The sequence below is a fragment of the Pongo pygmaeus genome, chromosome 19 (genome assembly GCF_028885625.2).
Source record: "Pongo pygmaeus isolate AG05252 chromosome 19, NHGRI_mPonPyg2-v2.0_pri, whole genome shotgun sequence".
Lineage (NCBI taxonomy): Eukaryota > Metazoa > Chordata > Mammalia > Primates > Hominidae > Pongo > Pongo pygmaeus.
This window is the reverse complement of record NC_072392.2, coordinates 79,636,175-79,778,681: the sequence shown is the minus strand read 5'-3', so window position 1 is coordinate 79,778,681 and position 142,507 is coordinate 79,636,175. Positions and strand designations below refer to the sequence as shown.

General features: G+C 49.2%; 3 protein-coding genes and 1 non-coding gene across 11 annotated transcripts; 1 reads left to right on the top strand and 3 right to left on the bottom strand.

Annotated features, from left to right (window-relative positions):
* The first annotated feature begins 12,144 nt into the window (after nt 1-12,144).
* Nucleotides 12,145-13,473, top strand: RPRML (reprimo like). The gene has a single exon (XM_054458870.2). It carries the CDS (start codon nt 12,565-12,567, stop codon nt 12,925-12,927), a length of 363 nt encoding a protein of 120 aa, XP_054314845.1. The 5' UTR covers nt 12,145-12,564; the 3' UTR covers nt 12,928-13,473.
* An 11,179-nt stretch (nt 13,474-24,652) lies between these two features.
* On the bottom strand, nt 24,653-69,140 carry GOSR2 (golgi SNAP receptor complex member 2). Of its 7 annotated transcripts, XR_008495162.2 has the most exons (8): nt 68,571-68,687; nt 62,169-62,233; nt 60,537-60,645; nt 59,542-59,674; nt 56,577-56,717; nt 53,031-53,136; nt 26,613-27,822; nt 24,653-25,113 (listed from the first exon to the last, which is right to left on the bottom strand). XR_008495162.2 is itself a non-coding variant. In XM_054458867.2 (6 exons), exons 1-6 carry the CDS (start codon nt 68,597-68,599, stop codon nt 52,975-52,977), a joined length of 639 nt encoding a protein of 212 aa, XP_054314842.1. In that variant the 5' UTR covers nt 68,600-69,140; the 3' UTR covers nt 50,368-52,974. The 7 variants fall into 7 exon arrangements, 6 of the variants coding, with proteins under 6 accessions (XP_054314842.1, XP_063512877.1, XP_054314843.1 ...); XM_054458867.2 differs by lacking the exons at nt 24,653-25,113; nt 26,613-27,822 and having other exon boundaries at nt 50,368-53,136; nt 68,571-69,140; XM_063656807.1 differs by lacking the exons at nt 24,653-25,113; nt 26,613-27,822 and having other exon boundaries at nt 50,368-53,136; nt 60,537-60,642.
* Nucleotides 69,141-70,537: 1,397 nt separating this feature from the next.
* Nucleotides 70,538-70,663, bottom strand: LOC129018524 (U6atac minor spliceosomal RNA). The gene has a single exon (XR_008495343.1). It is a non-coding gene; the product is annotated as a U6atac minor spliceosomal RNA (small nuclear RNA).
* Nucleotides 70,664-105,848: 35,185 nt separating this feature from the next.
* WNT9B (Wnt family member 9B) lies at nt 105,849-141,375 on the bottom strand. Of its 2 annotated transcripts, XM_054458866.2 has the most exons (5): nt 141,237-141,375; nt 119,853-120,109; nt 117,283-117,548; nt 116,029-116,332; nt 105,849-107,582 (listed from the first exon to the last, which is right to left on the bottom strand). In XM_054458866.2, exons 1-5 carry the CDS (start codon nt 141,317-141,319, stop codon nt 107,497-107,499), a joined length of 996 nt encoding a protein of 331 aa, XP_054314841.1. In that variant the 5' UTR covers nt 141,320-141,375; the 3' UTR covers nt 105,849-107,496. The 2 variants fall into 2 exon arrangements, with proteins under 2 accessions (XP_054314841.1, XP_054314840.1); XM_054458865.2 differs by lacking the exon at nt 105,849-107,582 and having other exon boundaries at nt 112,035-116,332.
* Between the last annotated feature and the right edge of the window lie 1,132 nt (nt 141,376-142,507).

The window sequence follows — 142,507 nt, the reverse complement described above, 5'->3', positions numbered from 1 at the left end:
TCTCCTGCCTCAGCCTCCTGAGTAGCCGGGGTTACAGGCGTGCACCACCACACCCGGCTAATTTTTTGTATTTTTAATAGAGACAGGGTTTCACCACGTTGGCCAGGCTGGTCTCGAACTCTTGACCTCAGGTGATCCACCCACCTCGGCCTCCCAAAGTGCTGGGGTTACAGGCGTGAACCACCGCACCTGGCCTATACTGTTTCTTTTTAGAAGTAGGACCCTTCTTTGAATGAAACTTAATAAGGCTCATATAAGCAACAGGTAAGAAGTCATTCTGTTGGCATATTTTATAAATTCAAATATGCAGTACTTAGAAGACCAGTTAGGGGTCTTCTAGACCAGTTAGATGTCATCTCAAGATGACATCTCAGAAGATGACGACTATAGCTTTAAATCAGCCTCAGCACCAGTGACATTCAAATCAAAGTTTTGCAGAACTAGCAAAGCACCTCTGTAGAACCCCAGGGTTCCATCAGGAACACAATTTGAAAGTCATTGCAATAGGATAAATTCCTGGAAGTGGAATTGCTGGAGCAAAGGGCCTGAACCTTTGAAAAGCATTTTGTGGCTAGGTGTGGTGGCTCACACCTGTAATCCTAATACTTTGGGAGGCCAAGGCGGGAGGATTGCTTGAGGTCAGGGGTTCAAGATCAGCCTGTCCAACATGGTGAAACCCTGTCTCTACTAAATATATGAAAATTAGCTGGGTGTGGTGGCGCATGCCTGTAATCTCAGCTTCTTGGGAGGCTAAGGCACGAGAATTGCTTGAATCCAGGAGGTGGAGGTTGCAGTGAGCCGAGATCGTGCCACTGCACTCCAGCCTGGGCAACATAACAAGACTCTATCTTAAGAAAAAAAAAAAAAAGCATTTTGTGTGTGTTGTCAAATTGTCCTATAGAAAGAGAGAAATAAATGTGTTTCTAATACTCAAATGAGTGTGAACACCTTCCTGCATCCAGCTGGCCTTGACAGGTGAATGCCCTGGACACTGGTTCCTGGTGTGGTGTGAACCATGTCCTTCCCTTGTCTTACCCCTTACAATGACTGGGGGAAGATCCTTCAAGAGTCTCACATTGTACATGCTCAATAAAGCTTTCAACAACATCAATAGTATGATCACTTTATTCTTGACTTAAGGACATTGGCAAAGATCTTTTTGATATGTTATCAGGTGAATTACATAGGACCCTTTGTGTAACTGATAAAAAGTTATCTTGAGGTAGCTGAAGCCATAAAGGGGGATTTAATTTAATACCTTATGTCACCAAACTACAGGAGGGTCCAGAGTTCTAAATGTTGGGGCTTTCTTTCATTATTGTTTTGACTCTTCTGTGTCTGGGGCTTCACCCTTTCTGCCGCAGATAGGTTTTCTCTATCTTTCCACTGTGGAGAGGAATATAATAGGCCTGCGTCCCTATAGCCTTGTCACTGGACAGAATAGAGCTCTTTTCCACCAGCTCCATGTAGAAATTCTCAGGGAAGATTTCAGATTGGCCCATTTTGGCTTATCTTTTAATTATTCCTTATGGTGTAACAAACAACCCCAAAACAGAATGGCTTAACAATAACCATTTAATTATTTCTCACGATTCTGTGGGATTTTGGGCTCAGCTGCAGAGCTCTGCTGGTCTCGCTCTGTCATTCTTTGGACAGGAGTGCCCAAAATAGTTTCCCTAAATGTCAGACACCGTGGCGAGGATGGCTGAAAGCTAGAAACTTGCCCTGTTCAGACGCTCTCTCTAAATAGCCAGCTTGGGCTTCTTGGCACGGTGGCTGGGTCCCAAAAGTGAGTGTTTTAAGAGGACCAGCCCCATCGAGCAAGCACTCACCAAGCCTCTGCTCACATTACGCTTTCAATTGTCCCACTGGCCAAAGCCAATCACATAGCCAAGCCCAGCATCACTGTGGGAGTGACGATACAAGGGTGTGATACCTGGGGTCAGGGGCCCTGGTGGCCACCAACCAGCCTGTCGTGGGTCACATCCCTGTCCCTGAGCTAATCATCAAGGTCAGGCAGAAGACTACTAAGATTGGCTCAGCCTCAATCATGCGTCCCCTTATATCTGGGGGGCAGGGGAAGCCTAATTGGCAGGTCCCACCTTAACTGGTTGGGATGGGGAAGAGCGATTCCTCAAAAGAAAGCAGATGATGTTTAGAGCAGACAAAACAAGGGGCAAGATGTCTTTACAATTCTGAGCACAACTTAGCCAGAGCCAACCTGCCCTGTGCTTGTGTCCCGCCGTGGGATCTGTTCGAAGGGGGTAGTCCCCAGCAGTTGTCCTGACCTGAATATGTTTCTATTTCCTGCCTTCACAGACCCTGAAGCAGGTGACAGGAGTCCCTACAACACTTCCTATCCTTTACCGGAAAGGCATCTGACTAGCATGCCTACTCAAAAGTCCTCCACCTTGCAGAATCTGCATGGAGTCCTTGGCTATGCTAGCAGAGTCTGGAAATGACTTCCCATGCTCGAGCAGGGGTTGGCATTGCTAAACTGCTGAGGGACAGAGTGAAACACTCATTTCCTGTGTTCTGTTGACCTGTGGCCACAGTGTCCCTTCTGGGTGCCCCCCACATGCTATGTCTTCCTCTATTTGCACCTTCTCACCGCTTATCATTATCTAGTTTCTCTACTTGTCTTCCTCTCCAGTCTGAGCTCCTTGAAGGCAGGGACTGGCTTTCACCGTGATTTCCTAGCACTTAGCTGGACACAGAAGATGCTCAGTACGTGTTCAGTGAATAGGCGAACAAGCTGATGACTTCTAAACCTTTATCTCCAGCCCCAGGGTGCCTCTTCTAAGTTCCCCAGCCATGCCTCCAACTGTCTGCCTGACACTGTCACGTGCACATCCCACGGTCACCTCAGACTCATCATGTTCAACCCTGAGCCCCTCAACTCCACCTTGGCCCGACCACTCCGCCCACTTGTTCACGCCCAGTGAAGGCCAGACATCTGGGAACCATTCCTCAGATCCACAGGCTCCAGAATCCCTCCCACTTTCCATCTCCTCTTTCCCTGCCTTTGTTCATCTGCATCATTGCCTTTTTAAAAAATTGAGATGAAATACACATAACATAAAATTAACGGTTTGAAAGTGAACAGTGTCTTGGCAATTTTGGCAATTTGTGCATTCACAATGTCCATCACCACTTCCAAAACATTTCAGCACTCCAAAAGGAAACCTTGTACCCATCAAGCAGTTGCTCCCCCACTCATCTCTCTCCCCAGCCCCAGCAACCACCAATCTTGGTTCTCTCTTTGGATTTACCTTTTCTGGGTATTTCATACAAATGGAATCATACAGTATATGTTATTTTTTGAGTCTGGCTTCTTGCACTTAACATAATGCATTTGTTTGTTTGTTTGTTTGTTTGTTTGTTTTTTGAGACAGTCTTGCTCTAGTTGCCCAGGCTGGAGTGCAGTGATGCGATCTCAGCTCACTGCAGCCTCCACCTCCCAAGTTCAAGCAATTGTCCTACCTCAGCCTCCCGAGTAGCTGGGACTATAGGCGTGTGCCACCATGCCTGGCTAATTTTTGTATTTTTAGTAGAGACACGGTTTCACTGTGTTGGCCAGGCTGGTCCCAAACTCCTGACCTCAGGTGATCTCCCTGCCTCAGCCTCTCAAAGTGCTGGGATTATAGGCATGAACCACAGCACCTGGCCTTAACATAATGTTTCTGAAGTTCATCCACATTATTAAAGTATGTGTAAGTATATGCTATAAGGTTTATAGCATGCATACGTACTTCACTCCTTTCTATGAATAATATTCCATTGTATGGATAAACCACATTTTGCTTATCCCTTCATCCAGTGATAAATATCTGGGCTGTTTCTACCTTTTGTCTGTTGTGAATAGTGCTGCTATGAACATGCATGTGTGTATATTTGCTGGAGCGCCAGTTTTCAGTTCTTTGGGTATGTACTTAGAGTGGGGTCGCTCATCAGTGCCTTTTGCCTTGTCTATTGCAGTAGCCCCCAAACCGGCCTCCTAGAGCCAGTCCACTCTGTCCTCCATAGGGTTGCAAGCGTCTTCACCATTTTCCTTTTTCAAAAAATATAATTTTTTTTAATTGTAAAATCTATTGTCAAATTTTTTAATGCAAAAAAGAGTTGTTTTATTTTTAATCTGGGGAAATGTAAATGCCAGGCTGATCGTGTGTCTCCCCTGTGTTTTGGATGAAGTCCTGAGCATCCTGGTGCCCACGTGCCTCTTTAGCCATCTCTTCTGATGCTCTTCCCCACCGCCTCCCCATGCCTGTTCCCCTGCAACTACAGTTATTATTATTATTATTGTTGTTATTTTTGAGACGGAGTCTCACTCTGTCGCCCAGGCTGGAGTGCAGTGGCAGGCACCATATTGGCTCACTGCAACCTCCGCCTCCTGAGTTCAAGCGATTTTCCTTCCTCAGCCTCCTGAGTAGCTGGGATTACAGGCATGTACCACCACGCTTGGCTAATTTTTGTATTTTTAGTAGAGACAGGCCACCGTGTCAGCCAGACTGGTCTTGAACTCCTGACCTCAAATGATCCGCCCACCTCGGCCTCCCAAAGTGCTGGGATTACAGGTGTGAGCCACCCCGCCTGGCCTGCAACTATAGTTATGCACTCCGCCAGCCTCTGAGCCACTGCACATGCTATTCCTCTGTGGGACTGCCCTTCCTGCCCTTCCAGTCTGATCTGTCCCACTTACCTTCTCTGACTCAGCTCTCCTTGTGACTGTTCCCCCCAGCAGGTCACACATACCTGAAAGTGGCCAGGATCACTGTGTCCAGGACAGAAGGAAAAGGAAGATGTACATAGGATGCAGTTAGGTTTCACTAATTGACCATAAGCAGCACTGGTTTTACCTCTCACTTTTCTGCGGTCTCAGATAGTCCCCACGTGTCTAAGCTAAATAGGGAACCACCATCCCACCCAAGCTCCGTCATTAGGAGTTGGCATCTTGCTACATTCCCTTGTTGTGACGGCTGGCAGTGAGGCTTGTGAACAAATGGGCAACCCATAAGGAGCTTTCTCTTCCTTTTTCCTTCCTCCAGGCTTGTTTTTTCTACTTGGGAAGCCAGATGCTTTAGAGCTTAATTACACCCTACAGTTGGAAGCGCAGAATGTCAGAGCTGTAAAGGAAGGACTTTATTATAAATAATAGCTACTAGCATTTATTGAGCACTTACTCTGTGCCAGGCACTGCGCCAGGCCCGTTTCCAGGCATTACCTCGTTTAACCTTCCCAACAATTCTAGGAGGCAGTTACCATCATCATCCCTGGTCTATAGGGAAGGAAACTGAGGCTTGGGGAGGCTTCGGGGCATTTCCTAAACTGTGCTAAATGGTACATAGTGGCACAAAATATTAGTCGGTGTTGGCGAAAAAAGATTCCATTGACAAATGCTGAATCCCGCATCCCCCCCTCGCCCCACCCCCAGGGAAATTCACAATGTACATCCACATACTAAAGGTCCTGAGAAGTCCTATGGCAATGAAATCTGTTTAGGTCAATGTCTACTCTGTTGCAGACCTCACAGAACTATTTATCCAAAGAGCACACTTTGGAGAACGTCGGTATTGACCAACTTTCTCATTTTACAGATTGGGGTACCAGAGGCCCAGGCGGTACTTTTTGGGTAGACGAGGTACACACCTTCGGCTCCTCACTGTCTTCAAGCCCACAAGAAGCACAGAGCAGAAGAAGACAGACAAGGGCCCATCTGGCCCACTACCTGTTTTTGTAAATAAAGCTTTATTGAAGGTGTTCTGATTAAGCTCCCATAGTTAATAGATGCGCCAATGGAAGCCCAGAGAGGATGGTTGACTTGTCCAATGTCACACAGCCAATAAGGGGCAGAGGCAGAAGTAGATCACAGATGTCCAAAATCCAGGTATTCTGTTGGGTTGTAAGCTCCATGTCACCTGGGATGCCTGTCTCATTCTCCACTGTGTAGAACTTACCCAGGCACTGCTCCCTGTCTGCTACTGCATAGACACCCAACCTGCAAGGCATTTCTTTCAATTTTCTTTTTTTTTTTTTTTTTGAGATGGAGTCTTGCTTTGTCTCCCAGGCTGGAGTACAATGGTGCGATCTTGGCTCACTGCAACCTCCGCCTCCCAGGTTCAAGCAATTCTCTTGCCTCAGCCTCCTGAGTAGCTGGGATTACAGGCGTGTGCCACCACGCCCAGCTAATTTTTATATTTTTAGTAGAGACAGGGTTTCACCACGTTGGTCAGGCTGGTCTCGAACTCCTGACCTCGTGATCCACCCGCCTCAGCCTCCCAAAGTGCTGAGATTACAGGCATGGTTGGCCTGAACTGCCTGGGTACTTCCCTCTGCCTTCAACCTCTGTAGGTAAACTGAGCAGGGGCCAACCTGGAAGTCTCTTGGGGTCAAAGGCTGAACAGGGCAATCCATGTTTATTTCAATTCCGTACCAGATGCAGTAAAACGTCATTAACTTTCCCTCTGCCAAATTGAAACGTGAGATCATTTGGACAGGAACTGGGCAAACAGGCAGAAGGCAACCTTTGCCCATTCCACGAAGAGTGTGCCAAACAAATGAAGAGTGTAAACCGGGTCCTAGGGGGGTTGTTTAAAACCACTTCAGAAAATAAATGATGTCCAAAGGCTCTTGGGCCTCCCTGAAGTACACTGTCATATAGTGGTCATCTATTTACATGTTTCTGAAGGTGTCTGGGTGGTTTACAGTTGAATATGCAAATAAAATCATTCTTATCTTTTCATTAAAATGACTCATACAAAGAACACTTGTTGACAAATGTGAACAATTTAAAATCTCTGCAGATTTAAGCATTTTCCTTCTGGCGGGTCTATCCAGCAAGTGATACTAATTAGGAGCTTTTATTAACCTTGAGATCTGGAGGAGGGGGACTTCTTACTGACTCTGGATGGCTCGGGCATGCCAGAGGGCTAAAGGTTCATCTAGAAACAGCTGCAGAGACAGCAGGGCATAAAGCTCCGGGTGGCAGCTCTTCCTGGGGCAGTCGGACTGCCCAGATGGCCCTTCCAGAGCTGGGAAATGCAGACTTGTCCCTGAGGTGGAGGGTAAAAATAGTCCCGTGTGGGTGGTGGCTGGGCCCAGAGGCACTGGCTTCCTTTTCTCTAGAGCAGGGGGAGGCAGCCAGTTGACAGACTCGCCCTTAGGCTCCTGAGCCCCTCTAAGCCCGGCTCGGGGGAGTCTTTCCCCAACAATGAAGCACTCCCAACCCCAACCCCACCCCCAACACATACACATATGCCAAGTGCTGGAAAGACTTCGAGCTTAGTTGTAAGGTAACTAAGGATTTAAATCCTGGCTGTGCTATTTAAATCCTGGCTCTGTGACCTGGGACAAGATCCTTTTCCTTTCCATGCCTCTATTTTCTCATCTGTCAACTTGTTTCTTTCTACAAGTCTTGCTGTGAAAATTAAATAACAATGAGAGCTGACGTGTTTCACTCTGTAACCTCACTCTTCTGTCCCTCTCCCTTCCATCCAGGTGCTCACCTTCTAGCACATTCTTCAAGAGTGACTCTGCGGCAAGCCAGCCGCCATGTCATGAGGACACTCAAGCAGCCCCATGGAGAGGTCCGATGGTGGGGAACAGAGGATCCCCCTGCTGATAGCCAATGAGGAACAGAGGCCTCCCGCCAACAGCTGTGTAAGGGGTCACCTTGGAAGCCAATGGCCCCTCCCTAGTCAGGCTTTTACATGACTGCAGTCCTGGCCAACATCCTGACAGCAACCTCGTGAGAGACCTTGAGCCAGAGCCACCCACCTAAGCTGCTTCTAGGTTCCTGGCCCTCAGAAACCACGTGAGATCATAAATGTTTGCTCAATTTGAGATATTTGTGATGCAGCAATAAATAACAAATACACTTACCTTTCAGGGTTATTATGAGAATTAAGAGTTAATACACATCAAACTACAACCAAACTTGCTGGGACCAGAGGCTCAAGAAAGGGCAGACAGCGCCGGGCGCAGTGGCTCATGCCTGTAATCCCAACACTTTGGGAGGCCGAGGCAGGTGGATCACCTGAGGTCAGGAGTTCGAGACCAGCTGGCCAACATAGTGAAACCCCGTGTCTACTAAAAATACAAAAATTAGCCAGGCGTGATGGTGGATGCCTGTAATCCCAGCTACTCGGGAGGCTGAGGCAGGAGAATCACTTGAACCTGAGAGCTGGAGGCTGAAGTGAGCAGAGAGCACGCCACTGCACTCCAGCCTGGGTGACAGAGCGAGACTCCGTCTCAAAAAAAAAAAAAAAGAAAAAAAAGAAGAAGAAGAAGAAGAAAGGGCAGACGGAAACCACAGAAGGAGGAGTGGTTAGCTGGGTCCAGGCCAGGTGGGGTCCTGCTCCTGATGTGGATGGGTCTGGGAGACCAAATATGCAAATGGACAATGGCCAGACCACATATTAAAATAGAACTCTGCCCCCAAACCTACAGCACCAGCCCAGGAAGCCAAGGAACAACCCCTGCAGCAATCAGCCCCAAATGGCCAGGACTTGATGGTAACTGACAGCTTCCCTAATTTTGTTCCCACTTTCAATGCAGGACAAATTGGAGAAAGCCAAATATGTTCCCCTAACCAATTACTTAGGATGCCCCTCTTCTAATGAGCCCAACTGTAGCTTTCCTGCACCACCAACAGGACGTACCTGAAGCCTTCTCCTTTTCCCACTATAAAGCCTTCCCCTTCTGCCTGCCTTTGATTCTCCATGAAAAGCAAGTGACAGTGGCTGGCTCCCTTACTGTAGCAAGCTCTGAATAAATAGCCTTTGCTTGCTCTCATTTGAGTGGTCTTTGTTTACGTCCACAAGCCCAAGGTCTCTCTCCCCCTTCCTGCTCCCAGGTCAAAGATGTCTTTGTCCCTCCCCAGTGCCTCCCCCAGGGATGATGGGAGAGAGGGGGACGGGGATAATGAAGAGTGTGGCTTTGGAACAGGACAGATCTGGGCTGAAATTCTGGCTCTGATGCTTAACTAGCTGCGTGATCTTGAGTAACTCAATTAAACACTCAGTGCTGCTGTTTCCTCATGTCAAGGGGACAGTCCAGCAGAACCCAAAGGCTGGTGTGAGAGAATTCAGGGAGGTAATGTATTTAATGCACTGGGCATGTAATAGGTGCTTAATAAAGGAAAGGTCAGCCATCATGTCAGCCTCCTCACAACTCGCTGGAGTGGGCAGGCCCCCATTCTGCATCCTCACTCACCCCACCCCTTTCCTTCACATCAGGCAGTCTGACTTCAGCTGGATGCGATCAAGGTACGGACTCCAAGTCCAGGGTATAGCAAAAGCCAGGGGTTGGTTTCAGACAAAAGATATAACTGAGCATTTCTCTACAGAAATCCAACTGGGCCAAAGCAGAGGACAGAATGTTCAGGCCAGACACCTGCTGGACTCCCTGTTCTATCCCGGCTCTGAGGGGTGATCAGGGCAGGGAGACTCTTGCTCTGAAAACTGCATGCATTTGCGCCAGGCCAGCTTTCCCAGGACTGAGGAGCATGAGCCAGGTTGTTTCCCAGTCTGGGGTGTCTATGTGTGCCTCAGTTTCTTCATCTTTAAAGTGATAATTTTGCCAGGCACAGTGATTCACACCTGTAATCCCAACACTTTGGGGGACTGAGGTGGTAGATCATCTGAGCCCAGGAGTTCGAGACCATCCTGGGCAACATAGTGAGACCCTGTCTCAACAAAAAATAAAATAAAAAATTATGGTGGCACATGCCTGTGGGCTCAGCTACTCAGAAAGTTGAGGTAAGGGGATCACTTGAGCCAGGTGATCAGGGCTGTAGTGAGTTGTGATTGCGCCACTGCACTCCAGCCTGGGTGACAGAGCGAGATCCTGTCTCAAAATAAAAATAAATAAATAAAATAATAATTTTAATAACTTACCAGGATATACACACACGCTTAATGTTCTAATAATGAGTATCAGGATGGGTATGGGTGTCTTAGTCTGCTTTATGCTGCTATAACAGGATGCTTGTTATAAAGAGGGCAATTTATAAATAGAAATTAATTTCTCACAGTCTAGGGGCTGGGAAGTCGAAGATCACGTGGCCAGCATCTATCTGGTGAGAGCCTTCTTTCTGCATTAAAACATGGCAGAAGACATCACATGCCAGAAAGAGAAGAGAGAGAAAGAGAAAGAGGGGTGGAACTCATCCTTTTATAAAGAACCCACTCCTGAGACAATGGCACTAATCTATTCATGAGGGTGGTGCCCCTGACCCAAACAATGGCAGCATCTCACCCCACCTCCCAACACCTCCACATTGGGGATCAAGTTTCCAACAGATGAACTTGGGGAGACATATTCAAACCGTAACAGGGAGCAGAGGCTCTGTGATGCCTGTGTGTTGGGGCATCCCGAATCCCTTCACTCCAATTTGCCATGCCCTTTCCATCCCCTTGTCTCCCACTTCACTTTCACCACCGGAATTCAAGTCTCCAGGCAGCATCTTTTGCCTGCATTATTGCAATAACAAAGTGCTTTCCTTACTCTCCTGCAACAATCAAAGCATGCAAATTAACATACTGGTGAGAAACCACCCCTGCCACCCCTTCCCTACTCAGACAAAGACTTTTAAAATAATGATAACGATGTTGGGGGTGGGGAGCCCCCTTTCTCCACAGGGCATGATTGTACACTGGTATATTTCTGGAAAGCAATTTAGTAGGAAGTACTTTTTGATTCTTTTTTTATTTATTTTTTTATTATTATTATTATTTTTGAGACGAAGTCTCGCCCTGTCGCCCAGGCTGGAGTGCAGTGGCGTGATCTCGGTTCACTGCAAGCTTCGCCTCCCAGGTTCATGCCATTCTCCTGCCTCAGCCTCCCGAGTAGCTGGGACTACAGGCGCCCGCCACCACACCCGACTAATTTTTTTTTTTTTTTTTGTATTTTTAGTAGAGACAGGGTTTCACCATGTTAGCCAGGATGGTCTCGATCTCCTGACCTCGTGATCCGCCCTCCTCGACCTCTCAAAGTGCTGGGATTACAGGCGTGAGCCACCGCGCCCGGCCTACTTTTTTATTCTACAGGTCCATTTTTCAAAATACAATCTAAATAAAAATCAGTTTTGGCACAAATACTTTGTTACAAGGCTCCTTATGGTAATATTATTTGTGATGAAAGAAAAAAGAAGACAGAAAGAGAAAGAAGGAAAGAAAGAAAGAAAGAAGGAAAGAAAGAAAGAAGAAGGAAGTAAGGAAGGAGAGAAGGAAGGAGAGAAGGAAAGGGAGAAGGAGGAAGAAGGAAAGAAAAACTCAGACATCCAACAGGAAGCTTGGTTAAATAAATTGTAGTAGTCCATACCTTAAAATGCCATTCCTTCACTAAAAATGATGTTGTAGATCAGTAGTTTGTGCATCACATAAGAACTGTTAGAAATGCACATTCTGGGGCCCCATCCCACATCTGATTCAGAAACTCTTGGGGTTGGTTGGGGTGGGGGGGTGGGGGGCGGGAGGTGGAAGCAATCTGGGTTTTAATAAACCCTCCAAGGCAATTCAGAGCCATCGTTGTAGACGACCATCGCTAGGGAAAGTTACACTGTTAAGTGAGGAAAGGTTAGGAGGCAGTAAGCAGGAACAGTGCATCCCCATATCTGTTATCTAGAGAAAGGGACAAATAGAAAAAGTCTGGGAGGAGTTTATACCCAGGTGATAACATCGACACTCTCTAGGAGGCAGGATTATAAAGTTTTAGAGTAATTTTGGTAATTCATGTTTTCTAAACTAGTCTACAATGACTATGTTTGTGTAAAAAAGAAAGGGAAAAAAACAGTAATTTATTTTTTAATTAAAAAAAAAAGTTAAATGGGACCAAGTTGAGGGGAGGGTGTAGGGAAGGAGGCAGAGAGCCCGCCTCGCCGCGACAGCTTTCACCCCGAGAAAGCTGGGAGGCAGGACCGCCCAGGAGACCCGGGGCCAGTGGGGTGGGCAGCGCCAGGGGTCCCGGCGACTCCTCTGATGTCTAGCAAGGCTTACGAGGGCTTAAATAATAAGCGAAGAGAGTCACGGCAGATTCCGGAATAACTTCACTGCTAAGGGTATCAAATCCTGGAATGGGCACCTTGGAGAGGTTTTCTAGCCAAGAACGGACAGCGGGTGCCAGGAGGCGGTGGAGTTTCGCCGGCTGGAGGACAGAGGCTGCCGTATCTCCCGAACTCCTCCAGCACCGGGACTCCGGGGAGGCTGCGCCCGCGGCGGGATTCCCGCCCCTCCGAGATGCCTCGGGGACCGGCGGGGCGGGGCCGGGCCGTTGCTAGGGGAGGGGCGGCCGGGCGCGCGAGGAACCCAGCGGGCGACCGCGACGCACACTAGGTTCTCCGGCTGCAGCTCCTGCGCCTCCTGTTGCTCGCTCCTCCAGGCGGTCGCTTCCCGCCCGGTGCCCAGGGGTAGGCGGCCCGAGAGCGCGCAGGCAGCCTCCCGCCTTCGTCCCCTCCCCGCACCGCACGAGCCGGTCGGAGGGGTCCGGAGCGTCCCTGAGAGCGCGGACCCCGGCCAGCAGCCCAGTGCGCCCGGGACTGCGCGCCGAGACCGCCGGCGCCGCGCGGCGATGAACGCGACCTTCCTGAACCACAGCGGCTTGGAGGAGGTGGACGGCGTGGGCGGCGGCGCCGGGGCCGCCCTGGGAAACCGCACCCACGGGCTGGGCACGTGGCTGGGCTGCTGTCCCGGGGGCGCACCGCTGGCCTCCAGCGACGGGGTCCCCGCGGGGCTGGCGCCCGACGAGCGCAGCCTGTGGGTGTCGCGGGTGGCGCAGATCGCCGTGCTCTGCGTGCTGTCGCTTACCGTGGTCTTCGGCGTCTTCTTCCTGGGCTGCAACCTGCTCATCAAGTCCGAGAGCATGATCAACTTTTTGGTGCAGGAGCGCCGGCCCTCCAAGGACGTGGGCGCCGCCATCCTGGGGCTGTACTGAGCGCCATCTGGGTCCGCCCTCGCCAGCGCTGCTGCAAGAAGGACCGCGGAGACCCGGACCCTCGCCCCGCTCTCTGCGCTCTGCCGCCGCCTCCGGGCGGGCAGCTACGTGCCTGGGGCGCCCGGGCGGGGACGCGGCGAGACTCTCGGCGGGGGCGCGGGAAGGGACTTGGACGCCCGGCTCTGTCCTGTGTGCGCCGCACCTTTGCGGGGTGGGAGAACGTGGGGTGAGGGTTCTTACCAGTTTTTTGTTTGTTTGTTTTTTAAGACGTTCGGGGCAGGGTGGGAGTGGGTATGGAGATGCAATTTGGGACTGCGGTCGCCCGCGTGGGAGTTTTGTGTGTACGTTGGTGCGGGGGGGTTCGGAGCAGGGTGGGAGTGGGTATGGAGATGCAATTTGGGACTGCGGTCGCCCGCGTGGGAGTTTTGTGTGTACGTTGGTGCGGGGGGGTTCGGAGCAGGGTGTGAGTGGGTGAAGATGTGAAGCGTCAGAGTCGCTGAGCTTGTTGGCCTGATTTTGCGTTTGGAAATAAATCTTGTAATAAAACTGCAGCCGTAGGGCTTCGGGCAGCTTCCCACCCGCGCCTGTTGGGGGTGTGTGTGTGTTGCGGGGCGGAGGGCATGTACCCTCCTGGCGGACACTTTGAGCCCCTTGGGAGACATCTAGCCCCTGCGTGGACGCCTGGCTGGGGAGCCCACAGGGCAGGTCAGGGATCCTGGGGCTCCACGCCGAGGCCAGAGCGAGGAAAGGCAAAGGGAATCGTTTTCTAACGCCAACAGCGGAGAAGGCAGGTCCTGTGGGACAGCCAGACAGCTGGTGAGATTGATTAAATCACCGGATATATGAGTCTAATATGAGATGAAACAAAATCAGTCAGCTGAGTCCGAAACGAAGAAAACGAGAACAAGGAAAATTCAATTTGGTAGAGGGGGAAAACTAGATCTAGTTAAAAGTTTAATTATAAGGCCAAAAGCCCCTTCTAAGGGCTTGCTTTGTCCCTACCCTTATAGCGGACAGGTGAGTAGACGGAAGAAACCCCCTTGTTGCATCCCGTAGGGATGGGGGTTGGCGGCTTTGTGGTGAGGAAGTCCCAGGATGTTTATTATACAATGGAGAAAATGGCCTCCAAACGCAGTTGCCTGCAGGGGACTTGGAGCCTCCCATTGCAGGATGCCCCAGCTGCCCAGAAACCCACGCCTCCTGCAGGTGCTAACTTCCCTTGCAGCAGTGTGGAGCAGCAAGAACTGGCTACTCCCTAGCGGACAGCGAGAGGACAGCTCTGCTCTCTGGAAGTGGGGGACAGGGGGACCTGGGGACACTGGAGGAGAGAAGGCTGGGCTTTCTGGCCTATGTATCCCCCACTACACTTAGTCCTAGTGCCAACCCCACTCAAGCGGTTCTTGGAAGACTTGGTCGGGGAGAGACTCTGGATTTCTCCCTTTCTTCTCTCTTTTGCTGTGGGTGGGAGTGAAGAATAACCAGGAAGGTGACTGAAGTCTTAGCTGGTTTTAGCTAAGAGAAGCGAAGGGAATGCGATCTGGTGTCTTTGGCACTAGTTTCATTAGGGAGAGGCTTGGCACAGGTGGGGTGGGGGAGTTTCTCGAAGGCACAGATGGTCCCTGGCTATGAAGGATTCAGAGTCGTCCTGGCTCCCAAGTGCTCCTGTGCGGTCATAATTATCGTGATCAGGATGTGCCCCGTCCCCCCACCCTGGTCGTCCCAATCTCAGACCTGGGAGAACTCAGGCCAGGCCAGTGAGGGTAGGAACTGACACTCCTTGTAAAGTGTCTCTGGGGGCAAAACCCCGAATGTGGAGAATGTTCTGTTGATGGTTTGGTGTGACTTGCAGGAAGTCCAGCCTGATCTGGGGACAGCAGTCTTCAGTGACTCAGGCAACCTGGATAAGTGGCTTCGTCATGTAGGTGGTGCAGTTATCTGGAGTCTGGGCTGCCCCCAGTGGCTTGGGGAATGCAGTTCAGACAGCTACAGGCATTTGAGTAAAATCCCGAATGACCAGAAAATGGTTTCAGAAAGAACACAGGGTTACACACTTTTCCACCGGGCCAAGTTAGAGCGAACACTAGGAGAACTCTCCTCTAATAAAATGGGTCTGCTACTAAATGTGACTGGGGCGAGAAGAGAATGAGTCAAGAGTTAAATTTGTTTTTTTGGTTTTTTGTTCGTTTGTTTGTTTGAGATGGAATTTCACTCTGTCGCCCAGGCTGGAGTGCAGTGGCACAATCTCGGCTCACTGAAACCCCTGCCTCCCAGGTTAAAGCGATTCTCCTGTCTCAGCCTCCCAAATAGCTGGGATTACGGGCGCGTGCCACCATGCCTGGCTATTTATTTATTTATTTATTTATTTATTTTTTAGTAGAGACTGGGTTTCGCCATGTTGGCCAGGCTGGTGTCGAACTCCTGACCTCAGGTGATCCACCTGCCTCGGCCTCCCAAAGTGCTGAGATTACAGGTGTCAGCCACTGTGCCCAGCCAAATTTCTTTTTTAAAAACTTTTATCGCCGGACGCGGTGGCTCACGCCTGTAATCCCAGCACTTTGGGAGGCTGAGGCGGGCAGATCAGGAGATCAGGAGATCGAGACCATCCTGGCTAACACGGTGAAACCCAGTCTCTACTAAAAATACAAAAAATTAGCCTGGCGTGGTGATGAGCACCTGTAGTCCCAGCTACTCGGGAGGCTGAGGCAGGAGAATGGTATGAACCCGGGAGGCGGAGCTTGCAGTGAGCTGAGATCGCGCTACTGTACTCCAGCCTGGGCGACAGTGCTAGACTCCTTCTCCAAAACAACAACAACAACAACAACAACTTTTATCATTTTCCTTCCTTCCTTTCTTTATCTTTCTTCTTTCTTTCTTTCATAGCTCCTTGTCAAAGCAAAGTTAACTGTTCTGAATTTGCTGAAAAGGAAAGCCTTAGTGGGGACACTTAGCAGGATTCTCCCACTGTTTAAAAAAAATAGTGAAGACGCGTGTGTACTAACGTGTGTTTGGGTCCCCTGTGGTGTACAAGTCTGCACACGTGGGCACATGGCGTGAGTGTGTGCTCACACATGCAGGCACACGCACAGGCACAGGCAGGCTGGTGCCTCAGGAGGAAAACAGCCAGCAAGAGTGGGGTCCTGAGAAGGGGTGAGGGCGAGAGGTCACATTTGTAGACCATCTTATCTCCCCAGGAGTCCTGAGGCCTGCAGGGTGTTTACTGGGCTGCCTTATATAATCCTTGGGGCAGGGGGCGGGAACACTGAGTTACATAAGGTAAGAGTGAATGAGGAACAGTGCTCCTGGGCAGAGCCAGACAGAGCAGAATCCTGAGCCATCCGAGTGGAGGATGGTTCTAGAAAGCCCCACTCACCCACAACTGCTGTCCATTGAGAGCTCTTCCCAGGATGCACCGGTAAATCTCAGAGGGCCTTGGGTTCACAAGAGAGAAGGCCTGGGATCCTGGTCTTCAAAATCCTGGCTGCCCTGCTTCCTAGCTCTGTAACTTTGGAGAAGTAGCTCAACCTCTCTGTGCCTCAGTTTCCTCACCTACAAAATAGGAGCGATAGGGGACCCATAGCTTTCACGACGTGATGTGTTTAAAGAAGCCGGCACGATGCCTGGCATTTAATAGACGCTCAATAAGGACAATGAGGATTATTGTTAGTTTTGTTTATCGTATGAACTCTTTCCCTAAAGTACATTTGGTTCTCTGAAATGGATTCCCTGGACAAAAAAAAAAAAAAAAAAAAGAGAGAAAATAGTAATTCATATTTGAAAAGCATTTGCAGTTTTCAAAGTACTTTCATAAGCATGACGAAAATAGTAGCGATGCCTAATATGCCAAACACTGAGCTTCCACCCCCATGAAGAAGGTTTTGTAGCTGCTCCCATTGTACAAATGAGGAAACTGAGGCTCCAAGAGGTTGCTGAGGTAGCGCAGCTAAAAAGGGGCAGAGCTGGGATTCAAATCAGTTTCACTTGAGATGACCTCCTTTTTTTTTTTTTTTTGAGACAGAGTCTTGCTCTGTCCCCCAGGCTGGAGTGCAGTGGCGTGATCTGGGCTCACTGCAAGCTCTGCCTCCTGGGTTCATGCCATCCTCCTGCCTCAGCCTCCCGAGTAGCTGGGACTACAGGCACCCGCCACCACACCCGGCTAATTTTTTGTATTTTTAGTAGAGACGGGGTTTCACCGTGTTAGCCAGGATGCTCTCGATCTCCTGACCTTGTGATCCACCCGCCTCAGCCTCCCAAAGTGCTGGGATTACAGGCGTGAGCCACCGCGCCTGGCTGAGATGACCTCCTTTGCTCCCCACGACACATTGGTAAGAGGAGCAGATGCTCCTCTAATTTCCTGTTTATAGGAGAGGAAATTAAGGTTCTGTTTACTGATCTTGTCCAAGCTCATTCATTCCACCGGTGTCTACTGTAAATCTCCTGTGGACTAGGCACTGTGCCAGGCACTGGGGGAGCAAGGGATGGCAGACCTAGCGTCTGGCCCTGGCCTGCGCCCCAGAAACCCTGGCACTTGCTTTGCTCCCCAGGTAGCTGGTTCCATGCATCTCAGGGCCTAGGTCAAATCCCCCACATCCTGTCCTCTGAGTCGGGGATAGTACTTCTGGGGTCAGCTGTGCCTTCATTAGCAAGATGTCCCCTAGAATGGGGGAAGTAGGGAGGGCCTACATCACCACATCCACTTACCTTCCTACTTGCTTGTCTAAGCTAAGTTCACACAGAGGGGTGCACGGCTGTGGCTGCTGGGGGCCACCCTCCCCAGACCCCAACTCAGTAGTAGATGGAAAGAAGACTTGAGCATTGGGGGTGGCTTCAGAGGCAAAGAATGGAGCATGCGAGGTGGCGGGTACAGCAGAAATGGCCCCCATCCAGCATTCCAGTTTGGGGGAAAGGTATACATGTACACATGTGTTGCACACATGCACACACATTTAATAAAAAGGACTTAAGTGGGATTTCCGAGTAGCATCTCTTGAGTGCAGATTCTTGTCAAGAAAGCAAGATTCTTTCTTGTCAATAAAGATCACAGCAGATACATGGGGTGTCCAGGACAGCAAACCCCAGCTCGGCAGACGGGGCAGGTGTCCCAGCCTCTGAGATGGCAGCATTGCGGGGTGTTCTGAGGCAGCGCCTGCTCACCCTTGCAGTCATAGCTCTATTACTTAGACTTGAGGTCCCATGATAGGTGCACTACAGTCCATGGAGTTTAACCCACGGGGAACGCTAGATCTCAACAATTTTCAACAACGAAGCAACAGAGGCTGGGTGTGGTGGCTCATCCCTGTAATCCCAGTAATTTGGGAGGCTAAGGTGGGCGAATCACTTGAGCCCAGGAGTTCGAGACCAGCCTGGGCAACACAGTGGGACCCCCATCTATATGGCAAAAAAAAAAAAAAGAAAAGAAAAAGAAAAAAGCAGCAGCAGAGTGAGAGTGAGCAAGCCAGCTATCATATAAGATTGTCATCTGGTTGTGTGGTTAGATAATGGGCTCAAGGTCACACTCAGATAATGAGTGGCAGAGGCAGTGGGTACAGCAGAAATGGCCCTCATCCGGCGTTCCAGTTTTGGGGGCAAGGTATATGTGTACACATGTGGGTTGCACACATGCACACACATTTAATAAAAAGGACTTCAGTGGGATTTCCGAGTAGCATCCCTTGAGTGCAGATTCCAAGGATGCTACTCAGAAATCCCACTGAAGTCCTTTTGATTTGACACTTTCCCACCTGGCTAAGTTAGAGGGAACACTACAAGAAGTTTTACACTCCTAATAAACTTGACGTACAAGACCTAGGTTTGCATGTCAGTGCCAGTATTTTTTAGGTGCGTCTTATGTCGCTCTCCTAGTGCTGGGTGCTAAGGAAGTTGCAGAGGTGAAGGCAACTCAGGCTCTGCCCTCGAGATGCTAATAATATGACTGCAGAGACGTTCGTCCACACGGGAGATTGAGTGCTGCCATCCTCTGTGCCTCAATAATTTCTTTTTGGGTAGCCAGCGTCAGCCAGTGGGGTACAGGGTTTGGGGCTACAGACCAGCTGTAAACCCGGGTTTCTCCTGGGGCTCACTTTGCAGGGGAGTGCCTGGGCAGAAAGCCCAGGACATGGAACCTGCATGTTGACAGCAAAGCAGCCAGATGGGCAGAAGCCAACATCCGTCACCAACGGTCACATTGTGCAGACTTCTGGCTCCCTGCTGAGCTGGGCCAGGCTGTGGGAGGCTGACAGACCTGGATTCCACCTTGTGCTCCAAAGCTGAGGTTCAGCAAGGGCTTGGGGCGCCCAGTGTGCAACCCTTTGCTGGGATCCTTTCCTGTCCCAGGTTCTCCTTCCCTCTTGGCCAAGAGCCAGAGCTCCTTGCAGGGACTTCTTCCCACTATAGCTGGACTGGAAAGGAAGGAAGAAGGGAGAGGAAGAGGAGGAGAAGGAAGGGGGAAGAGGAAGCATATGAAAGGAGAACAGGGAGAAGATGGGATGGAGGGAGAAAGGAAGAGAGGAGGAAGAAGCGGGTGGCAGGAGAAGCAAAGCAGGAAGCCAGGGTCTCGCCTCCTGCCCCAGCCCAGCCCCAGGGTTCTATCAGCACACAGCCTGGGCCCAACACAGTGCCCACCACAGCAGGCTGTCACATCCAGGTGTCTCTATAGGAACATAAAGCGGGGAAGCAGCAACACTGAGGGTGATTATGGTTGAGACAGTTCCCTGTCTTGGGAAGGTCCCCCCCTCTCCCCCACATGCCCTGTGCCCTCTGCCTACCCCACCAGCCCCAGGCCTGGCTGTGTGACCCTTCCTCAGAGCCAGGCCCTGTGCCCTGCCTTTCTCTCTACTTCCTAAAGCTTCATCCTCGCCAGGGAGGGAGAGGTGCCCAACAGGTGTGGCCCAGCACACAGAAGAAAAACATGCACACAGAACAAAAACATGTTAGATGGGTGAGTGGGGGTCTGGTGAGGTGTGCACAGAGCCGCAGAGCTTGGGGCGTGAGAGACAAGTCTTTGATACAGGCAGGTCCGGGTGCAGGACTTCCGTCCACACTTTCCAGCCATCAGAGAAAGTCGCTTCACCTCCCAAGGCCTGTTTCTTCATCTGTAAAGTGAGGTACTCTAGCTGAGCTCTCTAGGTGGTTGAAAAGTTTAAGTGAGAAAGTGCATGAAAAGCTCCTACATGTACATACATGTATTCATGGAGCCATGCAGCTTTGCCAGGATCTGTGTGGGGTTCAAGTCAGCAAAGGATATAGTTAGGCCAGGCCAGGGTGGGGCGCTGAGTCACAGAGCCCCTAACCCAGCACTGGAGGAGAGCCAAGCCATGCCAGGACCTTGACTGTCAGCTCAGAAGAGACTGCAGAAGCCATGGAGTGTGTCCTTATTATACTTTTCCTTTTTAATTAATTAATTTTGAGAAGGAGTCTCGCTCTGTTGCCTAGGCTGGAGTGCAGTAGTGCGATCTCAGCTCACTGCAACCTCTGCCTCCCAAGTTCAAGTGATTGTTCTCCCTCAGCCTCCCGAGTAGCTGAGATTACAGGCACCCACCACCATGCCTGGCTAATTTTTATATGTTAGTAGAGATGGGTTTTCATCATGTTGGCCAGGCTGGTCTCAAACTCCTGACCTCAAATGATCCACTGTAAGTGCTGGGATTACAGGCATGAGCCACCGCACCAGCCTGTTTTTTAAAGCGATGATACAAGTAATTAACATTTATAGCAACAAAAAAAAAGAAAAATGTTGGCAAAAAGCAGCCACATTCCTGCAACCTAGAAGAAATCACTATTAATCCTTTGGCATGTAGCCTTTCATATTTTGGGGGATCGATAGAATTAGATTTGAGATTTTCTCCAGAAAATGTTATTCTAGCATATGCACCATTTTGAACGTATACCGTGATACTGTTTTTTCACTTATCAGTGTATGATGACAAAGGTTCATGTCAGTAACTAATATCCACATGAGCCATCCTTCTCAGGCTTGTACCCAGTTCTCTTTTATGCAAACATCACACTTTATTTCACTGATCCCCTATTACGGGGCATAATGCTGTTTCCAGGTCTCTGAGCCCCTGTCCAGGTGAGTGGAGCGGCTCCAGTGCACACCCCTGCCTCGCAGACAGGCTTTGATGCAAAAGCTCAGCTGGTGACTGATTGTGGCTGGAGTCCTCATGTCGCAGCGTCTCTCCTCTGCTGTCTTGAGATTTTTTTTCTTTTTTAAGACGGAGTCTGTGTCCCCTGGGCTGGAGTGCAGTGGCATGATCTCGGCTTGCTGCAACCTGTGCCTCCCAGGTTCAAGCAATTCTCCTACTTCAGCCTCACAAGTAGCTGGGATAACAGGTGTCCACGACCACTCCCAGCTAATTTTTGCATTTTTAGTAGAGACAGGGTTTCACCATTGTGGCCAGGCTGGTCTTGAATTCTTGACCTCAGGTGATCCGCCCACCTCAGCCTCCCAAAGTGCTGGGATTACAGGCGTGAGTCACCGCGCCCAGCCTTTCTTGAGATCTTTTTGCAGGAAGCATCTTAACGCTTTAGGATGGAAGCTGTACCTGTTCTGAGGTGATGGGGGAGATGAGGCAGGACAGCTGTGGGATGGAACCACATTTACTGACCTCCATCACTAAGCACAGTGCTTTACAGATATTATCTCATTACTTAATCCTCCAGCACCGCTCTATGCTGGGGATGATCGTCATTTTACAGATGAGAAACTGGAAGCTCAGAGAGGTTAGCTGTAGCCAGCTAGAGCCAGGAGATTTGAGCCCCGGTGTCTGCCTGCACAGCCTGTGTTTTTTGTTCCCCCACCCCACACATCACCAGGGTGGCTGGGGCAGAGGTGGGGGTTGAAGGATGCAGAGAAAGTAGGCACCAGAGAGGGAGCAAGGGGATCGCGAAAGGTAACAAGCACCTCTCTTGCAATGGGAGAGTCGGGGGACCTCATGCCTTCCTATACACTCAAATCTTCAGGCCAGGCCTGGGAGTCCCCACAGAGGGGGACCCATCTCACTGGTTTGAAGTTATTTGCCAAGCCTCCTTCATTGTTTTTTTTTCCCGTGAACTCTTCCGTGTTTAAGGCATTTATCCACCAAGCACACTGTCCTTATTGCTGAATACGGAAATTGTCTGCTGTCTACACCTGCTCATCAGAGCTTCTGGCCATCAGGACAGAGGCTGGTCCCAGCCCAGAGCAGGGAAGCCTGATTGTTCCACGGTTGTTGAGGGTCTCCGGGCATAAGAAAGCAAGTCTGGCCCCTCTGCAGGGTGGGGCTGGGGTCCTGTGCAGCTCTCTCACTGTGACATAGGGGAAACAGCCCCGTGGGAGGAGGTGGCGGAACAAGCATTTGAAGGCTGCCTCCTTTCTGGCCACTCTGCCACCTGGCCCACCACCCTCCCTTCTGCTGACACCAGCCAGCCTCCCTGCCCGGCTCTCAGTGGCCCCCCAGGGGGCACAAGGACAAGGGAGTCAACTTGGGGTCTTCAGTCCTCTCCAGAAGGGCAGCTAGAGTGTCCCCTTGTGGAGAGGGGGAGCTTTGGACCATAAGAAGGCTCTGGAAACCTGGGAAGGTGGATGGAGAGAAGTATCTGGAGTTGGAAAAGGGAACCAGAGAGGGGGAGAGCCAGAGCGAGATCGGCTTCCGCTTCTCCTGGGAGGCCGGTGGCTGTGAGGACCTGTGCCATAGCCCGGCTGCATCCAGCATGAGAAGCTCAGTACTGAGGCAGCAGAGCAGGTCCACGGTGACTGTGGTGGGGGGCAGGTGTCGGCAGGGATGCTTTCAGGGCAGGACCCATTAGAACAATCATTTTTCAACCTCATGAGAATTACCTGGAGGAGCTTTTAAAAGTCCTGCTTTTGGGGTTGCACCCCAGACCAATTACATCAGAATCCTTGGGGGTCTGGACAGGTCCTGGGATTAGAAGGCCCTTCTGCATTCAATGACTGCAGGTGGTGCTCATCCCAAGAGATGCCCCGATGTTCCAGTCTCAGGTAGCCCCTGCTTTCTGCTTGTGTCCTGAAGATCTGCATGGCCATTGTGGAGGTGCTGGTGGGGGAGGCAAGCAGAGGGCACGGGACCTGTTCAAGCTGTATGATTACACAGAACCAGCTGTATGCGCAAGAGCAAGCCGACTAAGTTCTCTGAGTCACACTCTTCCCATCTGTAAAATGGGAATCAGAAAGCCCATCCTCTGTGTTTGTCGAGAGGATCTGATGGTGATTGATGAGCTTGGGCTGGGTGGCTGGTGGACGGTGTTATGATGCGGATGGTCTCTGCTCCAGCGGTCCCCACATGGAGGGACACCCCAGGCAGGGCTTTAGGATGCAAGCGTGGGAATGAGTCACACATTCCGTGGGTTGGGGCAGAGAAAGGAGGCAGTGCTGAGAGACAGAGTTGGGGACCTTTTTTCCCTAAAGATTCAGAAACAGGAGGAGATGTTCAGGGGTGTCCACAGTGGGGAGGGAAAGGAAGAGGCTGGGTCTGGAATCGAGGAAGTTGGAGCGGGGAGGTCTCTGGATGCCTCCTTCCCTGTGGTTCCTTACTCAGAGGTATTCACTGAGCGCCTGACTGGTGCAGGGTGCCCTATGGGGCTTATTGGAGCTGAAGAGAAGGAACAGCAGTGAGGGACATACAAGGGTCTGCACTGGGCCATGCCGTATGCCCCAAGCTGAAGAAGGCTCCCATTCCAGGCTGGTCCTCTTCCCAGGGCCCTGATTCTGTAAGAGCATCACCACTGTCATCTTCCCAGCCACCTAGCAGGAAACCCTGTCTGACTCTGCCCACTCCTTCGCCGAGCCTGTCGATCGTGTGTTCACAGCGACTCTCCCTCTTGGCCACCTCCCTGCTTAAGCTCTTGACGTTTTTGCCTGGGCTGTGCTATAGCCCCCAAACAGTCTCCGGGCCCCTACCCCCCTCTTTCTTTATTCTTCCTTCACTGCCACCAAGGTGATTTGCCCAGAACACAGGTGGCACCATGTAGCCTGTAGTGGGTCTCTGTTGTCTACAGAACTGTCTGAATGCTTGAGCCAGTTTTCAAGACCTCCTAGGGGCTGTCCTAAACCCTCTGCACTGGCCCATTTCCCAGTATTTCTCTCCATGCACCTGTGATCCAGCCCCCAGGCTGTACCCAGAGAACGCTGCGGAGTTCACACTCCATGCCTCTGTTCCTGCTGCTCTGCTTCCCCCAAAATGCCTCTCTTCTTCTCTTGTGCCCTTTGAGAACTACTTATACTCCAAGACCAAGCTCAAGGACAACCTCACCCATGAAACAGAATTAGAATCACTTCTCACATACCCCCTCCACACTATCTTTGTATATCTTGGTAATGACAGCTAATGTTGATTGAGCCCTTCTATGTGTTAGACTCTGTTCATGTATTAACTCTCCTGTTACCATTTTTACTTTACGTTTGAGGAAACTGAAGCCCAGCAAGGTCAAGAGACTTGTTTGAGGTTGTGCAGCCAATAAGTGGCAGAGCTGGGATCCAAACCCAGGCAGACTGGTGTCTGAGCTCACACTCCAAACCAGGAGGTAACACGGCCGCAGTGCATGGCATGTGCCTTGCTCTGCATCCTGTTACGGTTAGGTTCTCATGTCCGTCTTCCCCTCTACACCTCCCCTGAGGATCAGAACTGTCTTCCCTGTATTTGTATTTCCCACAGCACCCAGCACAATTCATTGCGGGAAAGCCACAAACCTTTGTTGAACACCCAGCCCTGCTTTCAAGGGACTTCACACATCACAGAAATCAAAGACATTTAATCAAATAAGCAAAACACAAGGAGGAAGGTGAGCACTTTCTCTAGCCAGATTCCAATAAAATTTCATGAAAACGATTTCCCTTTAAGGCGCTAATTAGCATAACGGCCATTTAGAGAGGGCTCGTCACATGCCAGGAATGGTGTGAAGCACTCTTCATAATTCTGATTTTTCTCGTCGGCCACATCAAATAATTCCTGCAAGGCTATTGTCATCTCCACTTAATGAAACAAGGCACAAATTGCTCGGGTCACTGATCTGAAATCACAGCTAATAGTTGATAGAACCAGAGTTCAAATCCAAGCCTGAGTTCAAAAGGTATTTGGAAGTCAGGGTGGTGGCTCATACCTATAATCCCAGCACTTCAGAAGGCTGATGCAAGAGGATATCTTGAGCTCAGGAGTTCAGGTCCATTCCGGGCAACATGGTGAGACCTTGTCTCTATAAAAAATACAAAAAATTAGTCGGGTGTGGTGGGGTGCACCTGTAGTTCCAACTACCCTGGAGGCTGAGATGGGAGGATTGCTTAAGCCCAGCAGGTCAAGGCTGTGCCACTAAAGAAGTCATAAGGATCAGGTATCTGAGGGCCTTGAAAAGGTGTGAAGAGGTCACCCAATGGGCCATGATCGTGCCACTGCACTGCAGCCTGGGCAACACAGCAAGACCCTGTCTCAAAAAAAGTGGTTTGAGAAGGTACATAGCTGGTATATTTCATACTTTCAAATACATTTTTTAAATGAAGCCATGCCTTGATTTTTCTGTCTCATTATTTGAGATGCTGATGGAACATTTTTGTGAGCACTTCTTACTCTGTGGTGATCCCTCAATCACGAAGTAGTACTACTGCTACTGGTGACGATGATGAAGAAGATGAGGAGGAGAGAAATGATCCATCATTAGACATATTATAAGCAGATTAGTAGATGGTTATTTATAGACATTAAAAGTGGAGAAAGAAAGAGAGGGTTAGGTCAAGACGGTGGGCTAAATACTCCAGCCTTGCATCATTATAAACAGCAGGACATATTAAAGAAAAGTCATAGCAGCCAGGCACAGTGGCTCACGTCTGTAATCCCAGCACTTGGGGAGGCCAAGGCAAGAGGATCACTTGAGCCCGGGAGTTCAAGACCAACCTGGGCAACATAATGAGACCCCCCCTCTACAAAAAAAATACAAAAATTAGCTGGGCATGGTGCTGTGTGCCGGTAGTCCCAGCTACTCAGGAGACTAAGGTGGGAGGATCAATTGAGCCCAGGAGGTCGAGGCTGCAGCGCGCCGTGATCACACCACTGCACTCCAGCCTAGGTGACAAAGTGAGACTCTGTCTCAGAAAAAAAAGAACAAAGAATAAAGAGAAGGCATAGCATTGCTGGAAAACAGAAGGGGTGCCCTGGGTGGGCCACAAACCATGAGGATTTCCTGGAAATTGGATGGCAGATTGGGTCACGTTGAGGGGGAAGCCCACAGTCCACAGATCAGACAAGCAAGGTCCAACACAAAAGCTGGGAACTGCTCCAGGGTGCCCCAATCTGGGGCACAGTGGACAGGGAAGCAGGAGCCCTGGGGTGCCACAGAAGTCATAGTCAGAAGGACCAGCTTTCTCTCTCCTTGTCCCAGCACTTCTTGTCAGCACAGGCAACACTCAGGCTTTGTCATGAGCAGGGCACCAGGGAGGATGCAGAAAAGGAGAAATCATTTGTACCCATGGGAGGTTGAGATGCACTAGCTGTAAAGACTGGGACAGGTTTGCAATTGCAGTGAGAAGGCAGAGCTGCCCCCAGAGACATCCTTCCACTATGCCCGGGGCCCTGCCCACCCTAGAACATGCCTTGTTATTCCCCTGGCTGCAGACTTGGATAATGAGATACTCCACTTCTAAAAATGTGATTTTATATTAATGTTTCTGGGATACATGTATGGGCCATCACACATGTACTTACCGGAGGGTGAAAAACTCCAGTGAATTGCCATGGAGATGAAACCTGGAATGAGGTTGCCATGGTAACTAAATTGTTTCTGAAAGGCCACATCACCTTGGAAAGTAGGAAGCTCCTGTCAAAGCCTTGCAGTTAGAGGCCAAATCACAGACCTTCCCATCAGGGCCAGGTGCTCTTTCCATTTCTTTGATTTCTCCTTTTTTCTTTTCTTTTCTTGTCATTTCCAAGGACAGGTGATTTCAATTTTGGAGCCCTTAATCAAGGTCTGGCTGTGCCACTGATAAGTCATGGACACCAGGTATCTGAGGGTCTTGAAGAGGTGTGAGGAAGTAGGCTGTCAGCTCCCATCTCTGGCTCTCTACTGACTTGTTGTGTGACCTTGGACAAGTCACTTCTCTCTTGTCCTGGGTCTCCTCCCATGCAAATCGAGGAGGCTGGACTAGATGGTCTCTGAGATCTTTCCCGTGTTTTTTTCTCTCTCCCATGACACACTGTCTTGCTGGACAACCAGCCTCCCCACCTCTGGCCTCCCCAGCAATAGGCCAGCGAAGCTGTCCGTGGTGCTGAACACTTGGCTGTTGTGCTCCTAGGCCATGTTCTGTTCTCCACAGGTCCTGGCTGCTCTTAGAGGCTCGCAGAGGCTGCTCTTAGAGGCTGCTCATCTCAGATCACCTCCATCAGAAGTCTAGAAATCTGTTTGCAGCTGGAGAGAGATTTCAAAGGGCCTTGGAGGTCAGAGAGCCCTGGAGGAGGAGTCCAATGTGTCCCAGCCTGATTCTGACACTCGTTCTCAGTGGGTTTTTGATGAAGCCACACCTCCTCTGTGGACTTCAATTTTCTCATGTGTGAAACTGAGGTAGGGACTAAGATGGTCCCTAACACCTGATGGTCCCAGAAGAGTCCTGGAAGCTTGCCTTGGATATGGGGAAAGGAGAGTCCATACCAACTCAGCCACACTTGTCATCCCAGCAATCTGGGAGGCTGAGGTGGGAGAATCACTTGAGGTCAGGAGTTTGAGATCAGCCTGGGCAACAAAGTGAGACCCTCTACAAAAAATAAGTCAATTAGACAGGTGTGATGGCACGCACCTGTAGTCTCAGCTACTCGGGAGGCTGAGGCAGGAGGATCACTTGAGAACAGGAGTTCGAAGCTGCAGTGAGCTGTTATTGTGCCATTGCACTCCAGCCTGGGCAACAGAGCAAGATGCTATTCTCTTTTAAAAAAAAAAAAAAAAAAAAAAAAAAAAAGGAGAAAAAGAGAAAAAAGAGATTCAGCCAGTCCCCACATCTCCAAAACTCAAGCTTCCCTAGTGGTGACTGTGGGTGGGGAACAAGGCACACTCCCTTGTCAAGAACACATGTTCTTTGTCTGGAAGAAAAGACAGGCAGTGAGCAGAAAGCATTTACATTTTCTCAAGTGACAACTGAACACTGAGGATGATTAGTGCTTGTTATGAAGTGTGCCCAAACTATAATAAAATCTCCAACTATATCATCTGCCTATTTTTTTTTTTGAGACCGAGTCTCACTCTGTCACCCAGGCTGGAGTGCGTGGTGTGATCTCGGCTCACTGCAACCTCCACCTCCCAGGTTCAAGCAATTCTTGTGCCTCAGCCTCCCAAGTAGCTGGGATTACAGACACCCGCCACCACACCCAGCTAATTTTTGTATTTTTAGTAGAGACGGGATTTTACCATGTTGTTCAGGCTAGTCTCAAACTCTTGACCTCAAGTGATCCACCACCTCAGCCTCCCAAAGTGCTGGGATTATAGGCGTGAGCCACTGCACCTGGCCGTCATCTGCCTGCTTAACTGATCATCTTTATAGAATCCACTTTCCTGCTCAGTAGCACAGGATGAAGAAAGACAAGGAAGAGAAAGCTTAAAGGGTGCTCATATAGACATCATGATTTATTGTGAAATGTCTTGTGTTTTTCATCCCTCAGCTCTCTCACTTGGCCACATAATGCAATGGTTGAGAGTGTGAAGTCCCTTATCAAGAAGTCCTTGATTCAAGCCCTGCTTCTATTTTTTATTAGCCATGTGGCATTTTTTCCAAGCCTCAGTTTCTTCATTTATAAAATGGGAGTTAGTTATACATACCTCTAAGTATGTTTGAAAGGATTAAATCACATCATTGATGAAAATGATGAGTAAGCAGAGGGTCTAGCACACATTGAAAGAGACTCTTTTGGTTATCTATAACTGCATAACTACTCCCAGAAATTTCTGGTTTTATGGTAGCCACTTCATTATCTCTCATGATCCTGCAGGTTGACTGGGCTCAACTGCTCAGTCCTGCTGCATGTGATACTGACAGGAACTGCAGCCTTCAAGGACTTGGCTGGCTAGAGTGTCTGGCACCTTGGCAGGGACAGCTGGAAGGCTGGGCTCTGCTGAGATGGCTGGACCTCTTTCCTCTCCTTAACAACTCACAGCATTTCCTCCATGTGGCTTCTCCACACAGTCCAGACAGCAGCATAGCTATACTTGATGTATGGCAGCTTTCTTCCCAAAAGTGCAAACTGCAGTTTCCAGACCTCAATAATTGGCCCAGAATCAACATACTTTCTCTTCTGCCACATCCTGTTTATTAAAATGAGTCGCAGGGCCAGTCCAGATTTGATGTGTGAGGAGACTACACAAGGGCATGAATACTGGGAGGCATGGTTCATTGGGGGTATCTTTGAAAACCAACTACTACACTGATCAATACTTTTTTTTTTTTGAGATGGAGTCTCACTCTATTGCCCAGGTTGGAGTGCAGTGGCGCGATCTCGGCTCACTGAAACCTCTACCTCCCGGGTTCAAATTATTCTCCTGCCTCAGCCTCCTGATTAGCTAGGATTATAGGCGCATGCCATCATGCCCGGCTAATTTTTTGTGTATTTTTAGTAGAGACGGGGTTTCACCATGTTGGCCAGGCTGGTCTCGAACTCTTGACCTCATGATCTGCCCGCCTCGGCCTCCCAAAATGCTGAGATTACAGGCGTGAGCCACTATGCCTGGCCCGTATTTTTATTTTTGGAATTCCAACTATGCCCCACTCCCTTATCCCCATTTTAGAAATATCATGTTTTTGGATTTGCACAGTTTTTGAACAAGTATTTGTTGATTAAATAAAATGATTTGGAATCATTGGTCACCACCCTAACTATAATCCCCTAGGGTAGCAGTCATGTTTCGCTTTCTCCTGTGTCATCTCACAGGCTTCAGATGGCTCTGCATACAGTAGGCATTAGATAAAGGGTGTACATTTTGTTGGATATTAATATTTCTACACTAGCTTTATTTTTGGTTAGTTTCTTTGTGTATCTCTTCTTCAACTCATTGCTTGCCAATTTTCTATGTCATTATATTTTAGGTACACATCATACAGCTGGATCTTTTTTTAAAAAATATAATCTTTTTACGGATGTATTTCATCTTTTCATTTATTGTGATCACTAATATATTTGGATTATTTCTATCATCTTACATACTGATTTGTTGTTACTACTGTTTTCATTTGCTTCTTTTTTTAACAGAGGCACAGTCTTAATCTGTTACCCAGGCTGGAGTGCAATGGCATGATCATGGCTCACGGCAGCCTCAAACTCCTGAGCTTAAGCAATCCTCTGACCTCAGCCTTCCAAGTAGCTGGGACGATAGATGCACACCACCATGTTCCAGTTATTTTATTTTTTGTAGAGATGGGGTCTCGCTATGTTGCCAAGGCTAGTCCCAAACTCTAGGCCTCAAGAGATCCTCCTGCCTCAGCCTCCCAAAGTGCTAAAATTACAGATATTTGTTTCTTCTCTTACTTCTTTCATAGTCTCTACTAGTTTGAAAATTATACATATTATTTCTGGTTTTTTAGTGGTTACCCTTCCATTTTTAAAAGCATCCTTGTCCCAAAAGTCTGAAATTAATCAATGTCTTTACCTTTATCCTTGACAAAACCAGGACTTTAAATGTTTACATTCTAATTATCTCTCTCATCTACCGAGTTATTTCTGTCTAGTATTTTCTTCCCACCTTGTTTTTTTTTAAACTCTCCCCAAAGTAGTCATTATAAATGTCTTTTATTTTTATTTCAAATTTAGGGTAAAATTTACTTTTTTGATGTACAGCACTATACATTTTGACAAATACTTAGAGTTGTGTAATCATGAACACAATCAAGATACTCCTTCATGCTGCCACTTTGTAGCCAAATCCACAAACTCTTCTTCCCTTAATGCAGACAACTACTGATCTGTTCTTTGTCCCTGTGGTTTTTCTTTTCCTCAATTTCAAATAAATGGAATCACCCAATAAGCTGCCTTTTCCGTCTGGCTTCTCACACTTATCTTAATGCATCCATGTCGTTTCATGCTTCAGTAGTTCGTTCCTTTTTCTTGCTGAGTACTAATATTCCATTGGATGGATGTATCACAGGTTTTTAAATTTAAAATTTTATCTGTCTTCAGTTGAAGGATATTTGGGTTGTATCCTGTTTTGGTGACTGCAAATAAATCTTCATGTAGTTTTTTTTTCTGTATGTGTGAACAAACGTTTTCATTTCACTTGGGTAAATACCTAGAAATGAGATTGCTGGGTCACATAGAAAGCACATGCTTAGCTCTGTAAGACATTGCCAAACTGTTTTTCATAGTGGCTGTTCCACTTTGCATTTCCACTAGCAATGTGTGAGCATTCTAGGTGCTCTATGTCCTCATCAGCACTTGATATTGTCAGATTTTGTGTTTTGTTTGTATGTGTGCCAAGTGTGTAGTGGCACCTCATTGTGGGTCTAATTTGTCTTTTCCTATTGAATGATGATGCTGAGCATCTTTTCATGTTCTTAAGTGCCATCTGTATGTCTTCTTTAGTAAAGTGTCTTTTGCTTTTTTAAAGTTGGGTTGCTTGTTTTCTTATTGTTGAGCTTTGAGACCTCTTTATATATTTTGGATACCAGTCTTTTGGTAGATATATTATTCAGGAAATGGCATTCTGGTTGCCCATCAATGAATTTGGTTAGCCTGAATCAGTCCTGAGAGGCTGACAACTTTTGGATGTCCTGGCCCAACCAAGTTTCTGGACTCTACTGCTGAGGACCAGATCTGGACTATTGTGGCCACTCCAAAGTCCACCCCATGATGTCCTGTCTCAGGGCCCAGCCTGAATTCCTTAAGATGGGCTCTCTCACGAATTGGTCTTCCTGCTCAGTCCAGAAGGAGAGGGAAGAAAGTCAGCTCCAGTGGTGGGAAGAATGGCTTCTGAGGACCTCCAAGGATTGGAGGACTTTCCATGGTTAGTGAGACAAAAGAAAAGGGAAAAGTTTTGTAGTGGAGAGTGGGATGGCAAAGGAGAGAGCCCAGAATGGGAAAAAAATGCTCAAGAAATGTCCTACCTTAACCCTTTCCCACCATAATTCAGTGTAAGGGGACTGCTATCCATGGGAGTTGGTATGAAAAGTTTTGGGTGCCCTCTTGAGGAAAAATCACATGGCTAAACATTTATAATAGTAATAAGCTCTTGAGAGTGGGTTTTTCCCAAAAACCTGGGCTTCCAAATGCAAATGAAACCCAGAAGAACCTTTTTCTTTGCTCTAGAGATAAAGTCTTAGTTCCAAAAAAAAGATGAAAAAACTCTCCTTTCTCAAGCGATTTAAGGCAATCTGAGCTCTCGGATCTGAAAAATAGCCAATGGCTTTTGAGGACTACCAGACAAAAAGAAATACACTTAAAAGGATGTGGGTGGGGAACGGGGTTGGATTTATGTTACTCCAAAAAGAAAGCAGAATGCTTTTCCTTTTTGGTGTGTGATTAAAAATGTTTGTAAATTGGAGGTTACACACTCTACTGCCTGCTCAGAGCTCACAGTCAGTCTGTCCATCTGTCTGGTGGTAGGACACAGGTGACACTTCTGCCACTAAGCCCAACCTCCCACCTTCCCACCATCTCATCAGTATCGCTGCCTAGCCACATCCTAGGTTCCCACCACAGTCTTTGTACTGACTTTCACCTGACCTACGAGACTCCTCTGCCTGTTAAGGACAGCCTTGCATGCAGCTATCTTTCTCAGGCCACTCTTCATGGCTGCACAGAAACCTCTTATTTCTGCATTGGCAGTGACTTTGGTAAAAGCATTTCCCATCTCATGCTATTCACTCAGCCTTGTAATAGTTCTTGGAGGTAGGTTGTACATTTCACTGTAGAGGAAACTGAGGGGCCACACAGCAAGTCTGGGAGGGGAGCAGAGTAGCCTAGAGCTCCGTTCTCCTAACCTATGTCATCTGTCAGCTTTTTAAGAACTGGACTCAGTTTTCAGGCAGACTTAAATGTCCCAGAGCCTTTGACTTTGCCGGAAGTTGGCTGCATCTCTCACTGTGCCCCTGTGAGGACCTCTGGAGGCTGGGGAGAACTCTTGTCCATCAGAGGGAGTGGTGGGAGGGCGATGCCCTGATGGCCCCCTCCCCTGAGCTGGCACATCCCACTGGCACATCTCACTGTGGTATCCCACACCCAGGCCTCTAAGCAGCTCAAAAGGAGCTCACACAGACATCCCTAAGGCTTCTTCCAAATCTTGCTTCCAATGGCTCTTGGCTTAGTCAGGCTGTGAGACACCTTGCTTCCTGCCGTCAGCACTTCCTTCAGTTCGAGAATAAAAGGAAGCCATTCTCTGAGCCCCCACACACGTTTCCCACCCCCAGTCTTCTTTGCTAGCTCCTGCTGTTGCAACTGTCAGGAGTGGATTTTTGGGTAATTGTTGCCATGGAGATCCTGTCTTGAATTATTGTGCAAATGTGTCCCATATTTCTCCTTATTTGGTGCATGATTTGTATGCCTGTAAAATGTGAAGGTTGATGGCTCCACTGCTTTCCCCTGCCCTCCAAGTTGGTTCGCCTGACCAAACCTTCTTGGCAGCCTGCTCCCCATTCCCAGCTCCTCTGAGGCCCCCTGGCCAGTTGCTGCCAATGGAAAGAAAGTCCTGCACAAATGGGGAGAGGAGACCCACTCTCCATGGGTTATGGGTGAGGTGACCCCAGGCCAGTGACATTTGGCAGCAAAGACTCCCAAAGCAGCAGCCATAAGCCCCTTGGTGGGAATGAGCCACCAACTCTCAACCAAGTTAGGAGTCGCTCAGTCAGATCTCCGACTCCCTCCCACTTCCATCGCCATGCTAGGCACACTGATCCTTGCCGCAGCGTCCTGGGTGAGCGCCTTGCCTCCGTTTCCCCTGAGTGCTCATCCTCCTCCATGGAGATGTCTGGATCATTAGCACTGATTGTATCACATCTCTCTCCTGTCCGATATCTGGCCCATTTCCCCATCGCTTCTTCTACCCAATACAGGTTCAAACTGCATCCAAGGGCTTCCATCAATTCCCTTCTCTCTACCAAACAAATCTTCCTTCATGTCCTCTCTGCCTCTCCCCTTCTCCTCACCTGGGCTTCCTGCTGTCTGGGTTTTGTTTGTTCGTTTGTTTGTTTCGAGACCAAGTCTCACTCTGTTGCCTAGGCTGGAGTGCAGTGGCACGATCTCAGCTCACTGCAACCTCTGCCTCCCAGGTTCAAGCAATTCTCCTGCCTCAGCCTCCTGTGTAGCTGGAACTACAGGCACCCACCACCACACCTGGCTAATTTTTGTATTTTTAGTAGAGACGGGGTTTCACCATGTTGGCCAGGGTGGTCTCAGACTCCTGACCTCAAGTGATCCACCTGCCTCAGCCTCCCAAATTGCTGGGAATACAGGCATGAGCCACCGCACCCAGCCTGGGTTTCTTTTTTTGTTTTCTTTTTGAGGCAGGGTCTCACTCTGTTGCCCAGGCTGGTGTACAGTGATGTGAACTCAGCTCACTGCAACCTCCACCTCCTGGGCTCAAGCAGTCCTTCCACCTCAGCCTCCAAAGTAGCTGAGACTGCAGGCACATGCCACTGTGCCTAATTTTTGTATTTTTTGTAGAGACTGGCTTTCACCATGTCACCCAGGATGGTTTTGAACTCCTGGCTTCACACGATCCACCCGCCTGGGCCTCCCAAAGTGCTGGGACTACAAGTGTGAGCCACCGTACCCAGCTCTCTGGAGTTTTGATTCAGCTGTCAGCGGGCAGCCTCGCCCAGCTCGCCCCCACAACCTTTATGCAGCTATTTTTCCTTCCTGCGTGGCTTTCCCAGACTCTTTTGGGGATTCATCACTTTCTTCCCTCCATTAGCATCCTTCCTTGCCACATGCTCACTGTGGAGCTGCTCTTTCAAGGATTTAGTCTTGGGGCGGGAGTGAGGGGACTCAAAGGCAGGGCAGCATGCTGATGAAAGCAGATGGTGGTATCCTCTCCAGCCAGCACTGGCAGCCACGCAGGCCACTCCCATCCAACAGGAGCTAGAGACAGTAGACACATGGCCACCCCCTCAGCGTCTACTTGCATTTGACAAGCTTCCCAACAAAGGGATTCACCATTACACAATCGTCAAGGGACAAGAGAAATAAGAAACACTGGCAAGGGCTGGGCGCGGTGGCTCACACCTGTAATCCCAGCACTTTGGGAGGCCGAGGTGGGTGGATCACCTGAGGTCAGGAGTTTGAGACTAGCCTGGCCAACCAGTAGAGACAGAAACCCTGTCTCTACTAAAAAAATACAAAAACTTTAGCCAGGCATGGTGGTGCATGTCTGTAATCCCAGCTACTCAGGAGGCTGAGGCAGGAGAATCGCTTAAACCCTGGAGGCGGAGGTTGCAGTGAGCTAAGACGGCAGCATTGCACTCCAGCCTGGGCAACAAGAGCGAAACTCTGTCTCAAAAAAAAAAAAAAAAAAAAAAGGACTGGCAAGGCAGAATCCTGGCCTTCGGTGGGTTGAGATTTCTACACCAGAGGGGACAGGATCTGAGTTAAACCCTTGCAAGTGTTGTTGAATAACAGATTCTGATCCAGAACTAGCCTTCTGTGCTGTGAATCAGTTTTTCCCTGAAGGTTAAGATGGACCCTCCTGCTAACTGCTCCCGGCTACCTTCTTCCTCCCACTCTCCATCTCTATGGGGTTCAGACTCCGTATCTTCCTGTCTTGCCAAGGAGGCTCCATGGGGCATGGAAAGATTTTCCATTCCCAGTCTGATGTGAGGAGAGACAGCATCCGGATCCCAGTGGGATAAGGAATTAGAGTCCTCGCCCTCAGGAAGTTGCTAGTCTGATGGAGACACAGTTCTTGCTCTAGAGAGTTCAGGAGAGTCAGTTGGTAGGGTGGGGTGGAGTGGGTTTAGGGTGAGAGAGATGAGACACACACACAACTATGCTCAAATACTCATGGAACCCAAGTACTGCTGAATCAAAGTGTTAACAAAAGTGAGTGTTGACAAGGTAGTTAGGATGATGGAGTTAAGACCTGGTTTGGAAGGCTTCCTGGAGGAGGTGAGTGCAGAAGGAATGGTTCGGTGAAGAGGAGACGGGATTCCAAGCCATGCACTGCTTCAGAGGTGTGCTTGGCCTCAGATCTCCATAGGGAATTAATGAGTTTTTCCCTAATAAGTGTAGTTCAGATGTCAAGTCTTTTCAAGTCTTTATTTGACTCTTGTTGAGATAAGAATTTGGGGGGCTCTGGCAGAGACACAACAAAAAAAGAGAATTTTAGACCAATATCCTTGATGAACATTGATGCAAAAATCCTCAATAAAATACTGGCAAACTGAATCCAGCAGCACATCAAAGAGCTTATCCACCATGATGAAGTAGGCTTCATCCCTGGGATGCAAGGCTGGTTCAACATACGAAAAATCAATAAACGTAATCTAGCATATAAACAGAACCAAAGACAAAAACCACATGATTATCTCGATAGATGCAGAAAAGGCCTTTGACAAAATTCAACAACACTTCATGCTAAAAACTCTCAATAAATTAGGTATTGATGGGACGTATCTCAAAATAATAAGAGCTATCTATGACAAACCCACAGCCAATATCATACTGAACGGACAAAAACTGGAAGCATTCCCTTTGAAAACTGGCACAAGACAGGGATGCCCTCTCTCACCACTCCTATTCAACATAGTGTTGGAAGTTCTGGCCGGGGCAATCAGGCAAGATAAAGAAATAAAGGGTATTCAATTAGGAAAAGAGGAAGTCAAATTGTCCCTGTTTGCAGAAGACATGATTGTATATCTAGAAAACCCCATTGTCTCAGCCCAAAATCTCTTTAAGCTGATAAGCAACTTCAGCAAAGTCTCAGGATACAAAATCAATGTGCAAAAATCACAAGCATTCTTATACACCAATAACAGACACACAGAGAGCCAAATCATGAGTGAACTCCCATTCACAATTGCTTCAAAGAGAATAAAATACCTAGGAATCCAACTTACAAGGGATGTGAAGGACCTCTTCAAGGAGAACTACAAACCACTGCTCAATGAAATAAAAGAGGACACAAACAAATGGAAGAACATTCCATGCTCATGGGTGAAAATGGCCATACTGCCCAAGGTAATTTATAGATTGAATGCCATCCCCATCAAGCTACCAATGACTTTCTTCACAGAATTGGAAAAAACTACTTTAAAGTTCATATGGAACCAAAAAAGAGCCCACATTGCCAAGTCAATCCTAAGCCAAAAGAACAAAGCTGGAGGCATCACGCTACCTGACTTCAAACTATACTACAAGGCTACAGTAGCTAAAACAGCATGGTACTGGTACCAACACAGAGATATAGACCAATGGAACAGAACAGTGCCCTCAGAAATAATGCCACGTATCTACAACTATCTGATCTTTGAGAAACCTGACAAAAACAAGAAATGGGGAAAGGATTCCCTATTTAATAAATGGTGCTGGGAAAACTGGATAGCCATATGTAGAAAGCTGAAACTGGATCCCTTCCTTACACCTTATTCAAAAATTAATTCAAGATGGATTAAAGACTTAAACGTTAGACCTAAAACCATAAAAACCCTAGAAGAAAACCAATACCATTCAGGACATAGGCATGGGCAAGGACTTCATGTCTAAAACACCAAAAGCAATGGCAACAAAAGCCAAAATTGACAAATGGGATCTAATCAAACTAAAGAGCTTCTGCACAGCCAAAGAAACTCCATCAGAGTGAATAGGCAACCTACAGAATGGGAGAAAATTTTTGCAATCTACTCACTGGACAAAGGGCTAATATCAAGAATCCACAATGAACTCAAACAAATTTACAAGAAAAAAACAACCCCATCAAAAAGTGGGTGAAGGATATGAACAGACACTTCTCAAAAGAAGACATTTACGCGGCCAAAAAACACATGAAAAACTGCTCATCATCACTGGCCATCAGAGAAATGCAAATCAAAACCACAATGAGATACCATCTCATACCAGTTAGAATGGCAATCATTAAAAAGTCAGGAAACAACAGGTGCTGGAGAGAAATAGGAACACTTTTACACTGTTGGCGGGACTGTAAACTAGTTCAACCATTGTGGAAGTCAGTGTGGTGATTCCTCAGGGATCTAGAACTAGAAATACCATTTGACCCAGCCATCCCATTACTGGGTATATACTCAAAGGATTATAAATCATGCTGCTATAAAGACACATGCACAGGTATGTTTATTGCAGCACTATTCACAATAGCAAAGACTTGGAACCAACCCAAATGTCCAACAATGATAGACTGGATTAAGAAAATGTGACACATATACACCACGGAATACTATGCAGCCATAAAAAATGATGAGTTCATGTCCTTTGTAGGGACATGGATGAAGCTGGAAACCATCATTCTCAGCAAACTATCACAAGGACAAAAAACCAAACACTGCATTCTCTCACTCATAGGTGGGAATTGAACAGTGAGAACATTTGGACACAGGAAGGGGAACATCACACACCGGAGACTGTTGTGGGGTGGGGCGAGTGGGGAGGGATAGCATTAGGAGATATACCTAATGCTAAATGACGAGTTAATGGATGCAGCACACCAACATGGCACATGTATACATATGTAACCAACCTGCACATTGTACACATGTACCCTAAAACTTAAAGTATAATAATAATAAAATAAAATAATAAAAAATAATAAATAATAAAATTTAAAAAAAGGAATTTTGGGGGCTCAGAGTCATTTGAATGAATATTGTGTGCCAGCTTTGCATCAAGCATTTTATGTGGGGTATCTTGGGAGGAAAGAACAGAGGCAGGGAAAGACATGGGTTTGGTTTTGTGGAGGTTTGCACTGAGGGGTCTTTCACTGAAAGAGCTGGAGATCCAGTGCAAACCAGCTTAAGCAGGAAAAGGATTTATTGATTGGCTCTCCAAATTGGGAAGTTCTGAGGCTTCAGGTATGGCTCAATCCAGGGGCTTAACTGATATTGCCATCTCTTTCTCTGTCTCTCTCTCTGTTTTGCTTTCTTCTCGGATCATTTTATTCTCAGGTGGCCTCTCACATAGCTGGAATAAAAGCCTTCAGGTTAAGATGTCTCCATCTCAGTCATCAGTTAAAAGTGGACTAAAGGAGCTATGTTCCTTTTGAAACCCAAGTCTCTCCCAGCAACTTCTGCCCATATCTTATTGACCAGAACTGGGTGACCTGACCCCTACCTGCAAGAAAGTCTAGAGGCACAAATATCTTCAACTGGACTTCTTGCTAGATCAACAAAAGTGGCACGTAGCTAGTGAGAACAGGGGAGGAATGGATGTTGGTCGGGAAACCAGCAGTGTCTATGGGAATTCCAGGGAAGATTCTGATTGGCTCACCGCGCAGTCAGGTGGTCACCCCAAACCGACCGCTGTGGGCTGCTGACCCAGTCCTGCATGCACCAGGCCTGCTTCAGGCACTGACCCTGCTGGAGGAGGCAGCCCTCGCCGAGTCCCGTGGCACAGGTTTTCCACAGGAAGGAGAGACAATGGCACCAGCAGAAGGGGATAAAGATTTGTAGTCCAAAGACGAGATGCTGGGTAGATAAATGACATCCACCCACTATAAGAATTTTCTGGAATAGAAAGAAAATGCACCAAAAAAATCGCTTCCAAAAAAAAAAAAAAAACCAGCTTCAGGAATCTCCCCCTCTCCCTGATGCAATAGATACGAAGTTATATTGCAGGAACCAAATATAGCCACTCTGAGAGGATGCAGAGAAAAACGGTTTAGAAAGGAAGACTTCCTGGTGGGGGTGAACGTGGAGCTGGGCTGTGAGGGAGGTGATGTCTAGAGGGGAGAAGCAGGGAGGCAAAAGCCCCGAGGGAAAAGCCAGATTTTCTTGCGAGGCTGAAAGGCGGGCAGAGTGGGGGAAGAGAGGGCCCTGTGTGTTCTCCCACGCTGGGCCGTTTTTCCTCTCTGAGTGTACCTGGGCCCCAGAAAGCTAGAGGTTTCCTTTTCCCCTTGTGTCAGTACCTGACTTTGGGGCAACCCTGTCAGCATTACCCTGGCCTGGGAGGTTGTGCAGAGGGGAATGGGGAAGCTCTCCAATGCTAAGTTCCAGAAGAATGGAGTAGGGTGGCCTCAACCTGGGGGCAAAAGAAAGTCCCTGGGAACAAGTTCCTAATCCAATTAGCAGGTGATTATATGGTGGTTTTCAAGGGCTACGCCAGTTACAAGGCACCTCCCAGGAGGCTCTCTCTGGCAGCTTGACAAGTCACTGCTAAACCTGTGATCTGGAGACGTGGGCTGGCGCGGCAGCTGGGCGAGGAGCCCGGGCTCAGACAGCTGGGGTGGGAATCTTTAAGGATGAAATTGATGGGTAAGGAGCTTGCTGTTGTCATGGAAACGGGCTCAGGGTGGATGAGCTCTGGTCCAATGGGTAACCCGTGGGGAGAGTGCCACCCCTACCAGACTTCGCTGTGGGCGGCCAGCGGGCACCTCTGGAACCCGCCGTTCCAGCCAAGCCTGTGGGCTGCGTCCACCTCTGTCTGCCTCCTCCTAGGGACAGCGTGGTCTGGCAGTGTGTGTGCCAGTTTGTGTCAATAACTGAGGGGTGTGGAGAGATGATGCCCTCAAGCTGGAAAAGCCTTTGGCATGGCTCCTGCCGCCCTGACTTAGCTGTGCCTGGCATGAACATGGTACAGTGACAGGCCATGGGCGTGTAGTTGGGGCGAGGGCCACAGGCTAGTTTAGGACAGCGTGGCATGGTGAGACTGTCCCTGGGCAGCAGCACTGGATTGGGAGTCGGTGACTTCCCCCTCTGACTCCAGATCTCTCATCACCAACTGACTGAGTCACCCTTGGCAAGTCATTCTCCCCCAGAAAGTCCAGCTTCGTGGTCCCCAAGACCACTTCCGGCCCCGCTTTTCCTCTGTTCTGGGATTTGGAACTGGACGGTTTTGATCTCATCAGCCCCGTGTCTCAGCCCACTGAACTACCCCACCACAGAAGAGTGCCCCCACACAGACCAGTCCCTGCCCTCTCAGGCCACTGAGCAGGGCCCCGGGGCAGGCAGGATGGTGGGGCAGCCCCATCCTGTCGGCCCTTGCTGTTCGGGGTCATCTCCCCTGCTAAGTTCACATGGTGGAAGTTCCTGAAGCTCATGGCTGCCCCTGAATGCTCTTGGAGACGGGCCTAATAAGCTGCCTGGTCCAATTACCCTTCCATTTCCAATAGGTGCTATTTTAATTGGGCCTTTCCCTGGGACAAGTGTGAAGGAAAAAGCAATTTGTAGTATAGGCTTTTGGCTCTGGCACTGATCATACACTTAGCAATTTCATCTTCTCCCCCTCCATCTCCTTCTTTTCCCTCCCCTCCTCTCCATCCTCACACTCCTGGCCCTTTCACTTGCCTCTGCCACCTAATCAGCCAGCCGCCTCCTCACCCACAAGAGGCAGAGAGTCCACACTCTCTGGGGACCAGTATGGAGGGAAGAAGACCCAAGAATCCAGCTGGGGGTGAGGGATAGGAACAAGAAGTGACTCAGGGGCTGCTCTCAGCCCCCGTGAACTCTTGCAGAGACACTGAAAAACACTGGAAAGGCAACAACTGAGAAAGAGAATCTCAAGTTCCTATGATATGAAAGTGGGTTCTCCCTGTCTTTATCCCATGCTGCCTCCAGGAGGCCCCAAGGCCTCTCTTTGGGATTTGGTTTCCTCTTCAACACACACTGCTCACTCCAAGTTCAATCAATATTTATGAAGTGCCTACTGTGTGCAGAGGACCAGGGACTGGAGGAGGGCAGGGAGTAATGAGTCTGCTCTTAGGCACCCCGCGTCTGGCCTCAACTTACCTCTGCAGCCTTTCTTCTCTCCTCCACACTGAACCTGAAGCCTGAGCTCCAGCCACAGAATCCTCCTGCCCTTCCCAGAGCACACCCCTTTGCTAGATGACTCCCTCTGCTGAGACCTTCCTCCCAGGCTCCACCTGCTCCAGTCTGACTCATCTGAGATTCAGCTCAAAAGCCTCCTCCAGGGTCCCAGGGTAAGTAGATACTACTTCTGCCATGGCCCTAAGCACCTTGTACCTGTGTGACGGTTTGTGCACTTTATTGCTGCATACTCATGTATGTCTTCCCAGCTAGACGTGAGCATCATTCAAGGGGAGTGTGGCAGATTGTACTTTCCAAAGATGGCCACCCACCATGTCGATTCCATCCCGCCTGCTCTTCTTAGAATGTGACCGACATTCTTCCCACTGAGAGGCAGCTGGGGGCTTGTGACCATATGGCTTGTGATCACCACGGCCAAAGGAGTATGGCAGAACAGAGGCCCTATGACTTCCGAGGCTTGGTCATAGAAAGTACACAGATCCCACCTGCTCTCTCCCTTGGGACACTCACTCTTGGAACCGAGCCACCATGCCCTGAGGAAGCCCTGGCCCCATGGAGAAGCCGTGTGCAGGTGTTCCAGGGGACAGCCCCAGCCCAGGGCTCAGCGACATTGTGTGCCTAGCGATATTGTGTGCCAGCCACATCAGTGAACCCTCAGATGATTCTCCTCCCAGCCTTCAAATCTTCCATCTGAGGCCCCAGACATCGCTGAGCAGAGACAGCTATCCCAGCCATGCCTGGTCCCCTGTTCTTATGCTCAGAGGCTGTGAGGTGTAGCAACTGAGAGCTATTGCCGTCAGCCCTTATGTTTTGTGGTGATTTGTTACACAGCAGTGGATTACAATGCAGGTGGGTCATGTCTGTTCTCCAAGGCCCAGTCCCGTGACTGGTACCTGGTGGGTGCTCAGTTCGTAGCTATCGAAAGAATGGATGAATGAACTTTAGCAGGCAACAATTCCAGACTGACCTGTCAATCATCATCCTCATCTTTCCTACATCTTCCCCGCCATGGTTCCACTCCTCTCAGGGAACCCAGGCAGTCCCAAGCCCAGCCGTGATGATGTCACCGAGCCCTAAATCAACCAGCTCTGCAGGCTGCCCCACATCCACAAGTTCTTACTACTTAAGCTCCTTATATCAGTATCTAATCCTAGCAGTAAGATTCTGGGATTTCTGGCACTTGCAGCCCTGCGCATCCTCACTGATCCATGTGCTTGATTGGCTTTGTCTTCACCACAGTTCTGTGAAGTAGGCCATTATTAGCATTCCCATTTCCCCTATGAGGACACTGAGGCTGGGACAGAAAGAGGGAGGGAGCAAGTCCTAATAGGTAATGAACTGGAGATTTGAATTCAGGTCTTCTGATGCCGAACACAGGAATACATGTGCAATATCATATCTTGTAACAAATAAAGGCTAACTGGCAAATACTTGCAGTCCTTTCTTTGGGGATATCAGATCCTTGATTCACAATCACACCAGCTGAATGAAGGGATCAGACCTGGGTCCTATGCAATGCTAGTGAACAACCACAACAAAACCTCAGTTACCATCTTTCTATGTCCTGGACTGTGCAGTAGGCACTTTACAGGCATGGCAGTATGCACTGGCCACAGCTGCCCTCTGAGATGGGCATTATTCATCTCCAGAAGGTGACAGAACAGAGGCGTGGAGAGGTGAGGTGGCTTGCTCAAGGTTCCACAGCTAAAGGGCAGAGCTGATCTTCACACTCCACCTGCTTGACTCCAATCACTAAAGGTCTTCTGTCTCCTGACAAAAATCACTTCTAGGCTGGGCGCGGTGGCTCACATCTGTAATCCCACCACTTTGGGAGGCCAAGGCAGGTGGATCACCTGAGGTCAGGAGATCGAGACCAGCCTGGACAACATGGTGAAACTCTGTCTCTAGTAAAAATACAAAAAATTAGCCAGGCGTGGTGGCACATGCCTGTAATCCCAGCTACTCAGGAGGCTGAGGCAGGAGAATCGCTTGAACCCGGGAGGCGGAGGTTACGGTGAGCCGAGATTGTGCCATTGCACTCCAGCCTGGGCAGCAAGAGTGAAACTCCGTCTCAAAAAGAACAAAAAACAACTATTTCTAGTGATGGACAAGCTCTCAAATACAGGTACTTTTGCTACCACTTGAGGTAGTTATTATTATTCTCACTATACAGACAGGACGCTGAGGTTTGGGTGATTAGCCCAAGGTCACGCTGCTAATAAATGGCAAAGTCAGGATTCTAAGCCATGTCTGCCATCCCCATCTCAAACATCATCCCACCACCCCCATCACACTACACTGCACCTCAAAAGATCATGTCCAGGTCTTCCCAGGACAGTGGGCCTTGTCCACACCCACACCAGCCTGACAGCTTCTCCAGCTCTCATCAGTATCTCAGCAGCATGAACATAAGTCGTGGGGAGCTCCGAAGGTGTGTGGCAGTGACAGCCTCTGCCCTGCCCCCGCCTGGTTGGTGGTTTCACCAGATCTGGGGCAGAGTGGGGAGGGAGCAGGGGGAGTTCAGGTTGCCAGGTGCTCCTGGGAGAGAGACTAACAACCCATAGCCCACCACGACCTCTCTCCTGCACGCATACACCAAAGAGGAGGCTGCCCTGCTTCCTGAGCAGTAACTCCTGGGGACACAGAATCTAGAACATGCACAGGGGCCTTCCCCAGCCCTCCTGGTTTCAGAGACAGCTGAGGGTTCCTGCATCTGCATTTATGTCAGGGTCCCCTGGCCTTCCTCCACACCCACCTCCAGCTTCACCCTAATACGTCCCTACTCTTTCCACAATCCACTCCAAACCCAGCCTGCTGAGAACCAAGCTCACACTGCTCCCCTGTGAACCTGGCCCCCGTCCCACCTTCCCCAGGGGCAGCAGTCAGTTGCAGCCTCCTCTCATTGCTGGGTGGGCTCTCCACCCTCTGATATCTACCCCACTTGCTTGGCACTTGACTGCTGCCCCGCGACATCTCATAATTTTTGTTTTTTTAAAATTGAAACAAAGTCTCATTTCGTCACCCAGGCTGGAGTGCAGTGGCACGATCTCAGCTCACTGCAACCTCTGCCTCCTGGGTTCAAACAATTCTCGTGTCTCAGCCTCCCAAGTAGCTGGGACTACAGGCGCACACCAACTTGCCTGGCTAGTTTTTGTATATTTAGTAGAGACAGGGTTTCACCATGTTGGCCAGGCTGGTCTTGAGCTCCTGGCCTCAAATAATCTACCTGCTTTGGCCTCCCAAAGTGCTGGGATTAAAGGTGGGAGCCACCATGCCCGGCCTCTCATAATTATTAAATTGCCTTTTTTTGTTTAAGAGGTGCAATACTGAGCTTGAGATACTTCTTTTTTTTCCCCAGAAAGGGACTATCCCAGGCCTAGTTTTTTTTGTTTTTTTTTTTTTTTTTTTTTTTGAGACAGAGTTTTGCTCTTCTTGCCTAGGCTGAAGTGCAATGGTGCGATCTCGGCTCATCGCAACCTCTGCCTCCCAGGTTCAAGCAATTCTCCTGCCTCAGCCTCCTGAGCAGCTGGGATTACAGGCATGTGCCACCACTCCTGGCTATTTTTTTTTTGTATTTTTAGTAGAGACGGAGTTTCTCCATGTTGTCAGGCTGGTCTCGAACTCCTGACCTCAGGTGATCCGCCCACCTCGGCCTCCCAAAGTGCTGGGATTACAGGCATGACCCACCGCGCCCAGCCTACATTTTTAATTTAAATGTGGTTCCCTCCAAGTGAGTGACGACAGAGAATTGATTCCCAGGTGGCCTAAGGAGGTGGCCACAGCTGCTGTTCTGGAATTCAGCCCTGGAGGCCCCGCCTTCCAAGGGTCTCCCAGGGCCCCTGGATTGAGGTAAGAGAGGCTGCCCTTTGCCACAGGGGGAAAAAAGAAATGGTTTCCTGGAAGAAATCACCATGGAGACGGAATTTATACCCACTCCATGCACATAGCAACAATAATTTGGACAGCACCCTGCAGTGATCAGGGGTTTATCTCCAGGGTTTTACCTTTTGACATTCACAACCACCTGGTGAGGTCCTGGGGGCAGTGGTGATTATTCTCCCCTCCTACAGAGGTCCCCACTCCCTGAGCTCCTGCCTCAGTCCCTGCACATGCCTGGGGCACAAGAAACTCTTAGAGGAGGCCAGAAGTTGCCAGGAGGTGAGCAGGGCCAAGTGGTCTTGGCTGAAAGAATGTGGATCCTGTTGCTCGGGCTGGAAAGAAGGTAGGAGAACTGCTTCCCTTCTGCATAGCCCACGCCTGCTCCTCTCTGATGAGTTACCACCCAGCAAAGATGCAACTCTGTTTCAAGCTGAATACAGATGGGAAACAGGCTGGGGTGATTAAGCCCAAGGTTAGGCTGCTAATAAACAGCAAAGCCAGGATTCTAAGCCATGTCTGCCATCCCCATCTCAAACACTATCCCACCACCCCCATCACACTACGTTGCACTTCAAAAGATCATGGGCAGGTCTTCCTAGGACAGTAGGGCTTGTCCACACCCACACCAGCCTGACAGCTTCTCCAGCTCTCAGTAGCATCTCAGCAGCATGAACTCAGGCCTCTGAGCAGCAAGTTTCCCAGCTGGAGCACGGAGGACGGTGCGCAGAGGATGTCGTGCAGAAGACAGCACATCAGGCCTCAGAGCACACAGCAGCCAGGGCTGGTTAGAGCTTCCTCCCTCCCCGAGGCCGCTCCTGCCCCTCGACTGCTCCCACATCATCTCCTCTCCTTCACACACCCATCACCTCGCCCTCTCACAGAAAGCTCTTCCTGGTTAATGCCCCCACCACAATGGCCGCACTAAACTATGACCCCTCAACGTCGGTTGTTTCACAAGTAGATCTTGTCTTTCCAGCTGAACAGGAATGATACCCCATTGCACCTGGCACGCACTGACAGCCGTGGTTCTCAATCTCGACCTCACAGGAGACTCCTTAGAAAGTTAAAAATTAAGGCCGGCTGCGGTGGCTTATACCAGTAATCCCAGCACTTTGGGAGGCCAAGGTGGGCGGATCACCTGAAGTCAGGAGTTCAAGACCAGCCTGCCCAACACGGAGAAACCCGTGGGTGGATCACCTGAAGTCAGGAGTTCGAGACCAGCCTGCCCAACATGGAGAAACCCCGTTTCTACTAAAAATACAAAAATTAGCTGGGCGTGATGGCGGGCACCTGTAATCCTAGCCACTCCAGAGGCTGAAACAGGAGAATCGCTTGAACCCGGGAGGCAGAGGCTACAGTGAGCTGAGATTGCACCATTGCACTCCAGCCTGGGCAACAGAACGAGAAAAAAAAAAAGACAGAGAAAAAAGAAAGTTAAAAATTAAAAATTCTGAAGCCCAGGCCCCACTGCAGACCAGGTAGCTCGGCATCTCTGGGGAGCGAGGCCCAGAATCGGGACTTCCAAACTCTCTGGGGGACTCCAGGAAGCAGCCCGCTGAGGGTCACTGCTTCAGACCTCTGGAATCTGCCAAAAGCACTACGTGATTTGGGCCTCATGTCCACCCCAGGAAGGGACGTGGGACAGGTGTTACCCCCGTTCTAAGAGTAGAATGCTGAGGCTGAGAGGTGTGTGGCCCGTGGTTGCTGCCAGCAGGGCTGGGACTCGAAGCCAGGCTCTGCGTCCTGGGCTCAGCGCTCTTACCACAGCCTCCGGCCACCGTAACCAGTGCAAACTGCAGAGGGCTGCATGTCTCCAACTCCTTCCCTCTGCCCTGAAACAGCTAACATTGGCACTGGACACATGCCAGCGCTCTGGAAGACGGAATGAAGATGATTGTCCCTCTTGTACTGTCAGCCACTGTCTTCTGAGGAGCTTGGAATACTTCCCTCCTGGGCCTGGCCCGGCCTGTGCCAGCTCTCCAGGAGCCACCATGCCACAGATGCCTGGAAGGAGGGGCCAGTGGAACCACACTAATAGAACTAAGCCAGTAGTCCACCTCTGAGAGCCCCCTCTTCCTGGATACCCTGCATTAGTCACGCCTGTCCTAGCCTTTAGCTTATCTAGGGTGACCATCAGACCGAGGGGATCGCCAGGATTCAGGACTTTCAGCTTTAAAACCCAGACAAGTTGGTCACTCTGCTTCTCTCTCCCCAGTCCTGAGTGACAGTTTCCCTCACGGGGCCCCATGCCTCTCCTCTTTTACTGTAGTCATTGCTGTTGTTGAGGGCTTGTGAGCACATGGCTTGTGGCATCAGTGGCCTTGAACCTTCTGGCTTCCTCCTGGCCTGGCTGCAACAGCTTTGCTGGCCCTGCACGGGGGGTGGGCTCAAGGGCTCTCCTGCGGCTGCTTACCCGATGGCGCCTGCGCCTACTATGTGCCCGGGATGCACAAAGGTCCCTGCGGTGAGGAGCAACTCCCATTCCACAGGAAGTGTGCAGTATGAGAGGTTGTTTGGAGGGGAGGGGCAGGCTTCTTGGAGGTGACATGGGATTGTGGGGGTGTCTGTCGCACATCTGAGAGGAGACATCTTGTGCAAAGGTGCAGCTGTACTAAGAGTGTGGCATGTTCTGAGAAGACCAAGCAGTCCAGGGAGGATGGAGCACCAGGCAGGTGTGGTGGGGAGGGCTGGGGGCTGCACTGCAGGGGCAGCGAAGGGCTGGCCTGTCACATCAAGGTGCTTTACTCAGCAGAGGTGTCAGTTAATGAGGGGCACCCAATGGCCACAAGGGATCTTGCTCCTTCCGATCCAGAGGGAGAATCAGGCTTCCATCCCTGCCCCAGTTGGTCTCTGAAAGTGGTTCCCGCAGTGCAGACAGGGGAAGTGCATGGGGGACGGCCTAGCCTTGGGTTGATGTTCTTATATTAGAGCCACTGATTCCCTACGCATGGGCATTACAATCGCCTTGGGCAACTCCCAATGCCCCAGCTGCACTCCAGGCCAATTAATAAGAAGGTGAATGAAGACCCACACATGGGTTTTTAAAGCTCCCGAGGGAATTCCAATGCAGAGCCAAGGCTGGGAACCCTGTGCTAGAGGGACATGGGGATGAGGCGGGGATGGCTCACAGAGGATCCATGGTGGGGAACTTACCAACGGCACTTGGGGGCCCAGCACCCGTCAACACTCCTCTCCCATGTGCCTTCCATATGAAATGAAAAGGACACAGAAAATGGGGAAGGAATGACACTTTCCTTTCTCAGCTTCTAAGTACAGCAGGCCTAAGGCAGTGTGTTCAGGGCCCACCAGCCACAGATAGGGCTATGCCGCCCCCTAGGGGCAAGGCCTAAGGACAGCTTTCACTTCAGATTCCCTCCCCTTCCAGTTAGGAAATTATTTCCCAACAGGCAACTTGCCCTATACTATCTGAAAAGTCTGCAGCAAACACCTTATAGCTCTATACTCCATGCCAGCAGGCTGCACCATCTCAGTCCCCCGCACACCTCTCAATCCCCCCAAACACCAGCAGAGCATCCCACGAGAAGTGTGGGAGATTAAGTGGGCCCATGGTTCCAAGCTGGATGAGGGGCCAGCTCCTCTTGGACTCCCTGTGAGGCCTTCAGAGTCACCACAGCTCAGCCCCTTGTCTGCATAATGAGGATAAATGATGGAGAACGTAAGTGAGAGGGTTTCAGATTGGCAGGGATGGAGCCAGGAAAATCCCCGTCTGACTTCCGGTAAGGCCTACAGGCAAGCTGTTTATGAAGGGCCTGGGCTTTCCCTTGAGCAAATGTCACCCCCCGGTTGAGACAGTAACAGATGACGCTTCTTTGCTTTGGCTACTGGAGCTCAAAGTCAAATTAGGGGTTCCCCAGAACATTTCTTAGGGCGTTACAACGTTTGAGTTCCTTTTCCTGATGTCGACATTCTACACCGATTTGATTTATTCTTGTGCCTCACTTCTTTGTATCTCACTGTTTCAGTTATTTCCTCAAAGTCTCCTCAAATGTTTTTTGGATTAAGGTAGGATATAAACAGTAAGAATTTATTTTGGACTTAACAAGTTTTGCTCTTTACACAAACGTGATCATCTTTGAGACAGAAGCTTTCTGTCTAGGAGACAGTGGTTCCAAAATACACACAACAGAATCACCTTAGAGGCCAGGTACAGTGGCTAACATCTGTAACCCTAGAACTTTGGGAGGCCAAAGCAGGCGGATCACTTGAGGCCAGGAGTTTAAGACCAATCTGGTCAACATAGTAAAACCCCGCCTCTACTAAAAATACACAAAAAAAAAAAAAAAAAAAAAAAAAAAAAAATTAGCCAGGCATGGTGGCGCACACTTGTAGTTCCAGCTACTCAGGAGGCTGAGGTACGAGGATCACCTGAACCCGGGAGGCAGAAGTTGCAGTGAGCCAAGATTGCGCCACTGCACTCCAGCCTGGGTGACAGAGCAAGACTCTGTCTCAAAAATAAAATAAAATCACCTTAGAGACTTTAAAAAGGTTCTAATTCAGATCTGGGGTAGGCCCCAGGAATATGTAATTTTAAAAAGTTTCCCCACTGCTTCTGAAGCAGCCAGCCCAGCCCCTGGCCATGGAGCAGTGTTTGAGAATCTCTGGCCTAGAAACATAAAAAAAGGGGGCCATTAGTTATAAAAATGAACATCAAATTCCTTTACAAAATGTGATTTTCTAAATAAAATAAACCTCAACTTTATTCAGCTGATGTGCTTCCAAAACAATGGGTGTAAATCCAAATTTGCAAATCAAACCCATTCAAATTCATCAGGGCAAAGGGTGTACAGAACTCCGCAGTGAAGTCTAAAAAATCAAGACTCCTCTAACTTACTTGGTCTTGGAGTTTGGCTTTTCTTACAGTGGTCCCCCCTGAAGTAAATGTCCACGTAATAAAGAGATCCCAAGTTCCTCTTGATAACCCACCTGTTTTAAATCACAGTAGGCACACCAAACTCATGTACAAGGTCACAGAGGCTGGCTACCAGAGTTTCCTGCATCAGCTTAACTTAGGAATTCACCCCCACCTCCACTAGAGGGTGCTCCTTCCCTGGCCTGGACCCTTCCCCACACTGAGGCGGTGGAGAGAGTCACACTGTTAGGCCAAGGTCTATTTTTCACCAGGCACTGACAGCAGATGTGTGAAGAAAAGTGGTCATGTGACAACATGCAGTCTCAGTGCCCCTGGGTGTCCAGACACACTGGCTGCTGTCCACCAGCCCCAGGTGGTAAAGACCCAAAAACCACCTCTGCAATTTTTACTGTAACTAGAGATGACTGGCTCTGAAGGTGCAGCATCAGGGTTCATCAAAGCCAACCACTGTCAAGTGTGGAAAGCACTGATGCACACCATGAAAAGATGTCCTATCAGTCCACGCATGATGGGTGCGGGGACTTCTGCCTCCCAGAGTTCAAGAACAAATGGCTCAGCTGCTCCCTGCAGACCTTCCTCCGAAGTGTGCTGTCTGGCGAGATCCTTGGGTGCCTGGGGGACAGGACAGCCTTGCCGTCGCGGTCTCAGAATCCATTTTACGGATCACCAAGAGCCCTGCGCTAGGTCCCTGGCACCGCAGCGGTGCTGGGTGTAACGGAAATGTCAACGTGCCTCCCCAGAGTCAGACAGATCTAGGTTTAAAGATGCCGCAACCCCTCAGTCCACCCTCCAGTCACTGCTTTAACTCTGGCAGGGCCCCAAACCATTTTAGGAGTCACAGATCCCTCCTTCCTTGGAAACCTAGGGCCTGTTTGGCCCGCAGGGGTAGGAACAATGGAGATCTTCTCCGACCAAAAGTGTGAAATTAGCATCCAGGAAACTCAGTTAATCTATGACAATTAAGAAAACTTACCAAAGGGGAGCTATGCCACAGACGTGCCTGAAAGGACCAACATGACTACAGAGCGGCGGGGAGAGGAACAAGGGAGGTGAAGAGGAACAAAGAAAAGAAGGGAAATAAGACAGAAAACAGTTCAAGCAACAAGAAACTAACAGCAGGTGGGGCAGGACAACCAAAGGTGGGGTTAATACCGAGCAGGTTTCCAGTTCTGAAGGATTTTGAGTGTCATTTTATGTCTTGCCATGAAGCTACTGTGCCCAGGGCTGGTAGGCCTGTGGTAAATGAGAAAATACACTAACCAGGTCTTTCTGAGACTTTCAGTGATTCATCACATTAGATGGACTTCAAGACAGATTGGCCTTTATACGAAATTCCACAATACACCTGGTATTAGTAGAGCCTGAATCCAGCGCTGGTCACAGAAGGAAAAAGGTCGTAGTCCCTGAAAACACAGTGTTACAAGGACATACACACTACAGATGTCTCCATGGTGGGATCTGCCCACACTGGCTGGGCAAAATGGGGGCCTGGCTGGCAGGTGCTAATATATTTCAGGGAAGAGAAGGGAACCAAAGAATTCGAGATACTAAAACTAGAGCTGAGACTGTAAGTGGAAAATCACAAATCTTTGCCTACAGCTACTTTCTAAGGGGCAAAGGCCCACAAGGCCTGGGCACAGGTGCCAAGCCACAGTCTCTGAACCTTAAAAGCCAACCACTCTATTAACAACTAGAAAAAATCAGTGACTAGGGTCAAGACTGAACACTCCCGGGAAATAACACTGGCCTCACTTTAGAAAAGAGAAACACCCAGCTGTAGTGTGGAAAATCTTACTTGTTATCAGCAATAGCACTACATCTTGTTTCCCCTAGGTAGCTGCTTCCAGGGAAGGGTGACAAGTATTGGCAGTTAGTCATGTACATGTCACTGGGGCACGGGGGAGGTGGCCAGGAGCATGAGGATGTGAATCAACCTACTATTTAATATAATGGCTGTGAGAAAAGGAGGCTTCTTTCCTTTCCTTTCCACTTTTGCTCCACCCTATCAGGAGTCAGAAAGGCCTGATGGTGACAAGGTGTGAACTGTGTGGACAGTCCTGCACACAGGGCTCACTGTGGACACCTTCCCAGGGCACGCATCAGCTGTGTGAACAAAGCCACCAAAGCCATTCTTTCCCTCCCCCAGTGAGAGCGAGAGTGAGACAGACAGACCCGGGACTTCTTTCACTTCCTAAGCACCGCGCATGGTGGTGGCACTAGCTCCCCCTCCAAGATGTCACAGAAAACAGAGCAGGTTGGAAATTAGATCACAATCACTCCCAAGTGTCTTCACAGTTCAGACAGGCAAACATTTCAAAAGGCAGCCTCTGGGCCCCCCTCTCTCTTTCACACACACACACTTGCAGGCCGTGGGAATGCTGTTCAGCCACTGAGCGTGGCTGGCTCATGTCAGGTACTGCACCACGAGGAACATGACCACACAGGTCAGCAGCATCCCGCCGATCATAAAGTACTTGTCCTGGAAAGCCCGCTTCTCAATGAGCCGCATCACTGTGTTGGACAAGCCCAGCATGTTGGCAATGTCAAGGATCTTCTTCTGAGTCCCCTGGGGCAGAAGAGAAGAGAAAAAAAAAAAAAAAACATCAAGTCGCTTTACCAAGGGTGGGTGAATGGCATCAGGAGATGCAGCTTTGCCAACAGACATTCTCTTGGTCATGCCCAGAATACACAGAAAGCAGTATCAGCCAGAAATAGAGCCACTCTCATGTCGTCGACTGATTTTTGATCACGGTACCAGAGCAATGCAAAGTGGAAAGAAAAGTCTTTTCCACAAATGGTGCCGGAACGACTGGCTATATAATATCACAGATACGTATTTTAAATATATGTATCTCTCTTACAGATATGTGTGTAAAAACTGAACCTCAATTCACATTATATATAAAAATTAATTTGAGATGGGTCATAGAATTAAACATAAAAGCTAAAGCCACAATTAAAGCTTCTAGAAAAAAACATAGGAGAATATCTAAAAACTGCAAACCAGCCAGGCGCAGGGACTCATCCCTGTAATCCCAGCACTCTGGGAGGGGTGGGTGGGAGGATTACTTGAGGCCAGGAGTTCGAGATCAGCCTGGGCACATAGTGAAGACCCCCTCTCTACAAAAAAAAAGTTAGCCAGGTGTGGTGGTGTGCACCTGTGGTTCTAGCTACTTGGAAGGCTAAGGTGACAGAATCACTTGAGGCCAGGAGTTCGAGGCTGCAGTAAGCCAAGATCACACCACTGCACTCCAGCCTGGGTGGCAGAGGGAGGCCCTGTCTCAAAAAAAATACATAAATAAATACATACTGAAAACAATGGTGTCACTAATCACAAGATGAATGAACAAATTATGGTATACCTGTACCAATGGAATACTGCTTTGCAATAAAAAGTACCTGACTACCAACATGGAATTTAATAGGTAACACTATGAATGAACCTTGAAACGTAACTGGGAGGAAGAAGCCACATAGAAAAGAGTAGTATGAATACCTTTATATGAAGTTCAATAACAAGCAAACCTCATCTATGGTGAAATAAATCACAACAGTGGCTGCCTGGGGCAGAGGGGTCAACTGACTGGGAAGGGGTACGAGGGATCTTTCAGAGGTGATGAAAATGGTCCGGGCCTTGATGGGAGTGTGAGTTACAAAGGCTGATACAATTGCCCAAATTCACTGAATTGTAAAAATATGATCTGTATACCTTACTGTCTGTAAATTATATCTCAACAAAAATACTTAAAATTAGAATATTTTATATTATAAAAAGAAGGCAACATCAAAAAACTTGTCCTCGGCTCTCTAGTTCCAATAATCATTGATACCAACCTATTTACTTTGTAGAGTACAATCTTTGAGGTTTCTTCTGAGTACAATGGGTGGGTCAAGTCCATATTTACAAGAAGGTCTCAAGTGGGAAAGACGGAAAGACACCAACACAATGACCTAAAACCCTTCTATAGATGGCATCACCCACCACCAAAACAAAAGGGCATTTTATTCCTAAACCAACAACCCAAACCATCCAGCCTGTCCTTCCCTACTGCTGATTTTCAGCTTAAAGCACATTCAATTTCTTAGTAAGTAACAAGTATAAGTGAATGCTGAGGCAGACCCCAAGTCACTCAGCACATATCACCCACTGCAACTTGTATGCATGGTATCTAACCTCATGCCTCATACCCCTCCTTTTTTTTTTTTTTTTAATAAATACACATTAATGAGCAACTAAGAGAAACAAGGAAAGTGAGATCAACATTAGGCATCATGGACAGGAATCCAAAATCTACATTCTGCCCAGAGAGCAATTAACAAGCCTCAGCCAGAGAAATTACAAGTCAAACTTCATTGCCATCAGAGATCAGAGAAATGTATTTGTATTTTTTTTCCCAAGATAGTGACAATACAATCAGACCCTTGCTAAAGTCCTGCTTAGCTCTGAACACACAGATTATTTCATCACCGTATGAGGCTAAGGATCAACCTTCTGAATCACTTGAAAATGACCATAAATTTCAAAAAATGTATTCATTTTCAGCCACAAATTGGCCCCAGTCATCAGAGTGCTTCGGCCTAGCCCCTTCATGCCCTCTCCTATGTTCCTTTTGAACGGCATAGGTGGAAAATCCCCTGACGGAGGTAGGGTGGGAGGTGGGTGGAGGGAATCAAGAGACAAACACCAGGTAGCCACAGGTGTGCAGAGGAAAGTTAGAAACCTCAAGTCTCAACCCCCAGTCACCTCACAGGCTTCCCCTCTGGTATCAGTGTGGGTGGCAAGAGGTGTGCTGATGCCCCAGCGCTGCCAGACTTGAGTGAGAAGCTAGCACGTGCCTTAAAAGGACGCTCTAACCCCCACTGGCTCTTCATCAGTGTGACACGGAGTTTGGTCCTAAAAGGCCTCTACTGTTTTTCTGAGATATGAAAAGGAGAGTAGCAGTTTTCTAAAGAAAGGGCAGACTAATCAACATGTATCAGTGCAGGTCACCACAGGTGGCTCTCATGAAAGGGGAGCGCCCAGCAGGCTGCTGGAGACCACCCTTCCAGGCCATCTGAGACACTGCAACTGTCAGCAGGAGGCGAGTGTCACTTGCAGCTTGCCTGACCCTCTCCCCTGTAGAGATGGCAGGGACTGTTCAGAAACGTACCGAAGTCCTGTGGAGCTGACAGACTCAACGTGATCCAACAAAAACTAAGATAAAGCTCACACTTCCGAGTGACTGTTTCTCACAGCTCAGTGGCTGGGAGTGCTTCATTCACAGGGGACCACACCCTGATAACAGACAGAACCCACGCCCTATTATCCATCAGGGCTGATACAGGAAAAGGGCAGAGGCTGAAACATCATGACTGACATCAGAGTCTGTGTAATGTTTCTGTAAACCACTCCCAGGGACTGGAGTCTCAGCAGTGCCAACTGGTCAGGGCTTCTAGGAATACCTAAGGCTAGGGAGTGAAGAGTCACTGGGATCACCAGCACAAGCTTTAGAAGCTCTAGAAGCTTCTAAAGCTCTAATCTACTGCAAACAACCAGGCAGCCCTAACACTGCACAGTGGGGATTCAGTTACTGAAATACAAAAGGTTTTAGTTATAAGGCAGTCCACAGTAGGGGTCCTAAGGGAAAGCCACCTTAAAGCGAGGTACCAAAGGACAGCCATGTTTTCATTCTTCCAAGAGTAGATTCTGTAACACAATTTCTCAGCCTGTGATTGGACTCCTCGTAGTAGCACTCACTTTCATGATAAGTTCAGTAAATGGGAAAAGACCTGGATCCTAAGAGAGACCACTTCATGGTTTGTTTCAAGCACTGGCAAAGGAACTGGGTACTTTCAGGCTCACAATAACTCAACTCCAACAGAAAGGATCCCAAACTCAAGGGCTCTGTCTTGTCATCAAAATATCACAATTTGAGGACACGTCATCAAAATATAAACACAGTTACTAAACTATTGGATGAGGCTAAAACAAGAGGCCTTCTCTCTGTCCCCCAGCAGGGACCCCACCTTCAAGGTCAGTCTCTGGGTCCTCAGTCCATCTAAAATATTGTGCCCATCTAAAATGAGGTCATCCATGCCGTTGTGAACTTTCTGGAGGGAGGAGTTAAACTGCAGTGATTCGTCCATTGGTATGGTGGTGTCAGAGTCCTGTGAAAGAAACACAGGCACTTGATTAACTTTGCTTGTTAGTCAGCTCCTGGGGTCTGACTGCTCTGTCTTTTGGCCAAGGCCAAGCCAGAACAGCCAGAGGTGTTCTGGTGCAAGAATCAGCGGACCTTAACGGATAAGAAAAAGCCAAGCAAAGGCCTGGGGTGGCCTGTCCACACAGAAGAGGAACTTCCTCAGATCTATCACTCTCCAAATGCGTTCCACTCCACAAGTATCGTTCATTCCAACGATACTTGTCTCTGTATCATTATCTCCTCTTAGGAAAAGCTATTCCTTCAAGACCTCATTGGGTGTCTCCTAAAGGCTTTCTCTGACTACTCACTAACCTAGCTTGTTCCAAATGTTCCTTTCCTTGGCTTCCCCTTAATGCAGTGTTAAATGTTTGCTTGTGTCCTTTAGCTATTTTATCTATAGTTTACCTCTCCAAGTAGACTGAGGGTTAACTAAGGATAGAGGAGGCTGTGCTTCTGCATTTTCTTTTCTTTTTTCTTTTTTTTTTTTGAGACAGGGTCTCCCTCTGTCACCCAGGGTGGAGTGCAGTGGCGCGATCTCAGCTCACTGCAACCTTAGCTTCCTGGACTCAAACGATTCTCCCACCTCAGCCTTCCGACTAGCTGGGACCACAGGTGCATGCTACCATGCCCAGCTTTTTTCTTTCTTTCTGTCTTTCTCTTTTTTGTATTTTTGGTAGAGACAGGGTTTCACCATGTTGCTCAGGCTGGTTTCGAACTCCTGTGCTCAAGGAATCTGTCCATAGGCCTCCCCATTTTACAGATGAAAAAATGCCCAGAGAGGTAGCATAACTTGTCCAAGATCACACAGCTGGTAGGAAGTCCAGTGGAGCTGGGAATCTGGGTACTGAGCGCAAGGCCTGCCCTGTTACCCACACCGTAGAGGGAAACACCAACGCCCATCCTGGTGGCTCTACTTTTGCACTGAAAGTGGACTAGAGACAGGAGCCAAGTCCTTGCCAGCTGTGAGAGCGTTCCCTTCTCTTTTCTGCCAATCACAAACTCTCCTGCCAAGTAGTGCTGGGGTTTGTTTCGTGGTTTTTTTTTTTTTTGAGACAGGCTCTCACTCTGTCACCCAGGATAGAGAGCAGCCTTGACCTACCAGGCTTAAGTGATCTTCTCACCTCGGCCTCCCGAGTAGTTGGAACCACAGGCTCACGCCACCACGCCCGGCTGATTTTTATATTTTTTTGTAGAGACAATGTCTCACCATGTCACCCAGGATGGTGAACTCCTGAACAATCTGCTGCCTTGGTCTCCCAAAGTGCTGGGATCACAGGCGTGTGTCATTGTGCCCCGCTCCACTAGTGCTGTTTTTACCACCTAAATTCCAGTTTCAATTGTCAAAAAAAAAAAGGTTATGCCACTGTTTCTTTGCTGCTCAGATTTGGAATCATTTTGCACATATGCGTTTTCAACTGCCCCTGCTAACAGGGGAGCTCCTCACAAGTAGGCGTCAGGTCTTTTAATTTCATCACGTGCTTTACTCCTAGTGCCTGAATTAACTGTTTTCTACATGCAGCTAATGCCAGTGCGTCAGAAGACGCTGGCGTTGGAAAGACTCAGAGACTTCTCTTCAGTAATTTGACAAGCACTTATGAAATGCCATTTACATACAAATTTTTCTTACCCTCCCATCTAAAACAGTATGGCTGATGGGCCATTATCTCTCAGAAAAATGTATTATATAGCTCCATACGGTAGAATGACCAGGAAGAAGTTTCATCTGGCAAGTCAATATTTATTAAGAACTGACTGTGTGCACAGCATCATGCCAGGCTGGCAAAAAACAAAATAATCCTAAGCGATCATCGTTGGCCTAAACAAGGCCTGAATACTACATTATAACGATCTAAAATCCAAACATCTTTTAGTGTGTCTTACAGTTCATTGAATTTTTGAACTGTTAAACACTGTGACTTGACTGCTTAGTCTGGGGAAGCAAAAACTATGTTGGCACAGCCTGAAACACTTGGGGAAATTTATTGCAAAGCAAGGATGCAGCATTGAGGGTTAAACATCTACAAAGCAGGAAATGACGTGAATTTTAACAACGGGCTTAGAAAGCTAACATCTCTTTAGAAAATAATCCTCTGTAAAAAAACAAAATACAAAAAGCCAAAGCACACTTCATTTAGTGGAATATATTATGCAGGACACAGAAAAGGCCAGTATGTTCTACAGCCACGTGCAGGAAATGATCTGGTTAAGACTAAAGGGCAGGGACAACGGGTTCTGAGGAATCAAACATGCAAACCAACACACTTTCAGACAGACTCAGGCAAGCAGTCCATCTAACCCTAAACATCTGTTAACAAATTCCTCCAAATTGCTGCTCAGACTAGGGGCAAAAACATTTTAATGCACCTGACACTGGAACCACACACATACTCGGCACAATGGCAACTGCCCGCAGGCAGCTTTGAAATGCTGCCTTCTCTACAAATGGCCTAAGTTCTAATCATCTGTCTCTATCTGATCAGAAAAACGTTTCCACCATGTGAACTTCCACCTTTCTGTCTCAGACCAGTCCAACCAGGTAATTTTCACCTCTGCCTATTCCCCTTCAATTTAACTGCTTCCTCTTCAGGTTTTTGTCTTAGTTTTAAAAAGGGATTCTCTGTCTAAGTCTAGTCTCTGTGGCAATGTACAAAGTTCTTGTCATTTCCAGTTGGTTTCCTCATCACCAGTCTTCTTCAGACACCCCCAAAACAGATGGCGCTCAGAGATCTGAACTCCAGCCCCGACAACCTGTCAAGTGCAGGCCGACCCTCACCGCAGGCCTGGCTTACGTTAGTGGTGAAGGTTCGAGACAGAAGCTCTTCTCGCTGTCTCTCCTGCTGCTCCCTTGCGTGGCGCCGATGCTGGAAGTTTCTGAGCGCAGTCTGCAGGTGCTGGACATCATACTTTAACTGGTCAACCCGACTGGAATTGATGGAGAGAGAGATTAAATTCCAGGAACTCAGGGCAGCAGAATCTGAGGGGGCCAGGCTTTGTATTGAGGAAAGACGGCGTTTCCTTACTTCTCCCTACACCACCCCACACTATACCCCCTCACCACAAGATCTGATTTTGATCAATGATGCTGAAAGTAAAGAAGTAACTTGTGGTTAAAGTGAGATGGTAGCACACAAGATTCTGGCAGCTTGACTTCAGAATCTGTTGCTCTCTGATTCTGGATGCATGACAGGGAACAGGGGACAGGAAGCAGGCTCGCTGACCTCTTCTTGACCTTTTATGGATTATATCGCTCTCCTGGAAGAAGCCCAAGGGCATCTTTGAGGTAAAGCATCCACGAAGTTTCATACAACTTTTGGAAACAGGCGCTGGGGGTGGAGGTGGCGAGGGTGGTTTCATTTTAATTTCATGCTGGAGTATCAAACATTAGATCAGCATTTCATTATGGGTGGACTGATTGAAGTGATTTTTCATTTCAACCCAAGAAGAACCCAGCAGGAACCAAAGAGCAGAACAAAACTCCATGGCAACATTAGGCTTCAGGTGGCTATGGGTCTAGTCAAAAAACAGAACTGGAAGCAAAATTTCAAAATGACACCAAAGAGGTAAGGGGTCACAAGGTTTCTGAGTCACACACCTCATAGGCTATTTATTTTGAGGGGCATCATTCAGATAGAATTGTGCCTTTTGGGGGGGGCTTTTTCTTTGCATAGTCGTAGTCTTTCAACACGTACGTGGGTTTTCAGAATATTCTATCGCCTCCACCCGGGAGAAAAGCCTGTCTTGATGGGCCTGGAGTATCAGAGCCATGTCAGAGGTCAGCACTTACAGTTTGGCATTTTGCCTTTTGTTAGGGGGCTCCTTGCTGGACAAAATCTCCAGACGTTCTAGACGGCTGAATATCTGGTCTATGCTTGCTTGGATTTCGTTTTCTACTACTGTACAAAAAAGAAAAAAGAATAATTGCTGGAAAAGAGATAGTGAACTTAAATTAGAATGATAAATCACAGATGTTTTTTTCAATATCCAATAAACTAGAACTACATATTTCAAAAGGAGAAAAATGTATACACTAATGAATAACAGAAAAAATTCAAGTTAGGCCGTAAATGTTGTTTTGAAAAAAGTACATGTATATAGCTGTTAATGACATAACAATGCCAATTTTTTTAAAAAGCTGAAGGTAAATCTGTAGAAATAAATTTACCTTTAGAAAATAAACATGCAAAGGTTGTCCAAATAAATACTTTAAGCTAAATTTTCTGATATAGGTCTGTCTTCCTTTGGGATTCTCAGACGTGGATTATAAATACCTAGTAAAAAGACTGCCAATTGAATTCCCTATAGTAATGAGTTTTTTTTTTAATTGAAAAAAAAAAAAGCATAAAGGAAGGGAAAGATTAGTATGTGAAACATACAGAGAAGAGTTCCCCTAAGGCTTTCTTCCCTTAAAGCTTTCTGTAAGAATAGGTGGGCTGAGCAATGTTGACATCCCCAAAATAGACCAAATATCAATAGGAAAGGCCCAGGAAAGAATCCACAGAGGTAAAGAGATATGATAAATACGGTCATTTTCCTTATCCCTTTCGATAAGACAGTCAAAATGACCTCTTTCCATTTCTAATCATGTAACAATGAGATTGCTGAGAAGGCAAACAAAGTCCAATGAACAAAGAAGCTAAACTGTGCACAAAAGAAAGCATCCAGACTGCTTCTTGCCCCATAAAGAAGTGACAGCAGTGACACTGCCCCTTCCTAGCCCTTTGCGCCCACCGTGAACAAAGACAGTTGAGATTAGAACAAGGTGGGGCACAGAACCAAGAACAGAGCTGCTTTTGAAGCTGTGAAAGGAGACATGAGAGAACAGGAGGAATGGGTCCGGAGGGAGCCCAGCAGTGGTGTGGGTAGGCAGCCCCCACAGGTGGTGTCCATATGACCAACTCAGAAAAAGGACCGTTCCTTAGAATAGAATAGGAAAAACAAAAACAAAAACAAAAACGAAAAAAAACAAAAAACCAGCATGCTTCTCAAAAGAAACCTTGCTGTGGGAACTAAACTAATTAATATTGCTGTTCGTTTCTGAATAATCCTCCTAAAAAGCCACAGTTCTCAGCTCAGAAGAAATGGCCAATTCCAGTTAAACATCTCTGAATTTTTATGGAGTACATTCCTCTAAGGACTAGGTAATTAGATTAAGACAGATGGAGGCAAGCGCTTCCATTCCCATAGGGCTATGTCAGGTTGAGTGGAGGGGTAATGGGGGATAAGACTTGTGGGATTCCAAAGGGCACACTCAGGGAAATCAGTGACTTTGCCATAGGGTTTTTCTGTCCACCCTAACAACAAAACTCATTCCACGCTGAATCATTAAGCCCCCGAGGCAGAGTGCAGTCAGGAAGCCCAGCCCATTAGCACCCTGTCATCAGAGAAAGGACTCTGGTCTCTACAGTTAATTACTCACTGTGCACAGACTGCTTGTCTGCCGTCTCCAGGCGTCCCATGCGAGACTGGATCTCGTGGACCTGCCTATCAAAGGAAGAGGGAGGAAATAAGTGAGACAGGAGTAATCAACAGCGCTTCAGTCAGGAAAGACAATTTTTCTGATGCCAACATGTAACTGATTTAAATTGACAGCATCACTGAACTGTAAAATTTGTATGTGGCACTTTAGGTCCCATGTTTTGGCATGGTTTCTAGTATCTTAACTACTAACAATAACACTGATAGGCAGATTATGGGTGCTTACCATATCCAAGATACTCTGCCAAGTCAATAACCCTATGAGGAAAGTACCATTATCATCCTCATTTTATAAAAACTGAAGCCCAGAAAGGTTATGTAACTTGTTCAAGATCACACAGCAAGTGATAAACCTTGAACTGAACCCGGCCAATCCTACTTTCTGTTCTATGACCTAATGTGCTAAGCACTGGCCTGCACTAGGAAAAGTCAAAGGGCAAGGGAGATATAATCCTTGTCCTTGAGAAACAACATAATGAGGAATGACAGGCTAGACAGATATGAACAAGCCCTGGGAAGATTCACGAGAAAAGCAATACACATAAGCATAAACAAACAGAAAGATGGGCAGCTCTGCACAGCAGTGTCACAGGCAAGCAGACAGAGGGGTGGGGCTGAGAAAGAGAAACCAGGTAAGTTTTGTGGATGGACAGAGTTCTGAGCATCACTGTGAAGAAGGGAGACATCATTTGGTGAAGGAAGATAGAAGAAAATGATATGCAAAAATTCATTCAAGACATGTGGATTACAAGTAGGCTGGGCTTCCTGAAAGGCAATCGGGTCGGGGGAGAGGACGCTGAAGTGACTCACTGAGGAAATCATTCAGAGGAAGACCCTGAAAGACAGGGACCTCCTGTTTGGTAAACATCTTTCCCCAACAATATCAAGGAAAGAAGGAACTGCCATCTCATTTGGAAATGCAACACTGTACCCTGGATCTGAGTAACACTCTCTGGAGGCTTCCCAGGGTCTGGCCAAGGTCATCCTCAAGACCCCCTTCCTAGTGGTCCTCCATGATCAGTCCTCGGGATACTGCTTATGCTGGCCCCACCATCCACTTCCTGGTGCTCACAGTGGAGGTTTCCCCAAGTTAGGGCCCACATGAAGGAGGCCTGCTGGACTCTCACATCATCCCCAACGCTGGAGGAAAGGTCAGCAACCATTCTCCATCATGAGCATGAGCACTGCAAACCAGGACCCCAAATTTACCAATGCCAGCCAGGCACCCAAGTTTGGCTTCAGCTTGTGCCCAGTCTTTTCCAGGGCTTCCCTGTGGCCTCCAGATATGTCCTCGGGCACCAAAAGAAGCTGGGTGAGCTGTTAAATGACTCCCCAGGGTGCTCCTAGGCAAGACCTGTGGCCCTGAGAAGCAACTAGAAATCACTGCTAGAGTCTGAAACCAGGCCGTTGCTTCCGGAAAGTAAGTCCGGGATATTCTGCGATGATGCGGGGGTGTGGAGGCGTGGGGGCTGATGTAAGAATGCAGCCTGAGGTAGCCGACATCTGAAGCAGGGCAATCAAGGGAACACGTATAGGGGACCGGAGGGTAACAGGGACAGAAAGGAGAATTAGGACTCTAAGGAAGTCCTGACGCAGGCTGTGAGGTAAATTTTCAATGCTGATTTAACAGAAAAATCTGAAAGTTGGTAATATGATCAACACGAACGGTGACATAATAAAAAGGGGGGAGGTAAAGAATAGCCAAGACCACTCTGAAGAAGGAGGGGGAGGAATGACTTGTCCCACCTGCCATTATGACTTACAAAGCAGTAACAATGGAAACAATATTGCGGCAGTGCAGGTACAGACGGACAAGGAAAAGCAAACCCTACAGCTGGCCCAAGAGGAAAGAAACAGCCCAGACACAGCCCCATGTATTTGGGAGCTTTTGAAAGAAGGGACTACAATAAATGCCAACAGCTCCAGTTTGTTACAGAAAAAGGCCACCTCAGGTAACACATAAAAATACACTCGAGCTCACTTAAAACCCAAATGGAAAAAGCAGAGCTTTCAAACTTTCTGAAGAAAATACAGGTGTGCATAAATGACCTGGAGTTACAGAAGGATTTCTTAAATAAGACAAAATCCAAAAACTACCCACCCCCACAAAACCCACAAACCACAAAGAAAAAGACGGATACATCTGACAACATGAGAACAAAAAAATTCTGTACACCAAAGCCACAAAATAAACAAATAAATGAATGGCACAGACTGGAGGGTATCTGCAGCAGATAACAAAGGACTGACGTGCAGAAAATATATAAAGAATTGTTACAAATCAATACAAAAAGTCAAACAAGGCATCTTTTTTAAAATGAAGGGCAAATGACAGAAAAGAAAACCCAAATGGTCAATCAGTATACAAAATGACACTCAACCAGGAAAACACAAATGAAAAGCAATGAGATCACATTTCTTTAGCCCATCAAACTGACAAATATTTTAAAGTTTGGGGACATATGCATTAATAAGGAAATAGGGAAACTAGAACTCTCACATCCAGCTGGTAGGATTATAAATTGGTAAAACACTTTAAATGCTTTCTGACAATAACTAGTAGAATAAAGCATGTGTCCATCCTATGACCCAGCAGTTTGAGGAATATGTCCTAGAGAGGTTCTGGCATACCCTGAGGAGATGTACATGGCAGGACGTTCATCAAAGCACTTTTGTACAGGCCCATAATCCACGGACTTTTCCCATCAAATCTCTATTTGCTTTGAACCAATCAGAGACGATGCAGCCAATAATACAATTCCAGTGGCTACATTTCATGCTAAGAAAAGATGAATATGAAACATCAAAGCAAGTATGAATGGCAAGGCGGGAACTACTAATATGCCAAGTGCAAAACCTGTCTCAAACTGAACTGGGAATTCTGACAACACAACACACTGGAAGTCCATAAGAAACAGGTGATACACGAGCATGACTTGGGAGTGTGGACATGAGGAAAAAGAAGTCTTAGCCCTCTCTAGCATGGGGTCCATGGTGGGCTTCGGTGATAATATAACAAAGCAGAGAAATAGTAGCAAATAAGCCAGGGTCATTGTAGCTGTCTTTAAAAAAGGTTTACAGAAGATCTAGGAAGAATTTTTTAATGGAAGTGCTTTTTAAAAGTTCATGAAACTACTCACCGACCCCACCACCCCATAACATCCACTTTGCATCCAGGCTGCCTCTGACCATGATGAACATGAAAACACTGTGTAACCTACACAGCATCATGTAAGTTTGTTGTTAACTTTACTTAAAAGTAGTGGCACCAATCTGGTCATTTTCATTTCACTCACTTTGCCTTTACATTTCACTCATTAAAGGGCAAAATCTATAAAGGAAAAACATGGTCTTGAGATAAGGTAATAGTTCTTAAGCTCCGCTGCTCAGGAAAAAAAATGGTATGAGGAAAAAAAATGGTCTTGAGATAAGGTAACAGTTCTTAAGCCTACCTGCTCATCAAAACCACCTGGGGAGCTTGTTAAATGTAGTGCTTCTTGTGTCCTGGACATACGATAAGGTCCAGGACAGGAGACTGATCTTGGACTACACAGGGGACAAATGTGGTCACCTTTACAACCATTGGGATCTCAAAAATAGAAGCCTGGCTATTAGCTCCTCTATAAAGTTCATCTAAATTAAACATTTAAGTGTAAAATGTTTATTGTTTTTCATCCTTTATTTTCATTCATTCATTGTTCAGGTAGATTCAGGAGTTTTCAAGTAACTTTAAAATGTCAATCTAATTCCAATGTACTCAGTGTATTCAGGGACATGGCAAGAGATAATCACAAACTGGGTTCAAAGTTCCAGTAAAATTAATAAGTTCAGCTACTGTTGTGTCAACTCAGCTACAATCACTAATTTCTGCAGTTGCGAAAGTTCATTGCTGGTGCTCACTGGACTCCACGTGTTTCCTGTGAAAGTCATTCAGTCATCAGTTCTGTATCATGGAACTGAAAGGAGCCTTACAGTTTAACCAGCCCAAACTATAATATCATTCTACAGATGAGGAAAAATAAAGTAAGGAGGTCTAGAACCAGAACTCCCACTCCTGGTTCAGCACTTGAGAGGAAAGACAGACAAGATACTGCAGCATAAAAGAAGGTAAACTCCTCGAGGGCAGGGCTGTGCTGCCAGCACTGAGAATGGTGCACAGCACATAGTAGGTGCACAGCACATAGTAGGTGCTCAATAAATATTCAATGAATTAATGAGTGTCGGGGTAACAGAGGGCCTAATAGTTGTGGGGCAAAGCTGGCCCACTGCTTGTTTTGATAAATAAAATTGTACTGGAACACAGGTACATCAATTAGTTTACATATTGTCTATGGCTGTTTTCCCAATATAACAGAAGAGTAGTAACTACAGAGACTGTATAGCCCACAGAGCCTAAAATATTTACTATCTGGCCCTTAACAGAAAAAACTGGCAAGCTGCTAGAGTCCAAGGGTGCATTGTTGGAGGCCTACAGAGCATCTACACTCCACACACCTTGTTTGGGGTACCATTTGGAATTCCTCTTCTGAGCCATGCAGTTTTCGCTGTGATTAGCTGCACTGAAAACAGGTAGTCTAAGACTCTCTAAACAAAGTTATTCTTGAATATAAAATGGGTCATGGCCTTCTTGGCAACATCTTTTAACTAAATTAACTAGATAAGACCATACATAACAGATTAACTTCAAGGCACTACTATGCCCACTGTGCCCTGCTATTGTGAAAGACAGGCCCTTTCTTAGTAACATGAACATAATTTCGTTTCATTCTTTCTCTAAATTACTCACAGACTAGTTTAAGTCCCTTCCTACAATGTTTATGTGAGAATAGGGCTCCCCAGTGTAAAAGAAAATTCTGTCATTACAAAGTAGGTTCTGTATTTTCGCCCGCCCAAATGAAACACCTCATCGCCAAAATAAAAGAAACCCATAAACTTAGAAAATGAAAGAGAAAGAGGATCATCACCCTCTTATTCCTAATGCTTCAGGGCATTTCATTTCCAGGCCTTGGGAGTGTGATTTTAAGTGTTTTAATCAACAAAACTACAGCATAAGTTTGAAAGTTCTCAATAAGATAGGTATATACCTCAAAAAATTGAGAAGAGAAACTAAAACAGATACTTCTACACCAGAGTTCATAGCAGTATTATTCTCAATAGCCCAATGGTGGAAACAACTCAAGTGCCCATTAACAGATGAATGGATAACAAAATGTGGTAGATACATACAACGGAATATTATTCAGTCATAAAACGGAATGAAATTCTGGTAACAGGCTACAATATAGATGAACCCTGAAAACATTAAGTGAAATAAGCCAGATACAAAAGGACAAATTCTGTATGACTCCACTTATATTAAGTATCTAGAATAGGTAAATTCATAGAGAGAAGTAAAACAGAGGTTACTAGGTGCTCTGGAAGAAATGAGGTGCTACTGATTAACAGGCACACTGTTTGGGATGACGAAAAAGTTCTGGAAATGGATCGTAGTGATGTAAGTTGTGAATGTACTCAATGTCACTGAATTGTACACTTAAAAATTGTTAAAACAGTAAATCTTATGTTGTGTATATTTTACAATAAAAAATAAAAATCATAAAATTCCGTCCCCCCAAAACAGGGTAAAAATCATAATTCTGCCCCCCCCCCACGCCAAAAATAGGGTAAAGGGTAAGTATGGCCCCATTACCATACTCAACTACGTATCTCAGCAATTCCAAAAGTGCAGGACGATGCGAATAAAGGACACTACCAAGGAATTTAAGTTATGAGAAGCTAAATTATAATTTGATTTTCTTAGCGATAAACTGTAACCAGATACGATTAACAAGTAATAATAGTGAATGCTACATAGACAGCAATTTCTTTGTACCATAAAAATGTGGTCTTTAGTATAAATCGAATAAGAATACAAATACTTTCCCGTAAGTGCCTTGACTCTCCAATTAAACAGTACACTCCTACGGCCAGGGGTCGTGTCTCCTACTCCGTGTCTCCTCTCGAGGTCTACCAACCAGGAGCACCGAGTTGACAAGTGCTGGACAAAGTTTTATAAACTGCAGGTGCCACTTTCCCCTCACCCAGTCTACCCAGCAGGTAGTCACGGACTTGCAGACCCCAGGAGTCATCTGCCCCACGTCTCCAGGCCCCAGGCTGAACCCACTGTCTGTGGCTGACCTGGGAGTCCCGCCAAGGATTAAGCACTTCGGAGGCATCCCCAGCAGTGCCCTGGCGGAAAAACTCGCCCTCTACCCTGGCGGACGTCCGAGGCCCCAGCCCCAGAAGCCAGCCTCACCTGGCCTCGCCTCGTCTAGCCCCTGCCCGTTCCCCGACCGGCCCTCACTTGTGCGTTTGCTGGTACAGGGGCTCCATGTCGCCGGCCCGGCCGGCCACGGCTCCGGCTCTGACTTCCTCGGAACACGTCCTCACAGCCCCACTTCCGGTTTCCGGCTTCCGGTCGCAGGACCCTCCCTCCCCTACCGGCCAGGGCTGCCCGCACGCGCGCCTTACTAGCAGTGGTTGCGAGAGCGAAGAAGGGGAAGGAGAAATGAGGCCGGCGACGGAAGGATAAGTGTAGTCACAGGCTCGGCTTCACGTGAAGGGCAAGGAGGTGTAGCTGTTCGCTGAAGGCTCGCCTCAGGATTCAGTCAGGCATTAGGAAGGACAATCGCGGGATACTAACGAGAAGTCCTCAGAGCAAAGTTGAAGGCGAACCAGGATCACCTGCTCTTCTCTGCCGCAGAGAGGACGGGAGGTTCTTGCTTGGCTTCACTTTAAACCATTTAATCGGGGGTCTGGAGATTTCGCTCTTCACTGTTTTTCCTGGCGCAAGCTTTTCCTGTTTCGCGTTTGTCTACTCACTCTCCCGCCTGTCTACCCCCCATTCCTGTTTATCCATCCAGTAAACCTACATTGAATGAGTGGTTATTATGTGTCATGTGTAAAGTAGGGAAAACCGGGTTCCTCCTGCCCTCAAAGAGGTTCTGGTCTGGGAAAGGAAATAAGATATGTATACTGTCAAAAGACAAAATTACAAGAAATGTAGATATAGATTTTTTTCTTTATTTTATTATTATTATTATACTTTAAGTTCTAGGGCACATGTGCACAACGTGCAGGTTTGTTACATATGTATACACGTGCCATGTTGGTGTGCTGCACCCATTAACTCGTCATTTACATTAGGTATATCTCCTAATGCTATCCCTCCACCCTCTCCCCACCCCACAACAGGCCCCGGTGTGTGATGTCCCCCTTCCTGTGTCCAAGTGTTCTCATTGTTCAATTCCCACCTATGAGTGAGAACATGTGATGTTTGGCTTTTTGTCCTTGCAATAGTTTGCTGAGAATGATGGTTTCCAGCTTCATCCATGTCCCTACAAAGGACATGAACTCATCATTTTTTATGGCTGCATAGTATTCCATGGTGTACATGTGCCACATTTTCTTAATCCAGTCTATCATTGTTGGACATTTGGGTTGGTTCCTGGTCTTTGCTATTGTGAATAGTGCTGCAATAAACATACGTGTGCATATGTCTTTATAGCAGCATGATTTATAATCCTTTGGGTATATACCCAGTAATGGGATGGCTGGGTCAAATGGTATTTCTAGTTCTAGATCCCTGAGGAATCGCCACACTGTCTTCCACAATGGTTGAGCCAGTTTACAGTCCCACCAACAGTGTAAAAGTGTTCTTATTTCTCCACATCCTCTCCAGCAGCTGTTGTTTCCTGACTTTTTAATGATCGCCATTCTAACTGGTGTGAGATGGTATCTCATTGTGGTTTTGATTTGCATTTCTCTGATGGTCAGTGATGATGAGCATTTTTTCATGTGTCTGTTGGCTGCATAAATGTCTTCTTTTGAGAAGTGTCTGTTCATATCCTTCGCCCACTTGTTGATGGGGTTGTTTGTTTTTTTCTTGTAAATTTGTTTGAGTTCAATGTAGATTCTGGATATTAGCCCTTTGTCAGATGAGTAGATTGCAAAAATTTTCTCCCATTCTGTAGGTTGCCTGTTCACTCTGATGGTAGTTTCTTTGGCTGTGCAGAAGCTCTTTAGTTTAATTAGATCCCATTTGTCAATTTTGGCTTTCGTTGCCATTGCTTTTGGTGTTTTAGACGTGAAGTCCTTGCCCATGCCTATGTCCTGAATGATATTGCCTAGGTTTTCCTCTAGGGTTTTTATGGTTTTAGGTCTAACATTTAAGTCTTTAATCCATCTTGAATTAATTTTTGTATAAGGTGTAAGGAAGGGATCCAGTTTCAGCTTTCTCCATATGGCTAGCTAGTTTTCCCAGCACCATTTCAAAAACGATGGTTAGATGCCACGAAGTAGGTGGCAATGCCTTAACCGTATGCATGATGTCAGGCCCAAGGGCCTCTTCCATCCTTGTCGAAGGGAGTGCTAACCTTCTCTCCTTTCATACAACACAGTTATAGATCTTAACTGGCTATTTGCGATTCTAGCACCAGGCAACGCCTTATTCTATAAAATAGAATGAGTATTCTTATCAGCTGAGCAGAGGAGATTGTCTCTATAGACAGAAAAGGGCTGAAAAAAAAAAAGCAGAAACAAACAACAAGTTTCAAAGTTATTTTACTTGTATTGGTTAAGGCAGAAAGGACTTCCTTTATCGTGGGGATATGGCTATTTTCCCTCTCTTCTGATTTCTCCGAAGGTCAGATGAACAGCTTAATTTCGGCTTTGTGGCTTGGAACTTTAGCATGAGTGACTCTATTTCGGTTTGGCCTGTTGCGCCTAGCGCAGGAGCTCAGTCCAAACCAATGGCTTTCTATGAATTTTATTTGTCAAGACAAACATTCTACAAGGTAGAAAATCCAAAGAGGTTGAGCTGAGCTGGGGGTCGTCTCTAGGAGGAGATTTAGGAGAGACTTAATGAAGGGGTGGCATTTGAGCCGGGACTGGGATTTGGACACTTCTTTGTCTCCACATAGGCTATCCCGTTTCCATCCTCCAAGCTTATCTGCTATTCCTCCCAAGGCAGGAGATGTTCTTTTCTTTGACAAGTTGATACTTCTCTTTTCCTGGATCCTGGATCCCACCCAGTTTTGTGTCCCAAGAGACTGTCCACCCATATACATTCTTTTTCTAAAATTATTTTTTTCACTTATTCTATAATTGAGCATCTACGATATACCACGCACAGATACTGGAGATAGGAACACAAGCAAGACACAGCCTCCCATATTTCTCATGGTCTGCTGGGAGGACTAATCATACCCTCAAGCTACATTATTAAGTAGAATACATGCTACAATTGATACAAAGTACCATTTCCATGGGAAGGGCAAGAAGGGTTCATGGACAAAATAGCATATGAATAGGACCTTCAAGAATCAATAGAATTTTAACAGTGTCTTGTATATACTAACCACTCTGAAAATGTTTATTGTGTCTGCCTGGTAGAGATGAAGAGGAGGGCATTTGAGGCTGAGGGAATAGCTTGAGCAAAGTCAAACAGAAGGAAAGAACATGAATCTCCTCTGGCTGGATTCAGGGTGTTTGGGGCAATAATAGTAGTCGAAGAAAGGTTAGAACGAGATCATAGGAAATTTTTTTTTCTTTTTTTTTTTTTTGAGATGGAGTCTCGTTCTGTTGCCCAGGCTGGAATGCAATGGTGAAATCTTGGTTCACTGCAACCTCTGCCTCCTGGGTTCAAGCGATTCTCCTGCCTCAGCCTCCTGAGTAGCTAGGATTACAGGCACCCATCACCACGCCCAGCTAATTTTTGTATTTTTAGTAGAGACAGGGTTTCACCATGTTGGTCAGGCTGGTCTCGAACTCCCGACCTCAGGTGATCAACCCGCTTTGGCCTCCCAAAGTGCTGGGGTTACAGGCATGAGCCACTGTGCCTGGCCAGGAAATCTTAAATGTCAGTGTTGGGTTTTTATTTGTAGATTTTTATTCTGTGGGTAGTTGGAAGCTATCGGAAAAATCTATCAGAGGATAGTAATGTAAAAAATTTCTCAAATAATTTTCATGCCTATGTCTTGTTTTCCTTTGGGTCTCATGGCATCCCTGGGAGGTGGATAAGGCAGATAAGGAAATTGAAGTCCAGAAGATCTCCCTTCTGCCTCTCAGTCTCTTAAGTCTTTATACGTATTTAGGCCTTCCTCTAAATAGAAGAAAACTCCACTCTCCAGCTTACTGCATTTTTAACTTATATCCCATTTTTTCTTTTTCTTGTATGGCTAAACCACTTGGATAATTGATATATACTGCTGACATTCTCTTGGCATGACTTACCCTCCAGCCTCTCCTTCATTTTACTAGAACGTTTTCTAGGCTCACCAGAGTCCACTTGACTTAGTCCATTGGTCTCCTTCCATAAATCATCCTGCATTATAGATTCATTGAGCTGATAACTGTGTGTCAAGCACAATGCAAGGGCTGATATACAAAGATGAGTAAGACACCACCTTACCATAGCAGCTCTTTAATATACTGGGAGGTAAACATCTATACAGATAATAGATAATTAGAATCCTATGTGGTGAGTGTGGGGTACAGTAACTGGGAACTATGGGATGACAAGGAGGGAACACTTAGCCTAGTTTGGTGACTCAAGAGAGCTTCAAAGAGGAAATGACACCTAAACTGAATCTTGGAAGATAAGGCCAGTGGGGAAAACATCCCAGGAGGAGGAAACAGCGTACACAAAAGCAAAGATATATGATGTGCAGGGGAAACTACAAGCAGTTTGATGTTACTAGAACAAAATGCGCAAAAAGACAAAGGACAAGGCCAGAGAGGTAGCCTGTGGCCAAGTCAGTCTAAGGAACTGGACTTCATTCTGTAGGAGGGAGGGAGCTGCAGTCCAATGATCCTTGTGGTTCAGGGGGAGCTATTTCATTAGTACTTCATTGGTGAGTAAATTGTGTGTGTGTGTGTGTCTGCCTGCTATATTTCTATCAGGTTAGTGCAAAAATAATTGTGGTTTTGCAATTACTTTTAATGGCAAACCACAATTACTTTTGCACCAACCTAATGCCTACATATCTACATATTTATCTATCACATTGACAGGACTGTATCTAGGTTTTGTGGGGCCCCAAGCAAATGTTTTTGTGGGCCCAGTCTTTATATGCAGTTTGATTTAAAACTGTGTTATAGGCCAGGTGCAGTGTTCACGCTTGTAATCCCAGCACTTAGTGAGGCCACGGCGGGTGGATCAAGAGGTCAAGAGATCGAGACCTTCCTGGCCAACGTGGTGAAACCTCTTCTCTACTAAAAATACAAAAACTAGCTGGGCATGGTGGCACGTACCTGTAGTCCCAGCTACTCAGGAGGCTGAGGGAGGAGAATCACTTGAACCCGGGAGGTGGAGGTTGCAGTGAGCTGAGATCGTGCCACTGCACTCCAGCCTGGGTGACAGAGCGAGATTCCGTATCAAAAAACAAACAAACAAACAAGCAAAACTGTGTTATAAAATTCATGGACTCATGTGAGGAATAGTGATTTAACAACAAAGATTTAGAATAATTAGTAGAGAAAAGTACTTAGATATTTGTTTATTGTCTAATAAGTGCATGTGAATATTCTTTACAGTGTTCAGGTACCATCGCTTTCTGACTGGGTCCAGGAACTATCTCCTTATTTTATTGTCAAATGTGCTATTTCTCGCTAGTTTCTGGCTACATGAGAAAAGGGGAACAACGTTGTTATTCACAATGCCATGACTCTTCAGAACCTGTTTGTATTGGCCTATGTAGTTTTCTTTGCCCCTCCAGTTCCTAATGCCATTTATTTAAAGCTGGTACTGCAGAGAGTCCCCACTAGGGCAACGCCAAGCGGAAATGTGGGATTGGAGCCACCAGAGTCCGTAGTAGGGCAGTGCCTAGTGAAGCAGTGGGAATGGAGTCATCTCCAAGACCACAAAACTGTAGTCCTACCAGTATGCAACTCCAGCCTGGGAACTGTAGGCAGGAGACTCCAATCCATCAGAGCGGCTGCATGGACCGAGCCTAGAAAGGCTGTAGAGGTGGGACTGCCCAAAGCTTTGGGGGCCCAGCCTCCCAGCATGTCCAGGAGTAGGACATGAATCAGAGATTATTCTCTAGCTTTAAGACTTAATGTTGTTTTCCCTATTGGGTTTTGGACTTACTTGGGACCAGTTACCCTTCTTTTCTTGCCTAGTTCTCACTTTTGGAATGGGAATGTCTATCCTATGCCTGTACCATCATTGTATTTTGGAAAAAGATAACTTGTTTTGATTTCACAGGCTCACAGCTGGAGGAATTTGCCTTAGGATGAATCGTGCCTTGAGTCTCACCTATATCTGTTTTAGATGAGACTTTGGACTTTGGGCTTTTGAGTTGATGCTGGGTTGAGTTAAGACTTTTGGGACTATTGGGATGGAATGAATACATTTTGCAAGTGAGAAGGACATAAATTTGGCAGGGGGCCAGGGGGAGAATTTTATGCTTTGAATGTGTCCCCCCAAAATTCATACGTTGGAAACTTGGCTGCCATTGTGGCAGTACTGAAAGGTGGGGCCTTTGGGAGCCAATCGGGTCACAAGGACAGAGCCTTCATGAATGGATTGATGTTGTTACTACAGGAGTGGACTCCTGATAAAAGGATAAGTTTGGCTGCCATTGTCTGTTTCATGTACTAACTTCTGCCTTTCACTTTTCCATCATGGGATGAACTTCACCAGATGACGGTGCCATGCTCTTGGACTTACCAGCCTCCGGAACTATGAGCTGAATAAACGTCTTTTCTTTAAACATTACCCAGTGTGTGGTATTCTATTATGGCAGCAGAAAATAGACTAAGACAGCTGGTTGTGTTGATAATGCCATTTATTTAATGCTGGTTACATCATTACTCATGATGCTGCACCATTCTTCACTCTACCTACAAATACTGGCTTCATAACTCAAAGTTGGTCCCCGTGCTACTTTAGTGATGATACCAATGACAAGTTTTGCTTACAGTATGCAGAAAAATGTGAATAAAATTTCACCGATCAGCGTTTTATATGTATGTTTACAACAATATATCATCCAACCACATCTTCTCTTGAATTCTTTAGGCCTTAATCACTGAATTCCTAGAAGGTGATCTCTTTCAGTGTTGACTGCACCCCTGCCTTCCACACACTGAAACCAGTTGTCCGGGGCGGGAGTGGATAGGCTCAGGGCCCATGGGTGGAGCAAGAAGAGAAGTTCCATTCATGTAAGGAACATCTGGCCCTCACCTGGAACAGCTTAAAACCAACCCAGTATCTCATTAGATCACTATATTGATCAGAGGCAAGAGAGGACATTGATTGTAAAAGCTAGTTGGCATTACAGCACAATGGTCTTGAATGGAGAAGATAGGCATGGCCTCTTCTGGAGGATTGCCTGACATGTGGTGCAAAGCCTTGGAGAGGGGTGAACACCCTGTACCAGCTGGAGCTGGGGGACTCTAGCAGTCAGGTTAAAGGATGCATCCACTCTCATTATTGTGTCATGCCAGAGGTGGCACTGTGGTCATCAGTGTGGTGAGAGCCAGGGCATTGACCCACACAGGTGGCTCAACCTCAAGGGCTGGTGGTGAACTGTTAGTAGCCCAGAGTTCTGAACTCATATATCCAATGTGAATCACCCCAAATTAGCCAATCAGTACCATTCTAGTGGCCCAGTATTGTTCAATGCCATAAAATAAATACTGTGCTGGTCAGCAGAAGCAATCTACTTGTCAGGTTGCCCTGGACAACCCCATAGGCATGAGCCCTGAAGCACCTCAGGGCATTTGGCCAACCACACAGATCAAGAGGTGGGTCATGGAGTACTCTGAAGAGAAACCAACTGAGATGATCCCAGCCGCTGAAGAGGACTTAGAATATTTCAAGAAGAGCACTCAAAAGTGTGGGGTTCCCTGAGAATCTGGCCTGGGGCCTGAGCTAGGGACCCTGCTTGCCTAGGTCTTAGGGCAAATTGTGTAATAAAATAGAGATGATCTCATATTCTTTGCTACTGCTACCATTGAGAGGTGGAGTCTGGTTTTATTCCCTCTAAACCTGAGCTGGCCTTAATGACTTCCTGGACCAATAGAATGTGAAAGAAGTGAAATTCTGGGATTTTCAAGGCCAGGTTATAAGAAGCCCTGCAGCTTCCACCCAGCTTCTTGCAGCACTCACTCTGGGAGCCCCAGCCATCATGGAAGAAGCCCAGCAACCTGAGGCCATCATGCTGGAAAGGCCACGTTAGGGGCTCCCGTTACCATTCCCAGCTGAGTCCAGTCTTCCAGCCATTCCCACCAAGGCATCATACATGTGGACAAAGCCATATTGTACCCTCTGTGTCTACCTGTCAGCTGAATCCTACTGTGTGACCTCTGTAGACTCCATCTGAAATAGAATTGCCCAGCTGAGCCTCTGGTTGAATTCCTGTCCCACAAAATCAAGAGATATAGTAAAATGGATGAATTTTAAGCCACTGACTTTTGGGCTAATTTGTTATGCAGCAATAGATAACCAACCTCAAAGAGTTTCTCATGTAGTTGGGATGAGAGGGTACAGGGCTTGTGAAAATATAACAGTGCAAGACAGTGTACGAGTGTGTAATGAGTAGTAAGGACAATTAAGTTCTATCAGAATGCAGGAAAGAAAGATCTCTTTGAATTATTATGACAAAGGAAGGCTTTCTAGAGTAGATGTGATTTCAGCTGGACCTAGAAATACAAGGATGTATGGAAAGGCAGGCACAGGGCATTCCTGGCAGGCAGTGAGATAAAGTTGGAAAGGGTATAGGTAGGCCCAGGAGGCAATCTGTGTGGTTCCTCTTGGCTAAGGCAAAGAGTTTCTTTTCTTTCCTTTTTCTTTTCCTTTTTTATTTTTATTTTTTTTGAGATGGAGTCTTGCTCTGTTGCCCAGGCTGGAGTACAGTGACATGATCTAAGCTCACTGCAACCTCCGCCTTCTGGGTTCAAGAGATTCTCCTGCCTCAGCCTCCCGAGTAGCTGGGACTACAGGCATGCACCACTACACCTGGCTAATTTTTTTTGTATTTTTAGTAGAGACAGGGTTGCACCATGTTGATCAGGCTGGTCTCAAACTCCTGACCTCAAATGATCTGCCTGCCTTGGCCTCCCGAAGCGCTGGGATTACAGGCATGAGCCACTATGCCTGGCCAGGACAGAGAGTTTCTGCAGTGAAGGAAGATTGAATTAGACTGGTGAGTCAGTCATGTCGCAGACAGAAAAATGTTTTGCCTCCACCCTATGACCATGGGTAATATCTGACAGGCTTTTGGCCTCAGGTAATGGGATGAAGTCGTGTTTCAGGAAAATCAATGTGATGACATGTTTGCACCTTTACCTGAACTTCAGGAAGTGCCCCACAGTTCTAGAGTTCCAGAATTCAGCAACCCAAGTCATAGTGTGTTTGTTCCCTTTGTGGTGAGACAAACTTGAAACACATCTCTCTGAAGAGGACTTTTGGTCTAACTTGATGAAACTTAATTCTTATCTCTGGAACTGTATTAATTTGTTTTGTCTTTCTAGCCATCTCAACAAGATAAACTAGAATAATTCTTTTTTTTTTTTTTTTTTTTTTTTGAGATGGAGTTTCGCTCTTATTACCCAGGCTGGAGTGCAGTGGCATGATCTCGGCTCACTGCAACCTCCACCTCCCAGGTTCAGGCGATTCTCCTGCCTCAGCCTCTAGAGTAGCTGGGATTACAGGCACCCACCAGCACACCTGGCTAATTTTTGTATTTTTAGTAGAGACGGGGTTTCACCGTGTTGGCCAGGCTGGTCTCGAACTCCTGACGTCAGGTGATCCACTTGCCTCGGCCTCCCAAAGTGCTGGGATTACAGGCGTGAGCCACTGCACCCAGCTGAAATAGGATAATTCTATTATCCCTTCTCTTAAACTATTAGTGTCCCCTCTACTCTCCTGGCCTGGCCACTCCCCTTCCCAGTGCACTTTCGGATTCTTTTTCCTCCTGGCCGCCCTGCTATTGTGTGTCCCACCTGTACCAATGCTCACATGCCACCTTGCACAGTTGGGGCCAGCTGTGAATATGTCCCACTTCCCCTACTAAACTAGGAGAGCGCATCGAGATGGCCTCATCATTCTTCAGCCACCCCCTCCACTTTCAATCATCCTCTTCAAAGTTCCCCAAAAGATCTTTCTAAAACACAGAGTAGGCTGGGTGCAGTGGCTCACACCTGTAATCCCAGCACTTTGGGAGGCCGAGGCAAGCGGATCACCCAAAGTCAGGAGTTTGCAACCAGTCTAGCCAACGTGGTGAAACCTGTCTCTACTAAAAATACAAAAATTAGCCGGGCATGGTGGCACATGTCTGTAGTCCCAGCTACTCGGGAGGCTGAGGCAGGAGAATCGCTTGAACCCAAGAGGCAGAGCCTGCAGTGAGCCGAGATCGTGCCACTGCACTCCAGCGTGGGCGACAGAGTGAGACTCCGTCAAAATAAATAAAAATAAAAAAGTAAAAAATGAAACACAGAGTTGGTGCCTTGCCATGCTAAGCCTTTTGATGGCACCCTGGTGTCTAGAGAACACAGTAATATCCTCATCGTGGCAGACAGAGCCCTCCGTACTGGCCTCATCCTGGTCATTTCCCCCATCCTAACTAGAATAATTGCAGCTCTCCTCACAAGGCCTTTGTGTCTTCTGGCCTTTGCATGCACTGTTCCCTGTGCTTCAAACACCCTTCCCTCTGTCTCAGGCCTAAGCTATTACTGTTCATTCTTCAAGTCCCATTCTGAATTCCACCTTCCTTGGGGCACAGCCCCAACCCCTAGGCTGGGCTAGGACCCCTCCCCCATGCTTCCTTAGCACTGGTGCTCCCTCTCAGCACTCGTCACAGGGGTCCCAGTTGTCCATTCACTAGCCCGAGGGTGAAAGATGTGTCTTGCATCCCTGCATTTCCCCGACATCCAGCTCAGTGCCCGGTGTGAGGTAGGTGCTTGTGAAATTTCTGTTGCCTGGAAATGGACTCCATTTCATTAACTCATTCTCCTAAGTATCCTACCTGCTTGGCATTTCAGAAATCTATAATTATTTGGAAGTCGGCTTTTAGGCAATTAAAAAAAGCCCGCAGTGGTGGAGCCATTCTTGCTGGAAGAGCCGTCACCTGGAATCACTGCGGAGTGCCAAATACAGTGCCTCCCCTTTAGGCATTGGCACAGCTGTGGCTCGTTCTGTGCTCCCATCCGCCTCATGGGAGGCAGGACAGGCATCACCATGCCAGTTTTCTAGACAAGGACACTAAACTTCAGAGAAATTAACTCACCTGCCCAAGCTGGCCAAGCTTGTTGGTGGCAGAAGGGGACTAGGACCAGGCTGCTGTCATAAACCACCCTCCAGGTAGCTGCTGGATCATCTGGCCTTTGTGACCCAAAGAGGGCCGAGTCACACAGATAAACAGGACACCTCTGATGGCTTCCACTCTGGACAGCAACAATGACCCCAGTCACTCCCACCCCAAAGCCAGGGAAACATCATCTTGTCACCTCTGGATTTCTCCTCACCCCCTTGGGTTAAAGCTGAGCAGACAGGGTGGCACTTCTGAATTCAGAGGCTGCAATGAGCTGAGAAAAACAAGCATCTGTGACCCCCTCCAGGACCCACCAAGTAGAGGGGATGTTGCCCCGGGTGCTGCAGGAGGTGGGAAGGGGACTCCAAGGAAGTTGTCCTCCCTAGAAAGTCCATCAGCAAATTGTCTCATGTAGCCATAACAGCCAGGAGCAAGGCAGGGGAGGAGGGTTTTGTCTAAGGAAAACCAGTGTATTGTAAACAGGATAAAAGGGGCTGGAAAGCCCCACTTATCACTGACTAATGTGTCCCCAGGTCATCGGGGAGCTGGACCCCTACCAGCAGCCCTGAGGAGGGAAAGAATTCCCGATTAACCCCATCACCTGTGAGCTGGGCCAGGGCAAAGGTCTGGCTTTGTCTCTTGCTAAACGATTCCCATGGTCATTAGGCATTCACAGGGCTCAGTAGCATTTCTAGGAAGCCCTCCCAGACTAGAGAAATGCGTTCTGCACCCGCTGCTCTTTGGGGCCATACGGAGCAGGGAGTAGGTGTGCACATCCTTGGGACGGCAGGAGAGGAGGTCTGAGGAAGGCAGAGGTGGCGTGAGGCTGGGGGAAGCTTCAGGGGGAGGATGGTGGTCTTCTAGTCAATCATGGGGGTGGAACAGGCTTGTGTGTCACATCGAGCAATGGGGGTTGGCCTAGTTTAGACTTGAGGGGCTGGCTGAGAGATCAGTCTCTCTGGGCTCTCACTAATAATGATCTCATTCATTCCTTACAAGCTCCTCATATCCAGGTATCTTAATTTGTATTTATTTATTTCATTTATTTTGAGATGGAGTCTCGTTCTGTCACCCAGGCTAGAGTGCAGTGGCATGATCCCGGCTTACTGCAACCTCCACCTCCCAGTTCAAGCGATTCTCCTGCCTCAGCCTCCTGAGTAGCTGGGACTACAGGCGTGTGCCACCATGCCCAGCTAATTTTTATATTTTTAAGTAGAGATGGGGTTTTACCATGCTGGCCAGACTGGTCTTGAACCCCTGACCTCAGGTGATCCATGCACCTCAGTCTCCCAAAGTGCTGAGATTACAGGCGTGAGCCACAGCGCCCAGCTATCTTAATTTGCAGATGAGAAACAACACTGAGACTCAGCCAAGTTACGTAAAGCATCCAAAGCTACGCAGCAAGCAGATGACCAGCTGAGACCTAAACTTAGGCCTCACTGACTCCTAGCTTGGGCATGTAAGCACCAGTTGGATCAGATACACCAGGTCAGTATTGAAGTGTGAAGACTTCTGAGGGATGCTCGGATCATCTGAGCTCTACCCTCCTCTCAATGTACTTCACCCCTCTGGGGAGCCTTCTTTGGTTATCTCTATCTCCTTTTGGGACCCCATTTTCCTGGACCATTAAGATGTGGGATAGTAGAAAGAGTTCAGTATTTTCAGACACAAAGCCTGAGTCTGATTCTCCAAGCTGGTCCCTTTGGACAAATCAATTAATTCCTCTGAAACTCATTTTCTTTATCTTTAAGAAGGAAGCAATACTACCCATTCTATGTTCTTCACTGAGTTGAAAGAGAATTAAATGAGAAGGGGCATGAAAGGGCTTTCCATTTTGAGTGTTATTGTCACAGTGATTGTCACAGGTGCTCCTGGCCATTTCCCTCTGCACCCACCTTCCTCTCCAAGCATCCTGCCTTCACATTCACCTGCCTCGGCACCGCCATATGCATGTCATGCTCCTGCTCAGGAACCATCAGTGGCTCCCTGCTCCTGCTTCCTTAGCTTGGAATCCTGCCTTCCCCAGACCAACCCACCTCTACCTCCCAAAGTTGAAGCCTCTGCTTCCCTGCCCTGCCTGAGCTGACCGTGGGCTCAAGTCATGGATTCTATGCTGGGTGCTCTAATACACTGTGTGTTTTCACACCTGTGTGCCTTTGCTGGCTCCCTAAAGTGATTTGTCCCCACTTCCAAGCTGGCTCAGATCCCAGCTCCTCCTCCAGCAGCCTTCCCAACCACTCAGCCTGTGGCAGCCTTTCCACTCCCTTGCCTCGAATGTTCTTGGCATTCACCTTGCTGGAGTGTTGACTTTCCACACGTAATCAGTCTCCAGGTTGGATCATACGCTTCTTGAGGACAAAGAGGTGAGTATGTCTTTCCGTGAATCTGCTCAACTACTCCAAGCTAGACAGGTGATGGCTAAGAGGACGTCTTCAGGAATCACTCCATTTCCACGTGGGGTTAGGATGCCTTACCCCACCGTGAGAGTCACTAGAGCAGCGGCACTTGGAGGATCTGGCACACTGGAGGGCTGAATAAACATCGGTGAATTGACTCCCGCTGTGGCAGGCCAGTGTGGAAGCGGAGGTTGTTTTTGGCAGGTGGCAAAGAGTGCCAACCCAGAAGTCCTCTATTCTACAGCACCACAGGACTTGCCCTGAGCATGCAGGAGATCCTGTATCATCCCGACTGACCCATGCCACTCAATGAGTCCTTGGGGTTTCAAGGGGAGAGTGGGAGATGGGGGAATTGAGTAATTGCCTTCCTGCTCATTTGCCCACAGGGAAACGGAGGCCCAGAGAAGAGATGTGATCTGCCCAATTGTGCAGAATTCAGAGCCCGGCTGGAACCTGCATGTCCTGACCCCCATCCGGTGCCCACCTTCCTAACTCTACACTGCCTCTCGGGTGACACGCACAGCAGCAGGGAGCCCTGCAGACAGAGACATTCTAGAACCCAGGCCTGGGACCAGCGCTCAGGAGCCATACTCTCAGCTAGATTGCCTTCAGCCTGCCAGGAGGAGGAGCAGCCCAGCCCAGACTGAAAGCCTCCAAGGAGGAAGTTCTACCGGCTTCTCCATGCCTCCCAACCCACTGTACCTTGTGCATTCCATCTGGAATTTTCTTCTGTTGAAAGGAAGGTGCTGGATGGGAGGAGGAGGGAGAGGATCAGGAAAAACAACTAATAAATACTAGGCTTAATATCTGACACAAGTTTACGTATATAACAAACCTGCACATGTACCCCTGAACTTAAAAGAAAAGTTAAACAAAAAATAAAGGTGCTATTGCCATGACCCAAGCCACAGTGTCTAGAGCTGTGCCATCCAATACGCTAGCTGTCAGCCACATGCAGCTCCTGAGTACTTGAAACGTGGCTAGAGCAAATCGAGATGTGATGTCACTGTAAAGCATACACTGGCTTTCAAAGACAGTACAGAAAAAGGTAAAAAGGTAAAATATGAATATGCTTAATATTTATGTTTTATGTTGAAACAATATTTTTCATCTGTATTGGATTAAATAAAATATATTAAGATTAATTTCATCTGCTCCTTTTTCCATTTTAAATATGCCATCTAGAAATTTAAAATTAAATACATGGCTCATATTAAATATATGCATCTTCCTAGGCACAGCGGCTCACTCCTGCAACCCCAGCACTTTGGGAGGGGAATGCAGGAGGATTGCTTGAGCCCAGGAGTTCAAGACCAGCCTGGGCAACATAGTGAAACCTCATCTCTACAAAAAAAATTTAAAAAATTAGCCAGGTGTGGTGGTGCATCCCTGTGGTCCCAGTTACTTGGGAGCCCGGGAGTTGGAGGCCGCAGTGAGCCATGTTTGTGCCACTGCACTCCAGCCTGGGTGACAGAGTGAGACTCATGCTACATTTCTATGGCTCAGGGCTGGTCTGGATTGTAACCTTTGGCCTCTGATGAGACTGCAGGCTCCTGGAAGGCAGAGCTAGCTGCCTTGGATGGTACTTCTTCCACCAGACCCACCTCTCCCAGCCTGACAGCCCAAGGCCTCCACATGCTGATGTACAAAGTGGGTCCCCAGTTTTCCAGACTGAATATCTCCTCCATTTGGGCTCATCTGAGGTCCCTCAGATCAAAAGAGTGGATCTCAGAGTGGGGTATGAGGGCAGTCCAGGTGAGCTTTCTGTTGGAGGTGAATGGTACTTTCAGGTTAGGGCCAGAGTGAGGCCCAGAGGCCCCTGGGAGGCACTGACTCTCCGGAAGGTGCAGGTGCTGACCCTGGGGATGTGACCTGTCTTCCTCTGTTCCTAGCATGGCAGGCTTCAATATGGTTCTTTCATTGGCAGCCAGACGGCGGCCACATCTCTGCAGAAGTCCACAGCTGAACTCACAGCAGTCCCCAGGGTGGTCGTAATGGCTCCCACCCCCTTGGGCAAAATCCCCACTCAACATCCACCAAGCTAGCCTGTGCCCTTCTCTCTCCCACACCCAGCCTCAAATAAGCCAGACTGATGCAGGTTCTCGGAGGCCAGGCAGTCAGGGGCCCTTCCTCCCTTACCCTATTTCAGCGCCTCCAGGAGACAAGCTGCATTAATGGCGATCATTTAGCAGCTTTGAAAGGGAAGCGCCCAGGACCCTGAGGCATAGGGTGAGAGGAGCCCTCTTGAGGAGAGGGCCAGACAGCAGGCATCCCTCAGAGGCCCCCTTCCCGCTGCAGGCCATGGGGCCAACGTGTCCTGACACTGACAGGCTTCCTTGCACAAGCCAGACCTCACAGAGTGAGGGGGGCGGTGGGGGAGGAGGGGGGACACAGACACAGGAGGACTGGGGGCTCATCTATCACGAAGCGTCAAACAGCAGGGCCATAGCAGCCTCTGCAGCTCACCCACCCTCCAAACCTTAGCCTCCTGGAATCAAGCACATTCCACTGTTGGGGGATTAGGGGGTCGGTAACCCAGGCTGAGCTGCCCCCCCGGCCTGCTCTCCCACGGTGCCGAGACTGAACTCCTCTACCCGCCATTCCCAAATGGAGTTGTGGTTAAGGGGCCCAGGGCAAAATAGAAATTGATGGGGCCTTTTTGTCTGCTCCTGTTTTTCAGAAAATAACGCACACACTTTTTTTTTTTTTTTTTTTTTTTAAGACAGGGTCTCACTCTGTCTCCCAAGCTGGAGTACAGTGTCACGATCATGGCTCACTGCAACCTCAAACTCCTGGGCTCAAACGATCCTTCTGCCTCACCCCCCCGAGTAGCTGGGACCACAGGCACGCACCATCATGCCTACCTAATTTTGGGTTTTTTTGTTTTTTGTTTTTTGTTTTTTTTTTTTTGTAGAGATGGAGGTTTCACTATGTTGCCCAGGCTGGTATTGAACTCCTGAGTTCAACCGATCCTCCCGCCTCAGCCTCCCAATCTGCTGGAGCTACAGGTGTGAGCTCTTTAAAAAAAAAAAAAAAAAAAAAGTTAAGGGAGCTAAATTGCACTGAGGGTCTCCAAAGTCTTGTTTATGCCAAGAGCTGGGGCTGGAGAGAAAGAGGGGCTGCTCAGATAAGAGCAGAGGACCAGCAGACCTTCCCACTGAGCCCAACACTGTGCCTGAACCACAAGGGTCAGCTGGCCCCAGGTGCCCCGAGTACTCACTACCACGGTCAACCTCTCTTTACCAGGTGGGTCCAGAGCATGACACTTCCACTTCTTCTTCCTCTAAGGGAAGCCCCACCTGGGGAATTGCAGTCCTGGGAACAGCTGGGCCCGGAAGAGCCCCAAGCCTCGGCAGTGGCTCACAGAGGCATCAGAAAGGCCTGTGTTTGAATCCTGGCTCAGCCCTCTGCTGTCTGTTGACCTCGGCAGGCTACTTGAATGATCTAAGCCCCTATTCCCTTTATTGGCAACTGCTTCTAGGATACGTACTCCCGGTGGAGTGAAAAGCCATCTTGTCTTGCTATTAGAGAGACCTGGGTTGGGCCAGTGACTGGCTGTGCATCTTTATACAACTTACTCTTTACAACTTTATACTACTCTAACCTTCAGTTTCCTTATGAGTTTTTTGTGACAACTAAATGAAATCATGTATTTGAGAGTACCTGGTGAGTGAGCTCCAGGTAGGACCCTGTGACAGTGCCTGGCACACATATGGTGTTCAAGCAATGCTTTTATTTTTGTGCCTCTGGGAGGTGGCATTGCATATTAGGTAAAAGCCTCAACTCTGCAGCCTGAATTCAGATCTGGGCTCTGCTGCTTACTAGATGGGTGATCTTGGGTAAGTTGCTTAACCTCTCTGTGCCTCAGCCTCTTCCTATATGAAGTGGGCATAATCAGAGCACCTTTCTCATAGGGTTGTTATGAGGCTTATATAATATCAGTTCATAATTATAAAGGGCACATGATACATGGTATTGGAGTGTTATATTAAATAAAATTAAATTAGCCGGGCATGGTGTCATGCACCTGTAGTCTCAGCTACTCGGGAGGCTGAGGCATGAGGATGATGGCTTGACTCCAGGTGTTGAAGGCTGCAGTGAGCTATGACCTCACCACTGCAGTCCAGCCTGGGTGATAGAGCAAGATCATGTCTCTTAAATAAATTTAATTTAATTTTTAAAATAAAATTTATTCCCCACCTTCCTGGCGTAGACATGCTCATCACCTGTCTGCTGGCCAGGGTTCAGGCCTTTTGCAGGCCCTGTCCTGTTAGTTCAGGGAAGTCCTTTCCGACCTTATGTCTATTTTTTATGGGAGAGGTGAGGGAGCCATGCTCCAGAAGAGGCTGGGTGAAGGCCTTGACTCAGCCTCCCACCCCACCCATCAGCCTGGTCAGAAGCCAGGACACAGAGCTCCTTCATGGGCTGGATCTCGGGAGTGGGGGCTGGGCTGGGCTGAGTGAGCTGCCCCTCACTGCTCAGGAAGAGAACGACAGGCAGGGAACACATTCGTAACCACCCAGCGGTCAGCACAAAGGTGGCGCAGGAGGAGCTTCCTCTTCAGGAGGAAGGGAGAAGGTCGGCAGCCCATATCCGGCCCTGCCCGTTCCTCCCAGATGCTGTGGAAAGATGTCCTGGCCACTCCGTCATTGCTGGGCGGGGTCTTTCCTTCACACTGGGGCAGGTCCCTTTGAGGACCCTGGTCTGCAGGGCTGGGCACATACTCACAGGCACACAATACGTTTACCCCATCCCCCAACACACACACGCGCACACACACACACACACACACACACACACACACAGAGTACAGGGGTAAAGCAACTGATTAATGACTTGGCTGTTTGTCTTCCAGGGGGCTATTCCAGGCTGCACATCCATACCATCTGATGCACACTGGACTGTTGGGGATGATGGCTTAGCTGTCGGTGCTCATTGCCCAAAAGGTCAAGGTCATGGGTCAATCCCTAGTAGGGCCATAGATTTTCTTCTCTTTCATAGCCACAGGTGCCATCCTGCACCAGGGCTTGCTCTCTTCTTCATGTGTGACATGTACAAAAGGGAACAACTTAAGACTCAGCTGAAGGATGAAACGAAGTCTTCTTTCTGCTGCCCACTCTTGCTGGAAGTGGGTTATTCCAAGCATCATCTTTAAAGGGAACTATAAATTCTGTGACACAGGCTATCTAAGAAGGTCATCTCAGCTGGGTACGGTGGGTCACGTCTGTAATCCCAGCACTCTGGGAGGCCGAGGCAGGTGGATTACCTGAGATCAGGAGTTTGAGACCAGCCTGGCCAACATGATGAAACCCTGTCTCTACTTTAAAAAATAAAAAATTACCCAGGTGTGGTGGTGGGCACATTTAATCCCAGGTACTTGAGAGGCTGAGGCAGGGAGAATCGCTTGAACCCGGGAGGCGGAGGTTGCAGTGAGCCGAGATGGAGCCATTGCACTCCAGCCTGGGCAACAGAGTGAAACTCCATCTCAAAAAAAAAAGAAGGTCTTTTCTCTAGGGTCACTGCCATTCCCCTTTATCCAATGTAGAAACTGAGGCTTTGGAGCAAGTGGAGACCTGCTCAAAGATCCCACAGCTGGTTTCTTTACAGTGGGGGTGGACAACTCCTGCTTTGTGTGTTGGGGGGTGGAGACCTGGGAGGGGCCCCAAAGAGATGGGAATGCCCCATCTTCAAAGGAGAAGCAGAGTTCTGCAGGAAACCCCAGGCAAGGACACTGTTTCTGAGGTCTTTGTTGGGAAAGTTTCCTGTCATCTCCAGGTAGAGAACAGGCCTGTGTTCGTGTGAAGGCTTCATGCAAGTCTCCTGAGTTTGAAACTTTATGCCTCTTCAGTCCACTCTAACTTGAATTGAGAATACAATGAGAACTAGAAGAGCAGATGCTGGGATAAGGTTGCCATGAGAGATGGTGAGCTCCATCCACACATTCATTCATCCATCTACCCACCCACTCACGTGCACATCTTCCCACCCACCTATCCATCCAACCAGCCAGCCAGCTACCCATTAATCCATCCATCCATCCATCCATCCATCCATCCATCCATCCATCCATCCGTCCACCCATCCATCCATCCATCCACCCATCTATCCATCATCCAGCCAGCCAGCCGGCTACCCATTAATCCATCCATCCATCCATCCATCCATCCATCCATCCATCAATCTATCCATCATCCATCCAGCCACCCATCCACCCATCCATCCATCCATCCATCCACCCATCCATCCATCCATTCAGTCAGCCAGCCACCCAGCCACCCACGCACCCACCCACCCATCCATCCATTTATCCAGCCAGCCAGTCAGCCACACACCCATTCACCAACCACATCCATCCACCCATCCACCCCATCCATCCACCCATCTACCCATCCATCCACCCACTCATTTACCCACCCACCCATTCATCCACCCATCCATCCACCCACCTACCCATCCAGTCACCCATACATCCATCTACCCACCTTCCCACCCACCCATACATCCAGTTAGCCAGCCACCCATTCACCCATCTACCCACTAATTCATCTGCCCAGCCACCCAGCCACCCTACACATCCATCTACCCAGCCATCCATCCAGCCATCTAGCCACCCATACATTCATCTACCCAGTCACTCACACATCCATCCACTAACTCATCTATCTAATCCCCATCCACCCGCCCATACATTTATCCAGCCACTCATCCACCTAGCCAGCCAGCCACCATCCACCCACACACACACCCAACCCTTTCATCCATCTACCCACCTATCTACCCAACCACCCATTCATACATTCATACAGCCACTCATTCATCCATCTACCCACCCACTCATCCCTACATCCACCCACCTATCCATCATCCACACATCTACCCACCCACCCATCTATCCACCCCACCCATCCATCCATCCACCCACCCATCCAACCACCCCACCCATCCATCCACTCACCCACCCATTCATCCATCCATCTACCCCCCAAGCCACCCATACATCCATTAAGCCACCCACCCATACATCCACCCACCTGCTGAGCACCCATAATAAGCCAGATTTGGTGTAGGGTACTGGAATCCAGAGAGGTGGAAGCCATGGTTCTTACCTTCCAATTGTTTTCCAGTGAGAGTGACAGCATCAATCAGGATACAAGTACCTGGAAGCCCTACCTGAAATAAGAAGGAAAATTTATTTCACATAAGAAGGCCAGAGGTAGGGAACCTCTGGATTGGTCAATTCAGGGGCCCAAAGGCATCACTGAGAATTCAGATTTTTTCTGTTTTTCTGCTTGACCCACCTTCCAAATGCCTGCCAGTTCAGCTCATGGTGCCAAGGGGCTACCACACATCTGGGGACTGCAGACCATTCCTGTAATAACTGAAGTATAAGAGGAACAGTTTCTTCTTGCATTTTTTTTTTTTTTTTTTTTGAGACAGAGTCTCACTCTTGTTGCCCAGGCTGGAGTGCAATGGTTCAATCTTGGCTCACTGCAACCTCCACCTCCTGGGTTCAAGCGATTCCCCTGCCTTAGCCTCCCAAGTAGCTGGGATTACAGGCATGCACCACCATACCTGGATAATTTTGTATTTTTAGTAGAAACAGGGTTTCACCATGGTGGCCAGGCTGGTCTTGAACTCCTGCCCTCAAGTGATCTGCCTGCCTTGGCCTCCCAAAGTGCTGGGATTACAGGCATGAGCCACCATGCCTGGCCCCTTCTTGAATCCTTTTTTGAGAAAGGAGACCTTTCTACAGTCCCAGGCAGAACTTCCCTTCAACTGTCATTGGCTAGCACTGCATCTATGTGCAAATTAGTCTCTGAAAAGGAAAAAGGAATAACCACACCTGGCTTAGGTGAGTCATGATTTGCCCCTTAGCTGGAGATGGCGATCCCTTCCCCAAGGGAGAATGGGTATCTGATCAAAACCAGGGCTCTCTCTATCAGGAAGAAGGGGAAACTGACCATTGGGTTGGCTACTCATGGTATCTGTGGGCAACCAGGTGAAAGATCTAAATGTTTTGTGTTTCTTCCTCACCCCAGAAGCAGCATGATAAACTCATTCCTGGCTTTCTCAGCAAAGTCCCACCCAAGCCCCCACTCTGCCTTTTTGTTTTTCCCCCTGGACTGACTGCTTGGCCACAAACTGCTCCTTGTTTGTTGTTAAAACTTGGCCAAGTGAAAACTTCCTGCCATGGCATTTTCTCTCTCTCTGTCTCTATCTCACACACACACACACACACACACACACACTATTCCCTTATCAAGATTTCAACTGAATTACTTTGAATATCTCATCTTATGGGGAAAGTAAGTTTCAGCACATTGCACCCTCCGCATCACAGACATTCCCCATCTATTTCTGACAAGGTTAGCACAAGTAGGCATCTGTGAGCCTCCATTTCTTCACAATCAATTTACAGCTGAAGACTGGGCTTGATCTAAAGCACAGGAAAAAGAACACCTAAACTCATGTGCACCACCCGGACTTCCCAGAAGGAAGATGCTTCAGGAGGGCAGCATCCAGGGAGGGAAGGAGGCTGCTCACCTCATTGGGTCAACACCAGCTACCAGAAGGAATCCCAGTGGTAAAGATCTTGCGGCCCGGTGCCATGGCTCATACCTGTAATCCCAGCACTTTGGGAGGCTGAGGTGGGTGGATCACCTGAGGTCTGGAGTTTAAGACCAGCCTGGCCAACATGGCAAAACCCTGTCTTTACTAAAAATACAAAAATTAGCTGGGCATAGTTGCGGGCGCCTGTAATCCCAGCTACTCAGTAGGCTGAGGCAGGGAGAATCACTGAAACCTGGGAGGTGGAGGTTGCAGTGAGCCGAGATTGAGCCATTGCACTCCAGCCTGGGCGACAGAGTGAGACTCCGTCTCAAAAAAAAAAAAAATCTTGCTCCATTTAGCCCAGAGACGGTACAAGGCAGCTGACATTGTGGGGGAAACCAAAGGATTTGTTGCAAGTGACTCAATTGCCTTAAGCATGAAGAGACATCAGACTAGACCTATTGCTTGGGATTCTGATGTTCTCTTCAGCTTCTTTCCCATTAGAAGGCTGGAGAACTTTCCTATGCCACATACTATACTGAATACAAAAATCAAGTCCCTCACGCAGACCTGCTTGCTCTATGTAACAGGGCCCTGGCTTCCTCATGGGTCTTAGCTTGTGTCACTCTCCCTGGTTGCCCCAGCTCCAGCTGCATTGGCTCTCTTGCTGTTCTTTAAATGTGCTGGGCTGGGCACGGTGGCTCACGCCTGTAATCCCAGCACTTTGGGAGGCTGAGGCAGGCAGATCACCTGAGGTCAGGAGTTAAAGACTGGCCTGGCCAACATGGTGAAACACCGTCTCTATTAAAAATAGAAAAATTGGCCAGGCATGGTAGTGCAAGTCTGTAATCTCAGCTGCTTGGGAGGCTGAGACAGGAGAATCACTTGAACCCAGGAGGCAGAGGTTGCAGTGAGCTGAGATCGCGCCACTGCACTTCAGCCTGGGTGACAGAGTGAGACTCCATCTAAAAAAATAATAATAATAAAATAAAAATAAATAAATAAATAAATGTGCTGGGCTTACTTTCACTTCAGTTCCCTCTACCTCAAACATCTTCCTCTTATCTTAGCTCAGAAACCAGTTTTTCAGATAAATCTTCCTTTAATGTCTATATATGGCAGTCCTTCCCCCTTTATTTGATTAATTTCCATTGCATTACAGCTGGTTGGGAAACATATTGTTTTTCATTTATTTATTTCTTATCTACCTCCCCTCCCCACTCGAATGTAGGCCTCTGAGCACCAGACCCTGGCTGTCTTGATCCCCACTTTGTTTTAGGGCCCAGAGCACAGAGCTTGGCTCGTAGGTGGTGTTCAGTAATGAATAAGTTAATGGTATCTCCAGGCCAAACCACCTTTCTGGGATGACATGGAAAGAAAAAAAAAAACACATACATCTGCTGCCAAACTGCCTAATAAAGATTAGCTACTATTATAGTCTCCCCACCCTACCTTGTACTGTACTGCTGAACGCAGTGGAGTGAGTTGAATGCGAGAAGCGGGTATAGACTCTTTCCTAAATGCTGCTCCTTCTCCAAACTCTTCACCATCCTCATCCTTTAAGGGTGATTATGCTTCCAGGGGGCTCAAGAAATAGAAAAGGGCCAGGCACTGTGGCTCATGCCTGCAATCCCAGCACTTTGGAAGGCCAAGGCAGGTGGATCACTTGAGGTCAGGAGTTGGAAACCAGCCTGGCCAACACGGTGAAACCTCATCTCTACTAAAAATACAAAATTAGCTGGGTGTGGTGATACACGTCTCTAGTCGCAGCTACTAGGGAGGCTGAGACAGGAGAATCTCTTGAACCCGGAAGGCAGAGGCTGCAGTGAGCCAAGATCACGTGACTGCACTCTAGCCTGGGCGACAGAGTGAGACTCTATCTCAAAAAAAAAAATATATATATATATATTTATATATATATATATATATATCTTTATATATATCTTTATATATATAAAAGATATATATATAAAGGATATATATATATATAAAAGGATGGGAGGAGGTGGTGAAATTGTACTACTATTGAATTCCTACTACATCTAACAGTACCGATGCCTGTGCACTCCCTGTACCCCAGGCTCTGTGCTATGTGGATAAGATACAGATCCTTGTGCCCATTCTACACATGAGGACTCTGAGACTCATGGAGGTTGAGTGACTTGTCCAAGGTCCCTGAACTAGAGGGGAATGAACTGAGGTTGTACCCCTATAGTTTGACTGAATAGTCTGTGCCCTTAACTACCCCCACTATATATCTCCTTAATTCCATGTGGGGTCATTGTAAGAATGAAATGCAATAGCAATCAACCTGCCTAACACAATTTCCTAGCATATTCTAAATAACAGTTCTATGGGGATACAATTTACATAAAGTTCACCCTATTAAAATATACAATTCAATGGGTTGTATGTACTCAGTGTATATTCACAGAGTTGTGCAACCATCACCACTAATTCCAGAGCATTTTTCATTACCTCCTCCCAAAACCCATACCTACTAGCAATCACTCCCATTCCCTCCTCCCTTTAGTCCTAAGCAACCACTAATCTGTTTTCTGTGTCTATGGATTTTTCTATTGTGGACGTTTCATATAAATGGAATCATACAATATGCAGTGTTTTGTGTCTGGCTTCTTTCACTTAGCATTATGTTCTCGAGGCTCATTTATGTTGTCTGTGTGTCAATGTCAGTACTTTGTTTTTCTTTGTTGCTTTTTTTTTTTTTTTTTTGAGGCAGGGTCTCGCTCTGTCACCCAGGCTGGAGTGCAGTGGCATGATATTGGCTCACTGCAACCTCTGCCTCCCGGGCTCAAGCCATCCTCCACTTCAGCCTCCTAAGTATCTGGGACCACAGGCACATGACACCATACCTGGCTATTATTATTATTATTATTTTTGTATTTTTAGTAGAGGCAGGGTTTTTGCCACACTGGCCAGGCTGGTCTCCAACTCCTAAGCTCAAGTGACCCGCCTGCCTCAGCCTCCCACAGTGCTGCGATTATGAGTGTGAGCCACTGCACCCAACCGTGTGTCAGTACTTCATTCCTTTCTATGGTCAAATAATATTCCATTGTATGAATATACCACAATTTGTTTATCCATTCACCAGTGGATGGACACTTGGGTTGTTTCCACCTTTTCCTTATTATGAATAATGCCGCTATGAACATTCACATGGAATTTCTTGCATGGACGTTTGTTTCAATTCCCTTGGGTGAATACCTAGGAATGCAATTGCTGGGTCATATGGTAACTCTATGTTTAACATTTTGAGAAACTGCCAGCCTGTTTTCCAAAGAAGTTACACCAATTTACATTCCCACCAGCAATGGACGAATGTTTCAATGTATGAGGGAGGCTAGGTGCTGTTATTATGACTGGTTATTATTACTGTTGAAATATGCAATTGTCTGACTTTCTGTTGAATCTGGCTCCATTAGGCAAGGATCCCACCTGAAACTCGAGGATTCCCAAGGCAAGAATCACCATTTTTTGTTCAGCCGTCGTTCCTCGTCCTCTGCTTCCTATCTTTCCTCCTGGCCCTAGTCTCTAACTCTCCTCCATTCCCAAGTTGAGTTTCCTTCTCCAGGTCTTACCTGTGCCCTCCTCACATATAGTATCAGACCAGAGATGAGGCCAGGTCTCATAAGAAGACGCCATGGCCAGGGCGGGCAGAGAACAGCTGAGCAGCCCCCTTCCTGGGGCAACCTTGAACTTGGCAATGGAAACCCTTGGGGTAGCAGGCCAAGGCATCCCATGGGAATTATTTTAAATGTACAACATTTATTTGTTGATACTACTAAGATTTCAGTTGTTAACAGTTGGGAACTTTTTCTGTGCATGTTTTTGAGGCTCTGAGGCCGTCTATTTGTTGGCTGGGGGAGGGTGGGAGGTGGAAAGAGAAAAGTTCTTTGCCACATTTTCCTTGGGATATCTCAGCAAGGTCACGGTAGTGCCCAACGCTGAAAAATGTGGAGAAAGGTTGGCCCTTAGGTGAGTGGGATGGAGGGGATGCAATTAGGATGGCCCAGGCCCCGTGATCCATCCCCAGTAATGCTCTGCTCTGTCTCCGGAACATTCACACAGCCTCCTCCAGGACACCCTTTGGCCTACTTCCCAGTGTATTTTCTGGAAAAAGAGGAGACCACCTTAGAGGCCATGTACCCCCTTCCTCCCTGAGCAGTCCTCACCTTGGTCCTGGGTGTGCAGGACCCACCCACATGACACCTCTTGTTTCCTCTTTGGAGAGTTCACAGCCAGAACCCAGGACCCAGGTAGGTGAGAAGCAAGGGGTTCAGGAGTCTCCATGATATTTTGCTATGGAGCAGAGTCAATAAAGAAAGGTAGCCAGCGTGGTGGCTCACACCTGCAATCCCAGCACTTGGGGAAGCTGGGGTAGGAGGATTGCTTGAGCTCAGGAATTCCAGACCAGCCTAGGCAACATGATGGTGAGACCCCATCTCTACAAAAATAAAAAATAAAAAACAAAAAATAAAATAAAAAAGGTACACCCAGAGCCTGCACAAAAAAAGCCATTCACCAAGCACCATCACCCCAGGAAGTTTCTCAATCCACTGTGAGTCCAAGGATGGACTCCACATCAGTGACTCTATGGCTCCAATACTGGCTCATGGTGACCTAGAGTTCTAGTTTATGGCAGCTCTGGGTGGGCTCCTCCAGGGTTCTAGGTCCTATGTCCTGTGATCCAAGTGGTTCCAGATGTCAACAACCCCAGGGGAAGGTGACCTTGGCTAATGGTAGCCTCGGATTCTAGGCATCGATGGTCCTGCTAATGACTATTGGAGACAGTGGTCCTAGACTTTGGTAGCCCTGGGAAATCTGGGTGCTGGTGATCCTGGGCATTACTGATGGAGGCTCCACAGTTCCAGGTGCTGGCCGCCTTCTGGAACTAGGTCTCAAGCCCGTAGGCATTGGCCGCAGCTGGTCAGAAATAAAGGAAGAGGAGCCAAGCCAGAGTCTGCCTGGTGCTGCTGAGCTGCCGCGCAAGCGTTCCTGGTACTCGAGCAGTCGCAGCAGATTCTTTCTCTTCTGAAGTTCTTCTCTTTCTGTTTATCTAGCGACCTCCTCCAGGGGCACACCCACTAGCTTCTGGGTCTTCTGTAGTCCCGTCAGGAACCTGTGGGAGAGTCACGGTCTGTAGCATTTGACTTGAAGCTGGAAAGCCCTAGTAAGACCCAATAGTGTTGATTTGGGGACTTCTTTTGGCCTGGACTCTGGTGGGGGATGTCCAGCCCTAGATGCCCTCAGGGGCCCAGGCCCATGTTGTGTGACTTTCTCCCCACACACTCCCCTCCTGCTTGAGCACTGGAATCCAGGAGGAATAGGGGACAGTGAGTGGCAAGGACGGCCTTGTGGTGGGAAGGACATCATTAGAAAGCAGCACATAGTCTGCAGATGGAGGGAAATAGGCAGGGCCAAGCTGTCGCTTTGCCTTGAGAGTGACCATGACGGAGCTTGACCAGTTCATGACCTGTGCACTAACCTTGGTCTTTTTTTAATGTGTTTGTTTGAAACAGGGTCTCACTCTGTCACCTAGGCTGATCTCAAACTCCCAGGCTCAAGCAATCATCCTGTCTCAGCCTCCCAAAGTTCTGGGATTACACGCATGAGCTGACACAGTACCTGGCCTTGGTCTTTCTTTCTTTTTTCTTTCTTTCTTTTTTTTTTTCTTTCTTTCTTTCTTTCTTTCTTTCTTTCTTTCTTTCTCTTTCTTTCTTTCCCTTTCTTTCTTTCCTTCTTTCTTTCTTTCTTTCTTTCTTTCTTTCTTTCTTTCTTTCTTTCTTTCTTTCTTTCTTTCTTTCTTCCTTTCTTCCTTCCTTCCTTCCTTCCTTCCTTCCTTCCTTCCTCTCTTTCTCTCTTTCTTTCTTTTTCTTTTTTTGAGAGAGAGTCTCACTGTGTCACCCAGGCTGGAGTGCAATGACGTCATCTTGGCTCACCGCAACCTCCGTCTCCCGGGTTCAAGCGATTCTGCTGCCTCAGCCTCCCAAGTAGCTGGGATTACAGGCATCTGCCACCAGGCCCAGCTAATTTTTTTGTTTTCTGTTTTTGGTTTTTTTAGTAGAGACGGGGTTTCACCATGTTAGCCAGGATGGTCTCGATCTCCTGACCTCGTGATCTGACCGCCTTGCCCTCCCAAAGTGCTGGGATTACAGGCGTGAGCCACCACGCCCGGCCTGGCCTTGGTCTTTCTTAATCCCCAGATGGAACCCCCTCTGCCCCCACCAGCTTCCCCTTCAAGACCCTGCCCAGCACCAGGCTCCCACCCCTCAAGCTCAGATCAGGCCCTGCCTCCACTCATCTCCTGGATCCTCAGACACCTGCAGTAGGACCAGGGGCTTGCCCAGCAGCAGATGGTTCCAAACAAGGCAAGATTCCTGGAGTAGCAGAAAATATTTCTGCACCCACCATGTACCAGCACGGAGCCGTGGGGAAGCTGCTTCTCTGCAAAATGGGAGTAACAGGACCTGCCATGCAACGTTGCTGTGAGGACTGGTTAAATCAATTATCATTAAGAAAATAAAACTTGGGAAATTCCCAGGCACAACCTTTCTGAACCTCTGCATGGCAGGGTAACAGCAATTATCTAGAGGCCTATTGAGAGAACCAAATAGTGACAATGGCGGGGACAGAATGCTCAGACAGGCCAGGCACCGTGTCAAGTACTTCACTGCATCATCTCAATCTTCACATCAGCCTCCATGGTAGGCACCACGGCCACTGACCCCACCTCACGGGTGACAGCTGCGGCACAGAGAGGTTCCATCCTCGTAACACAAATGGGGAAGTTAGGATTTGACTCGTACAGCCAAGCTCCTGAGCCTGTGTGGTTAAGCCTTGGGCTGTGGCTACCTCAGAACTGGAAGCACTTCGTAAGGCTCCATGTACAAGTTAGTTATTACAAGTCACTTGTGCGGCTAGCGTGGGGGATCCCAGCCAGCAGCCTCTGCACTGACCGGTGGCTGAACCCAGGCTGGGCTGTCTGCCCTGGGAGCAGGGCGATGCCTGGGGACTGATGGCCCTGTGTCCTCTCAGCCGGGCGCTGGGAGGGCCTAAGGCCACCTTCCTGTGGCGCGGGCAGGGGCCACCACCAAGGAAGGTGGGATCCGGCCTGTCTGGGCAGGTCTGCTCTGCCGAGACCGGGCCGGCTCTCCAGTGGCTGGGATGCCCCAGAGCGGGCAGGCGAGCACGTCCCGTCCCGAGCACAGGCCCCTGCCCGGGAGGCCCCGCTAATGACCCCATGCATTCCGGCCTGCATGGCCCGGGAATTGGCTGTGGGCAGGCCCATTAGCTGGAATCCTCCCAATGCTCACACATCAGAGTGGAGGGGGGAGAAGTGAAAAGTTGAAAAAGAGCTAATTATCGCTTTTATCAGAGCGGGTGGGTTGATGGGTCCTGCCCGAGGGCAGCTGGGACTGCATTAAAGATTAAACGCCAGGTGGGGGGAGTGAGCTCGTCATTCCACAGGAGGGGGGCCGGCAGGCGGCCCCACGGAGACCTGGTGGCAGGCGGCAGCCTTAGATCTGTCAGCCAAGCCCTCTGTCCCAGCACCCACCACAGCCACATTCCACCAGGGGACCCCCGCAGTGCCGGCACTTCCGCCCCATGGGGAGGGCAGCTGAAGTCCACGTCTGATCCCTCAAAGGCTGTAGGGTCACGGCCAGCCTAATTATCCAATTGGTAGGTTTCCTGGCACCTGTCTTAGGGGGACTTAATGACCCCTGCACATCAGCCAGTGACCTTCTGTGTAAACCTACATTGGAATCTTATGAGGCCTGGCAAAACCCAAGGTCGGGTAGGCTGACCGCCCTTGTTATTACAGAGCAAGAGCCCAAGGCCCAGAGAAGGAAAGGGACTCAGTCAATCACATTGCCCGCTGTGAAGTTAGTCCCATGAGGTTGCAAGTCCATTGAGGGCGTGGCTCCATCTTCAGCACTTTATACCTAAGGTATTGAGATTAAAGGAACAGGGCGACTAGCTCAGAACAAATCCAGGGTGAATTTGTTATACCATCGCAACCCAACAGTGTTTTGTATGTTTGAGGTGTTTCACGGGTGTTTGTTGGCTGCGATCAGGGGCGGCACCTACGTGGTCACAGCAGGCATTCTCCAAATCTTGGGGGCGAATTCACTGGCTGTAAATAGAGGATGAGTATCCTGGTCTGGAGTTACAAACCAAGTCATGGGTGAGCCAGCTGTGCTAACCCCACCCGTGCTCAGCATCATTGTTTGTGTCTTGATGAAGATGTCCACCAAGACACCTCTACGCCCACTTGAAGCATGACATCCACTCTCTGGCCCCACCAGGGACCCTCAGCCCCTGGCCACCTTGGCTTTTTCCAGGCTCTGCCCTAGCTCAGGAGAATGAATTGGGCTCTTTGCTTCTTTATTTTGCCGACAGTTACAGCAATCTTTCTAGACACCTCTAGAAGCCAGGGCCTTCCAGTTTGTTTTCTTCAGGATTCCAACCTCAGCTTGGAACTCGATGGCTGTTCTTACATCTCCCCATGGTGAGGAGATTCTACAGGTGACATGTAGATACCCAAGTCAAGGGGGTCTTGGCCTCCCCTACTCTGCTCATATACACTGTCCCACAGGCAGACACCCTCCACCCAAGATGATCTGGGTTAGACTGCCCTAGGAGAGACCCATAAATGCCTGGTGGGGAGAATGAAAGAGTCTGGGCAAAGACAGATAAAAAGGGTCTGAGGTCCGAGTTTGAGCAAAGATAGATAAAAAGGATCAGAAGTTCATAAAGGACCCCAAGCTGAAGCTACAGTGGCCACTGTCCAAGAGGGCAGTCAACATGATGCTGGATTGCTATGAAAGATTTGAATACAGAAACCTACTCCTCAGAACCAGGTACTTCTTAAGAAAGTTCAGGTAGCCGAGCGCGGTGGCTCATGCCTGTAATCCTAGCACTTTGGGAGGCCGAGGCAGGTGGATCACTTGATGTCAGAAGTTTGAGACCAGTCTGGCCAACACGGTGAAAACCCAACTCTACTAACAATACAAAAATTAGCCAGGCATGGTGGTATGCTTCTGTAATCCCAGCTACCCAGGAGGCTGAGCCATGAGAATTCTTGAACCGGGAGGCAGAGGTTGCAGTGTGCCAAGATCGCGCCACTGCACTCCAGCCTGGGCAACAGAGCGAGACTCCATCTCAAAAAAAAAAGAAGAAAGAAAAGAAAAAGAAAGGCCAGGTAGTCCTGGACTGCATAAGCCAGTACTCTGCAGTTCTTCAACAGACACTTACACTGTGGTGATGAATCTTTTGATCAATTGTATGTATATTTGATGATCTACATCAGTCACTAGATTGAACATCCGTGAAAATTAGGACCATGTCTTTTTTGTCCATCCCTGAGCCCCCAGTACCTGGCCTGGCACATTGCAGGACTGTTTAAATATTTATTGAAGGAGAGAGGAGAGGAGGGAGGAAAGAAAGAAGGGGAAGAATTTTTTCAGGAATCGAGGTGGCTGAGAGCCAGTTCTTGCTCATAGAAAGCTCACAGTCCAGTGTGGGGAGAGAGAGAGATGGACAGATGGACAGACACCTACAATGCTAGCGCAGGCATAAAGGGAAAAACAGTCTGATGGTGGAAGTTCAGAAGAGGAAGTGCTTTCTACGGCTGAGTCTTTAAGGCTGAGCAGGAGTGAATTGGATGGACGAAGGCAGGAAAGTCATTGTCAGTAGGACTGGCACATACAAAGGCACAGAACTGGGAACGTGGTCAGCATTCAGAGACAGGTGATTTGGCTCAGGGGATGGGGCTGTGGTGTACCTTGAGGGGCATTGGAGGTGTGGGTCTGGGAAGGTGGGCTGGATGGTGGGGAAGAGCTGAGGGACTTACCTGGGGTTTTTAGGCAGGGGTGTGACATTTCCAGCCACCAAACATAAAGGGAGGAGGCCTGTGCAGTGGCTCACACCTGTAATCCCAGCACTTTGGGAGGCCGAGGCAGGTGGATCACTTGAGGTCAGGAGTTCGAGACCAGTCTGGCCAACGTGGTGAAACCCCATCTCTACTAAAAATACAAAAATTAGCTGGACGTGGTGGCAGACACCTGTAATCCCAGCTACTCCAGAGCTGAGGCAGGAGAATCACTTGAACCCATGAGGTGGAGGTTGCACTGAGCTGAGATCACACCACTGCACTCCAGGCTAGGTGACAGAGCAAGACTCCATCTCAAAAAAAAAAAAAAGAAAAAGAAAAAGAAAAAAGAAAAGAACAAAAAGAGTAAAGGGAGGAACTTGGAAACTCTAAGGACTGCCATTAACCTTCACTAGAAACAGAGACAATTTAGTTTGGAGCCAAGAAAGCTCTGGGGTTCCTGAAGCCCCTGCAGAGGGGAGTCCTCTGGTCGGGGGATAAAGAAGGACCAGACCTAGTGGGAGGATGAAACTGGGCCACATGCAAGGACATTTCTGGCTGGAAGGCTGTCAGGTCGTGTGGAACGGGAAGCATTTCATGGCGGTGATAATTTTCTTCCTGGTGTTCTGTACAGACAAACTGACATCCTCCCAACTGAACTGATAGCCTTGGGAGGGAGAAGGTTTGAGGGGCCCAGATGAGAGCCCCTGGCTGGGTACCCTTTGGAAGCCTCTCAGCTCTTGGCCCAACTGAGGACGTTGCAGATGGTGGGGTGAATGACGACCATCCATCAAAGAGGTCACAGTGCGGTGTCCTCACTGCACAGCTGGGCCCTGGCGACCTTGCTTTGGGTTCTGGTTGGGTCATCTTCTATCTGTGACCTTGGCAAGAGGCTTCATCTCTCTGAGCCTCAGTTTCCTTATCTGCAAAAGGGGACGATAAGGCACCCCTGCCTGCCCTGTGGGCTATGGCGAGGCTCAAAAGGAAAGGCCACAGAAGACACTTTGTAAACAGGAATGCGCTACACAAAGGTTAAATATGATTATTAACATGTAATATCCAAGTCACAGGACAAGGAAGACCCAGACACAGAATGTCAGGGTCCAGACCCAAATTTTCTAGAGGCTGAGACTAGCCAGACAGCCCTGAGGCTGCCAGGGGTCCCCCTCCTGTCTCTCCCCATCAGGTGCTTTGCAACCTAAATTCAAAATCCTGCTCTTCCCATTTCCAGCCTAGGGAAAGGGCCTTTCATTTCTCTGTGCCTCAGTTTCCTCAACTGTCAAGTGGTGATAGGTGCACCTACCTCAGGGGCTGTTAATGGAAATTAAATAGGATGAGGCGGGCAAAGTCCTGGCTCAGTGCCAGGCCCACTGAACATGAGCATTAAAACGGGTGGTTCTTGGCTTCCTTCCTTCCTCGCATCCAACCCCCGCCCGCGCCTCTTGCTCCTGCTTTTGTCTCTTCCTGAGAGCTTTGCCCAGGGCTCCTGAGGGACCCTATGGCCGATGAGATCCTTGGAGCTTGGGCCGATGGAAGGCAGGCTTGTGACAAGGTCCAAGGGTTACTATGGACAACGCCATCCCAAAGAGAGGCCATGCCTGTGGCTGAAGGAGATAGACCCCAGTTCAAGGGCTGAGCACAGTGGTTTTGCCAGGAGTCTCTCAGTTGCAAAATTTCACAGCCCTGGGAATTCTCAAATGGAGTGACCAAAATGTGGTCCCAGAGTAGTGCTGTCACACGACACCAGTATGAGTCTACCCTGAGGCAGTGATGCCGGGATGCCAAGACCTCCCACTCCCTGGTCTCAGGGCCTGAGCTCCTGATGGCAGTCCAGGAGGGACTGCTCCCCTTTGCCCACTCCCCACCATCCAGCCTCTTATCGAATTGGCAGAAAGGAGGAAAGCCCACCAGGGGACTCACAGACCCGAATTCTTCCTCCTGAAGCACCCTGCAGCTGGACGGCCCTTGTCCCTCGTGGAGCATTTTAGGCAGAGTTGGGAAACCACAAAAATTTTAAGCTGAGATGAAGGAACGTAATGGGCTCTAATCTGAACTGACAGCAGCATGATTAGTCGGCACAAGGCTGCAGGAGCAGCGGGGGACTGGCAGGGAGGGAAGAGGAGTGAGGAGGAGGAGGGACGAGGGACAAAAAGACATAGAGCAGACCCAAGAATGAGGCAGGGCCTCAGGGGTGGAGATGCAGGCCGGGCTGAAATGGTGGCATGGGAGGGGCTGCTGAGGATAATACTTACGGTAATAATAGTAATCGCAGAGAATGCTTGTTTAGAGCTGACAATGTGCCAGGCATTACTCTAAGCACTTGTTTTAACGAACGTGATCCTTGCGATATAGGTGTGTTAGTATCTCGATCCTCATTTTACAGATGATGTAGAAATAAAGTCACGGAGAGGTCCATCGATAAAGAATGTCAGCCCTGCGTGCAAGGCTGGGGCCTGGTTGCTGGTAGAAGCTGCCTTCTCTTTTCTAGGAGTCAGAAGTCCAAGGTCCCTCTTAGGAGTCCATGAAATGCAACTGACACTTTCAGAATAAACAAGGGCTTGTGTCTGCGGCAAGGAGGGTGAGGGAGGGCTATGTGGACCCCCTCCATCCAGGGTTGGGAGGGAAGAAAAGGCATGCTCTAATAATCACAGCACAGGTATGGACGACAGGAGACCAAGAATACAGAAGTCAGAGGTCTTAATTAGACTTTTAGGACTCAGAGGTCCATTTAGCCAACTGGGGGCTGATGGCCATGACCCATCATGGCCATGATGAAGCTATGGGTTAAGACATGAATTCCAGGTCCTTCCAAGAAAGGACAGAGGGGACATGGTCTCCAGCTCTGCTTCCCTGTGGCTAGCTGGCCCCACAGCTCTCCGGGGGTCAGACGTGCTGAGCCACCCCCGCCACGCCCAGGGAAGCACTTCCTGCCTGGCTAAGGCAGTCATACTCAGAGGTCCTGATTCTGAAGGGGACATCTCTGAGTGACTGGTTCATTGCCTCCCCATCCTGCATCTAGATATAGTCAACTCCTGACCATCTGGCCCCTCTGGAAATCAGATTTTCAAAATCTTATTGATGCCACCATGGGTTCTAAGTCTAGGACATGAATAAAGGTTGAGTTGTACTTAGTAGGCTCTGCAGAGTCAGAAGAAACGGTTCTCTTCCTGCTGCAGGGAAGAGCTGAGCAGGCAAGCAGAGGACATTTTAGACATGAGAGCTCTGCTTTAGGGTCAGGAAGGGGCTAAGAGGCACCTGGAGTCAAAGCTTGACAATGTGAACTCATGCAGGTTGCTTAACCTCTGCATGCCTCAGTTTCTTCATCTGTAAAATGGGGGTAGTGATTACAGTAGCTTGCTCCTGGTAGGGTGGTTGTGAGGTCAAGGATTTAATCAAATCCAGGTAAAGCATTTTGCACAGCAGCAGGTGCATTGGTGGTGCTCAGAAACACTGGTTTTCATTGCTATGAACGGTATGCTGCTGCCTTGGGTCTGGGGCAGGCAGAGAGTTCTGTCCCTTCCTAGCATGGGGAAATTTCTTGATCTGTGACATAAGATGAGCAACCAGACAGTGTGGGGTTGTTTTTGTCCTGTGCTTGACAGGGAGCTGATTCTAGAAGAGCCAAGAACCCCCCTTAGTGGGCCACCCTGAGCTTCAAACTTCTTTCTGCCCTCCTGTACCCAAGATTGGATTCGTGTAAACTTTAAAATGCCACAGCAGTGTTAGGAGTTCCTGTCACCAAGGGCCTTTCAGAGGCCCAGGAATATATCAGTAGAGTCCATGGCAGCCTTAGGGTCCCCTCTCCCTAGCCTCTGCCAATGACAGCAACCATAATTGAGGAATAATAATAGCTACCATACAGTAAGCACATCCTGTGTGCCAGGCAGTTTCTGGGGACACCTTTAATCCTCCCAGTGACCCTGCAAGGTTGGTGTTTATCATCCAGCACCATAAACTTCCATTGACACCTGCATCCCTCTCCCTCCAACTCCCCACCTGACCCACACCTCCCTAAGCTTCAGGCTGTAGCTGGGCTCTCCCTTCTCTGGGAAGCTTTCTCTGACATCCCCTAGGCCAGGTTGGTATCCCTTCTCCCTGCTGATGTTCCCATAAGCACACTCTACATCCCGCTTGTGACAACTCATCACATTTTATTTTTATTTGTTTTGGATCAGGAATACATTCACATGGTTCAGAATTCAAAAGCAACAAGAAATGGAGTAAAAAGTCTCCCTGTTCTCCCTATCTCTAGCTCCCAGCCACTGAGTTTGGCTGCCCAGGGTGAGTAGGGTTGTCAGTTTCAACACATTGAATAGTGATGACTTGTTTATCTGTCTTCTGTGTTTTAAGAGCAGGGACTCCGCCTGTCTTGCTAATTGCTTCATCCCTGGGGCCCAGCACAGTGGACAGTGGCTGGCACATAGTAGGAGTGCTACATGTGTTATCTATCTCTCTGAGAGATATTTCTTTCTTTCTTCTTTTTTTTTTTTTTTTTTTTTTTTTTGGAGAGGGAGTCTCGCTCTGTCGCCCAGGCTGGAGTGCAGTGGGAGATCTTGGCTCACTGAAACCTTCACCTCCTGGATTCAAGCGATTCTCCTGCCTCAGCCTCCCAAGTGTCTGGTGTTACAGGCGTATGCTACCACACCCGGCTAATTTCTTGTATTTAGTAGAGATGGGGTTTCACCATGTTGGCCAAGCTGGTCTCGAACTCCTGACCTCAGATGATCCACCCGCCTCAGCCTTCCAAGATCCTGGGATAACAGGCTTGAGCCACCACGCCTGGCCTTCTCTGAGAGATTTCTATAGAAAGATATATAGAGAGAGATTTTTTTTTTTTAATGAATGAGGCTCAGAGAAGAAAGGTGACTTTACCTGCTTAGTTCTACTCCCAAGACAGTGCTCACCGGGAGCTCTGTTTATCTGAATTTTAATGACCACCTGTCCCTTCTTCTTGGACATTTGACCATCTGTGAAATGGATCCCAATTTCAATTTTTTAGGCTTAATTTTTAAATGGGAACATAAACAGTATCCCTCATTAATTATCAGGAAATAGAGCAATGCTATACTTCCAAAGTCCTGTTGGTGCCTGCCCAATCCGGACCTCATTTTACCACAACTCCAACTTTGTGTTAAGGATGTTCTTGCTGGCCGGGCACAGTGGCTCATGCCTGTAATCCCAGCACTTTAGGAGGCCAAGGCAGGTGGATCGCTTGAGCCCAGGAGTTCGAGACCAGCTTGGGCAACATGGTGAAACCCCGTCTCTACTGAAAACACAAAAATTAGCCAGGTATAGTGGTGCGCGCCTGTAATCCCAGCTACTCGGGAGGCTGAGGCAGGAGAATTGCTTGAACCTGGAGGTGGAGTCTGCAGTGAGCTGGTATCACCCATGCGACAGAGTGAGACTCAGTCTCAAAAAACAGATGCTGTTGCTCACCTGGCCTCACTTTGCCCGTCTGTAAAATGTCAAGACAAAATGAGAACAAATTTTGTTCAAAGATCTTAATCGGCTTTTATTCATGATTCTAGAATTGGGCATCCCTCCGAACCACAGCATATTCAAAGAACTCCAACCAGCAACATGATCATGCAGTATTTGTGGATAGAAAACAGAAGTGAGATGTAGATACAGCTTAGTTGGTTATAGCTCGGCATCCTTAATTGAATCACCTGGCCACCTACATTGACAGATGCTCAGCTGCTGTAACTGCCCCAAAACTCAGCTATTTGTTACCACTTTTTGCAACTTAGGAGTATACTCCTAAGTTAATTGCATTTAGCATGAGTGACTTCATATTTATTTGGTCTGTTGGGTCCATTACAGGAGCACAGTACAAACTAATGGCCTCCTACAAATTTTATTTAATAATTGGAAGGGGCCTAATAGTTCTATGCATCTTTGATGTCTTCTCTAGTTTAACCTCCACCCCCACCAATTGATATAGGTTTGTGCCTGCAGTAAATGGGATAGTTATAAAACTAATGCTTGATACCAATGCAACTAGTGCATGAAGTGGGTGAGAACAGCTTTCTGTACTGGGCTCCATATCAGCCAGACTGGCTATGTCCCCAGCACTAGCCCAGGCCCAGGGTCAAGTACACACAGCTGTGCATCCTCTGAAGCGCTGGAGGGAGAGAAAGAAGTTCATCTGGGGAAGTGGGTGGAGCTGAGGCGGGGGGACCACCTTGGGGAGGGTGGGTTGGCCCAAGAGCTGTCTCTCCCAGGGACTAGCAGGCTGCTTTCCAGCTGGGTTAGCTCATTCCCCACCTCATCTTGCAGAAGCTCCGGGTTCAGCCTTCTGAACAGCTTTGTTCTTGTGGTTGAGGCAGCCAGGGATTCTGAGTATTGGGAAGGGGAAGCCAGGGGGAATGAAGGGAAGGAAAGGGAGGAGAGAAAAAGGCAAGTAGCATGGGCAATAAGGAGCCTGTGTGTCAGGGAGGGATGTGGTGCCAGCTACACCAGGAAGCCTGCTATGGCAGGACACTCCCAGTGAGGGAAATGAGGATGGGTAAACAGTATGGAGAACAAGATTTATAAATTCATTTGTTCATTCATTCATCCAATAAAACAAAGGATGCCAATATTGACAGATGGCTGTTACTCAAAACATACACAAAATGCTAAGGCGGCCGGGCACGGTGGCTCACACCTGTAATCCCAGCACCCTGGGAGGCTGAGGCCGGCAGATCACTTGAGACCAGGAGTTCGAGACCAGCCTGGCCAACATGGTGAAAGCCCATCTCTACTGAAAATACAAAAATTAGCTGGGTGTGGTGGTACACGCCTGTAGTCCCAGTTACTTGGGAGGCTGAGCCAAGAGAGTCACTTGAACCTGGGACGTGGAGGTTGCAGTGAACAGAGATCACATCAGTGCACTCCAGCCTGGGTGACAGAGCGAGACTCTATCTCAAAAAAAAAAAAAAAAAAAAGAAAGAAAAAAGAAAACCTGGCCAGGCGCAGTGGCTCACACCGGTAATCCCAGCACTTTGGGAGGCCGAGGCGGGCAAATCACCTGAGGTCGGGAGTTCGAGACCAGCCTGACCAACATGGAGAAACCCCATCTCTACTAAAAATACAAAATCAGCCAAAAATACAAAATTAGCCAGGCATGGTGGTGCATGCCTGTAATCCCAGTTACTCAGGTGGCTGAGACAGGAGAATCGCTTGAGTCCGGGAGGTGGAGGTTGCGACAAGCCAAAATCTTGCCACTGCACTCCAGCCTGCGCAACAAGAACAAGACTTCGTCTAAAAAAAAAAGCTAAGGAAATATAAAAGAGGGAGCAAATAACTATTTGATGGGTTGCAGGAGTGGGGAAGTTGGGGGAGTTCACAAATTTCACTGGAGATATTTGAACCACGTCAGGAAGCAAATATAGGAGAAGCCAGGCCATAGTCCTCCCAGCTCCACAGCCTCTCCCTTCCCAGACCTCGCAATCCCAGTCCAGCTGTCGCCCTTACTGGGTCTGAAAGCTGGCCTTGCCACATACTTGCTGTGTGACCTCAGGCAAGTGGTCTAACCTCTCTGAGCCCCAGTTTTCTCAGCTGCAAAGGAGGGATGACACCAACTTGGAGGGTTGTCATAAGATTCAAATACAACAATGCACGTGAGAGGCACTCTGCAGAGCACTTGGTACCTGTATGAAGCCCGCGCAAAACAACTACTGTGGCTGTTGTCAGCACTGGCAGAGCAGCAACTTCATTTACCAAACCCTGGTCCTCTGTCATCAGGCTGGAAAGGAAAGCAGAGGCCATTCCAGGCGTCCCCCATCCCTGGCCCCCAGCCCTTGGGGAAACATGAGAAGCAGAGCTTGAGGATCTCCTGTGTGCCCCCTCACGCCCCTTAATCCTTCCTGAACTTGGGGAGGGGGCTGGGTGTGGGGCGGGGGCGGCACCACTGCAACACCTGCGCAGCTCTGACATCTCCCGCCTCTGGGCAGAGAAAGCAATTTCAGAAATGACATGTTGCCAACAAGCAGAAATCAGCTTCTGAATTAAAATGTGTCGGCGTCAGGTGACCCTCGGCTCGGAGGGCTGGCTGCATGAAGACAGCTGAGATTAGAGCCTGTCAGCCTCTGGTGGGGCTGTGTGGGAAGAGGTGGGGGGCCTATCGTTGCTCCCCAGGCTTCTGGCCACCCTGGACTTGTTGAGACGTGGGGGCAGGAATTCGGACGCTGGGTCAGGTTCTCCCGTGCCTCTGCCCGGCCTCCACCACTCCACTGCCCACTCTCCATGGCGGGAGGACGGTGGGGCAGGGGTAGGGGCTCGGCTCCCCTGAGACGGCTCCAGCGTAAACACACTAATGGGCCCAAGAGAGGAATGTGGGCCCCACAGCCCCTGGGGACTTGAGGAGGGATGGGAGTGGGAGGATAAGATGCGCAAGAGGCATCAGCCTCCTCTCTGCAGGTATTCAGGGTGGGGAAAAAGAGAGAGAGGAGAAGACAAGGAGGACCAAGTGGCAGGATTGGAAGATGCCACCAGTCACCCTGAATCCTTGCAACTCCTTCATACCCCTTCTCTCTGTCCCCAGGCCGTGCCCTGCACTCCCCGGGAAGAGGCAGTGAAGAAGCTGTTTCAGTTCCAGCCCTGCTACTTACTGTGCGGCAAGGGAACCTCTCTGAGCTTTAGTTTCCTCATCTATAAAATGGGGATCATAGGCCAGGCGCAGTGGCTCACGCCTGTAATCCCAGCACTTTGGAAGGCCAAGATGGGTGGATCACCTAAGGTCAGGAGTTCAAGATCAGCCTGGCCAACATGGCGAAACCCTGTCTCCACTAAAAATACAAAAATAAGGCCGGGCCTGGTGGCAGGCACCTGTAATCCCAGCTACTCTATAGGCTGAGGCAGGAGAATCACTTGAACCCGGGAGGCGGAGGTTGTAGTGAGCCAAGATCGCGCCATTGCACTCCAGCCTGGGAGACAAAAGCGAGATTCCATCTCACAAAGAAAAAAAAAAGGCTGGGCGCGGTGGCTCACGCCTGTAATCCCAGCACTTTGGGAGGCCGAAGTGGGTGGATCACGAAGTCAGGAGATCAAGACCATCCTGGCTAACACGGTGAAACCCCGTCTCTACTAAAAATACAAAAACAAAATTAGCCGGGCGTGGTGGCGGGCACCTGCAGTCCCAGCTACTCAGGAAGCTGAGGCAGGAGAATGGCGTGAACCTGGGAGGCAGAGCTTGCAGTGAGCAGAGATCACGCCACTGCACTCCAGCCTGGGAGACAGAGGGAGACTCTGTCTTAAAAAAAAAAATGGGGATCATGGTTGTATGGACCCCTGGGGTTGCCCAGAGGGGAATATGAGGAAATGGCCTGCACAGGAGTGCCTGTGTGGAGTGGAGCCTGCACAGAGCCACCTATTGGAGTGCTGGACACCGTGCATGCCAGCCATCTCTTTGCTTATCTCTCCCCTTGTCTGGGACCTCCCTGAAGGCCGGACCTAGTCTCATTACCATGGCGTCTAGGACCCTGTCACGTGCCTCGTACACCGTAGGCCACCAATCGGTGTTTGCTGCCTGATCGGTTGCAAGAAGGAACTCCAGGTGAGAGATGGGGCGAAGTCAAGAATGGGAAAGAAATGGAAACAGTGGGGGCAGGCATAGGATGCTTCCCCCCAGTGCCTCTCCCTCCAGAATGTCCCCATTCCCATCATGGGTAAGCCTGTAATCCCAGCTACTCTAGAGGCTGAGGCAGGAGAATCGCTTGAACCTAGGAGGTGGAGGTTGCAGTGAGCCGAGATCGCACCACCGCACTCCAGCCTGGGCAACAAGAGCAAAACATCCTGTGGCTCCTTACAGCATGCACAGAATAGGATACACATCACCCAAGCAACTTATTGCCAAAATGTTTAACCTGAATCCAAGTACAAGGAAACGATCAGGCAAATCTCAGTTGAGAGGTGTTCTACAAGACATGCAGCCTAAACTCTTCAAACTATCACTGTTATGAAAGCAAAGAAAGAGGGGGACTATTCTAGATTACAGGGAGCTGGAGAGACATGAAAACAACGTGCAATGCCTAATTCTTGAGTGGATCCTGGGCCAGGAAAACATGTTTTAAAAATTTTTTAATTTTAATTTTTTAGAGACAGGGTCTCACTCTGTCGCTCAGGCTGGAAGGCAGTGGTGCAATCACAGCTCACTATAGCCTCAAACTCCTGGGCTCAAGCGATCTTCCTGCCTCGGCCTCTCCAATCGCTGGGATTATGGGTGTGAACCTGCGCCTGGCCAGAAAATAATGTTATAAAAGACATTTTGAGGGACAATTGGGGAAGTCTGAATATGGACTATGTAGTAGATAATTTTTGTCAATGTTACATCTCTTAGTTGTGGTGATGGCCTTGTGGTTTTGTTGGAGAATGTTCTTGTCCTTAGGAGATACACGATAAAGTATGTAAGTGTCTTGGTGTCTGCAAAGGTCTCACAAATGATTCAACAAGATAGATATTGCATATGCAAAGAGAGATAGCACATGTGGCTGTTTTTAAAGGAGGGGGGATATTGTGGGTAGGGTACCCACCTAGTGATTGTCTCAACAAGCCCCGGTCCTCCTGGAAGATGGTGGCACTGAGCAGCTGGAGGTGGAGGGGTCTGCGGGCCTGTTTGGGAACCAGTTTATGAGCAGGAACAAGGTAAGGCTCAGATGAGGGCAGGAGGAGGTGAGGATGGTGTATGGTAGAAAGAATATGGGGTTTGGAGGCAAAAGGCCTGGATCCGCTTGCTAGCGATATAGCCTTTGGTAAGTCACTTAACCATTTTCTGTCTCAATTCCCCTATCTGTAAAAAAAGAAGAAGGGTGTCCACCTTGTGAGGTTCAAGAGAGGAAATAGATGAGAAATCCCTTGATAAACTGGAGCCTGCTGCTGCATGTGGACGTGTCTGTCATTACTCAGAGCCAGCTGGTCTCCGGGCCCAGGAACACTGGGTAGAAGGAGCATGTTAGGACAGGGATGCTGGTGGAAATGTAGGCCCCTGCAGGGCTGGACTGTGGGTCCACCTCTGCCTCCCGCCCTGGGGAGCCCAGTTAAGGCAATGTGGACGCCAGCAGGGCTGAAAAACTGGGGCAGGGCAGGCCTGAGCCAGGAGACAGGCACTCTCTGCTGTGCTTGGCTCAGAAAGAGGCCTCCTCTCCCATCAGACCCCCAGGAGGATCCTGGTGAGCGAGGCCTCCCAAAGCATGTTGGGAAGGAACTGTGGCCAGAAAAGGGACACAGGGCTCATGTGTAAATGACCCAAACCACTGCATGGCTGTGCTTCTCATTTCTCCTATTAGACTGTAGGTCCCTGAAGGCCCCTGGTTGGCTTCATCCCGCCCCACCCTGATCCATGCTGCTTGCCATAGCATGAGGGCTCCAGAAATGCTTATCATCTCCAGGAAGGATGCAGGCTGTGGTCTGTCTGAGTTGGTGTGTAATCCAGGATGGGTTACTTCCTTCCTCTAGGCCTTAGTTTACCCAGAATCCATAAAATGGGGCGATCCATCTCTGCCCGACCTATACCAGTGTACAGAGGAAAATATCCCATACTTTGGAGGCCAGGAGATCTGTGTCCAATCCTGGCTCCGCTGCCTGCCTGTTGCAATGAGAAGGCTTCTCATCTCACAACCTTCATTTCCTTATCCATTACGGGGACCATGTCCAGTGTGCAAAGTTATTGCAATAAATTGAGACAAAGTAAATGCAAATAACTGGCATGTCATTTATTGGTTTATTGTCTTTCTCACCCACTAGGATGTCAGCCCCATGAGGCAGAGACTTGGTCCTGTTCCTTGCTGTACCAAGCACCCAGGATGCTGCCTGGCGCTCAATAAGAGATCCCTAAATAATCATTGGTTGAATAAATGGACATAAGGGGCGCTCAATAAGTGATGGCTTCCATTGTTATTCTAAAGTGTCCTGAGACAAAAAGCATTTGAAGTTCATGGTTGTTGAGAAAGGAAAGGTTCAAAAGCAAGTAATGTCCAGGGTTGGCACGGGGCTGTCTGTCTGCCAGGTGATGAAGGGTACCAGGAAAGCTGGTCTTATCTAGACCAGGGAACAGGACTATGTGCTCATGAGAGGCAGGCAGGAGCATCCATGAGCAAGGGGGGCACTGGGGCATCCTGTCCATTAGACTCCCTCGTTCCAGCTGCCTGCAGGAGGACATGCAGGCCCAGTCTGCCAGTGCAGCTGACTTTTGCAAAAGCAGCCAGAAATCCAGTGGAAAACAATTCATTTTTACAAGCAAAACACAAATGAGAGCAAACAAAATTCATCTGTAGGTTGGGAGGGGCCCGGTGGTGTAGCCCAACCTTCTTGGGCGATGTGAGCAGAAGGACCCCTTGGAGTGGCCTCCGTGGGGTCCTGGTCTCTCCAGCCTTCTCAGGCAGCCTCAGCCCCTGAGACATGGGACTCCACTTGGGGAAAGTGCTAACATGCCATCCAGATCCAAAAGGCCGGGATCACAGCCCGGGAAGGAACTGCTTCCCTGAGTTCTTGGGCTCACAGTGGTATCCAGGCTTTGGGGCTCCTGGGCTCAGAGCAGGTCAGCCCGTAGTGCCTGGTCTATGGAGATGTTCAATAAATATTCATTGAACAAGTCTCTTCGGTGTGACTTTGAGCACAGCTCTCCATCTCTGGGCCTCATCTATAAAATGGCCATAGTAATGTGGCCCCACCTACCTCACAGAGATAACGGAGAAATCAAGTGAGATGAAAGGGGTAAAAGTTTTTGTTTCTAAATAGCAAAGTGCTTTACAAATGCCAGGTGTGGGAATTCTCGTTGTCATTATTATTATGAGCAAGACACTTTTGCCAGAGCAGAAGAAGGGGGCCTGGACCCAAAAGAGCAGAAAATCTACAAAAACGTCACAAGGAGAGTCTGAATGGAGCCCACCAGGGCTCATCACAGAGGGGACATGTGCTCACCAGCTCCAAGACAGACCCAGTCATGGGATACAGGTTTGTCCTCCTTCCCGGTGACCTGGCCTCCTGCTCAGTGGGGGACCCGCTCAAGTCAGGCTGTATCTCCCCTGACAGAGGGTTTCCAGGAAACCACACAAACCCCACCTGTGCTGTCCATGAAATATAGCAACTATATAAATAATATAAATACTTTCCCATATATCTTAGCTATATAAATTATTCTCCTTTGCTCTAAAAGCTATATATTTGAGGTAGACAAAAATACCCTGTGAGCATTTCCCTTAAAGCTGTAGAATGAGGGGTCAGTGGTCACTCTAGTCCCCAGGGGCCCCAAGAGGGCCGAGGTGGGTCTTTAGAGGTAACTGGAAAAGAAAGGGATGAGAGTAAGGAAGGAGAAGAGAGGGAGAGAGACAGACAGAGAAGACCCCACAAGCCAAGGAACCCTCAGAACCTGCACTGTGCCATTGACTTGGGGTGTCCATGTTAGCGGCCAGCCCCTGCCTAGATGACTTAGAGCCTGCCCTTTGCCCTCCTGCGACCCTGGCACTGCCAGCCATGAAGTCAGGATGCAGGTGGTGTGTTGGTGGATCAGGGTGCTCTGGTCCCCAAGTTGCTCCCAGGCCCCCTGCTCTGCTAGTGAGGTCCCTGCTGCCTTACGCCCAGCACTGAGCCTGGGTGCAGGCAGAGTTGGGGTCTTGGAGGAGCAAGATGGATTGGGAAGGCAGAGAAAGTCTCCATGCTGTGGGGAAGTGGAAGAAAGGAAAAAACCAGCCCTCTCCCCATTTTTCTCCTGCTGCCAAGGTGTGGGCCAGGTGCTTGGGTCAGCGATGTCATTTTAACGAGAGGGGCTCAGGTCAGTTTGGCTTCTCAGCCGAGCCTCTGCAGTCAAAAATCCTTCCAGCATCCAGCAGACTGCCCTGATCCACTGGAGACTGGGCAGCTCCTCCTCACCCTTGGAGGTCTCAGGGAGTTGGCCAGGGTACAGTCAGCGGGCCTTTGTCCTGGAGCTGGCACAGGCGAGGTTTCTGAGCATTCAGCTGATTCTGAAATTTCCTGTGTTGGTGAAGGGTCAGCAACTCTAGGTTTAGGGAGAAAGGAAGCTGACAGATGGGCGTGGCAGGGCCAGCAAAGTGGCCCAGGGCTTCCCGAAAGAAGTCACTTCCTCCTGGGTGGCATCGGGCCCCACTCTGGGGAAGTACAATGCCTCCAGCAAGGGGACTCCTGCAAGGTTTTCATCCTGAACAAGATAGGCGTGTGCAACAGGAACCCCCAGCCCGGTCCAGGGGCTGTGCATCCATGTGTGCCTGTGCGGAGGTACCAGTCTCTCCTCCTTTCACAGAGGGCCTTGGCAGGTGCCGCTGAAAATATCCACAGGATCTGAGGAAATTATCCAAGTCACGGCTCCTCCTCAAGTAAGAGGCAAAGTGAGGGTCAAGTGAGAGGCCATTAGGAACTGAAGGAGGCTACCCGGGAGCCAGGCTTAGCAAGGACTCAAGCACCTATAACCCCAGCCAGGGCAAAAGCCTTAATTAGATGAGCAGCCACAAGAATAGAAATGTAACTTCAAGTCATAGCTCATGAGCCAGCTGGTCTTCAGTATTGTGAACTCAGCTGGTGTGGGGGTGTCACCGACCAGGCAGGCCCCAGCCACAGGAAGTTACCAAAGCTCACTCAAGAGCCAGCTGAGACACTGAGCTCGCCACGTCACTGCCAGGCACCAGGAAGCTGTCGCCCTCCTCCTCTGGGCTGGGAGTGAAGATTCCTTTGGCCAGCAGGGAACACAGGGAGGGGCCACTGTCTCCCTGTTCAACCTCAGGTGCACTGAGTCCCGCCTTGGTGGCCAGTTCTCCAACCTGTCTTACCTGCACTGGTGGTGGTTTTGAGCATGGCTGGGTGAGTGTGCATAACCCAGCTCTCAAGACAAGAATGAGGCCTCAGGGGAGGCATATTTGAAAAGCTGAATCAAGGACACAGGGCTCCAGGGCACAGATCTCACGGATCCACTCAAGCGCAGAAAGCTCTCCTTTCTCTAAACAGATGGCTTCCACCACCTCGGCTTTCTCCCCATCTCCGGCACAGCAAAACCAGGGGAGTGGTGGAGGTGTGTGACACCTGGAGCCCACTGCACCTGAGCAGGGCCACAGGACCCAACTGGCCCATCCCAGCCAGGCTCCCGCCTTCACTTCCAGCTGGCACTGACTGCCTTGGAATTCCTAGCCCAGCGGTTCACCTCCCAAGAACACGCTGGCTCCGAGCCATTCATCCTGGGAAGCAAGATGGAATAGCCCCTCTCTCCCCTCCAAAACTTCAGTCCTGCTGTGCTCTTGGTCTCCCTTATTTCCCTCCACATCTTTCTCACTCTGCCCTCCTCTCCAAGTCCTCAACAAGGTTGGGGATGCTTGGGTTAAGGGAGGAGGCTTTGCTTCTCTTTGTTGAGTATCGAGGGAGGCAAAAGGCTGGCCAAGGAATGGTGGTGAGTGGCACACATGCCGGTTTATGCATGCACGTGATGACTGCCTGCCCAGAGGGCCGGCTGGGCAGCTCGAAGGGTGCCACAGGAGGTCCTGGCAGTGCCAGACTGGCTTGCTGGGCAGTAGGCCTAGTGCTTGCAGGTGTACACAAGCTCCTCCTGCACACATTGCTGGCACTCCACGTAGCAGCACCACTGCACCTGGCAGTGGCAGGAGAAGGCCACCAGGCGGCTCTGGGTGTCATAGCCCCGCCCGCAGCACAGGCTGCTGCAGCTGGCCTCCCGGGAGCACACCCTACCTGCCGTGCCAGGCGAGTACTTGCTGGGCCGGCAGAAGCTGGGTGAGTCCTCCATGTAGACCAGGTCCCCAGACCTCGGGGCCAGGCCTTTGGTGAGGCTGCCCTGCCTGGCAGAGGCCCACAGCTCTAGGCGGCCCAAGGCCTCATTGGTGGCGCTGGACACCTTGACAGCCGAGTCATAGCGCAGTTTCAGCACCTGGCCTGTCTCACGGAAGGGGGAGAGCTGCTTCCAGCAGGTGCGCACGGCACAGGAGCCTGATACGCCATGGCACTTACACGTGGTCCTGAGGCCACTCTTCACAGCCTGTGGGGGAGGCAGAACAGAAGCGTGGTCAGAGGCCTGGGCCCAGCAGCCAGAGCCTGCCCCCAGAGCACCAACCCCAACAGGGCAGAGGCAGGAGAATGGGAAAGAGACCCAGGGTCTCAGCTCCAGCTCCTCCCCTTGGCCTGGAGTTCTTGTGGAATAGACAGCTTACGCGACTGAACACAGCAGTCCCAGTTCACACCAACTCAGTGACTGAACACAGCAGCCCCGGTTCACACCAACTCAGTGACTGAACACAGCAGCCCCGGTTCACACCAACTCAGTGACTGAACACAGCAGCCCCGGTTCACCCCAACTCAGTGATTGAACACAGCAGCCCTGGTTCACACCAACTCAGTGATTGAACACAGCAGCCCCGGTTCACAATGCAGTGATGACAACTCAGAACTTAATCTCATAAATAGCTAGAGCACTGGCGTCTCCCAGCCTCCTCCCCTCAATAGACCAAGATACTTTTCACCCTCCAGACCTCCCACTACGGTGTAACCTCAGCCCCTTCCCTTTTCTGGGCCACTTCCATCTTCCCACCCATAAAATGGAGAAGTGGGTTGCTCTAGATGGAGGTTTTCAAACAATGTAGGCTTCTAGGACCTCCAGGAAGGCCCGGTCCTTGGAATGGAGACCCCTCTCCAAACATGTCCCTGTTTCACCAAGACCTAGTCCTAAGCCTGGCTCCCACTGCTGACCACTGCTCCCACCGATGACACTCATGACCCTTCCCTACTTCCGCTGTGTTCCTGGCACCCAGTCATGGCGCAGAGTAGATGCCAAGGAAACGTTGGTTGAAGACGTGAAGTTCATCCGGCCTTTATGAAATTCACGGCTCTTCATGTATTTTGGGGGGGTGGGGTGCTGGCCTCCTTCAAGCCATGCTCCCCAGCTCTGTACCCTGGTGGGAAGGCACTGCGGACAGCCAGGGACATGCTCACCTTGATGCCCACGTGGGTGTTGTGGGCGTCTGCCCGTGCCCGCAGGTCCTTGTTTCCTCTCTTGGACCCCAGGAAGTTGCTCAGAAACTTGGTGCTGTACTTGAGGTTGTCACCGCACACGCCCCACTGCCAGGCCTGCCGGCTCTCCAGCCCCAGAGAGTCATCACAGGTGCAGCGCTCCATGCGCCCAGCGCTGCAGGCCCGGGCCAGGGTGTGGGTGAGGGCGGCAGAGGACACCGCGTACAGGAAAGCTGTCTCTTTAAAGCCTGGATTGGGCACCCAGGGGTATAGGGAGGGAGGAAAGGGGGAAGAGAGGAAAGGAGGAAGCTTAGAGGTTGCCTGCCGCCCTCTGAGGGCCAGAGGCGGTGGTGGCAGTGCTGTGATGGGCAGGACAAGGGAATGTGGCTTGAGGACACAGCTCCGGGTGGGTCTCCCTGTCAACTGCCCCTTAAATTCTGACTGCAAGTTGCCATTTAAATGGAACTTCCAGGCTGAGCACAGTGGCTCATGCCTCTAATCCCAGCACTTTAGGAGGCCAAGGCAGGCAGATCATTTGAGGTCAGGAGTTCAAGACCAGTCTGGCCAATACGGTGAAACCCCGTCTCTACTAAAAATACAAAAATTAGCTGGGCATGGTGGTACATGCCTGTATTCCCAGCTACTCAGGAGGCTGAGGCAGGAGAATCACTTGAACCCGGAAGGTGGAGGTTGCAGTGAGCTGAGATTGCGCCATTGCACTCCAGCCTGGGTGACAGAGGGAGACCCTGTCTCAAAAAATTGTTTTTAATTTATAAATAAATAAATAAATGGAATTTACAAATTCACTATGGAGTATGTTCCCAGATTCCCAGAGGGCAGCAGGCCAGGGGCTACGGCCTCCACCTCTCAGAGAAGAACACTGAGATGCAAAGAGAAGCTACTCAGACACCTGGTGTAGGCACAGCTGGGGCTAAACCCGCCATTTTGACTCCAGGTCAGTGTATGACCATTTGGATGGGCCCATTTCTGAGGCCCCTGAGATAAGCCCCATGGGCTTCCTATGACACATGATGGTTCTCAAATGTCATTCTCTGCTACCCACTGTGGAATAGACCCAATGATACAGTGACCTTGAGTCTCCTGGCTGACTTGCCCCAGACTGACCATCCCACCCACTCCGGAACCACCGATACTCCTCTCTGCTGGGTGTGGCCCAAACCTGGCCTCCCACCAGCTCACTACTTCCTACCTGCCCTCCAGTGCATCTGGGTGCTGGTGACGTCCCGAGAGAGACACAGAGAGAGGCCATTAGCTTGGCTGCAGACCGTGGAGAGCAGCTGGCCTAGGAGGGGCCTGGCTGCCCTGTACAGCATCACTGCTTTTTTTTGAGACAGAGTCTCGTTCTGTCTCCCAGGCTGGAGTGCAGTGGCGCCATCTTGGCTCACTGCAACCTCCACCTCCCAGGTTCAAGCAATTCTCCTGCCTTGGCATCCCGAGTAGCTGGCATTACAGGCTCCTGCCACCATGCCGGCTAATTTTTGTAATTTTAGTAGAGATGGGGTTTCACCATTTTGACCAGGCTGGTTGCAAACTCCTGACCTCGGCCTCCCAAAGAGCTGGGATTACAGGTGTGAGCCACGGCAACCGGCCAACTGCAGTGTTTAAATTTTTGTATTTTTAGTAGAGACGGGGTTTCATCATATTGGCCAGACTGGTCTTGAACTCCTGACCTAAAGTGATCCACCTGCTTCGGCCTCCCAAAGTGCTGGGATTAGGCTAGAAGTTCCATTTAAATGGCAACTTGAGTCAGAGTTTAAGGGGCAATTGACAGGGAGACCCACCCGGAGCTGTGTCCTCAAGCCACATTCTCTCATCCTCCCCTGTGAAAAGCCCTTTCCCCCTGGCGAGGGAGTCACATGGTGACCTGTGTTCTCCCTTCCAGACTGCGTGCTTCCCAGTGGTAGCTGGGTCTTGTTCAGCTCTGAACCTCCAGGATCTGGCACAGTGCCTGGCTCACTATGGGCTTCCATGGATGCTTAGTGGGTGGGTGGAGTGGGGAGGGAGGTAGAATATGGGAGTGGAAGGGAAGGAGGGACTGATGGATCAATGGATGTGACAAACAAAGGGACAGATAAAGGAGTGAACAAATGCATGGCCTGGCTCATGTCATCGGGCCTGGAACTAGCTGCCGCCCATCCTCACGTCTTCATGTGACTTGTTTCGTGTGTGTGTGTGTGTGTGTGTGTGTGTGTGTGTGTGTGTGTGTGTGTGTGTGTGAAGAGGCAGAGGGAGACAACTGGGGGACCCCCATCTTATCTGTGAGCTCCTCCAGGAATAGGCTTGTGTCTCCTCCTCTCATGGATCTTCCTTGCTCCTCTGCTCCCCCAAACCTGAGGCTGGGCCACAGCTGGCCTTCAACTGCCCCTCATTAACTCTTGGGACTCTTCTCATTTGGGACCGTGCTAGGGCAGGAAGGGCAGTGTGGCCTGGGCACGGGAGCCAGGAAAAAGGAAACGGCAGCCTCTCCCAGCCTCCTCCTCCCTGAAGCCTTCTTCCCCCAGCCCTCCTCCTCCCCTAGCCCTCCTCCCCACCTCTCTTGAGCAGGCCTGTCCTGCCCTCCAGGCTACAGTTCCAGCGCTCATGCCGGAACTGAAACTGGCACTCAAGCAGGCCGAGGTGCGCAGCGTCCCTCAGGGTCTCAGCCAGGCCGGGCTCCCTCCGGCAGAGCTGCTTCTGCCGCCGGGACAGCTTCAGCAGGTCACACTGCTTCAGGTGGGCCCCGCCCTGTGCCGGGGCCGCCGCAGTGCCCAATCCTGGGAAGGGCGTCAGGACTTCCCGCCCGGTCAGGCTAGAGAGAGCGAGAGGAGGGAGACGGGTGAGCCTTGGGGATGGTGGTGAGGGGCAAATGAAGGGAAGGGGCCTCCTCAGGGGCTTCATTTATAGTGCAATTCTGGGCGGCAGGCTGACCCCCTGGAGGTCCCGTCCCCATTTTACAGACTAGGAAACCAAGGTTCATGTAACAAAGGTTGCTGCAGGACCTTAAACCTGTTTTCCAGATTCCGGTCTCTGCTCTTCTTATCCACCCTATTTTCCTATTTCCCTATTGGCCCAGTTAGAAAAATCATCTGGGGGGCTTATTAAAAATATGCTCTCCCAGGATCCATACTGGGCAATTCTGGGTCTATTGGTTTGGAATTGGGCCTGGGAATCTGTATATTTACCACAGTCCCTGGGCAGTTTTTGTGATCCGGGAAGTTTGGGAAATAATGCACAGAGTGTTGGTGGCTGCCTGGCCAAGAGAGCCACATTCCTAAGAGGGGGCAGGCAGAGGGGATGTGGACATTGAGCGGACACCCAGCCAAGGTCCCCTGACATCCCTCTCTCCCTTACATTATGCTGCTGCCCAAGTAATCCTGTACCAATCTAACATGTTTCCATAATTCCCAGATAGATCTTCAACCATCTGACCACTTGGTGCCTGGTACAAATAGATGCCTGGGGAGAGAAGGGGATGGAAGGAAAGAGAAGGGAAGGAAGGAAGGACTGATGGATGGTTAGATGAAGGTGAAGGAGCTGAATTCCCATCAGGCCATCAATCCCAGACTTCTTGTTCTCCTAGATTGAAAGTTCATCATTTCTGGAGCCAAGCTACCAAATTCTAAGGCTGATGTTCTAGCTATGCAATCTTGACACCTTGGTTTCTTCCCTTCTGGAAATTGGGAAGAGTGATCTTCTCTACCTCCTAGAGTTGGTGGGAGGATTATATGAAATGGACGAATCACAGTGCCTGGGACATGCAGGCCTACCTTCCTGCTAGCTGGAGCTTCCCAAACTTCCCTCGTTTTGCAAGATGCTCTACTCTCCAGCTAAGCAGAGTCTCCCCTTTGTCCAGATGAGAAACAAAGGATTTATGAGGAGGCAGTGACTGGCCTGGTCATACAACAGATCAGCAGCAGGGTAGGGATTGGAATTAGAGTTCGCCTTCCCTCTTCCCAGAAGCTCTCTGTGAGATGGCTCTGCTGGTTCAAACTGTTTGCTGTCCTATACCCTGGTGCCCCCAGTGTGGGTGTAATATACATCATTCCAGGACCTGGCCCAAAAGAAGTAACCCCGTTCTGGGACATCCTGGCCTCATAGCCAGGGTAAGAGATCAAAGGTAGGCTGGGCACAGTGGCTCACACCTGTAATCCCACACTTTGGGAGGCCGAGCAGGTGGATCGCTTGAGTCCAGGAGTTTGAGAGCAGCCTGGGTGACAGCAAAACCCTGTCTCTACTAAAAATAGAAAAATTAGGTGGGCATGGTGGCACAAGCCTGTAGTCCCAGCTACTTGGGAGGCTGAGGTGGAAGGATAGCTTGAGCCCGGGAGGTGGAGGCTGCAGTGAGCTGAGATCGCATCACTGCACTCCAGCCTGGGCAACAGAGCAAGACCCTATCTCAAAAAAAAAAAAAAAAAAAAAAGCAAAGGTGGAAGCAGGCAATGGCTCTTAGAGCTCCTGCTTGGATGTGGCACTTGCCACTGTTGCTCATGTGCCACCGGCCAAGGTAAGTCCTGTGGTGAAGCCAGGAGTGGTCAGAGACGCCCACGTTCCTCTGAGCCAAGGGCACAGCTCTCCTGTTTGGAGCCACCTGCCTTAGCCAGGACATCTGGCTGGAAGCCATGCCCTCTCTGTATGCCTCAGAAGTTGGAAGCCTCACCACAGGGTATGCGACCTGGCCAGGCCCCAGGTGCCCTCAGAAATCACCTGTAGATTCCACATCCATCAGGTGCAGTCAACCCATCATGGAGCGTATCTCCGAAACCTCCGAGCAGAGACAGATGCTATCGGGCTCCCCTTGGCCTAGCCTGGCCCTGGGCTCCTCTCCCAGACAGGGTGAGGGCAGGGACCCGTTAATCATTAATCTGGGGGCAAATGGGTAATTTTCCAGTCCACCAGGTCTACAGCCAAACCCCTCCCTGCAGCCTGGCAGGAAATCCTCAGAGTTTGACCCTTGGCAGGTCCAGAGCAGAACTGGATGTCAACTCCAGCTGAGGAGGCCACGCCTTGACTGGCTTCCAGTGTGGAGGGCAGCTTGGGGGCTGCAGCTACCTTGCCCTCAAATGTCCTCCTCCTCACACCGAGGGCTGGTGTGAGCGGCGACTTCTGCTCACACAATTCCTGTGTTTCAGAAACTGGATCTCCCTGATAGCAACTGATTGACAGAGGGGAGAGCAAGCAGGGAGTGATGGAAATTTTGGCCAATGAAGCTGCATATCCTTCAAGACCTGCCTCAAATGCCGTTTTAAGAATGATAGCTATGATTATTACATCATTATAGCTACAGTATATGTCATACGATATGACATGATATATAACATATTTTTTTGAGACAGTCTTGCTGTATGGTCCAGGCTGGAGTGCAGTGGTGTGATCTCAGCTCGCTGTAACCTCCACTTCCCGGGTTCAAGCAATTCTCCTGCCTCAGCCTCCCAAGTAGCTGGGACTACAGGTGTGCGCCACCATGCCTGGCTAATTTTCATATTTTTAGTAGAGACGGGGTTTCACCATGTTAGCCAGACTGGTTTCGAACTCCTGACTTCAAGTGACCTGCCCGCCTCAGCCTCCCAGAGTGCAGGAATTACAGGCGTGAGCCACTGCACCCCGCCCAAGCTGCGTTGTTGTCTGGGACTCCCCTGTAGTGTGGAGCGAAGGCTCAAAGTTGGTTTGTCTAACTAAATGCATCATCCTTGATTATGACCTCTGACATGTGAAGAGTGCCAGAATTCCCTAGGCTGCACTTGGGAGCCAGACCCAGCAAACCCCTCCATTCATTCAACAGGCATCTGGTTTTTGTTGGTTTGTTCGTTTTTGTTTTTGGTGCTTCTGGCATGGAGTGGGTGGAGACCAGGGATGCTGCCCAGCACCCTGCAGTGCCCAGAACGGCCCCACCCCAACCACAATGTCCACAGTGCCCAGGGGAAGAGACCCTGGAGGGAGCAATGGGTCTCAAATGGTGCCCAGCTCTGCATGGCCAGCGTTGCCTGGGAGCTCTGTGGAATGCAAATCCTCAGGCCCCACCCCAGAGGCATCTGTTTTTTAAATTTCATCTAATGGACCCTGAGATTGATGGCTCAGAGAGTCCAGTATCAAGTCGGTTAATTTTATTAGTGGTAATGACACTTAGTAGCGATTAATGACCAGGAAAGGCAGCCAACCGCACAGAGGCCTCAGGCCACACTGGGCCCTGGTCTGCCCAGGGCTGCTCTCAAAGAAGGCTCCCTGGCACTGCCTTGGGAACCCCACAGGGCCCATGAAGACAGCCTGGGAGGCCTCAAAGACCCAGTTTCCCTCTGTTTATTTTCTGTGTTGCAGTTTGGGATCATATTTCCTTTGAAGAAATAGTACCATGACATCATATTTAGAAAATGACTATCTATTTTCCTAAACAGTGAATTATCCTACACATGCTCAGCCCATGGCTTCTGCTGGGAAGGTATCTTCCTAGACCCCTGAATAATTCTGAGTGTGGCAGGCTTCAGCCTGCTCAGAGGTCGGCAGGAACAATGTCATCCCCTGGAAGAAGTCATACTGTTTGACATCCCAGCCCTGCAGATACCACTCACTGGGTCTGTCTGTGAAATCTCAATCACCCACAGTTAGCTGAGTGCCAAGGCAGTAAGATGGACAACTGGAGAAATTCAAGTGGGATTCCTGCGTCTTATGAACCCAGAAAAATGTGTTTATTTTGGTGTTTTGTTTTGTTTTGTTTTGTTTTGTTATTGAGTCTCACTCCATCACCCAGGCTGGAGTGCAGTGGCGAGATCTCGGCTCACTGCAACCTCTGCCTCCCGGGTTCAAGCAATTCTCCTGCCTCAGCCTCCCGAGTAGCTGGGATTATGGGCACGTGCCACCATGCCCAGCCAGTTTTTTTGTGTATTTTTAGTAGAGATGGGGTTTCGCCATGTTGGCTCGGCTGGTCTCGAACTCCTGACCTCATGTGATCCGCCCACCTCGGCCTCCCAAAGTGCTGGGATTACAGGCATGAGCCACCACGCCCAGCCGAATATGGGGGTCTTCATGAAGACGCTGCCTTATGGCCAATCGGATGCTATCAGATCAGTCAAACAAGTAACCAGGGTTCTGAACTAAAGGGCAGAGGAAGGGTTATTTGCCAACTTGCTAATTGCTCTTCTGGGCTGGGGGCTACTGCCTAGCTCAGGTGCTCCTGAGCCTCCTGGAGCCACCACTCTATCAGGCTGCACCTGCACTGGCCCAGCTACCTCCACTATTCCTGTCTGTCTCAGGCTCCCCCAGGCTAACTTCCAGCCTCTCTTTTCCCATTAAGAAAGCAATGACCCCAGGTGAACAGCGGCCGCCTCCTCCCCTTGCTGCCCCCAGTCTGTGCCCTTCTGCTCTCTGCACCCTCACCCCATGGTCCTTGGTGGTCAGGTTGATCATAAAACCAGAGCCCTCACCTCCACACATGCGATGACCTCTGGCTTGGACCCCAGGGCACCCCCAACCACTTGACAGACCAGCCTGTCTTTCTCTAGAGTGGGTGAAGTCAAGGGTGCCCCTCAGGGCTTCATCTCACACACACTCTCACCCTCAGATCTCTTCTGATCCTCCTGGAACCTCCTGCCCCACCTCCTTTCACACTCTCCAACACACACCCCACCCACAATTGTGGCTAAAGCTGCCTAGTTGGGGTGACCTTGAAGGAAGCAGAAGATGGCTCTCCCAGGTTTTGACAAAAGCCTCCCAGGAGACTGCTCTGTCCACCGTCAGCAGGACCCCAGGGACCTCACCCTTCAATAATCACCCACCCCCTGGAGAGTGGGGCCCAAGGATCTCGTGCCCCAAGGCTGTTCTGGCCTAAGTAGTCTGGTCCCAGGTCTGACTCACTCAGAGGGGACCTCAGGGTTGTTCCCTCACCAACTGAGCTCATTCCATCAAACAAATACACCTTAACTCATGGGAGGGGATGGCTGGAGCCAGACTGCCTGGGTTCAAATCCCACCTCCACCTCTTCCTAGTTGTGCTACCTTGGGCAAGGTGCTTTACCTCTCTGTGCTCTGAGAGCAGTGAGCACACAGTAAGCTCCAGATAAGTATTTGTCATTAGTGAGCACCTACCATGTGCCAGGTACTGTGCTGGGACACGGTCCTGCCCTCAAGAAGCTCACAGTCTGGAAGGAAGTTGGTTGGACTCAGGAGTCCTCCAAACTCTCTCAAGGCCCCAAGAAGGGGAAGGAAGGGAAAGCTTTGCACTGGCCTGGCTCCTTGAGGAAACACCAGTAGCTGCTTAGGGACCCAGATCAGAACTCCTGGTACCATACGGGTGAGAACTTGATCCTGACCAGTCCCATCCTGCTTGTAGGAGGCCTGGGGGTGAGGAGGAAGCAAGAGGAAGCTCTGGGGAAGTACCAGGTTGGTGGAGAGCTTTTCTCATCACCTGAGAGTACCCCAGGCCCTGTTCTTCCACCTACTCCCATCCTAGTTTCTGCTTGAGAAGGTCTGATGCTTTCAGCAGAGGCTATTCCCAGGATGTGGTAGGTGGGTGGCACAGGACAAGGCAGGTAGTTTCTAGGGCACCAGGTAATGCCAGTGTGTCTGGACTCCTAGCTGGAGGGTCCAGGAGTGGTGCATTACGCCAGGGCCATGCCAACTGCAGGCAGCTGCCTGGGAACTGGGAAAGCCTTGTGCTGCCCGGGGTGCTGGCCTCCACCCTGAAAAACCCCATCAGATGCTCCTGATAACAGGCTTCCGCTGCAGGGCCATTTGCATGGTGAGTGCGCCCTTTGTGCTTTCATCTCAAACGTCTCAGTCTACCTCTCCTGGCCCTCACTGATCCCCCTACACACACAAATACACACACACTCACACTCACACTTGCTCACACACACATCCACATTCATACACACCTACACTCACACATACACTCACGCACACTCTCACACATACACACACACATTCTCACACACATACACACTCACACACACACTCTCACACCCCCCTAGCCCGTCCTGTGCTCTCCGCTCCTGACCTCTTCCCAGCAGCGGGGAGTTCAGTGACGGCCAGTGCCTGGTCCAGTAAGAGAGGGCACCATGGCTCTGGGCAGCCCTTCTTTGAGGGTGGCTGCTCAACACCAACTCCAGGTTTCTCTCCCCTCCTGCTGTTACACTGGGAGGCCCCAGATTTCCCCTACTGTGAGCACACCCTCCCCTCCACCTTCCAGATGCCTTTCTCTTCTACAGCACCCAATGCCACCTTGCACCTCCTCCATGGCATCCTGCAGCAGGCAAATTCAGAAGCTACTGTTTCCTACCTTCCCACCTTTACGCCCAACTCTCTCCACCCCCTCTTTTCACTTACTCGCTCATTCATTTATACCTCTATTAACTGAGTATCAATAAACAAAAGTACAACTATAAAGGATTTTTTTGGTCGGGCGTGGTGGCGTGCACCTGTAGTACCAGCACTTTGGGAAGTCAAGCCAGGTGAATCACTTGAGCCTAGGAGTTCGAAACCAGCCTGGGCAATGTAAGTGAGACACTGTCTCTACAAAATAAAAAATTAAAAAATTAGCTGGGCATGGTGGCACGTGCCTGTGGTTCCAGCTACAGGCGAGGAGGATCGCTTGAGCGCAGGAGGTCAAGGCTGCAGTGGGCCATGATCACACCACTGCACTCCAGCCTGGGTGACAGAGTGAGACCCTGTCACACACACCAAAAAGGACTTTTCTAAGCATCACCTTTGTGCCCGGTCTACCCACAGACCTCGAAACCACTCTTTCCTCCTGTCTGGCTCCCCGACCCCCACCCCTGGATCCAGCCTTCCTTCCCTCCCCAGCTCTCACCCTCCATCCCCACGAACCCACCCTGAGGACTGAATCTGTCCACACTTCCGCACTGGAGCCCACCCCACAGCCTTGTCCCCCACCCGTCCCTGACTCAGAGAGGAAAGAGCTGGGTCCAGCTGCAGGCTTTGTCTCTCCAAGCACAGCCCCACTTCCTGTCTCACAGCCACAGACCTGGCTGCCTGCAGGGGATGGCATCAGGGAGATGTGCTCAGGGGCTAAGTGGGTAGTGAGCAGCTTGCACGGCGAGCATGCTTTGCATCTCAACAATCCCTGGCATTTAGAGTGTGGCTAGTTCAACATCTGTGAAGGAAATGCTTTCTCTTCTTCCTCCCGTCTCTCTCCCTCTCCACTCAGGCTCAGGCTGAAGCCAAGGAGAGGAAGCCTTTGTCCCTGACACGCATGCGTCAAGTGTCACAGTGGCTGCGGAGGGTCCCCAAAGTCATTCCTGCAAAGAAGGATCCATCACCTCTACGAGTCTGTGACTATAAACATCTCCCCCAGTTCCTAGGCTGAGTCCAAACGTACACCATTCAAATCATTATACGTTAGAGCTGGAGAAACCCTTTAAGGTCACCCAGCCCAGAAATTCTGCTCTGCTGGCTCCTGGAAGGTGTCCTGGGGGCTGTGCGGGGAAGCAGGAGGGCAAGGGCATGCCAAGTGTGGAGGTCTCCGGTGGCCCACAAGTTCATGCAAGATTGGTCCTCCAAGGCGACCCACTGGCTTGGTAGCAGGGCTGGGTCTGTGGCCCAGGTCTCTTGATTGCTTCCACCAAGCCTGGAAGTTTCTGCTTGCAGACCCAGCACGTCAGGGAAGCCAAATCAGTCATCACCACAGCAAGCATCTAAGGTGGTGGAAACGCAAGACAGCTAGGTTTTGAGGGAAAGAAGCCTGGTCAGGACTCCTCTGACCCCCTGGGTGGCCCAAGGGTGGGCCCTCAGGAAGGGAGAGAAAGACCCTCTGTTTAAAGGCTACTTTCCCTGGTCTGAAACTCAGTCTCTTCAGCAAAAAGTCAGGAATCAGGCTTACAGAAGTGGCCTACCTCTTCATACTAAAGTGTGACAGTCTGATACAATACCAGTGCTTGAGAACATACTTGGCTAGTTACAGGGAAGATCAAAGGAGAGGGCCTGGTATGTGAAGAGAAGGAGCTGGGGGAGCTTGGTGTGGGGATGTGGAGGCAGTGGGTGGGAGGTTCAGGGAAAGGCAAATCATGGCTGAAACCACACTCCTGGTGGCAAGTTCCTACCCAACCAGGGTACTGGGTGACTCTGGCTGGGTGACTCCAGCCAAGTTATTTAACCATGACGCGTTGACCAACTAACTAGCTTGACAGGTTCTTGAATGCACCCTGGGCTCTGATCACCCTCTTCCCATGCACAGGCAGGCTCAGGCTGGGCTTGGGCCCTGGAAGGGCCAGGCCTCTGGGGAATGCCTTGTGCGTGACACCCTCAATGATGAGGACAGTGCCATTGTTTGCACAGGCTCTAGGCAGAGATGTCCCATGCTGCAGATTCCACTTGTTCTCCTGCGGGCCCCACGGATGGCCCACACCCTCCACCCAGCTGTAGGGACAGCAGGAACCTCCCTGCCTGATCAAGGATCCACCCCCAGAGTAGTCCAGGACACCCGTGGGGCCCGCAGGAGAACAAGTGGAATCTGCAGCATGGGACATCTCTGCCTAGAGCCTGTGCAAACAATGGCACTGTCCTCATCATTGAGGGTGTCACGCACAAGGCATTCCCCAGAGGCCTGGCCCTTCCAGGGCCCAAGCCCAGCCTGAGCCTGCCTGTGCATGGGAAGAGGGTGATCAGAGCCCAGGGTGCATTCAAGAACCTGTCAAGCTAGTTAGTTGGTCAACGCGTCATGGTTAAATAACTTGGCTGGAGTCACCCAGCCAGAGTCACCCAGTACCCTGGTTGGGTAGGAACTTGCCACCAGGAGTGTGGTTTCAGCCATGATTTGCCTTTCCCTGAACCTGGGATGGATGTAGTTGAGTGGCTCCCTTGGGAATAGAACCACTAGGACTGTCCTAAACCCAGAGCCAGCCAGGGCTGGAGCAAGGGGACCCTCCCCTCAGCCAGGCTAGTCTCTCCCATGTCCTCTGCATGTCTAACTCGGTCCGACCTCCATGCTGTAACCTCTGCTTGGGATACCTTCTCCCAGTCCAAAAGCCCTCATGGATCCCCTGGAACCTTTTATAGCCACGTCCTTTTTTAACACTTGATCACCCTGAGGTCCCAGACAGCTCTTGTATGCTGTGATGTTTGTTTGCCTCCTCCAGGAAGCCCTCCTTACTTGCCAGCCCCATTCCCCTCTAACCATCCTCTTTCTTTGTCTTCTCTCACTTTTGTGTATATAGTACCATCATTTCTGCATGGCTGACACTTCTTTCTTCCTCTTCAAAGCTGTATCCTGTAAGCTCCTTGGCAGAGGCCATGGTTTTTCATACCCTGAGATCCATTCTTTCCCAGTCCAGATGCCTGCTTCTCCTAAGCAGATGCTCTACAGACACCTGCTGGCTGCATATTATGCCCCTTAGGTGTCTAACCCCATGCAAGGAGTGCAGCTCGGGGCTGTCCCTCAGCCTCCCTGCAGTCCCACCCTGCTGGCCTCGCTGTGGTCTTGCTCTTTGGCTGCAGAGGCTACCACCTAATGCCCCACCGCCAAACCTTCCCAAGCTGGGGCTGGGCGGGCTTTGGGAGGGCGTGGCTCTGGAGGAGGCTGCCTGTGGCCACGCCCTCCCTAGCCTGCAACTGATTGCTGGCGTATGCTCTCCCCAGTGCCAGATTTCGGAGCCATCCAGCCCTGGTCTTCAGCCCCTGTGGGGCCCTGTACCTTGGGGTCTGAGAGCCAGGCCCGTTCCCTCTGAACCTCAGTTCCTGGGGAAGATCTGTGCTTGGGTAGCCTGGTGACACCCAGCAAGGACCAGCCAAGCAACTGGCCTGAGTCTTTGTTTAAAACTCAGCTTAGGCTGGGTGCACAGTGGCTCACGCTTGTAATCCCATCACTTTGGGAGGCCGAGGCAGGCGGATCACTTGAGGTCAGGAGTTTGAGACCAGCCTGGCCAACATAGTGAAACCAGGAGTTTGAGACCAGCCTAGCCAACATGGTGAAACCCCATCTCTACTAAAAATACAAAAAAGTAGCCAGGTGTGGTGGCAGACACCTGTTGTCCTAGCTACTCAGGAGGCTGAGGCAGGAGAATCGCTTGAACCTGGGAGGCAGAGGTTGTAGTGAGCCAAGATCCTGCCACTGCACTCCAGCCTGGGCGACAGAGCAAGACTCCGTCTCAAAAAAACAAAACAAAACAAACAAAAAAAAACTCAGCTTGCACAACCTCTCGTGGTGACTTCGGCTCAAAGTTTGCCACAGGTTCACAAACCTTTCTCCGCAATTCCAAATTCCAGGAAACTCAGAAAACTACAAGTTTTTTTTTTTAACAATTGTGGTGAACTCACATAGTAGCAAGCCCTGACCTGAACCAGGGAGAATATTATGGTCTTTGTTTATCCCAACTGTAGATGTCTTCCTGCAAAATCAATGGAGTCTGATTACAGGCGCCCTAGATCTTGCTAGAGGCGCTGTTAGCCACAGGATATACAATACATTACCTTTCTATACTTTTAATTTTTTAATTTTTATTTTTTAATTTTATTTTTTTCTGCCTCCCCTACCTCCTATATTACTTTTCTTTCTCTTTTCTTTTTCTTTTTCTTTTCTTTTCTTTTTTTTTTTTAGATGGAGTTTCGCTGTTGTTGCCCAGGCTTCGGTGCAATGGCGTGATCTCGGCTCACTGCAAACTCCGCCTCCTAGGTTCAAGCGATTCTCTTGCCTCAGCCTCCCAAGTAGCTGGGATTACAAGCGGCTGCCACCACGCCCAGCTATTTTTGTATTTTTAGTAGAGATGGGGTTTCACCATGTTGGCCAGGCTGGTCTCAAACTCCTGACCTCAGGTGATCCACCTGCTTCAGCCTCCCAAAGTGCTGGGATTACAGGCATGAGCCACCGCACCCGGCCTACTTTTCTAAAATTCAAAGAGAAATGTTGAATTCTGACAGCATCTGGCCTCAAACGGATTGTAACACCAGGAAAAATAAACCCTTTGGTCTTGCCCTAAAACCAGCCTCTTGGAAGTTTCCAGGACTGACCAGAGCTTGGTAGTTGAAGTCTTTCTGGCTCTAAGACTCTTCACCCTCCTCTTCAGCCTTCATCTCTCCAATGAGGGGCTTGGGTGTGGAAGAGGCCACCCTATCCCCCCAGCTCATGTCTGCTGCTACCAGCATGCCATGAGGTGGTGGGTGTGGCTGATTTCTGGAGTCTGATGGGGATAAGTCTCTGCTCTCTGCTTTGTGTCCAGTTCCTATCCTGACAGAAGCCAGGCCATGGCTCCCAGTTGGCCAGGCCTAGGTGAGGCAGTATGTGCCCCAGAGAGCCCATGGAGGCAGAAGATGAAGAAGTGAATGGGACAGGGCAGAGGGAGATTCCAGGGGAAAGGAAGGGCCAGTGAAAGGAAGAGGACGCTGCCCACCAAGACATTCACTGCAGCCCAGGGAGCAACGCTAGGGACTGTGGGACTCAGACAACAGCAGGGCCCCGAGGTCTCTACTGAAGGAAACTACAAGTGAATTGAAGACCTGAGCACCTGAAAAATTAGCTAATGAGCCAAGAGTTTGAGACACACAGGGCAAGAGATACCCAGGACATGCGCCAAGTGCAGGGCCTGGGCCACAGGGTTGGGGCTCAGAGGGACAGAGCTGCCCTAGGGGGGCAGGCCTCCAGTTGGGGTTCCACTGCCAGCATACAGCAGAGATGAAGAGGTTGGCTTGGATTCTGACACTTTCCCCCCAACACGCACACCTATAAATGAGGATAACCGGCCAGGTATGATGCCTTGTGCCTATAATCCCAGCTACTCAGAAGGCAGAGGCAGGAGGACTGCTTGAGGTCAGGAGTTCAAGGCTGCAATGAGCTATGATCAAGCCATTGCACTCCGGTCTGGGTGACAGAGCAAGAACCTATCTCTCTAAAAATAAAAAAATAAGTGAAATTTTAAAATAAATGAGAATTATATCAGCACCTACCTCCTGGGTTCCCACAGTGTGAGGTGAAGTAATGCACATAAAGTGCTGAGCACAGAAAAGGCTGGGTTTGTTCTGAATTGTACAGTGGCTGGGATACAGGCACAGAGAAGAAGGAACAGATGTCACCACCAAAGACTCTTCTTAACTTGGGATGCTGTGGGGCAGATCACTAGATTTCCTGGAATCCTTATATAGAGATAGCATTTTAATACTTATATATACATTCATTTAACCGTTACAACAAGCCTAAGAGATCAAGATTAGCCCATTTTACAGATGAGAAAACTGGGGTCAGAATGGTTATCTGACTTGCCGTGGGTCAGTCAGTACGTGGTAGATGGAGATTTGAACTCTGATCTGTGTGACCCCAAGCCCAGTGCCCCTTACACTACAACAGGGCCTTGGGCCATGTCCCATCCTGCTCATGCTGATGCCAGGATGGGAGTCACCCTCACAGCACCTGGCCCACCTCCTCCTGAGCCCAACTTCCACCTGAGCACATAATCCCAAAGGCACCAGGACCTCTCTTCCTTAGGAGATTCCAGCCCGGGAGTCTGCCGGCCCCGCCTCCCTCCTCTCCTCCTTCCTGTCCTCAGCCACAGAAAGTCCACCATCATCCACTGAAGAGGCTAGAATGACTCTCAGCCCAACTCTGGAGCCCAGCTCCTCAGGGGTTACAGCTCAGCCAGGGACAAGCTGGCCTAAATTCCTTCCCAAAACACAATGATTCTTATCAGCGATGTTTGGCTTTCAATCCACCACCCCCAAAGCAGTAAAATTTCTTTTACCTTTTCTTCCCTCCAACTATGTTTTTCTCAGGCCCCAATTCAATTTCTGAAAATGTGTTTTTATTTTTATTAAAAATAAAAACAATGCTATCTAAATACACAGAGCACATTGGAAGAATTTCTTTTTTAAAATTTTCAATGCCTGCACACTGAAAACTAGAAAACACTGCTGAGAGAAATTACAAAAGCTCTAAATAGAAAGATATGGCCTGTGTGCAAATCAGCAGACTCAATATTGTCGGAACGTCAATCTTCCATGAATTGATGTATAGATTCAATGGAATCCCAGTCAAAATCCCAGGAGGCTTTCATGTGGATATTGACGAGATACTACTAAAATCTATGCCGAAATACAATGACCCTGAATAGCCCATGCAATTTCGAAAAAATAGTGCACAGTTAGAGAACTTATAGTATTTAGTTTCAAGACTTACATAAAGCTATAGCAATCTAGGAATATAAAAGGCTTACTGGGGAAAAAATTTTTTTAAAGCTACAGTAATCAAGGCTGTATAGTATTGGCATAAGGATAGGCATATAGATAAATGAAACAGAATAGAGTGTCCAGAAATAGGCCCACACATATTGAATCAATTGATGAGCAACAAAGATGACAGTGGAGAAAACATCATCATTTCAACAAATGGCACTGAAACACATGGACATTCATATGCAAAATAATAAGCTTGCCCCTTACTCCATGCTGTACACACTAGTTAACTCAAAATAAACCATAGACTAAAGGGTAAAAGCTAAAATTGGCTGGGTGCGGTGGCTCACGCCTGTATTCCCAGCACTTTGGGAGGCCAAGGCAGGTGGATCACCTGAGGTCAGGAGTTCAAGACCAGCCTGGGCAACATGGTGAAACCCCATCTCTACTAAAAATAAAAATTAGCCAGGCACAGTGGCGGGTGTTTGTACTTCCAGCTACTCGGGAGGTCGAGTCAGGAGAATCACTTGAACCCGGGAGGTGGAGGTTACAGTGAGCCGAGATCATGCCACTGCACTCCAGCCTGGGGAACAAGAGTGAAATTCTGCCAAAAAAAAAAAAAAAAAAAAAGCTAAAATTATAAACTTCTAGCTGTGGCTCATGCCAATAATCCCAGCAGTTTGAGAGGCCAAGGCAGGAGAATTGCTTGAGCCCAGGAGTTTGAGACCAGCCTGAGTAATATAGCAAAACCCCATCTCTACAAAAAATAAAAAATTAGCTGGGCATGATGGCGCATACTTGTGGCCCCAGCTACTTAGGAGGCTGAGGCAGGAGGATCACTTGAGTCCAGAAGGTCGAGGCTGTAGTGAGCTGTGATTGTGTAATACATTTAGTTTCCTTGTGAGAACTATTTACACCCATCCTACATGGCTCTGGAGGAATGGCCCTGAGGATCAGGTGAGAGAAGGGGCTGTATGAGAAAGTGATTTGTAAACTGCAATACTAGTTATTATGTTTTTATCACCATCAACAGAATTAGGCTCCAGGCTCACTCAAAAGCAGCAGAAGCAACTCTAGCCTGGAGGACCGAAAGAGATCATTTCTCCAAAAAAAAAAAAAAAGGAGAAAACATAGGAAGAAATCTTTGCAACTTTTACGAAGGCAGAGATTTCTTGGGTAGGACACCAACAAAGCACAAACCATACAAGAAAAGGTTGATACACTGGACTTCATCAAAATTAAAAACATCTGCTCTTCACAAGACACCAATAAGAAAATGAAACGGCAAGTCACGGGCAGGAATAAAATATTACCAGTACTTGTGACAAAGACTTGTATCCAAAATATGTATAGAACTCTTAGGCCAAGTGGCTCATGCCTGTAATCCCAGCACTTTGGGAGGCTGAGGCGGGTGGATCACCTGAGGTCAGGAGTTCAAGACCAGCCAGGCCAACATGATGAAACCTCATCTCTACTAAAAATACAAAAATTAGCCAAGCATGGTGGCGCATGCCTGTAGTCCCAGCTACTTGGGAGGCTGAGCCACAAGAATTGCTTGAACCCAGGAGGTGGAGGTTGCAGTTAGCCAAGATCGTGCCATTGCACCCCAGCCTGGGATACAGAGTGAGACTCCGTCTCAAACAACAGCAACAACAACGACAGCAACAACAGCGACAACAGCAACAAAATATATAAAGAACTCTTACAATTCAATAAGAAGACAAATAACCCAATGAAATGATATTCAAATGACCAATATACACATGGGAAAATGTTCCACACACTATTCATCAATGGGGAAATACAAATTAAAACCACAATGAGATACTACTACATACTTACGAAAATAGCCACAAGTTAAAACTGACGATAGCTGACCATAGAATATGGAGCAACTGGAACTCTCATACATTACAGTGTAAAATGGTAAAATCACTCTGAAAAATGTCAATTCTATAAGTTATGCATATATCAACCATCTGATCCAACAATCCACTCCTAGACAGTTATCCAAGAGAAATGAAAACATGCACCCACAAAAAGAGATGTATGTGGATGTTTATACCAGCTTTATTTGGAATAGTCCAAAACTGCAAATAACCCAAATATCTTTTTTTTTTTTTTTTTTTTGAGACAGAGTCTTGCTCTGTTGCCCAGGCTGGAGAGCAGTGGCACAATCTTGGCTCACTGCAACCTCTGCCTCGTGGTTCAAGTGATGCTCCTGCCTCAGCCTCCTGAGTAGCTGGGATTAGAGGTGTGCACCACCACCATCACACCCAGCTGATTCTTGTATTTTTAGTAGAGACAGGTTTTCACCATGTTGGCCAGGCTGGTCTCGAACTCCTGACCTCAAGTGATCTGCCCACCTTGGCCTCCCAAAGTGCTGGGATTACAAGCGTGAGCCACCATGTGTGGCCAAAATAACCCAAATATCTATCAAGTGGGGAATGGATAACTAATTTGTGGTACAGCTATACAAAGGAATACTCAGCCATAAAAAGGAATTCGCTATTGCTATATTCAATGACGTGGATGAATCTCAAAAGCTTTATGCTGAGCAAAATAATCCAAGCATAAGAGGCTATATACTCATGATTTCATGATACAAACTTCCAGAACAGGCAAAACTAACACATAGTGACTGAAAGCGGAGAAGTGGAGTAGCTGTGGGCTGGTGGGAGAGGGTTGATTGCAAAGAGGAACAAGGGATCCTTTAGGATGGTGGAAATGTTCCATGTAGTCATTGGAGTCACCACAAATGTGTTACACAGGTGTATAATTTGTTAAAACCCAAACTGTGCAATTTAAAATGCATACATTGGCCGGCCATGGTGGTGCACACCCATAATTCTAGCACTTTGGGAGGCTGAGGCGGGTGAATCACCTGAGGTCAGGAGTTTGAGACCTGCTTGGCCAACATGGTGAAACCGTGTCTTCACTAAAAATACAAAAATTAGCTGGGCGTGGTGGCGCACACTTGTCATCCCATCTACTTGAGAGGCTGAGGCAGGAGAATCTCTTGAACTGGGAGGCGGAGGCTGCAGTGAGCCGAGATTGCACCACTGCATTCCAGCCTGGGCGACATAGTGAGACTCCATCTCAAATAAAAAAAAAAGAAAAAGAAAAAGAAAAAGCATGCATTTCATTGTATATAACAACAATTTGGGGGGAAAATAAAGATTATGTTTTGTTTCTCCAATGGAATTATAGTAATGACACTTCCACCACCTGGGATGATGTTTAGAGCCCCACCAACCACTGAGAGTGAGCCTGGACTGAGCACTTAGCACGTATGTGCCAGACACCCTATCCAGCCCTTTCATTCATTGTTTCAATTAAGCCTCACCCTCACCTCTCAGATGGGTATTCTCATAACCCAAAGCTCAGCAAGGTTAAGACATTTGTCTAAAGTCACACAGTTAGCAACAGGCAAAGCTGGGATTCACTGTCTTGAGCTTTCATAAACTTCTCTGTACTGTCCCTAGAGAGGAAAGAAACTCAACCCGTGCAGAGGTCGCACACTGAAGAAACACCACCAAAGTTAATTATGATTTAAAAAGTTGCATCCACAGAAACTGTTTCTAGTTACAAAGCCATTGGGATAATTTATAGACTGGGCAAGGTGGCTCACACCTGTAAGCCCAGCACTTTGGGAGGCTGAGGTGGGTGGATCATTTGAGGTCAGGAGGTCCAGACCAGCCTGACCAACGTGGTCTCTACTAAAAATACAAAAATTAGCCAGGCATGGTGGCACATGCCTGTAATCTCAGCTACTGGGGAAGCTGAGGCGATAGAATCTCTTAAACTTGGGAGATGGAGGTTGCAATGAGCCGAGATCGCACCATTGCACTCCAGCCTGGGTGACAGAGCGAGACTCTGTCTCTAAATAAATAAATAAATAGACTGGATTGGGTAACTGGGCCTGTCTTCTGCCCAGCTCATCACATAATGCAGTGCATTTTCATTTATACAACATCACAGGGGTTAACATTTGTGGAATTCCTAGGCATTCAAAGCCAAAATAAAAACTCTTCAGCAATCCTAGACTTCCAGAGCCAGGACCAGCCCTGTTAGCATTAGGGAACCTTAGCACCTCCAGGTGCTACTGACCTTGGAGATGAGTGACTTGATCAGGGACAACACAGAGTGTCCCAGAGCCAGGACTAGCTTGGCCTCTCACCTCTGGTCCGCCTCCTGTCCCACTGCCATCATGCTGTTCTGTGAGCCAAACTGACAGTCTAGCAGGGGTCAGTGCATCCCGTGTCACTACTGAGGACAGAAAAGAATGTGTGGCCTTATCCATCTCACTACAGCCAAGAGGGTCTAAAAGAGTCAATTAAGCAGGGAAGGGAGGCTCCCTCCACCCTCACCCTCTGCGGCCTCTCTGCAGCTGCTGCTGCCCTGGGGGAATCATACTGTCTTAGCACTGGAGGCTGTTCCTGTAGGTTGAAGGGCCCAGACTGGAAGCAGGACATGGTTTCTATTCAGCCTCCCCCACCAATTCGCTGTGTGACATTGGGTGACTGACTGAACATTTCTGACCTTCAGATTCCTTGTGGGAACTATTTACACCCATCCTACATTGCTCTGGAGGAACGGCTCTGAGGATCAAATGAGAGAGGCGGCTGTATGAGAAAGTGACTTGGGCCGGGCATGGTAGCTCATGCCTGTAATCCCAGCACTTTGGGAGGCCCAGGCAAGTGGATCACCTGAGGTCAGGAGTTCCAGACCAGCCTGCCCAACATGGTGAAACCCCATCTCTATTAAAAATACAAAAATTAGCAGGGTTTGGTGGGGGGGCACCAGTAATCCTAGCTCTCGGAAGGCTGAGGCAGGAGAATTGCTTGAGCCCAGGAGGTGGCGGTTGCAGTGAGCCGAAATCATGACACTGCACCCAGCCTGGGTGCAGCAAGACTCCATCTCAAAAAAAGAAAAAAAGTGATTTGTAAACTGCAATACTAGTTATTTTTTTTTTTATCACCATTAACAGAATTAGGCTCTAGACTCACTCAAAAGCAGCAGAACCAACAGCTGGCTCAATGTGGTTTGGGGTTGGGGGGTTACCTCATCTGAAAAATTGGGATAATAATACATGCTGCTTGAAGCAGTAAGTTTTGGACCAGAGATCCTTCTGGGGTCACTTCCAACTCTGAAGTCTATGATTCTATGATTTCAAAGAGACCAAGAAAATCGGCCTCACCTGCCCTCCTGATGTTTGCATATTCTCTTATCAGGATGCCAAAGCACTTCGTGTTATAATCAAACGCAAATGACTGCGGAGGAAGAAGCACTTTGCCTCACTTTCCCACTACAGTGTAGATGACTGATACCAGATTCCTCCCAGACAGCGAATGCAGATGGGAAGCTGGGAAACCTGGTCTGAGTCACCAGAGGGTTTCTTAACTGAGAGCTCAGGCTGAATCCTGTCTGTTCCCTGAGACCAAACACTTAACATCACGAGGCCCCAGTTTTAGCTGATTCTCTGAGCATCTGTCCTGCTCCCCAGATTGGGGTGGTGGTGGCTTTGTCTTTTGTCAGCTCTTTCCAGCTGGGCTCCTGACCTGGAAGAGGTGGCTCCGATACTCATCCTTCTCAGCCCTAACCCAGGCTTATTTGACCATCTCACCTGTCATTTTCAAGGCTGCTCCATGCTCAGTTCCCTCAAAATTCTAACCCCGTGTACTGCTGAGAACACCTTTCCCTTCCAATACAGCAGCTAGGGTGATCCTTCTGGAACCCCTCTCCTCTCATCTCACCTGACTCTTGCCCCATCTCCAACCATAAAAACCAAGCAAACAAATGAATTGTGGAAATGAGCCAGTGTATAAGAGGATATAGGTACCATTTGTCCCACCTCTTTCCATTCCAGCTCAGAAAACTGTTAGGGCCAGGACATCAAGATTCTATACCTGGTTTCCTTAATGAAAACAAACTAGCCAGGCCTGGTGGCTCATGCCTGTAATCCTGGCACTTTGGGAGGCTGAGTTGGGCAGATTGAGGTCAGGAGTTCGAGACCAGCATGGCCAACATGGTGAAACACTGTCTCTACTAAAAATACAAAAATTAGCTGGGCATGGTGGCACGCGCCTATAGTCCCAGCTACTCAGGAGGCTGAGGCAGGAGAATCGCTTGAACCCAGGAGATGGAGGTTGCAGTGACCCAAGATCACATCACTGTACTCCAGCCTGAGTGACAGAGGGAGACTCCGTCTTTAAAAAAAAAAAAAGTCACTAGCATTAGTTGAGCACTTACTGCATGCTAGACACTGTCCTAAGTGCTTTACATGTACTAGCTCAATCCTCTTATAAAATAGGCAGTATAATCTTCATTTTATAGATTGAGAGACTGAGAGACAGAGAGGTTAAGTGACTTGGCCAAGAGCACACCTAGCAAGTGGCAAGACTGACCCCAGAGTCTGTGCCCTAGTGATGATGACATCCTGCCTGCCGAGCGAACAACCATTCCTTCAAGCCTGAAATCTTCGGGAAACAAACAAGTTGTGCACTGCTGTTGGGGTGGATCGCAAAAGGATCAGTCATATCAAGTTCAGCCCCTTCTTTGTACAAAAGGAGAAAGTGAGGCCCAGAGACTGAGTGGTCTTCCCATGTCATTAGCAAGCTGAGCCCAGAGCTAGGGTCTGGGATGATACCCTCCTCCACAGCCCAGACATGTTTTCACCAGGGGTCATGACCTGGAAATTAGCCCACAGCCCTTACTCCAACCTGTGCAGAACTTCTGAGACCTTTACACACCTCTCCCTGGCTACTTCTTCAAAGCAGACTCTAGCAGGTCACTTGCTTGGTGTTTTCTTGACTTTGCTGTATATACTCAGACTGTAAGCCTCCTATTGATTTGGGGTGAAGATTTTAAAAGGAGGCAAGGCTTAAAGTAACAGGCTGTACATATTGGAGTTGGCTTTGGGTGGAGGGTGGGAAGGTGCCTTCTTACGCATGATACCCGCCCCCATCCCTCACCAAATCCCTGCAATTCAGGGTCGGAGAAGAAGGGACTTGGAAAAAATTGCCCTATAACTTTTGCTCCAAACATTCCCCTCATAGTTCCTGTCCGGCTGTCTCCCCAGTGTCACCTACCCCACTGTCCCCCAGGTGTCACCACCCACTGTGATTCTCCTTTTCCAACCATGTACACACACACACACACACTGAGCCCTCTCACTCTTTCCAGTGTTCTCCTGAGAAATCACCCCATGCCAGGTCTGAGATGTGGTCGCATTTCCCCAGCGCACGGTTCCTTCCTGCGTCTCCAGCTAGTGCTCTCACAGTCCGAGGCTTCCCCCATTCTCCCTGGACGCGCACGATCCTCTGCCCTGAGACCGGGAACAGCCCGTCCCACCCATCCACCCAGCCCTCTCGGTCTCCGCTCCGCAGGGCGAAGGCGGAGGGTGGGTAAGGAGTCCGAGGCAAGGACGGGTCGATGGAGGCCAGGATGGCGGCAGACGGGGCACCGGCGTGAGGATCCCGAGAGGGGCATCAGAGAGCGGGACTGACACCTGAACGGGCGGGGCCAGGGCGGACGGGGCCAGGGTCCGAGGCGTGCGCAGAGTCCGAGACCCGGCGGGATGAGGAGAGCGGCGGCGGAGGGGACCAGAGACTCGGACACAGAACAGGGCGATGGATTCGGAGCCGGGGAAGCCGGAGACCGAGCTCAGAGCGCGAACTCCGACTGCGAAGTGGGCTGGGTCGCGCCGGGCTAGGGTCTGAGTTCGAGACCTCGGCGGGGTCAAGGACAGCGGGAGGGAAAAATTGGCCCAGCTGTAGCGGAGGAGGGAGAGGCAGGCAGGCCGGGGAGCGGGCGGGGGGCGCGGCGGGCACTGACCCGAAGTAGGAGGCGGCGGCGGCGGCGGCGGGCAGCGCCAGCAGGCAGAGCCCGGCCAGGGCCAGCGCGGGCGGGGGGCGCATGGTGCTGGCGGCGCGGCGCCCTCTAGCATCTCCTCGCGCCGCTCAAGCTCGCAGCTCCGCCACCACCCGCCCGCGGGACTTTAAACCCGGGTGGGGCGGGGCAGGCAGCGCTGGGAAAGGAGGAGATTGGGAGACTCCCCAGCCCCAGGCGGCGAGCCCCCCGCCCCATTGGCCCCGCCGCCCTCGCCCCGCCCCGTCGCGGGTGGGGCAGCCGCCCAGGGCCCGCCCCCATTGCCCCGCCCTCCGGCCCCAGGTGAGCGCTCACCTGGCGCCGCGCCCGCCCGAGGTCGCGGTGGCTGAACATGAAGCCCCCCGGGCCTGAGAGGCGGGGAGGAGGGTACGAGGCGGGGACGGAGGAGATTCTGCCTCTCCGGGGTGGGGCGGAGGCAAGCGCAATGGCTTCTCCGAGGTAGAGAAGATGGAGGGGTAGGAGAAGGGACGCATCTGGAGTCGGTGGAAAACCCGGGTCATTGTCCGCCCTCCTGCCCGGCAAGTGCGGGTCTCTTCGCCGCAGCCCCCAGACTCAGGGCAGGGCCGGGTCCTGGCGCAGAACCGCTCTCTGGAAGCGGGGGAAATGCATGCCCAATGGCTCGGGGGACCCTGTTGCCAGGCAAAGAGTCTTGGTCAGATGGGAGAGAGGAAAGGGCGCCCTGTTTTTAAACGGGAGAGTGACTGTCACCGGCGAGGCGCGCAGCGTGGGCCTCCGTGGGCTTTTGACAAAATGCTGCTGATGTTCCCCAGCGCAGAAATCCAGAGTGAACAGTGGGGCAGATAGAGCCCTGCGGGAGGAGGGACCCACTTTCCAAGGTGTGTAGATGCCAGAATCTCTGGTAGATAGGGTGAGAACTTCAAGTGTTGGGCCCCAAAGTTCTGTTTTGCTTATTATTTTTTAAAGTTTAACCCCAATTTCTGCTGCGAAGGTGCAGAGATCAAAGCAGCGGGTGGTACCTGTCTAGAAAGGAGACATACAACCAATGACCCAAGTGAGATTTAAAATGTTTTTGAGAGTCTCGAACACTGGGTCAAATCAAGCAAAACAAAATATAACTTGCAATGAATGTCAAGATCTACATGTAAAGTTTCCAAAAAATCAGCCATGCATAGGGAACATCAAGTGACTGCGACCTTGGCTTTTCAGTGGACACCAGCATGGTAGGGGGCTGGGAGAGGTGTTGGGAAGATGGTGGC

Bases quoted from the DNA above. Each gene is read 5' to 3' on its own strand.
- RPRML (XM_054458870.2), top strand. From the start codon at position 12,565: ATGAACGCGACCTTCCTGAACCACAGCGGCTTGGAGGAGGTGGACGGC.
- GOSR2 (XM_054458867.2), bottom strand. From the start codon at position 68,599: ATGGAGCCCCTGTACCAGCAAACGCACAA. The intron at 60,646-62,168 runs GTGAGTAATTAA...TTTTTTGTACAG, and splicing joins AGACAAGCAGTCTGTGCACA to TAGTAGAAAACGAAATCCAA. The intron at 59,675-60,536 runs GTAAGTGCTGAC...CATCAATTCCAG, and splicing joins AAAAGGCAAAATGCCAAACT to TCGGGTTGACCAGTTAAAGT.
- WNT9B (XM_054458865.2), bottom strand. From the start codon at position 141,319: ATGCGCCCCCCGCCCGCGCTGGCCCTGGCCGGGCTCTGCCTGCTGGCG. The intron at 120,110-141,236 runs GTCAGTGCCCGC...CGCTCTCTCTAG, and splicing joins GCCGCCGCCTCCTACTTCGG to CCTGACCGGGCGGGAAGTCC. The intron at 117,549-119,852 runs GTGGGGAGGAGG...TGCCCAATCCAG, and splicing joins GACAGGCCTGCTCAAGAGAG to GCTTTAAAGAGACAGCTTTC.